This window comes from Spermophilus citellus, assembly GCF_964194105.1.
Source record: "Spermophilus citellus genome assembly, chromosome: 18".
Lineage (NCBI taxonomy): Eukaryota > Metazoa > Chordata > Mammalia > Rodentia > Sciuridae > Spermophilus > Spermophilus citellus.
Window position 1 is genome coordinate 8,982,522 of NC_138200.1, and position 139,623 is coordinate 9,122,144.

Here is a 139,623-nt window from a genome sequence, read left to right on the forward strand (position 1 = left end):
ACTCTAACCGGAACTGTTTTGTGGGTGCAATATTGTTTTTGTGACTGTGATAACTGTTTACTTCTCCCCAAGCTCCCCAGGACCACAGTGGGATGGATGAGGGATAGATAGACAGCAGGAAGAACTTCCAACACTCCCACCTTTGAGGGCAGGAGGTGGAAGGGTTATGGGGGAGAGGTCTGCTGCAAGAGAGAAAGTTGCACCCGTACAGCCCTTGCCTGGCACGGAGAAGGGTCCCCTGGCTGGCAGAGGGGAGACTGGGACACAGGCGAGCTGGGAGGGGCACCTCCCTCCTTCTCCTGGTGACTGGAGGTGGCTCCCACTTAATCCTCTCCAATTAATCCAATCGGATGTGCCATTAAGGAGGCGGGAGATTGGGCGGAGGTTAATTGTAACTAAAAATACCTCCCACTTCCTGCAGGACGCAGTGGGTGGGCATGGCCTAAAGAGTCCCCAGTCCCAGGGGTGCCCCGGGCCCAATCCTGGGTAGGAAGGAGATGGCAGGCCCAAGTCAGAGGTCGCTGCGTCAGCTGGGCAGCGTGCAGCAGCTCGGAGGGGTCACTGGAGCTGCAGCCACAGGAATGTCTGCAGCTGCCCCTCACTGAACGTGGGGTATGGAAGGGAGACGGGGACACTGTCGTGGCTATCTGTCACATGTGCCTGGGCACAGCTTGTGTCTCTCTGAGTTGGCGTCTGTGCCTACAGAGCTCAAGATCACCTGTGTGGGGATGGGATTGTCTCTGGGCCATGGGTGTCTGTGTCCTTGGGGGCCACTTTCCATGTGTCCATCACAGCCTCTGTGTGTGACCCTGTGTGCAGGTGTGTCCGTGATCATGGGCTGGGTGGAGGGCACGAGGTGACAGTGCGGGGCCACCTTGCACGGTCCGGGGCTGGGTCTGAGAGGCCTGCTGGCTGCTGGGGCCCAGAGGGTGGTGTCCACTGGGGGGCGCTGTCTGCAGCCTGGCTGTGGGGTGGCCCTGCTCTGCAGCAGCACCCGCACAGGAGCTGCCCCCACATGGGAGACCTACGCCCAGTGGGGCTGGGCGAATCCAGGTAGCAGGGGCCTCGTGGTGGCCCTTCCCAGCCAAAGGCGAGACGGGACGGTCACCGTCATGGATGGCAGTGGCAAAGCAGCCATTCCTACACTCAGAATAATGGTGTGGGCGGGACTCAGGGTGTTCCTAGGACAGACAGGCAGGCTTGGGTGGTCTGGGTGGCCATGTGCTGCAGAAGGACGGCAGGGTCATCAACAGGGCACACATGTGACAGTGGTCCCATCAGACTGTCACCTAGCGGTGCTGTACCATCTGAGTATGTAAGGGCACTCTAGGCACAATGACTAAATATGCCCTACCAACACATTTCTCAGGCTGTCCCCACCGCCAAGTGACGGGTGGCTCTATAAGCAGAGTTCCAGGTTAAGGGGGCGGAAGTCTTAACTGGGGCCCTAAAGTGGAGCATGGGTCCTTCACCAGTTCCCCAGCTTGAGCCAGTCACAGACTCAGGACCCCTTGAAAGAAGGAGGCCAGGTCCCTGGAGCAAGAGCCCCGGTCACTAGGGGAAGTTTATATTGCCGGTCTTTCTCCCAGCCTTCCCCCAAGGGACATGTGGGCTCCTACCAAGGTGACTATGTACTAGGGACACGGAAAAAATCAGACCTTCTGGGGACTGCTGGACACTGGCTCCCAGCTGACACTGACACCAGAAGACCAGAGACATCACTGTGGCCCTCCATCAGGGCAGGGCCTCATCCAGGACGCACAGGGCCCAACCTCAGGAGTGTCCCTCACTGGGCTCCACAGGTCCAGTCTTCGGTTTCTTACTGCTGTGATTAAAGACCCGTCAAGAAGAGCCTTAGAGGGGGAAGTGTATTTCAAGGCTCCAGTTCCAGGGGCCTTGGGGTTCCAGGACTGTGAGGTTCCAGAGACCATGGGGTTCTAGGGGCTGTGGGATTCCAGGGGACTTCAGGTTCCAGAGGCCTTGGGGTTCCAGGGGCCTTGTGGTTCCAGAGGCCTTGGAGTTCCAGAGGCTGTGAGATTCCAGGGGCCTTTGGGTTCCAGAGGCCTTGGGGTATCAGAGGCCATGGGGTTCCAGGGGCCTATGGTTCCAGAGACCTTCCTTGGGTTTTCAGAGGCCTTGGGGTTCCAGGGGCCTTGGTGTTCCAGAGGGGTGCCTTGGGGTTCTAGAGGCCGTGGGGTTCCAGAGGACTTGAGGTTCCAGGTGCCTTGGCTTTCCAGAGGCTGTGGAATTCCAGAGGCAGTGGGGTTCAGGGGCCTTGGGATTCCAGAGGCCATGTGGTTCCAGGGGCCTTTGGGTTCCAGAGGCCTTTGGGTTCCAGGGGCCGTGGGGTTCCATGGGCCCTTGGGGTTTTAGAAGCCGTGGTTTGAGACAGCAGCATGCCTAGGCTCCCAGAGCATGGCAGAGGGAGGCAGCCCACACCATGAACAGAAGCAGAGAGCCTCCACCCGCCAGATACAACATTTACACCCCAGAGGCTTGTTCCCAGGACACCTCCTCCAGCCACATCCTCCCCCCCTCACCTACCACTCAGCTGGTCCCCTCAGGGGATGAAGTCACCCTATCACCTCTTTCCTGAGCCTTCTTGCATGTCCCACAGGAGCTCTCAGGGGACACCCCACACCACACCTTACAGCCCCAGGCCCATCCGGTGGCTGATTCCCCAGGTTAGGTCCCCTCTGTGGAACAGACATACTGGGTAGTTGCCAGTGTCCCCATCGTGGTGTGTGGCTGTGATGTGAAGAAGGAGGCGATGCCATGGGCCATGTCAATGCTTGACGGCCGAGTTGGAGGCCGGGGATGTGTGGCCTTCGATGCCACCACTGAGGCCACCTTGGTATGGCAGTGTCTCTGTGTGAGTGGCCTTGAATCCTCTTGCGAGTTGGGTGTCCACGGCTCTGGGGCTCCGCTCAGTGCTCAGAATTCCAGGAATGCAGTCCCCCATCACCAGACTGAGCAAAGTCCACCTGGAGGGACAGGCTGGGGGTCAGGGCCAGCTTCCCAGAGCTAAGACCTGAAGGACAGTGAGGCAGGCGGAAGGGGAGACGCAGGTGAGGTAGAGGAAACCAAAGGTGCACAGGTCCTGAGGGGACAGGGACAAGAGCAAGCCAGTGTGGCTGCGGGGTGCGGGGGAGGGGGGGTGCGGGGGGAGGCTGGCAATAGGTCTGGCTCCCTCCAGGGGGCGCCAGGGAGCCATGGACTTGGGGGTAAGTTTCATATGCCATAAAATTCACCTATTTAAACTCTACAATTCAATGGCTTTTTGTGAGTGTGACAGAGATTGAACCCAGGCACTCAACCCATGGGCCACATCCCCAGCCATTTTTATTTTTAATTTTGAGACAGGATCTCCCTAAGTTGCTGAGGCTGGCTTTGAACTTGTGATCCTCTTGCCTCAGGCTCTTGAGCCACTGGGATTACAAGCGTGGCCACTGTGCCCAGCTCCAATGGCTTTTAGTGTATCCACTAAGCTGCGCATCCATCACCACTACCAATTTTAAAATGTTTTACTAACCCCCCAAAACCCTTGTACTCCATAAGAGTACCCCCAGCCCCCACCCTGGCAGCTGCTAATCGACGTTCTGTCCCTATGGACTCACCTCTTCTGACGTGTCACAAACATGGAATCACATGCTCTGTGGTCTGTGCCTGGCTCATTTCACTCAGGGTTCTGCTTTCCAGCATGGCCCACACTATAACTATGTCCGGGCTTCATTTCATTTAATTGCTGATAATATCCTGTTGTCCTGGAAGAATATTAAGCAGAAAAGGGACAAAACCAGATTTGTGCTTTGTCCTCAGGTGGATTAGAAGGAGGTGTTATGGATTGAACTGCGTCCCTGAAAAGGGTCCATCCAAGACCTGGTAGGGAAGGGATGAGGAGAGTGGGAGGTGAGGACATGTCCTCTGCATGTGCCCCAGGGTGTAGGGACAAGGATGTCATTTCCACCAAAGTCTGGAGACACCCAAGGTGTACTGAGTGGTGTTTGGCAGGTGCCACTCCAGTGGTGAGTTGGCAGCCTGTTGAATGCAGCTGGTGAAGGGGAAGAAAAGTCTTGATCTACATCCAGATTTCTAACTTAGGAAATAGCCTTATTTATCTCTGATGTCACAGGAGGAGACTGAAAGCTTGATTGCCTTTCCTATTGAACCAGTGGTAATTGTAGCTCATGTTTACTGAGCATCTAATACAGGTTGAGGATCTAATCTGAAAATCCAAAAACTAAAATGCTCCAAACTTCAAAGTTTTTCGAGCACCAATATGAAGCCACAAAAAGAAAATTGTACACTTGACCTCATGGGACATGCTGCAGTCAACATCCAGGCAGACTGAAAATATTGCATGAAATGACCTTCAGGGCTGATCAGTGGTGGGACAGTGGCCTCTTAAGTAACAAATCCTAAGTTTAGTCTCAGCACATGTGCGCGCACGCACACACACACACACACACAATTAGATTCAGGTTATGTGTATGAGGTGGATGTGAAACATAAGTGAATTTTATTCTTAGACTTGGGTCCATCCCCAAAACATTTTATTATGTATATGCAAATATCCCTAAGTCCAAAAATGTGTTTAATATGAAATTCTTCTGGTTACAAATATTTCCAATAAAGAACACTCAACCTGTGTGTGCAAACAATCTTGTAAGCTTGTTTTAGTCCTGTAAGCTTTAGGGGACTAAAACATTCAACTCTCACAACTTTGGGAGGCGGGGACTATTATATTCATTTCTGAGATGAAGAAAGAGATGAGCAAAATGAGGACGATAATACTCTCCCTGTCTACATCTCTGATTCTGCAGTGATCTGTCTCAGGGTCAGACACTGTGGCCTATTGGGCTTGTACTATGGTTGTGCAAGATCTATGCACCAAAAACTACAAAACATCTGTGGTAGAAACTTAAAACCTAAAAAAAAAATGTAAAAAGTTTTTTATTCATGGATTGAAAGATTTCATATTTTTGAAATGTCAATTCTCCCTAAATAGCTACAGATATAAAATAATCCCAATTTAAATCCCAGCAGGCTTTTGTAGAAATTGACACATTGATTCTAAAATGCATGTGTGTGTGTGTGTGTGTGTGTGTGTGTGTGTGTGTGTGTGTGTTGGGGGGCGGTGCGTTTAACTCAGTCTAGTGCACTCTCCTTGCATGAGGCCCTGGGTTCAGTTCCCAGCGCCATGAATGAATGAATGAAATGTGTTGCAAATGTGTTGGACCTAGAGTAACCAAAATTCTTTAGTTGAAGAATAAAGTCATAAAATTAACCCTTTGTGATTTAAAACTTACTATCATACTATAGTAATCAGGCAATTTGTAACAGGCATAACTTCAATAAGCAGATCAATGTGTTAAAGCCTGGAAATGTACCCCAATGGATAGATTCCATTAATTTTTCACTGAAGTTGTAAAATTAATTCGGTGGGGAATGAACTGTCTTTCCCAACAAATAATGCTGTAAACATCGAACATTTGTATACAGAAAAATGAACCTTGACCCTTGACTCACATCATATACAAAAACTAAGTTGAAATAGATCATTTTTTAAAAAAAGGTATCATCTAAAACTATAAAACTTCTAGAAGGAAATGTAGGAGAAAATTATGAGCTTGAGGGTCGACAAAGACTTCTCAAGTAGCACACAAAATGTATAAATAATATGAGAGAAAAATAATGAGTTGAATTTCTCAAAATTGAAAATTTCTGCACTATAGAAGACACAGTCAAGAAAATCAAAAGGCAAGTGTAGATGTGAAGAAAATATTCATTACGGACCTATCTGAGAAAAGTCATCTCTCCTGATTATGTAAAGAATGCTTTCAAATCAATAAGATGAATAACCTTTTATAAGAGGTAAAATATTGAAGTTAACTATGAAAATAGATAAAATGAGTGGTTAATAAGCCTGTTTCAAGATACTAAACATCAGTTATCATGAAAATGCAATTAGAATCACAATAAATATCACTAAAATGGCTAAAATAAGGGCTTGGGATGTACCTCAGTGGTAGAGTACTTGCCTAGCACACACAAGGCCCTGGGTTTGATCCCCAGCACTGCAAAACAACAATTAAAAATTGGCTAAAATAAAAAATATTGGGCCAATTGGCGATGGGTGGAAAATGATGTCTCCATGAGGTTTACTTCATGCAGGATTGTGAGAATGAACAGGGCACGCCCCGCCTGCAGAGATCACACTGTGAACCACATAACCTTTCTGTCAAGGCCAACCACACATACGTATTCTCACATAGCCTGGTGACGTCACGCCTGGCTTAGTTTGTGTGAGTGCACTTGAATCTCCTAAGGACACCTCTCAGAACTCACCCTCCTCATTGAGCAAGGCGTGCTGCATCTTCCTCGCCCATCTCCCCAGGTAATCAGCAGTCAATAGGAACTTCTGGTACAGGCCTTGATAAACCATACTATTTTTTGGAAATTTGACTAGGCAGGGGGAGGGTGAAGCTTTCCCTTTGTTATGGTTTGGATATGGGGTGTTCCCCAAAGCTCCTGTTAATGCAGGAACATTCAGAGCGGAAATGATTAGATTACAAGAGCTGTCACCTAATTGGTCCTTCCTAGTTTGAATGGTAACCACAGGTGGGTAGGGAATGGCTGGTCATTTGAGTTGGATCCATTTGGGGGCTCTTCTGGATAAAGCTGTTTTGAACATTCACCCATAAGATTTTCTGTGGCCATGTCTTCGTTTCTCCTGGGTAAATACGTGGTAGATTGCCCTCATGAGCTAAGTGTGTGTTTAAAGGAAATGGCTACACAGTCCTTCCAGTTTATTGTCCCACCAGCCACCTCCCAGTCCAGGGATCCCTTGGTGGTTTCTGTTTGTACTTCCCTGCTGGCTAATGAGGCTGAGCGTCTTTTCAGCAGCTGAATGGCGATCTGGATGTTTTCTTTCATGACGTAGCTGAGAGTTTGGTTTATTTCCTTCCGATTATCCTTTTCTTTCTGATGTATAAGCTTTCATTATCGGTTGGGGCCACAAATTCTTGTGGATATGCATAGCCAATTTCCTCTTCCTGGTTGTGATCCGCCTGCTGACTCTTAATGGTGTCTTTGGTGAAGGGAAGTCAGTGTGGTCCCGCTGGTTTTATTTTCCTGTGTGATCAGCACTTTTGCCTCATGATCAAGGTGTTTGACAACTGTTTATCGACCATCTTCTAGATTCCAGGCCAGACTCTTCCAGGCATTGAGAACAGAAAGCCCAAACTCCACAGCTAGGAATCCTTCTTCCCAAGACACTTGCTCATGCCCAGAGCTGGGCGAGGGGCCCTGCCACCTGCCACGCCATGGCTGTTTCTTCGAGGCAGTTAGCAGGGCGGAGTTGGGTTAGGGTGATGCTTTTCAGATCAAGCCTCAGCGCTCCTTGTTGATGCCAGCTCTTTCAGAGACCCTGCGCCTAATCTTGGGTTCCGAAATTGTATGAGCTTCAACCCCCACAAAACCTTGGACCTACCCCTAATTTTTCTAATTCTTTTTCATTTTTATCACTGGGGACAGACCACAGGGCCTTGCACATGCTAAGCTCAATTGGGTAACAGCTGGATAAACCCCTTTCTCTCTCTGCTGAGGAGCTGCACTTGGCTGTTACCTGGGAGGAGGAGCAAGTGGAGGTAGCACAGAACGGTGGGCAAGAGCAGGACTCAGGGGCCCAGCTGACTGCGTCCAGATCTCAGCTGTTACCTACTGGCTCTGTGACCTTCTTTCTAGACCTTCCTCAAGCCTGCTTTTTGCTCCCCTCCATTTCTAACATAGCCTTCATGACAGTGTCACAGGCTAGGTTTGGTGACCTCCATCCCTCTTCCCTTCAGCAGGACGGAAAGCAACTACTGTATTTCCCAGGACCCTCGGTCACCAGATTCTAGATGAAAGGTTAGGTCCCAGTGATAAGACTCCTCCCATCAGTATGGCCGGCAGGAACAGCTGTGAGATCACAGCCACACACACATTGGCAGCAGTGGCCTCAGCAGCAGCAGCAGCAGCACCCTGGCAGTCAGTTCTGTGCTGTCCTGGGCGTCATTCCCCAGGGCCTGGACTGGAGCCCGATTCTGCAGCCTCCCCCAGTTTTGTAAACACCCATTTCCCTGTATTCAGTCTCTTCCTGTTTAAAACACCTGGAGGGGTTCTATTTAGACTCCTGCCTGGGACCATCATGATTTGCATTTTCATTCATGAAAAACATACATTAGGCTTTCCCAAGTTTCCATATCGACACCTCTGGGGGAAATGGACAGTTCAGCTGGGTTCATTCATCAAGGCAAAAAATCCAACAGTGTGGCAAACAACTAGGGGTCTGTCTAAAGTCACAAGGTGCTGAAACGTGGCAAATGCTTTCTCTGTTTTAAATGTGCTAAGCCACATTGATTGATTTGCAGTTGTCAAACCAACCTTGCATTCCTTGAACACCACCACTTGGTAGTAACACACTATCCTTTTTGTACTTTCATGTCTGTGTCCCTAAGGGCATTGACTAGAGTTCTCTTGCATTGTTTGGGTCTGGTTTGGGCAGTAATGCAGGCCTTAGACAATCAGTCAGGAGGGTCCATGTTGGACAGTCCTATCTCCTCCTTCTGTACTTGATAGAGGTCACTGGTGAGCCAATCAGAGTTTCTTGTTTTAAATAGGAATTCGGTGTGATTTATAGAGTTCTTCAGCTTATTTTTTCTTGAGTGAGCTTTTGAGAAAATTATCCATGCCTATTTTTAAATCATCTATTTCAACTGAGTTGATGAATTTATAGACATCAAGTTGTTTGAAAGATTCACTATCCTTTTTGTTTTTCCTTTGTGGCATTAGGGATTGAACCTAGGGACACTTTATCACTGAGATCCAATCCCAGCCATGTTGTACTTTTAACTTGCAACAGGGTGTCACTGTGCTGCTCAGGCTGGCCTTGAACTTGAGATCCTCCTGCCTCAGCTCCCAGACTCACTGGATCACAGTGTGCCACCACATGCAGCTGGGCTTTAGTACCTGTAGGATCTGTTCGTGTCCTGCTCTCACTCCCATGCACCCAAACCCTGACCAACTTTATTCTTTTCAGAGTATCAGCATCGTTTCACTTATCTTCTCCAGCTTTTCCAGTCCTTTTTTTTTTATTCCACTCTCTCCTAAGCATAAATATCTAATTTCAAAAACCAGTAACAGGCACCACCTACAGGCCCAGCTACTCAGGAGGCTGAAACAGGCCTAGGAATCTGAGGCCAGTCTGCACAACACAGATAGACCCATCTCAAAAAAAAAAAAAAAAGAAGTTTCAACAAAAATGACCAATAACAGCTGCAAGTGACAAGCAGACCTAACTTAGGTCCTTGAACCGACACCAAGGTAGGAACCGATGAGGAAACAGGTGCAGAAACACGACCCTTGCTGAAGGACCAACACTGCCTGGCAGTTTGAGTTCCAAGCACACATCCTTTCTCCACGCATCCTCCAGTCTGTACCTTTTTATACCCAGCCACCCACTTATTGGCCTCCCCCTAAAACTGGGTGCCAAGAAACTGACACTTAAATAGATGAAGTCAAATGAGGGGCAGCCATGTGGCTATCAGGGAAGAGAGCACTCCAGGCGGGGGACCAGTATCTGCAGAAGCCTGAGGAAGGCACGGCAGATATGTGAGGGGCAGGAAGGGGCCTGTGAACCTGTAGCCAAGGAATGGATGCCACAGTGTTGGGGACAAGTCCCAATGCAGCCTGAAAGCAAATCCGAGCTGGTTTAAATGGGCTGCCAGGCCATGCCGTGCTCTCCTGTAGCTTCTGCAGGGTGCACTGCGGGAGGCAGGATGGAGGCGGGAGATCAGCTCTTGTCCAGTAAGTGATGGCGGCAGCTCCGGTCAGGACCAGGAGAGGAGGGGGCATGTGGTCAGAGCCTGGACCTATTCTGGGGCCAGAGTCAATAATACCAGCTAAGACAGGACGTGCAGCCTGAGACGAGGGCCAGGAGGACTCCCAGGCTGGGCTGACCTGGCTGGCAAGGTGCCCCTCACTGAGCAGGCAGACTATGATGGGGGTGGGACACAAACCCCAAGAGGGAACCCCAGCACCCTGGCTGGGAAAGGCCCAGAGGGACCCGTGGAAGATACAGGGGGCCTGGATGGAGCCTCAGTAAGCTGAGTGGCTGCGCTGGGGACACCTTGGGGAGAGCAGGCAGGGCAGTAGGCTTCCGCTGGCTGAGACTGGGATGTGCTTCAAGGAGGCAGAGTCAGCTTGAGATTTTATTTCCAGGTTCTCTGGGTTGGGACCAGGCCACAGTTCTGAGCCCAGGCGAGGGCTGCCTGCAGTTCCGGCCCTGGTCCATAGTGGGGGACAGGTAGGCCTGTGGGCAGCGCCCTGCACTGGGTGAGGGGGCGGCCAGGGTCCCCAGTGCAGCTCAGACGTGCTGTCTTCGATGCCGCAGCAGCTCGGTGGGCGTGAACATGAAGTCCTTCTGGCAGGCCTCGCAGTGGTAAGGCCTCTGCAAGGTGGACGCCTTCTGCAAGAGCTTGGGGGTGGCCTCCTCAGTCCCTAAGAGGAGAAGGAAAGCTGTGAGGGGTGCTTCCCCCACTCAGTCGCAGGCACCTGCAGGGCTCTGGTTCTCTCCTGGCCTTTGTGCTCCTCTGGGAAGCCTCCTGTGACCCATGTGCCCAGACAGGCCAGTCTTCACTGTGTCCCCCCAGTGAGAGAGAGAGAGAGAGAGAGAGAGAGACAGGAAGAGAGACACGAGAACGGGAAGAGAGCCAAGAGCACACCCTGGCTTGGCCCTGCCACCATCTCCCCTATGGCATGTGGCGTTCTGCAGAAGACGCTGTGGGCATCCCCGGGTGACAAGAGGGTGGACACAGCTGAGGCAGAGATAGCTGCAGGACAGAGAAAAGAACAGGAGATGCAGAGAGACCAAAGACTGAGAGGAAAAGAAGGTGCTCAGGCCCTCCCTGTTCTGGGTCCCTGTACGTAGGACAAGGCCCATGTATGGCACCAGCCAGGGCCAGAAGACTGGGGTTCTCAGTCCCCAATGCCCAGGAAATGCCCAGACACACAGGGCACAATCCAGATGGATGAACAGCTGGCAAGCACAGGGCCAGGACCCACAGCCCTTCCTTGCCTGGGGCGAGGTCCTGCGGGGCCTCCGGGCAGGTGTTCTCGTGGGCAATGCGCTCCAAGGGCGTGAGGGGCATGTGCAGGCCACAGTGGGGGCAGGTCCAGAAGGTGCGTAGGCAGTCGCTGTACAGGTCCGTGTCGCTCTGCAGCGGGCAGGCTGTCAGATGTGGCCTCGCCTTGCCTTCCCTCTCCCCAGTGTGGGTCCCTTCCCAGAAGCCCTGGGACCTGAGGTCCCACCTGGAAACCATGCCCCTAAACTAAGTGGGATGTGGTTGGTAGGTGGGGGTGGGGGCTTCCTGAAACCCTAGCTCCAGGCGGGAAGGGAAGGGAGGCCAAGGTGGGTCCTGCTCACCGTGAGGCAGTTGTAAGTGAGGAAGTCAGTGACAGTGTAGCCCCCCTTGGTGGGGTGGGGGGACAGGGTGGAGCTGCCAAAGAGGCCAGGGAGACTGGGGGCAGCCGTGATGGTCTGGGGTCCCACATAGAGGTTCTGGGCCTCCAGCCCTGTGAGCCGCCGTAGGCTATAGGGAACCTAAGGAAGGAGAAATAGGAGATGGAGAGACTCCGGGAGACCCCGGCAGAGCATTCAGATCCAGCTGTGCCTGAAGCCTTCCTTAAACTTTTCAATTTCAGGAACCAAATACTTAAACCAATCACAACTTGGTTCAGGGACTCATGACCACAGGCTTGTCTAAAATGTGCCCTGAGCCCCATCTCCCCCGTGACTGCCTTCCTAGCCTCAGTGTTCCTGTCCCAGGTGGGACCACATCCAGCCCCCAGTCTGGCTACCTCACCCCTCCCCAAAGCACGTCAGCCCTGTTCTTCTTTCCCTGCTGACTTCCTGCCCATTCCCCCAGCCCTCTCCTCCTCCAGGAAGTCAGCCTGGCCTACACCCCTCCATCCCGCAGCGAGGCAGAATCGGGAATATCCCTGACCCCCACCAGATGTGGGCCCTTATTCCAGGTCTGCTGAGGCTGCCTTTCTGTCACTGTGTGCAGACGCTCAGCCTCCCCAGCCCCTCAACACCTGCTCCTTTAGCAGGCGCAACGCACATCCCACATGAAGAGTGTGTGTCAAGGCACCTGCTTCGGAGGTGCTCCAGGGCAGCAGCCAGTAGGACAGCCCCTGGAAAGGCTCCTGGGACCTCATCCTGGCTCCACACTTTACCAGCTGTGTGGCCTGGGGAGAGTCACTACCTCTCTGGCTTAAAAGGCCTAAAGGTGCCCACACTGAGTGACTGGGGGCTGGGCTGACACATGCCCTGCCCTGCAGCTGCACCTCTGTCACAGCTGGTACCTTGGATGCCATGAACTGCAGCAGCTCCCGGCTTAGGGCTGCCACCTCCTTGCGACTGACCACTGCAGTCATCTCTTCTTCCTCTTCTGGCTGCCGCCGCCGGGCTTGATAAGACAGCTGCTGGTCCAGGGCACTCTCCCAGTGGGCACGGAGCCGCAGGGATGCTGCCAGGAGCTGGACAGCACTCTCACTGTCCGCGAGCTGTAGCTCCAGCCAGCCATCGGCTACCAGGCGGGAGCAGTCACCATTGGTGTCAAGGGAGCGACTGAACAGCAGGAGGGACTGGAAGGGAGCAGAAGTGAGGGTCAGGAGGCCATCTGCTGCCAGGCTCCTGCCCAGCCTCACCCCCCACCCACCTTCCGGTCCATTCAATATACCCACCCCCACCCACCCCCGGTGTCCAGCATAGCCATCTGTCACCTGCCCGCCCACCCCAGACCCCCACGTGCGCCTGCTACCAGGTGCCCTTCAAGGCTGGAGAGACAATCATGAACAGAGAGGTCTCCGCCCCCCAGAGCTAACACTTGACTTGGAAAAACAAAGGATGAAATGTAGAGTCCATCCTGCGCCACAGCCAAGTCATGGGGGTATGCATGTCGTGGGGGCCGCAGGCAGCAGGAGAGCAGAGGCCTGCATTTTAAAGTGGGGCCCAGAGATGACTCTCACGGCAAGGAGTGTGGAGAGGACAACCCAGACACCCATGCGCCCAAGAGGGTGAGGGCAGGGCCGTGAGTACCCACGATGACCTGCGTACCCGCGATGACCTGCGTAGTGCTGCATGACAGTACCCTGGGGGAATGCCCCAGGGGGCGGGGACGAGAGAGGACAGGACTGGCCACGGGTTGACAATACGGTGCTGGGTGTTGGCAGATGCGGTTCAACATGCTACCCTGCATACTTCTACAATCCCCTTCATAAACAAATCATGGAGGGGAGAAGCAAGCGCCCGTGGCCCCATCTCCCCATCCTGCTGGGCACAATGGCGACCCTCCCCAGCTCGCTCTCCTCCTCCGGGTGCCAGCAGGGCTCCTGCAGCATCTTGTTATTAGTCTGTGCTGACTGTCGACCTCCCCATCACACAGGGCCTCCTGGGAGCTCGGGAGTTGTGTCCACATGAGAGTGAGGGAGTGCAGGCAAGAGGAGACCACACTCATGCGTCACTGGAAGTCACGGGCCTTCCAAGGAGCCTGCAAGTCTCTTCCCTCTGAACTTCTGGGGCTGAAGCCAGGGAGTCCTGGGGATGGGACATCCAACTGATGTGGGGAGGCATCAAGGTGTAGCCAGCGACCCTGGAGCTCTGGCTCAGGCCTCGTTCACTGTGACTCAGGCGAGTGGTTGAAGTCATATGCCTTGTTGTCCCCAGACCTGTCTTCTCCATGAAGTGTGTGTCGGGGCTGCCAAGGGCTCACCGAGGCCAGGCTGCACCACAGGTGGCACATGGCAAGCGCTGGGGACGTGCAGAGACTGCTGGCAGAACCGCCACTTTCTAGCTACAGATACACGAAGCCTCATCTGCCACCTGAGCACGTCCTCGTCCTGCCCCCAGGGTCAGTCACCATCTTCTTCCACCTGGATGGTGGGAGCTGCCTCCCGGCTGGGCTTCCTGTATTTCCCCAGTCACGGCCATCACAGCTCTCCTCAGACTCCCCAGGCTTGCCGCTCAGACCTCACCTCCACACTGTCCCTCCAAGGTTCTCATCCAGATGCTCCCTGAGCACCAAGCACCCGTCTGCCTCAGGCCCTCGGCAGGTGCCATCCCTCTGCCAAAAATGCTCTTGCCCGAGGTCCCTGTGGCTCTGTCCCCTCAGGACTTTGCTCCATTGAACCTTCGCAACAAGGCCCAGCCTGATCACCTCATCACACCACGGTTCTCGTCTGTCCCCCAGCCATGGGAGCCCAGGAGGGCAGGGGCAGGTCCTGCCCTGTGCGCTGCTGTGTTCTCAGTGCCCACACCAGTGCCTGGCACAGCAGGCCCCCGGCAAGTAACTGACAGACAGACCCACGAACGAAGACATCAGTCTGCAGCCAATGCCTGCTGCCAGCTGGGGGACAAGCGCTTCCTCCAGGCCACCCCCTGCCCTCTGCCTGGCAATGTGGTCATCAAACCCAGGAGCTGGGACAGAGGCCTACTTGGAGGGCCGGGATGCGGACGCAGTTCACCAGGTATGGTTTGTTGGTTTCCAGCAGGGAGACAAAGGTGAGCAACTGGTGCTTACTGCTCATCTTGTCCTTGTCATCTGAAAGGTTAGAAAGGACAGCTCAGGCCTATTCCTGCCCACCTAGCTCACCCACCTGAACCCCCACACCTATCTGTCCCTAGTCCCAGGGCCTCCTTGTCCCATCCCTCAATGCGCACATCTGTATAAAGAGTATGTCCACTCTGATGTGACGGACATGAACGGCACCGCCGGCTGACGTTAAGGAGTCACCGCTGCTCTGAGGGGTGATCGGCAGCTCTGCAATAATGCCAGCACCCGGTCCCCAGTACCACCTCTACCAAGTGACACGAGGCCTAGGAGCTGCTCTAAAATGCTCCAGCCAAAGGGAAGGGGGGGACGGAGGAAAAGAGAAGGCTCCCGCAGGAAGGAAAGAGAGCGGAGGCAGAAGAAAGGAGGCAGAAAGAAAGTGTGGCCCTGAGGCTGGCGAGGCACAAGCGGCTCTGTCACTGCCACTTGAATGGTGTGGACACTTTCAAGATTAAAAAGAGGGGACAACAGCATAACAGGAGAAAGGTAGACTCAGTAGGAACTGACGGTGGTTAACGATTAGGGAGCAAGCTCCAGGTTCTCTCCTGGACGTGGGAACAGAAGCCCTCTCCTCAGGCTGGACGGGCCACTAAGGCACGTTGTTTTCTTTGAACATAAGGAGAAAGACGAGCTGCCTTCCTGAGCTCAGAAAAAAAATGGTAGCCATCTGTGAGGCTGTGGGGGTGCCTGCCTGACCCCAGCCCCATGCAGCGCCTGGCCACACAGTGCCCCCAGGGCCTGGGACCTCCCACTGCAGGACCAAGCTGGGGAGCTCGTGGGGCCCACGGGACAAGTCTCTTGAACAGTGCTGCGCTGCCAGGCTGGCTTGGCTCAGCCCACCAAGCCTGGCCCTGGAGCTCTGCTGGACCCGCAGGCCCAGGAGAGCAGCACCAATACTGGGGCTGCCCAGCCGGCCTCCCTCCGCCCCACCCCCTGGGCTACTGCACCTCGGCTCCCTGTGGGGCCCGCAGCCTCCTGCTCCTGTGCGTGCAGCACCTCGGGGTTGCTGGCGAAGACGCAGGTGGGGTGCAGCACGGCGCCCTGCTTGGCCTGAGTGTGGAAGACCTGTAGAGGCCAAGGCAGGTGCTGGGGGTAGAGGCCTGAGACCTGCTGTCCCTGATGCCCAGCACTCTCCCTCCACCCGCTGTCTACGTTCCCTCCCCATTCCCCACTCTGATGCCTCTTCTTCCTTGGACCCCACAGGGCGGGACTAGGTGCCCGGAGGAACCCTCCCTTTTAGGATGCTCGCTCTGGGAGATCTGTTGGGGACCAGGCTGCACTGTGAGACACACAGGCTGCACTGTGAGACACACAGAGGTGTTCTGTCACCACTAAGCCCCAGCAGAGCGCGGGTGCCTGGGGAACATGCAGAACAAGCATGGACGCGGGGTGGGGGGCCTCACCTGGTCTGAGTCCTTGCGGCCACTGTTGAAGGCATCAGGCACGGCCAGCTGCGGGTAAAGGCCCCGGCCCAGCACCAGCTTGAGCATGGCCAGCTGGTCATGGGTCAGGTCCTGGGCTGAGCTGGCAGCTGCCTGCAGCTGCTCCAGGTTGTGCCGAAGCTTGAACTTCACATCCTGGGGGAGCAAGGGGTGGGGGCAGACGGTTCCTGGGGGACCCTCCCCACTCTGTCTAGGGCACTCATGCTGTGATACAGAGGCCCAAGGTGTTTGAGGTGAGTCAGAAGCTGCCCAGATACCAAGGCAGGGACCCCTCAGAGCCCCCAAAAGGGCCATGGCCCTTCCAACCCTCAGGGACAGGGCCATAATTCCTCTGGTGAACTGTCCCCTCAACTCCCACACCAGACAGCCCACCTGGATGTCCACACTGTCCTCGGCCCCTCGGGGGGCTGAGCCAGCATGCTCCTCGTCGCTGGAGAAGTCAGCGGGCTCCTCCTGCAGCCGCAGCACCTTTCGCCTGCGGCCCCCACTCTCCTCATGCTGCCGTTTCAGCTGGTGCAGGGCCTGGCGCTCCCGGCGCTGCTGTAGCCGACTGTAGCTGTCGCCTGGCGTCACTGCCTGGACCCCAGCCAGGAGCCCATGGTCCTCTAGCAGCTCCTGGGGACAAATAAGGTGCAAGTGAGGGACACAGGACAGGCTAAATAGGTTCCGGACCTCCCTAAAGGGCTATGGCAGGGAGGGGACTGAGGGGACTATGTGAGAATAACCCTTGAAAATCAGGCGCAGTGGCACATGCTGGTGGTCTCAGCTACTCAGGAGGCTGAGGCAGGAGGATCACAAGGTCAAGGTCAGCCTCAGCAACTTGGCAAGATCCTGTCTCAAAATAAACTAAAAAGAGCTGGGGATGTGGCTCAGGGGTACAGTGGTGGCTGAGTGCTTGCCTAGCATGAGAGGCCCAGAAACCAGGAGTGAAATGTCCGCGGTCACACCATCAGCACGTGGCAGAGCTATATGGATGTCGGCCCCAACTGCACCCTAAACCGCCTCCCCACTCAGCCTGCACTGCTGGCTCAGCACCCCTTGTCCAGAGGGCAGATTCCTGCAAGGATGCAGCATGCCACCGCCAATCTTGCTGACCTCCTCCAGGAAGTCCTGGATCCCTACCTTTCTTTGCCCTGCCCAGTCTGCCCCCATGCTGTTCATCTGCTGGGGGAGGTGAGTGCAGGTGACTCTGATCACCACCGGGGAGGGAGGAGTGAGTGTCCTGGAGTGTGCACTGCTCCCTGCTGGCCCCCACTCTTACCTTGAACTGGCGCCGCAGGTTGGCCATCTCATACAGACGATGCTCCTCTACACCCCGGCGGCGGCACCACTTGCGTGAATTTCTGCTCCGCTCAGACTTCACCTGGGTGCAGGTGCCAAGGCGTCAGGGCCTGGTGTGACACCGGGTCTCCCACAGCCCAAAGAGCCCTGCTTGGACCCACACACCACCCACTGGGAGGATGCAGGGCAGGTGGCATCCCTTAGGGACCCCAGCTCTCTGCCTCCTTCCAGTCTCAGCCATGGTGCCCCGTTCTTCAGGAGCCCCAGATCCCCACACTGGGCGAAGTGTCCCCTTTGAGCTCTCCAGCCCCTTGGACTCTCCCCTCCAGCCCCATCTGCACTGTCACTGATTAGGGATGAGTCTGCCTGTCCATGCTGGACTACGCACCCCGGGAGGGCAGGGCTGAGGCTGGGGCGGGGGTGCAGGGAACATGGGTTGGGTACACAGACACCACACTGGGGTGGTCCTTCTCCAGAAGGCTCTGGTTTTAATCCACTTTAGAAACCCCAGACTCCCTCTGAACCCTGGACCTGGGCACAGCTGTCCATTGCCCCAAGGGTATAAAGGGGACTCTCCAGGCAGGCTATGGAGAATTCAGGGTCCTCACCTGAGGAGCCACCACCTCACAGCACCCTGAGTACCCACCACCGCTGTGCAGTACCCAGATGGGCCCCGCTGCCCGCCTCACCTGCACCCAGGCATTGAAGACATTAAAAAGTGTGAAGGGGTCACCCTGGTCACTCTCCAGGGGCCTCCGGGCAGCTGCACACTCCAAGCTGTTCTGGGCACTGCGAGTGAAGGGCGACTGGACGCTGAGGGCGGCCGCGATGGTGAGCACAGGCTCGGCCAGGTTGAACATGGAGCCCAGGATCAGCATCTTCCCTGGGTAGGTGGGAACTGAGATAAGCCTCCTGGGCACCAGGAAAGCACCCCACTTGCCACCCTCCCACCCACAGCCAGCCGGCTCCTCCCCCACAGAGGGCCTTGGGAGTCAGATGGGCAGATTCCAACCCACATGCTGGACTTCCTGGTCACATGACCTCAGGCAAGGACCTCAGTTTCTCCATCCATCAGGTGGAAATGGCCACAGTTCCTGCCTCCTTGAGACATGGAGGCCCTATTTGCTGCTGACTGCGACTCAGCTACACTTCTACTCACAACTGAATCCACAGCATCCCCACCTGCTGCCGAGCTGGAGTCTCCTCCTGGCACCCCTTCCCACCACGAACACCGTGCAGCCCTCCCCTCCAGTGTGACCCGCAGTGGCTGTGGCTGCTCTGCCCTGGTGCACAGCAGGTGCTGATTCTGTGCTTATCAAAAAAGCCTGCACACCCCTGTGTAACCCACCGTAGAGGCAGAGGAATGAGAAAGGGTGGGAGGCAAGAGGAGGAGAGAAGGGGCTGAGGAGAAAGACGGAGAGGAGAGAGGCGAGGCAGGGACAGTGGAAGCAATGACAAGGGGCCGTGGGAAGGTGCAGAGGAGAAGAAAGTGGCAGGAATGCCTCCCAATGTGGCCCAAGAGCTGCTGAAATCATTTGCACCTGTAAGTGCGGTCGCTGGGAACCCGATGACCCTGGATCTGGGGACCTGAGCAGACACAGGCCTCCTGGGAGCTTGGGCCCTGCCCACCTGCCTCATCATGGCCTGTGTCCTGGGTTGACCCTTGCACAGTTGCCCCAGCAGATACAGAAGGACAGTAAAGCAAGGCTTAGGTCCAGGCCCTCCAGGCCCCCAGGTCCATGTCTTGTCCCAGCCCTCCCTAGCTGTCTCCAGGGACAGGTCCCTCCACCTTGCTCTGCCTGATTCCCATCTGTAAAATGGGGCAGCAGTTCCTTTCAGGGCTGCCATAGGCCAACTGCTCCACCCAGTGACATATCTGGGAGCCCTCCTGGCCCACAGGACACCCAGCACAGGGTCCTCTGGGCTCTTGGGCCTCGCTTTCCTCATGTGGAGAGTGCATTGCTTACTCCCAGCCCCAGGAGACGGCGGCATGCAGCACCTGGCACCACATCTGGTGAGATCCAGGCTCTCCTGTGCTCGCTGCACATCCCAGGGCACAGGCTGCCTCCCTGGCTGCGCCTGGGTTTCCTTGGCTGTCCAGGGGAGCAACCAGAGGCCCTGCCCTCAGCAGGTGAGGAAGAAAGTCCACTGAGGTTCTTCCTGGTGCAGCAAGTGCCCCACAGTATTCTTCCGCCCCTCAGCCCTGCCTCCCCTCACTCTAGCCCAGTTCCCTTCCAAAACAAGCGAAAGGAACCATCTATCTAGCCCCCAGAGGCCCTTGAAGTCCCCAGTAGTGAAGCCCCAGCAGGTGCACTGATGGGGACTTTAAAGGCCGAAATAAGACAGAAGGTTCCCTTTAGCAACACTTCTAGGACATGGCACTGCGGGTGCCCTGCTGAGATGGGAGACAGAGCTGCATTCTGGTGGAACTGGAACATCTTGAGGTAGAAGAATTGGGCAAGAAGAATTATCTGGCTTGAGAGCTCCTCAGGAGTGGCACATATGACTCAGGAATAAGCAAGAGGAAGAGGAAGCCAACTTGTGACACCCCGATGACCACAATACCACAATGCAGGTGCCCCAGGGCAGAGCGGGAACAAGCTGTACGGAGTGGTGGGGGAAGCCTATACTGTGGAAAACACAGGACTCCTGCACTGGGCAGGTCAAGGGCGCTCCCCCTGCCTGTCCCTCCCAGGGAGGCCCCATAAACACATTGAGTGTTGGGCAATCCCAGGGGAAGGGCTTGTCTTTTATGCCACTCATTTGCAATCAGGACACTTAGCATCATGTGCTCTGGCCCCAACACACCTCAAAGGGCAACGCTTATAAGTCAAGGTAAGTGTCCTAGGATACCAACAGTGTGCCACGGGTCAGCAACAAGGAGGACAGGGCCTGAGCGCTGAAGGCCCCCAAATCCCTCAAATATCCCCTTCTGTGGAGACGAGGAGCAGTATCTCTTCTGAGGCCTCTGAAGACCTGACTTGGCAGCACTGAGCTACTGTGGCTGTCTGCAACAGACTCCCTGCCCCTGGCCTTTCCTGGCCATCTCCCAGTTCCATTTAAACACTCCAATTTCTCATCCAATCAAACCTCATCACCTAAACTGAGCATGAGGGCACACGCCTGTAGTCCCAGCAGCTTGGGAGGCTGAGGCCAGAGGATCTCAAGTTCAAAGCCAGCCTCAGCAAGAGCAAGACACTAGGCAACTCAGTGAGACCCTGTCTCTAAATACAAAATAGGGCTGGGGATGGGGCTCAGTGGTCGAGTGCCCCTGAGTTCAACCCTGGCACCAAAAAATAAAAACCTCATTACCCGACCCAGGGCCAAAGTGGCCTTTCAGCCTCTGCTCAGATGTCACTGTCCCAGTGAGCTCCCCCACTGCCACTCACTAGCACTCCTAGCCCTGCTGCCTGCAGCCCCCCTCAGAAGCTGGTTCGCCACACATGGCACCCATTAGCTTGCTCACTGTCTGCCTCCCACCTGTGGGACACCGAGGGCAGGAGCTCTGTGGTCCCCATTGTGGTGGCTCAGGCATCCGGAACAGGGCCTGGCTCAGAGGAGGTGCTCAGGGCACACTCCGTGACCTATAACTGCTGTATAAGACCTGCCTCTCCTATCCCTACTCCACTCCCTGCTACTCCAACACCCAGACCCGGCACCCCGCGGAATGCCAACCTGCGCTGTCCACACAGAAGACACTGGCCACATGTGACCACTGAACACCTGAAATGTGCCATATCCAAACAGAGATGTTCTGTGAACGCAAAACGCACACAGGATTTTCAAGACTTAGTGTGAAGAAAAATAATACAACACAATAATTTTTATATTGATTACATATTAAAATTAAAACATTTTGGATATACGGTTAAATAAGAAACTGTCAATATCAATTCCAGCTTTTTTGTTTTGTCTTTTAACTTCTTTAACGTAGCCTAGGAAGCTCTAGTTGCACACGATATTCTTGTTCCTACTGGCCAGTATGTTCTGGCTACCTACATGGCTTGTGCCCCTCATATCCATTTCTCTGCACAAATGTTACCTTCCCAGCAAGGTGACAGGGGGATGGCCTGGGGGCTGCATTAGGCAGCACAATACCCCGGCTGCCCCAGCTCCTACCTGCTCCTGCTCTCTTCTCCATGATTCCAGGCCTGTCACCTACGTTTCTGCTCTGCTGCTCCCCCACAGAATGTCAGGTGTGGGCAGAGGGTGGTATCTGTTCCATCAACTATTACATCCCCACCACCCAGAACGGCACCCAGCACAGAGCACTTGTGAATGCATGAACCAGAACCAGGGAGAGCACAGACTGGCCTACAAGTCACTCAAGAGTGACAGAGGAGTGGTACCCTGTACCATTATCTGGAGAGGGGTCCTCACCAATCACGACGTCCACAGGCAGCTGAGCTAGCAGAGACCCGATGGGGGTGAGGGCCTCCGAGCTGTCCAGGGCACCCTGGTCCCGGAGGTAGAGAATGGCAGTTTCCAGACTGGCTGGTGGCGGAGGCTCAATGAAGGGGAAGGTTCGGGGATCCCCCACACCCATGCTCTTCATCTGAAATGAGAATCCGAAGCCTCCAGGGTCAGGGAAGACGCAAGCCACTTGGAGCACAGGGTGGGGGATGTGTGGGAACCACAAACTCCTACTCCCAAAATGTCAACGTCAAGGTCCACCATACAGAGGCAGGAGGAGGCTTATGTCTGCATGTCTGTTTGTTGGCCCCACACATTTTCCACCTGACCTCTCTCTACTGTGGAGGAAGAGCCCAATCCTCAGCCCTGCCACAGCCACTGACTACTGGAATGAGCACGTGACCGAGCTGGGCCAATCAGAAAACTTCCCTGGAACTTGGCACACTAGAGCTGGGAAAGAGAAGTTCTGGCACCTTCTGCGAGTAGCCAGAAAGGAAGCCCCAAACTGCATTGGTCACGTTTTCCACTGACTGAAAACTAGCCCCACCACGGGGAGATCCGATGGGTTGTTCCTAAACTGGATGTGCCTCCCCCAAACAGACACAAAGTAATAAAATTCTCTCATCTGCCTTCAGCAGTCCGAGCTGTGTTTCTCTCACTCTGAACTAAAGAAGCCCATTAATTCAGAGGCCCAGTGGGCAGTGGGTGGTGGGGAGAATGCGGTTCCAGCACATGCCCTTCACTGCATACACAAGCAAGTCCCTTTCTGGTGACTGGATGAAGGCTCGCAGAGGGTCCCACACGACTTCAAGAGAGTAAAAAGAGTGCTCTGAGGGCCAGCCTGGTCTGGTCCCAGGCCACAAGTTCTGGCCACCACATGGCAGCCAGCTGCTCCACCTGCCAGTTAACCGAGTCTTCATACTGCCTCAGAGTGTGCCCAACACTCACTGAAACCAGACCATTAGATTGGAAGGCTGGGTGGAGAATTCCTTTAAGCCCTCCAGGTCATTCCAGTGTGCAGCTGGGGCTGAGAATCTGCTACACCCCTGGACGACAGCTGGTGGACACATGTTCCAAATGTGCTGAAAAGACAGGATGAGAAACTGGCCAGAGGGCTTCAGAGAAAGATCCTCATAACCTTCAGCCCACAAAAAAGGGCAGTCCCTTGTGTCCACCTCATGATGGTAAAGGAGGAGGAAGTGCCAGGCACCTCGAAGCAGACCTGAACACCCAGCTCCTCCGAAGTTGAGGTGGGAGAATTTTAAGTTCAAGGCCAGCCTCAGCAACTTAGCAAGGTCCTGTCTCAAAATGAAAAAGGACCAGGGACATAGCTCAGTGGTTGAGTGGCCCTGGTTCAACCCCAAGTACAAAAAAAAGGGACCAGCGGGGTTAGTGATGCCCGCGGCTGCCAGAGCCTGTCAGCATTCGTGAAGCAAGCTCTGGTGACTGACAGACCCAGGTGCAGTCCTGACTCAGCCACTTGCTGGCCATGACCTGGAGTAAGTTACTTGGCCTCTCTGCGCATCCTTTTCTTCATCCACCCATCAGGATAAGATTACCTACCCCACATGTGTTGTGAGGATGGAAAGGGTCATATACCTAAAACCACAGAGTGGTGCTGAGCCCACGTGACCACCAGATAAGTGGCTTTGTAATCATCATCATCATGAGGACAGCTGCTGACAGACGGGGCTGAAAGGTGGCGAGAGCCCACTCTTCCATGACATCACTGCTGCATCTCAATAACTACGTCTAGAGCCGTGGGCCTTTTTGTCACAGGGAGCACAGATTTTCTGTACTGTTAAGGCCAGGATTTTTAAAGTGGCAGGCTACGAGTCCATAGTGGTTGCTGAGCCCACATGGTGGGCCTCAATCAGAATCCTCTTGGAAAATAAAGGCAAAATAGAAAACAGCGTGTGGACCACATGCAGGAAGTACTGGGGTGCTGCCCCCCACGCTTACCACAGGCTAGCCCACGCAGACACCGTCCTGCCACTCCCACTCTCCACTTCCTCTTTTTCCCAAGCACAGACAGCACTTCCCAGCCCCCCCGCCCTGAGGGTTAGGTGAGCCCCAGGACTGAGTTCTAAGCAGGAAGAAGTGAAGTGTCCGCTTGTGTTCCTGGCCCCAGACCCACCTGTCCTCTTCTCCCAGAATCTTCCCCTCCCCAGGATGAATACAGATATTGAAAAGGTCCTGGAAAAATGACAGGGCCACAAGAGGGACGGAGCTACCGGTGAACAAGGAAAGTGCCTGCCAACCCAGAACCTGATTTTCTGGTGCATTAGCCACCCTGTGATGGGCCTATGTGTCACAGCAGCGAAGCTGTGTGAGCTGAACTGTTATAGAAGTCTTGACACAAAATGTAATACATACTGATTTTAAAAGCCATTTCCAAGGTTCCTTAAGCTGAAAGCATTCTGACTGTGTCAAAGGTTTAACCCACGGAAGGATACATTGCCCTTGATGGCTTAGCCAGCTCCTGGCACTGAAATCCTGGGACTGGTCCCATCTCAACCCCTCCTGGGTTCTTCCTTGGCACCAGTGGTCAGGATACAGTCCCCTCCCAGCCATGGCTCACCTGTAGCACCAGGGCATCCAGAGCCACTCTCCGGATTTCTGGAACAGGGTAGGGGGCAAAGGCATCGTAGTCAGACTCGGCATAAAGGCGGAAGCAGACTCCAGGGCCTGTGCGGCCAGCCCGGCCTTTCCGTTGCTCTGCGCTGGCCTGGCTGATCCAGAATTCCTGCAGCCGCTGCAATTTGGCCTGTGGGTCATAGCTCATCTCCTTCACCTTCCCTGCATGGGGAGGGGAGGGTGCACAGGGAGTCTGTGGAGAGCAGCTGGCCGTGGCGTGGCCTCCTCACACCTGGCACTCTACCTGTTCCGTTGCCCACTGACACCCTCGTCCACTCCTTCACAGCACTAACACTAACCAGGAATTTATTCTGGGCCCAACCCTGACATTCAGTTCATTTTTTTTTCATTTCCTTGTTCACACATTGCTAGAGCCTGGACGTGGAGTGGCCCCCCAAGGCCTGCATGTTACAGGCTCGCTCCTATCTTGGCGCTCCCGAGAAGGCGGAGACTCTAAGGAGTCTGCAGTCCTGGGTGTGTGCCCTGGAGGGAGACAGTGGCCCTCACCTACTCTCCTTTTACTTCTCAGCCACAAGGCAATCAGCTGTGCTCTGACGTGGGCTCCCACCATGACGTGCATGGCACAGGCCCAAGTCAACGGGGCCGGCCAACCATGCTCTGAAACTGCAAAAATTGTGAGTCAACGTGAACCTTTTATCTTTAGAAGCTGATTGTCTTGGGTATTTGTTATAGTGATAGAAAGCTGGCACAGATGTCTTTTATTTCTCAAGTCTTTGCTCTTTCAGAGGCTGCCATCTGACACATCTTGATTAAGGATTAATGCAAGGCATTATAAGAGGCATTAGGGACACAGCCACGGACAAAGCAAAGGCCCTGGCCTCCAGGACTGAAGGGAAGGCCAGATCTCATCCATTTGAAGACCAAGCTTTTGGGGAGCAATAAAGTTGATAATCATGTAATCTAAAAAAAAATTTGTTTTAAAGACCAGTCTTTTTCACATTTTATTGTATCCGAAAATGGACATGCCTTAAAATCAACAGCATGTCATGTTTAATTGACAGCATTTTAAAAATGTTTTAATGGGATGAGACGCTGGAATGCTTTGCTACCAAGGCCATCCCAGTGCCAATACAATAATGTGACTGCTGACATTTCTGAGCCTTAATTCTGGGTCAGAAACTGTCACAGGCACCCAAGCGCATTCACTCGTTTAACCCTAATAACCTGAAGGAGGTGCTGTAATATTACTGCCACCTTACAAATGAACCAGCTGAGGCATGGGCATGGAGCACAGGGACATGACCCTGCACACACAGCCAGCGAGGAACCCTGACAGTCTGGCCCCAGTGTCTCCTAACAATGAGGCTGACTTCCCAGGGAACGTTCTCTTTGTGAAGACAGAAAATCAAACAGAGCAACATGGGAAACAGAAATGGAAGCAGGGGGAGGTCATTTAGAGGGGACAGGGTGAGCTTCTCTGAAGGGGAGGTCCTCGTACAAGCCCTGAAATGAGAGGGAGTGGGCCACGTGGATATTCAAGCAAGACGACTCTCAGCAGAGAGAACAGGTTGGGTCCTGGGGCAGAGATAAGCTTGGAAGGTCATTAAAATTAAGATGCTGCCCCTCTGCTCTACAGACCCAATTGCCACCTACTTTCTGCTTTGGTCCAGAGCCCCCTGGCTACATCTGCATACCTCTGTCCCCATCCCCCTTTTTTTGTGGGGGTACCAGGGATTGAACCCAGGGGCACTTAACCATTGAGCCTTTTATTATTATACTTGGAGAGGACAGGATCTAAGTTGCTTAGGGCCTTGCTAAGCAGCTGAGGCTGGCTCTGAACTCAAATCCTCCTGCCTCAGCTCCCAAGCCATGGGGATTACAGGCATGTACACACCTGGCTTGGGCCCATATTTGTTATGAGGTCCCTGGGGTGGTGGTGGGAACTGGAGGCAGCTCTTACCAGAATCTACTACAAAGCGGATCCCATCGATGGTGACCGAGGTCTCAGCAATGTTGGTGGAGAGGATACATTTCCGGACTCCAGACGGTGCCACGTCAAATACCTGAGGGAAAGAGAGAAGGCATCATCCCATGGCCTTCTGAATGTCCCATGGGCACCTCATACCCACAGTCTAATGGCCTTGGCATCCTCCACTGGACCTTCTCTTGAGAAGCCCTGACCTCAAAGGTGGTTCACATTGGCCCATTGCCTGGGCTGTCCCGGACCCTCCCTCTCCCTCAGCTCCACCTGAACATCTTAAACATTTCTTGAATTCCCTCCCTTTTCCCCAAACCCCAACCCCTTCTCTGGTCTAGGCTCATCTTTCCCACTCCAGCCCTGTGCCAGCCTGCCTCTGGTTCCTGGCCTCTAGTCACACCATCCAATCCATTCCTCAGACTTCAGCCAGAAGGATCTGCTAAAGTACCAACTGGCACTGCCCTGCACCCTGCTCAGAACCTCCTGGAGCTCCCCAGTGCCCTCAGGACAAAATCCAGGCACCACAATGGGTATTCAGGCCCCTGTTACCTTCTCCCACCTCTCCAATCCTACCTCTCCTGACTTCCTTTTCATAATCTGGACCCCAGCCACACTGCATGTTCTTTCCCTTTGTCCCCTTCTCTCACTACAGGCCCTTTGCACAACCCTTCTCTTGGCTCTAAGAAGCAGTTAAGCACAGTGGTTAAGAACAGGGTAACCAACTATGGCTTGCAGGCCAAATCACCTGTCTCCATAAATTTTAAATAAAGCTTTATTAAAATACAGCCTCACCCATTCAGTATATGGCTGCTTTTATGCTGTGACGGCAGAGCTGAGTGTGACAAAAAGCCTTTGGCCTGCATAGATCAAAATATTTCCTCTCTGGTTCTTTACAGAACGCTTGCCAACCTCTGGTTATGAGCTCGAGGGCCAGATTCCCTGGGTCGCAGCTTCTCTGAGTTGGTGCCCATGCAACTCCACAAGTGCAGCCCACAGACCTGGATTTGTGAAATCCTCTCAGTGCTGCATGTAGCTGCCTTTGACACATCCTCCTTCCCTGGCCTACAGAGACACCCATCTGCCCCTCCCTGCCTGGCTTCATGTAATACCTTGTCCTGGTCGGCCACAGAGAGGGCACTGTGAAGCGGCAGTACCACCCAGCGCTGGGTGTGGTTGGCATAGGTCTGGGCAGCCTCCAGCACAATACTGATCTCCGCCATGCCGCTGAGGAAGACCAAGAGGTCCCCTCGCTCCTCAGGTGGGTACTTATTATCAATGGCCTCCAGCACCCTCAGGAAAGGCCGTGGGTCCAGTTTCTCTGACTTGGATGTCGTTGGCTCTGCCTCCTGTGGCTGGTATACAACCTGTGACAAAGAGAGTGCCCGGCTGGAGCACACCCCACCACTTCAGGGCAGAGCACCAGGGTGAGGCGTGCAGGCTACAGGGAGGACGAGCAGCCAGGTAAGACGGCACACTCAGAGGGTAACTTTCAAGGGTGTGATAAAGAAGCAAAGTAGAAGAGAAACTGGAAAGCCTCTCGCAGGCTGATAATGTTTGATTTTTCAAAAATCTGAATATCAGCTACAAACATGTATTTAATGGATGAAAAGCAATTGAACTACAGACTTCTTATCTGTGCATTTTTTTTCCTTTTTTGCAGGGTGGGGATTAAACCAGGAATGCTCTACCACTAAGCTGAACAGCAGTCCCTTTATTTTTTGAGACAGGGTCTTGCTAAGTGGCCCAGGCTGGCCTCAAACTTGTGATCCTTCTGCTTCAGAGTCGAAGTACTTGGGATCATAAGCCTGTACCACACACCCAGCTCTATGCGCATTCTTTTGTGTTTAATATATGATAGTTTCAACAAGAAAAAAACAATCTAAATGGTGGAATCAGGACTAAAGTGCTAGAAAACTATTTCTCTGGAAGTAATTTCTTTCTTTCTTTTTTCTTTTTGGTACCGGGTATTGAACCCGGCACACTCTACCATTGAGTTATATCCTCAGCCCTTTTATTTTACTTCCTATTTTGAAACAAGGGTCTCACTAAGTTGCTGAGGCTGGCTTTGAACTGCAGTTCTCTAGTTTAGCTACCTCTCTTTTGTGATGGCTACTTATAATGCAGATTCACAAGTGACAAAGAAGCCCTTACAACAAGCTTCAACTATAGAGACAAAACAACCTCCTAGGATAGGTGCTGTGGTGGGGAGGGTCACCCCCAAGGGATGTGCATCAGTTTCTGCAGACATCTTGGGTAATCACAACTCAGGGAAGAGAATGTTACTGGCATCTAGTTGGTAGGGGCCAGGAATGCCACTAAATATCCTATAACAACAGCCCCCATCACCACAAAGTATCCAGCCCAAAACTTTTGAGTCTGCTGACTCTGAGAAACCCTGCCCCATGAGATGGAAGAGCAGTAAGAAGGGAGGAGCCCGAGTCACTAAACAACCAACAGAACAGAGAAGCCAAGAATAGCAGACTTTCATCAAAGAAATATAAACTTTTATCTTATTTTAGCCTTTGCATTTTGGAGTCTCTTTGTTATAGAAGTTTAGTTTTCATTCTAACAAGCACTTAGCACTATACCTGGCACACTGTAAATGTCCAAAAATGAAAGTCCTTAATGGAAGAAATAGGAAACAGAGCAGCAGAGAGAAGAGGCTTTCCCAGGTGCCCAGAGACCAGATGGGAGGTCTGGAGGGAGCACTAACCGTGATGGGGAACAGCCTCCCAGGCACCTGCACCACAGGGGCATTGCCAAAATAGCTGGAGAAGAGAGAGATGTTGATGGTGGCCGACATGAGGATGACCTTGAGGTCAGGCCGCTTGGGCAGTAGGCGCCGCAGGACACCCAGGAGGAAGTCATTGTGAAGATGCCGCTCATGGACCTCGTCCACGATCAGGACCTCATACTGGGGCAGGCTGGGCTCCCGCTGGATTTGCCTCAGAAGTAGCCCCACTGTCAGGAACACAATTTTGGTGGCCGCTGAACGTGTGCTTTCAAAGCGGATCTGGTAGCCAACCTAAGGTGAGAGGGAGGGAGGTGTCAGAGTCAGGAGAGGACCCTGGGACTGGCCATCAGACCCCTACCCTGCCTGAATTAAAAGTCTGAGCCAGTGCATTGCCTACACATCAGACCCTGGAACCCAGTGGGCTTGGGTCTAGATCTCATCCCCACCACTTGGTGCCACCGTCCTTGGGCTACCAGTGCTATCCTTAGAGACGTGTTTTTTTCCTACTACATGCTGTAGGAATTACATGAGATAAAGCACAGTAGTATCTGGCATACTGCCTGGTGTATGACATTCATTATTATAACAGTAGTAATCACTGAGTCTCTACTACCTGCCAGGAACTACACTAAGTGCTTTGTGGGTATAGTTCATTTCATCCTCAAACCACCATTTATTTGATAACTATTATCCTGATTTCATAAATGAGGAAATTGAGATCACTCATCAAGTAACAACTAAAAAGAGGCTATGAGAGGAAACATACCTTAACCCCTACCTCACATCATACACTGCCCAAATCAATTCCAGATGAAGATGAACTGTAATTATGATTGTAAAAACTCTTAGAAAAAAAATAGGAGAACTTCTTCGTGACAGTTAAGTATAGGCAAAATTTCTAAAACAGGACCCAAAGAGCACTAACCATAAAAAGAAAATGACGAGTTGGAGTATATCTAAGAAAATTAAAGGCAACTCACAGAGGAGGAGACAAGAATTGCAATATATAAATTCTACAAAGGATTTAATCCAGTATCTAGAAAGACCTACAAATCAAAAACATGCAAAAGACAAATGTGAAAAAGACTTAATAGACAGACATTTCACAAAAAGGATCTCCAATAGATAAAATATATTTTTAAAAAAGTCTTTAGTTATCAGGAACTACAGATGAAAACCCAAAATGCAAATATGTGATATCACTACACATCCATCAGAAAAGCTGGAATGAAAAAAAGCAGCACCACCAAGTGCTGGTGACAATGTGGACATCATGCTGGTAGGAGTGGAAGTCAACATGCCCACTCTGCACAATGGCTTGGCAGGATCTGCTGAAGATCAACACACAGGCAGATGTGATGCCCCAGCAATTCCATTCCTAACATCTACCCAACAGGCATGTTCTAGAATGTTCTTAGCACTACTCACAAGACCTAAAAGTGGAAATTCCTCAAATCCCTATCAACAGAAAGGGTACCTAGACAGTACCTTCATAATGGCATATTGTACAACAGTGAGAATAAACAATGGGCACCCCCACAGCCTACTCTACAGGACTCTCACAGACCTAATGGTGAGTGACGGAGTCAAGACACAAAAAAGAATGTCTGACTGCATTTATAAAAAGAAGAAAAAAGGCAAAATAAGTATGTGAACATTCTATCGCTAAGGTGTGATCAGCAAAATTAAGATCTATCACTAAGAATGGTGGGCTGGGATTGTGGTTCAGCGGTAGAGCACTCACCTAGCACATGCGAGGCCCTTGGTTGGATCCTCAGCACCATATAAAAATAAATAAGTAAAATAAAGGTATTGTGTCCAACAACTAAAAAAAAATAAAAAAGAATGGTTATAATCCTTCTCTCAAGATAGAAGCAAGAAATTTATGGGTGTAGTAGTTTTGGTTTTCTTAATGTGGGTAACAGTTACAAAGATATTCAATTTGTGAAAATTAACTGACTTATATACTTATGATATGAGCACTCTTTTGTGGTTAGAGTACTGTAATTTTTTTTTTTTTTTTGTGGTGCTGGGGCTTGAACCCAGCACCTTGTGCACGCAAGGCAAGCACTCTACCAACAGAGCTGTATCCCCAGCCCTAGAGTACTATAATTTTTTTTTAAAGGCATTCTTCTGGGATCTTTTTTTTTTTTTTTTTAATTTTTTAGTCCTCGGCAGACATAACATCTTTGTTGGTATGTGGTGCTGAGGATCGAACCCGGGCCGCACGCATGCCAGGCGAGCGCGCTACCGCTTGAGCCACATCCCCAGCCCCATCTTCTGGGATCTTTAAAAATTTTTTTTTCATTGTCAATGGACCTTTATTTTATTTATTTATATGCGGTGCTGAGAATTGAACTCAGTACCTCACACATGCTAGGCAAGCGCTCTATCACTGAGCCACAACCCAGCCCTTAACTTTCTTTTTGTGTAGTTGTAGATGGACATAATACCTTTATTTTATTTAGTTATCCTTATGTGGTGCTGGAGATTGAACCCAGGGCCCCACATGTGCCAGGCAGGCCCACAAGTGCTGTAATTTTAACAATAAAAATTTTTAAGTGGTAGAGATGGGATTAGAACCCTAGAGATCATTATAAAGAAAGAACCAGGGGCTGGGGTTGTAGATTAGTGGTAGAGTGCTCGCCTCACATGTGGAAGGCACAGGGTTCGATCCTCAGCACCACATAAAAAATAAAATAAAGGTATTGTGTCCATCTATGACTAAGGAAATATTTTTTTAAAAAAAAGAATGAATCAAGCTGGAGACATCAGTCAGGGGTGGAGCACTTGCTTGATGTGTAAAGCCCTTGGGTTCAAACCCCAGCAGGACCAAAAAAAAGAAAAGTGTCCTTAATAACTTATTACTCTTTTATGGCTTGTTTGGAAAAAAAAGATTGATGTGCATTTTGGACAATTCCTGCTTTTGTTGTTGTTGTTGTTAAAATGCTACTAACTAGCACCTTTGTCATGTAGACCACATACAAACTGATCTATAGATAAAATGCTAGAAGAATCACATCTGGGTAAATGGTTAAGTGCTTAATTTTTCTTGATATTGCCTTGTGGACAATCAACTTATTCCCCAATGTCACACTGGAAAAACTGGGAACCTGATACCCCACTCACCTGTGAGCCATACTGACTGAGGCTCTCAAAGCCAACACGCTTGGCCAGTGAGATGCAGGCAATTCGCCGTGGCTGGGTACACGCCACATGACTGAAGCCAGCAGCCAGCAAGTACTGGGGCACCTGAGTAGACTTGCCACAGCCTGTGTCTCCAGCCACCACCACCACCTGTTGCTCCTTCAATGTCTGCAGGATGCGGTTCCCATACTGGGCAATGGGAAGTGCTGCCCGCTCACGCTGCAGTTTGGCTAGTCGCCCAAAGGCCTGCTTCTGGCCAAAGTCCAGGTAGTGCAACAAGGCTCGGCGGAACTCAGATATTCTCTCTGGGGGCAGGCGACTGCTTGGTCCCCGAGAGCCCCGAGTGTCAGGGCCAAGGATGGACAGGTTGATGCGGTAGCGTGGGTCATAAGTGCGAGGTAGGTCAGCCAGAGCTGGGATGCAGTGTTTGGGATGCCCAGGGTCTTTCTCCTCCTTCTTGGAGGTCTTGAGAGTCTGGAATCTCTGCAGGCGTTCAAAGAAGGTCCAGAACTTCTGGCATTCCTCAGAACCCTGACGGATATAATTCTCATCCTGGAAGAAGGCATCCTCCAAGAGGCGACGAGTCTCTGGACAATTCCAGTCCCATTTTTCTGGGGCCTCTTCCTCACTAGGAGTCCAGTGGTGGTCTCGGTGATCCCTCCCCTCCCTTCCCCTGGGAGGAGGCATACTGCTAATCACAAAGCAGTCCCAAAATTGACCTCAGTTCTGATCATGTGGACCATATATTCTCATCCATTTCTTGCCTCCAAAAGAGGCCAGTGTCTGCAATAAGGAACCACTTTCTCTTCAAAGAGCTAATTTTCCTTCAGGATCACCACATAAAACGGAAGCAGTAGCCAGCGGCCAGGCTGAGCTAGTGTCACACCCGCCATTTCATGACTCCTGCAGAGATCTCTAAGAGAAACACAAGTTCTTTCCAGGTTTTCAGGCCCTGGATGCTTGGGAGAGAGAATAAAAGCCATTTGTTCATTTCTAGAAATAATTACCAAAAGCCTGCTATTTCTCAAGCACTAGGCTGAAAGAAAGGAAGTAATAAATAAGACCACCTGAATCCTCACAGATTGCAGTAGTCACACAAGGGAGAGACACTTCACCAGACTGTGACAATACAATGATTGGGACTGTGATAAGGAAGCCCAGGGACCTGCAGGAGCCCAGAGGTATCTGTCAATGCTTGGGAGAAATGGAATGAACTCCAGAGGAGGGAATATTTGAACTGAGACCTAAAGGAGAACTGGCCTAAAGGTCAGTGGCCAATCAAAAGCAAAATCTCACCACAAGAGGCAAAACACAGGGGTAATCTAATGAAAGACTAAGGCAAGGGCTCTTCATCTGAGGTCCTGAAGACATTGGAAGCCCCTTAAAATTCTATGGCAATGTTTCCAAGTGCTGTGTGTGTATTGTTTTCGCCTGCCTGGCACATTCCTTTCCTCTTTTTCTGATAAAATTATGTGCCTTCCTTTGGAGAACAACCCTTTAATTCCACAAGATTTCTGTTGGCCTTTAAGTCTAGGAACCCATATTAGCTGGACAAGTGAAAACAAGACCTGGCTATCCCAGGAACTCTATTCCCCCTTTAATCAGTGACTGTCTGAGGAGTGGACACATAACTCAATAGGGCCCTTCTCTGCAACTCACCCTTAGTTACTAGGAAAGAAAAGCTCTTTTTTCATCTGTTGGGACTAGACAAGTTTGATTAAAAACCCAGAGCTGGTTGGAGCTCTGGAGCAAAAGAGTCTGGAAATCTATGCCAGAGAAATACTTGCATCAACACAATGAGGCACACACAGAATGGTCACTGTGCAGTTACAGGGAGAGGGAAAGGGGGAAGAAGCTTGGCAGCACCATGTAGTGCTATAGGCTTTGTTCTGCTCGACTCTCCAATTCTTGGCTACTTAAGAAAAGGCCCAGGCTGGGGCCATAGCTCACTGGTAGAGTGCCTGCCACGCACATGGGAAGCACTGGGTTCAGTGCTTAGCACCACATAAATAAACAAAATAAAGGTACTGCATCTATCTATAAATTTAAAAGAAATTTTTTTTTAAAGGTCCTGTACTTGGGCTGGGGATGTGGCTCAAGCGGTAGAGCGCTCGCCTGGCATGCGTGCGGCCTGGGTTCGATCCTCAGCACCACATACAAAGATGTTGTGTCCGCCAATAATTAAAAAATAAATATTAAAAAAAAAAAAGGTCCTGTACTTTAAGTTGGGTTCTGAAGTCAGGTGAAAATGTCCTAATAGAGTACAGGCCCATATGTGCTATTTTCTGGTGAGAAGTTAATCACTCAGATGGGGCTTATGACCTTAAAAGGATTCAGGGCCTTCTTTAATATGATTTGGAGACAGGCAGATCTGGGTTTGATTCTCATCACTAGGTGGGTTGTGATCATCAGCAAATTGACTTCTTGGGTTTTCTTCATGTATAAAATGAAGGCAATATCCATCTGAAAACACTGAAATGCTCATCACCTAGCCAGGCACAAAGAAGCCAAATAGTAACTAGTATTTAAGTCCAGTGCTTTTCCCCACAGGAAGACACCAACATGGGAAAAGAGCAGAAGGAACAAAAGGCACACAGCCTGGAAAAAAATTGACACAAAAGGCCACAAATCACCTTTATAGTGGTATTAGCAATGCTTTTTGCCTACTTTGCCTTTAATGTCTCAAGGGCCATCATGGAACAGAGTTCAGAGACTGTCTTGGCATCCCAGAGGTAAAAACTCAGGCCAATTTTGGGAATTACTAGAGCTGGAAATGAGTTTCGAATGAGCAAGACCTCATGAAAGGTGTTTCCCAGAGACAGCAATCAATGTGCAATGTGCATCACTTCTTGGTAAACATGGGAGCTTGGGGGACACCAGGGATGCTTCAGGAGGAATTCCTATTCTAGGAAAAGAGGATGAGGCCTGGAGAACAATGTGATACAGAAGTAGAGATTCCCTGAGAACAGGGACAACGAAAAAGAGCGGGTTCTCTTAGGCAACAAACCACCTAAACACACTGGGCCCAAAGAGAGCATCCACATCTCTCAAGGAGTCTATTCTCCTAGGTTTTTAGGCCACTTAGATCTTCCAGGTTCTCTACAACTAAATCTCCGACCATCTCTTGGCATTACTCCTCCCAGGCTAACATCCCTCACTGGGTCTGTGTCCCTCTCTCCATCTTGAGGCCTCAGTCTCTTTTACAGACCATCTTACTCATCATACTGCCTCTCTTCCCTTTCCTAATCTGGAACAAACCCTATTCACTTCTGAGTCTGTTTTTCAGTCTGATTATCTGATTATGTCTGGCTTGCAATTTTCAGGTCATCACTCAGATGGGGTTTATGACCTTAAAAGGATTCAGGGCCTTCTTAAATATAGGGTTTGGGGACAGGCAGGTCTGGGTTTGATTTTCATCACTAGGTGGCTTGTGATCATAATCAACTACCTCTCTCCTCCCTGCTTCAGATCTCTATTGGAGTTTCTCCAGCTGTTTTCTCTTTGAACCTTCTTTCCTGTTCCTCTATTTTTCTCTCCCAGCTCTCTGTAACCCCCCTCTCCATCTGCCATTTCGTCCCCAGGGGTGTGAATCCTTCATAACCAGCCCTCTTCCTCGGGATCGCCCTTGAGTTTTCAGGGTGCCAGGGACACACACTGCCCACAACCCCGGGAAAGTCCTATTTTACTGAGCCAGAGGCAGGGCGAGCAGACGGGACGAGGAGGAATTCCAGTCCAGGGCTTCTGGCTGCACCTCCTCTCTCCGTTTTTCAGCAGATGCTCCCTCGTCTCCAGTTTTTCTCTCTCCCCTTCACTGTCGTCCCCCTTCCTATCTGTCGGACCCACGACCCAGTCCCTCGTTCCTCTCCAGGTCGCTGTGCTCGGGTCTGCCTGGTTCCCAGCGTCCACGACCTTCTCCTGCCACCTCCACTTTACCGGGCAACGCCCCCTCTCCCCGAGCCCCTCTCGGAGCCTCCGTTCCCGAAGCTTCTTTTCGTGCCTCCCTCTCCCCCGCGTTGTCGCGGGTCACTCAGGCTTCTTCCGCGTCTGTTTCTGCCGGTGCCCCCACACTTCTCACTGAGAATGTCCCTCACTCCGCGGCTCGCCCCTAAGCTACGGAGACGCAGCCCGACTCCACACACCGCCATCGTCTCCCCGCGCGCGCCCCGCCCTCACCTCACCGACAGCCGCGGACACCACTACTTCCGGTCCCAAGCGCCCCCTCACGCGCACGAAGCCAGGTCTGCGCCTGCGCAGCCCGCCCTCACGGCCCTGCCCCGCCCCTCCGTTGATACAGGAACCAGTGGAGAGCGGCAGGAGGACCAAGCTCATCCTGCGCCTGCGCACAGCACCGCCTAGCTTGAGGCGGAGCCTCGGGTGACTGTGCGCCCTCTAGGGACCAGTGAGGTCGTCCTGTACCCCGCGGTGGACTACACCTGCACCACAGGAGCCCGAGATGCAGGGTTTTTAATCTAGTTAGGGAGCTAGGCTGGGCCCAGGAACTATTAAAGCAGTCCTGTAATCACGCTATGAATGTATCCTTCACTAATAAATAATCAAACGCAAACCACAGCTCCCTGAAGGCAGGGGCCATTTGTGTCTCGAATGTCCTGAGCACCCACAGTGCCTGAAGCGGAGTAGATGATCAGCCAGTGTGTGTTGAATGAGTGACTAGATGAGAAGAGTGAGCCCTGTATAGTCGTAGATGTGCCAGTCATTGGGGGACTGACCTCCAGGTTCCTCATTCATAAACAGGGGCTAACACCTATGTCGCGAGGAGGCAAAATTGCAAAGTATGCAGGGAGACATAAAGAATGTCCACGCGTTTCTGCCCCTTTCAATGCTTTATTCATTCAAATTACTTAATACAGTTTCACTCTATAGGTTCTCAATCAAGAAAAAGACAATCCTTAATGCTAGGCACTGCAATAGACATAAGCAATTCACAGCAAACAATTCTAGATTAATTCTAATCACTGCAAACACACTTAATCATGACAGGCTAATGACAGACATTCCCTCTGCGTGCTAAGTTCTAAAGTCTTAAGGCTTAGGCTCTAAGTCCAGAAGATGCACACTCACTCAGACCTCAGTGATCAGGCCTGGAACCAAGGCAGGTTTTCCTGGCAAGGAGTGGACAATGGGTTGAGGAAGGAGTTGCGGCTCTCACTAAGGTCCAGACCAGGCAGTAGAGTTTGAGAGCCGTGAGGATCACGCAGAGGATCAGGAAAGATGACAAGTGATGGGATGTCAGGTCCTCATCAGGCTCTCCAGCTCGAGTGCATCCTTATTTCTCCTGGCTAAATCCCTGTTCATTTGTTCTATCATTTATACTAAATTTTGGGGCTTTTGACCCCCCTTTCAATCCTTATCAGCTACAGTGACATCACTTACCTTGGAGTCAGAGACATCTGGTCTGGTGGTCTCCACCCTGATCTTCTCGCCTTTCCCTCTTATCAGGCAAGGACAGCCTGTCAGGGGCTTCACTCTGTTTATTAGGGTGAGGGGAAGTAACTTGTTTGAGGCCATACTGGAGGGATCTGTGGGTGTGCCTGGTGAGATTGCAAGGTAAACTGGAGTTTTTAAACTGGAGTTGCTTAGGCTCAGGCCTAAGACCATCCTAACAACTTACTTTTCCCAGTGTTGAGTTTTTTGTTTTGTTTTTAGTAGTGGTGCTGGGGGTGGAACCCAGGGCCTCACTTACGCTAGGCAAGCACTCTATCACTTACCTACATTCCCCAGACCTAATACCCAGTACCTTGAACAGTTCAAGATTGTTCAAGTGGAAAAGTGTACATCAACTGTTTCCCACAACATTATATACAGGAACTCAATAAATGTAAAATATTTTTATTAGTATATCCTTCCCATCATTCCCTTTTCCCTAAGATAACATTACCCAGCCAGTCACAGTGGCTCACACCTCTAATCCCAGCAGCATGGAAGGCTGAGGCAGGAGGATGGCAAGTTCAAAGCCAGCCACAGCAATTTAACAAGGCCCTAAGCAACTTGGTAGAGTCTCTGTTTCTAAATAAAACATAAGAAAGGGCTGGGGATGTGGCTCAGTGGTTGAGCACCCTTGGGTTCAATTCCTGGTACAAAAAAAGAAAAAAAGAGAAAAGAAAGAAAGCATTACCCTTAAGAGGGTACAAGCTTCAGATCAGGAGTAAGTTCTAAGAACTGAGAGGACAGCCATGAACGAAAAAGACAAAAGTCCCCGTTCCCAGGGAGATCATGTTAGTGGGAGATACAGAGGCAGACGCAAAAATAAAAGTCAACAGGATGTTAAGCAATTGCCTTCTCTAAGGAAAAATACAAAGCAGAGGGAGCATATGGCGTGAAGCTGTTTTTAGTAGCATGGTCACCTTCCATAAAATAGCATTTGAACAGAAGGCTGCAAAAAGTTGAGATGCAGGCAGACACCTGGAGGGGGAGCATCCCAGGAAGAGGCAACGGAAAACGCAAATGTGGAGATGGGAACAAACGTGATGAGTTCCAGAAGCTTCAAGGAGGCTTGTGTGGCTGGAGGGGGAGGAGGGAGGAAGAGTGGGAGTGAGGTGGGGGAGGAGGGGGACAGAAAGTAGACACCATGGCAAAGACTTTGGCTTGTCCTCTGAGTGAGGCAGGAGCCACGGGAGGAACACAGGATCTGCCCTTAGCTTTAATGGGACACTATGGCTCCTGTGTGGAGAACAGAGAGTCGGGAACCAAGATGAGCAAAGGGTAATGAGGAAGGTGGTCGCTAAGAACGTCAGAAATGGCAGCAGCCGGGCCAAGGTCATGGCAGAGGGAATGATCCTAAATTTTGCACGTAGTGGTTGGATTCTGAAGATATTTTGGAGAAAGACCCAGAGAGGCTGGCTGGTGCCTTGGCTATAGCATCCAATGCAAACAGAGACGATGGGAATGAGCCTAATTTTTTTTCCATCCTAAGCACCTGGAAGTATGGAGCTACTGTCCACTGAGATCAAGAAGAGTGTGAGGAGGGCCAAGAAAGAAAATCAGTGGTCAGTCTTGAGCACACGGGTTGAGTGTCCCTTATCCAAAGTATTTAGGACCAGAAGTGTTTTGGGATTCATATTTTTTTCAGATTTAAGAATATTTGCATACATATATAAATAATGAGCTATCTTGGGCATAGAACCCAAGTCTAAACACAAAATTCATTTATGATTTATATAGACTTATACACATAGCCTTATACACATAGTTAGTTTTACATGATCTCTTAGCATGTCTAACATTTCTTAAAATGTTTTTTAGTTGTAGATGGACACAATATCTTTATTTTTATTTATGTATTTTTATGTGGTGCTGAGGATTTATATGTGCTAGGAAAGCTCTCTACCACTGAGCCACGACCCCAGCCCAAATGTCTAATGTTTTAACTGCAACGCATCACATGAGGTGAGCTGTGGAATTTTCCACTCATGCCATCACTTCAGCACTCAAAAATTTGGGATTTTGGAGAATTTTGGATTTCAGATTTTCACATCAGAGATGCTCAATCCGTGTGAAGTTTGGGTTAGTCATTGACCATCAGGTGTGGATGTCGGATGGGCTGTTGGATATAATCATCAAACATTTGGGAAATACCTCATATAGAGAGAAGGCAATCCATATATTATTATCAAAAGAAGAAGCAGCAGAAACAAATTAAGAATTTTACTTAAAATTTCCAAACAAGATTTACAATTGTTAAGGAAAAAAAAAAAAAGAAAGATCAGAATAAGGTCACAATCTGCCAAGCTTGGTGGTGCATGCCTGTAATCCCAGCAGCTTGGGAGGCTGAGGCAGGAGGATCACAAGTTCAAGGCCAGCCTCAGCAATTTAGTGAGGCCTTGTTTCTAAACAAAACATAAAAAGAGTTGGGATGTGGCTTAGTGTTTAAGTGCCCCTGGGTTCAATCCCCAGGACCAAAACAAAAAAAGTCACAACCTACCAACAGTAGGATTGAGTAGCACACTTGAGACTAATTATTGGAAAAATCATCAAGACATGGTTCTTTGAAAACTTAAGAAAATCACTATTTTATTATCAAAAATAAACAAATATCAACAAGAACAAAAACAAGGAAAATTTATAGTAAGTAAAAAAACTGGTTATTTTTAATGATCAAGAAAATTTTATGTAAAATTGCACAGAAATACATTTGGAAGCTCCCATGAAATTTACTCTTATTATTTTTTTAAAAGGCTAATAAAATAAGGTATGAAAGAATTTAAGCCCTATCAAGGTTATTTTTAAAAGTTATCCTCGAACACCCAAGTGGCACCTGGCCCTGGCGGATTCATGGAAAGATTTTTCCCAACCTTTCAAGCAGTACTATAAATTGTCCCAGGAAAAAAACAATTCATTGTACAAAACAGACTTTGTCTTGATAATTCATGCATAACAATTCTGAATAAAATACTGAAAATAAAACGTGAATTGTTGAGAACCTAAATTTTGTTCCTATATCCAGTGAAGTAAAAGGAAATAGCCAGAAAGAGAACTCCACCATCAGGGAGCCCACAGTCTAGTTGGGGGGAAAGGATCTAGACAAATATAGGACAATCTGGCTGTTTCTAAGGTATAGGAGAGGAGCGGAGAGACAGCAATTAAACAGGTCCAGTTGTCACTCTTGAGGAATTTGTGGTTCATCTGAGAACTTGTGCTCCTGAGACTCACAGTACCGAAAAGCACCATTGCTTAAGAAGGTCATGAATCGGGGAAGGCTCCCTGGAGGACATGTCATTTGAGTAAGGCCCTGAAGGAAAACTTTGGTGATGAAGAGTATGAACATTGGAGTCAAGTAAAAATGAGATCAAGTTCCAGCTCTCCAGTGTCCTTGCTGTGTGATTTGGGGCAAATGACTTCCTCTTCCTGGTCCTCAGCTTGTAAAATGAAGCCTCTCACCTTGTCTGTGAGTTAATGTGAGAACTACCTGGCTGTGGTCTGGATGTGATTGGATTCAGTCCCCGATTCCCTAAGGTTCCTATGATTGGAGACTTGTCTTTGGAATGACGCTATTCTGAGATGCTGTGGCGCCTTTAAGAGGTGGGGCCTAGTGATCCTTAAGTCAATGGGAGGGCTTCTGCAGTTCCTTGAGCCCTCATTGGCTGGCTGAGCAAGCCTGGACCCGCCCAGCTCTCAGCTACCGGCTGGAAGGCAGTGGGCTTACTCCTCACCCTCCCACCATTGCTACCTGCCACGAGGTGGTGCAGACCAGGGAGGCCTCGCTGAGCCTGAGCTATGCAACTTGGGCTTTTAGCTTCCTACACTCTAAACCAAACAAATCTCTCTTTTTCATAAGTAACTTGTGTCGAGAATGTGGTGAAAGTAACAAAAAGATGACTAATGTATACTCTAAAGGAGAAACGTGCAAAGTGCCACCCACATACAGGTGCCACTCGCAGGGTTTAAAAGACCCAAGCAGCAAGGTGTGTAGCACACACCTGTGATCCCAGCAACGTGGGTGTGAGGCAGGAGGATCGCAAGTGGTCAGCCTCAGCAATGTAGTGAGACGCTAAGCAACTTAGTGAGATCCTGTTTAAATTTTTTAAAAAGGGCTAGGGATGTAGCTCAGTGGCAAAGCACCCCTGGTTCAATCTCCAGTTCAGGAAAAGAAAAAAAGAAAAAAAAAAGAAAGAAAGAAAAGAAATCCCCAAGCTGATGAAATTCTAAAGGAGATTCTAGAGAGGCCTGGTCTTCTAGAATTTTCTGCAGTGATGGAAATGTTCTATACCTATGCAGTCCAATATGACAGCCACCAACCACATTTGGCTATTGGGCCCTTGAACCATGGCCAGTAAACCTGAGGATTAAATTTTAAACTGCAATTAATTTTAGTTTGGATAGTCATAGGTGAGTTGAGATCACCAAATCAGGCAGCATAGATGAGACAGGCATTCCAGGCAGCAGTGCCAGCTGGAGAAAAGGCCCAGAAGCACGAAAATAAGATAGCCCAGACAGTTTGTATGAGCTCCCTGTGGCCGCTGTAACAAACGTAGCCACTGAAAACAATATGACCTGTTCTCTTAAGATGTTGGCAGTCAAAAGTGTGAAGTCAAGGTGTTGGCAGGTCTGCTTTCCTTCTGGAAGTTTGGAAGAGAATCTGACCCTGACTTTTTTCAGCTTCTGGAGGCCACCTGTATTCCTTGGCTTGTGGCCCCTTCCCCTTGTCACTGGAGGCTCTGCTTTGGTTATCACATCTTCTGCTACTGACTCAGATCTCCTACTTTACTCTTTAAAGGACCCTTGTGATGACTTTGGGCCCACCTGGACAGGCCAGAATAATGTCCCCACCCCTAATTTCATCACATCTGCAAGTCCCTTTTGCAATGTAGGGTTTCACAGCGCCAGGGAATTAGGATGTGCAAAACATTGGCAGCCATTATTCTGCCTCCTATGGGGTCTGAGAAGCTAGAGTGGAAGTGGTGGAGAGAAGCCTCGAATGCCAAGCCAAGAAGCTTGGACATGGCCTTTTGTCAAAATAGCCTCCCAGTACCTCTGCTCTACCACCCTGACCACCTCTTGCATGGATTATTGCAGTAACCTCCTCACTTGGCTCCTTACTTCCTGCTTCCTTCCCTAGACATCTCTACCAGCAACCAGAGAGGGGTTTTACTAAAATCTAAGTCAATCAAGACACTCAGAGTAGGGAACTTGGAAAAAAAATACTGAGTGCTCTGTGTTTGAATTGTAGATAAACAACAAATAACTTTTAGTGTAAGTAGGGCCAAAATATTTCCTGGGGCTTACTAGGCAAGTGCTCTGCCATGAGCTCTGCCTCCAGCCACCCCAGGGCCTTTACACATGATATTCTGCTGGTTCCTCTACTTGGAACAATTTTCTCCCAGTTATAAGCACAACTCCTGCTCCCCTTGTGTAGGTTTGGGCTCAAATATCACCTTACTCCAGAGACTTTTTTGACTGACATCTCCTGCCCCATCCAGTCCCGTTTGTCTCTTTTAGGTTTCTTAGACTTGTCACCCTTCCCATATTCCGTGCTCATTTATTTGCTTATTGTCTGTCTTCCTCCCTCACAGCGTCAGCTCTCTGAGTGCAGAATTTGTGTCTGTCCTGGTCACTACTGTACCCTGATGCCTATATCAGGGCCTGGCATACAGCAAGGGCCTATGAAGGTTCTTTGAATGAAGGGAGAAAATGAAACTCCTGGATCCAGCTTTGCCTGAAGCTATTTGTGAAATGGAATAGGAGATTAAAAAGCCAGTGTCCCTCTTGCCTACACTTCCATCTCTGACACCAGGTCATGACTGGTGAATACCTTGCTTACTACATTTTCCTCCTCATCCTGAGACTCCCTCAGGGCCCAGTGACAAGCAGCTGGCAGTGACCGTCGCAGTTGAGCCCGCCCAAAATATAGGAAGAACATAGGATTGAGGCAGCTGTGAGTCAGGGCCAGGCCCACGACCAGGGGTTCAGCGCGGAGGGCCCGGGCCAGGAGCGCAGAGTTTGGGGCAGCCACGGTGAGCACCAGCCCCAGGATGTGGTAGGGGGCCCAGCAGACGAAAAACCCCACCATGACCGCCACGCCCAGAGGCCAGTGGCGTCGGGTCACTCGGCACAGGAGGGCACCGTGGCAGCCGGCCACGAACACCAGGGGCCCCAGGAAGCCGAAGATGAAGCGCAGGGCGGTCACGGCGCCCTCGGCCGCGGCGGAGCCCCCGTAGTCCACCACGCACAGGAGCCGGGCCGGGAAGTGCTCCTGGTGCAGGCGGCGGTGCAGCGCCGAGGGCGCGGTCAGCAGCAAGGCCAGCGCCCAGGCCGCGCCCTGCGCCACCCGCACGGCACGAGTCCGCTGAGCCGCTGCCCACCAGGTGGGCCCAAGGGCCAGCAGGCAGAGGTCAGCGCTGAGGGCGGCCAGCAGCAGGACGCCGGCGTACATGGACAGCAGGATGGCCGAGGGCAGCAGCCGGCACCCCGCGGCCCCGTAGGGCCAGTGGCCTTCCCGGGCGATCGGCACCGCCAGGATGGGCAGGGACAAACAGCACAAGAGGTCGGCCACGGCCAGGTGCAGGAACCAGGTGGCCCCAACCCTCCGGCTGGCCTCCTTCCCCGCCACCCAGGCCACCATGCCGTTGCCCGGCACGCCCAGCAGGAAGACAGCAGCGTACAGCAGCAGAGGGGCCACGCGGACCGTGTCGGTGGAGAGGCAGGCGCCGTCCGGGCAGTCCACGGGGACATCCAGAAGGTCACTGTAGTCCCCGTACTCGTAGGGGTAGCTGAGCGAATCGTTCTCCATTGGGGTCCAGACACCTGGGCGGGAGAGACACCCAGGGACATTTCAGAGAAGAAAACTCCCAAGGCCTTGGGAATTCTAGGGTAGTAGAAGCTCCTCCCTCAGCATCCTGGAGACAAGCATGCCCGTGCTTTATTTATTTATTTTTTAACTTTTTTTTAGTAAGAGAGAGTGAGAGAGGGAATTTTTTTAATATTTATTTTTTAGTTTTCGGCGGACACAGCATCTTTGTTGGTATGTGGTGCTGAGGATCGAACCCCGGTCGCACGCATGCCAGGCCAGCGCGCTACGCTTTTGCCACATCTCCAGCCCCATGCCCTGCTTTAGATCACTGGCTTCTAACCACGGTTTAGAACTCAGGCCTCGGAATTCTGGAATATTGCACCCCTGGGATTCAGCCCACCAGAAGATTCCAATCCTTTTTTTCTTTGTTTCTTTTTTTTTTTTTTTTGTACTGAAACTTGAACCTAGGGGCACTCTACCACCAACCTACATCCCCAGCTCTTTTTATTTTTTATTTTGGGAAAAAAAAAAAAAAAAGTCTCACCAAGTTGCTGAGGCTGGCTTCTAACTTGCTATCCTCCTGCCTCAGCCTCCTGATTCGCAGAGATTACAGGCACTTGTCACTGTGCCCAGTACAGAAGCCTGGAACTCCTGAATGCTAAAACGTTAGAACACTGGCTGGTGCGCATCCTGGAGTTCTAGGGTATCACATCTTTAGAACTCCAACAGCTTAGAACATTGGGATTCTAGAATGGGAATGCACTGGAGCAGGAGCTCCTCAATATGGTGGAATCCTAGAACATCATGCTAGAACTCTGTCAACGAGGCCACCACACCCGGCTTTATTGACAGATGCCAGTGCCTCTGGAGGCCAAGCAGGAGGATCATAAAGTCAAAGCCAGACAGAGGTGCTGAGCAACCCAGTGAGACCCTGCTCTAAATAAATACAAAATAGGGATGGGGATGGGGCTCAGTGGTCGAGGGCCCCTGGGTTCAATCCCTGGTACCGAAGGAGAAGAGGAGAAGGAGAAGGAGAAGGAGAAGAATACTATCACAATAAAAATCTTGGAATTACAAAATATTAATTTATTAGAACCTTAGCCAATTATTACTTGAGTCAGGAGCATCACTTGAGCCCCAGGAATTTGGAACCAGTGTTGGCAACATAGCAAGATCCCATCTCAAAAAAAAAAAAGAAAGAAAAAAGAAAAAAATTTCCTCTTATAATTATAAAAATTAAAAATAAAAGTGAGAAGCAATTGAAATGAAATAGTGTACTCTGTTCATCAAGAGGGGGAAACGGCTGTCTGTATTCACAACGGAAGTATTTATCTTAGTTCTTCTTCATCTGCATTTTCTAATCTTGATACAGTGAAAATGTACACATAAGCAATCTTCTCATCCTTTTTTTAACATAAATGAGATCAGAGTAAAACATGTAGGGGCTGGGGATACAGCTCAGTTGGTAGAGTGCTTGCCTTGCATGCACAAGTCCCTGGGTTCAATCCTCAGCACCACACACACACACAAAAAAAAAAAAAACCCTTGGACCTGAGTGCTCATGTCACAAGGGTACAGCTTTCTGGGTTTCGTAGCCTGAATATACCCATGTAACTGGCTCACAGATGGAGAACAATTGAATCCTACTACTTGTAATTCTTAAAAGCAATGATAAGCTGGACATGGTGGTGATTACACCTGTAATCCCAGCAGCTCAGGAGTCTGAGGCAGGAGGATTCCATGAGTTCAAAGCCAGCCTCAGCAAAAGCAAGGCACTAAGCAACTCAGTGAGATCCTGCTCTAAATAAAATACAAAATAGGGCTGGGGATGGGCTCAGTGGTTGAGTGCCCCTGAGTTTAATCCTCGGTATCCCAAAAATGAATAAATAAAAAAGCAATGATAATATTGGGAAGGTGGGACACATAAAATATGAATTCTCAACAATTAATTCATTCACATGACACAGTTCCTGAGCCCTTGTTCTGTTCCAGGTGCTGTTCCGGGCACTGAGGCACCTGAGCAGGCCAAGACAGACAAAAGGCTTTCCCCTAGGAGTTGACCCCGCAGGGGGTTGGATTCAGCTGGTTAAGACAGAAATAAGCAAAATACACAGGGGTTCCTAAGGTGATGAAGGCTCTGGGGGTGGGCATCACGATACAAGGAAGCTGCCACATGGGAATTTCACATGAGGGGGCAGGGAACACTTCTCTGAGTTGGTGACATTTGAGGGGAAACTAAAGGAATTGAGGGAGGATGCCGTGAAGATCCAGGGAAGGGTGAACAGAGGGAACAGCCAGTGTGGAGGCCTTGAGGCAGGAGAAGAGCAGGGAGGCTGGAAGGAAGTAGGGGGGGGGGGGCTGAGTACGTGGGGCCACTGGGTTCCTAAGGACTCTGTCTTGTATTGCTTATGAGGTGGGAGATGGGAGGGTGCTGAGCAGAGAGGCAACAGGATCTACCAGCGATGATCAGGACTCCCTATTAGACGTCACCCTCTATTGGGCACCTCTGGTTGGGTCCCAGGCATTGGTCCAAGCGGCTTTGAACATTGTGTCGTCCTCCTCTCCCGGACCAACCCTCTGACCTTGACACAGATGAGGAAACCGCGCAGGTGACTTACCAAAGATCTCTCAGGTAAGGAGAGGACAGAACCGAGTTTCCACTCCTGTCCGCCCCTCTCTGGAGCCTGAGCCTCGGGGCGTCCGTCATCCCTAACCTGAGACTCCAGGGCTGGGGAGCGACACAGCTCCAGGCCCCAGCAGATCTGGCTCCGTGGCCTGCGTTGGGGATTGCAGCGGCCCCCTCACTTCCTGCCCTGGGAAGGGAGTCACCCAGGAGGATCCCTCGCCCGTCCTATGGGACCCTGAGGAGTCCCTGCGTGCCACGTACCTGGCCTAGAGTGGGACTCAACCGGATGGAGCTTTGGGGACAAGAGGACCCAGGAGGAGTCCCCGCCCTGCCCCATGTCAGAGTGGCCCTGTGGCTCTCTGCTGACTATTATGGGTTGGCTGGCACTTCCCAGAGCTTCAGCTGGTGCTGATATAACCGGAAGGACAGGGAGGAAGTCAAGTCGCTCCCCATCCTGCCTGGTAGCCCTACGAGGTCAAGCCACATTTTGTGTTAGGCACTCTGCTGTTATTGTCCCCAGAGTGAAATGTGCACAGCCTCTGTAAACCCAAGCCCTCCCCAGTCCTCGGCCTCAGTCCCCCCATCTGCAGAGGGGGTGATGATATGCCTGCCTCCCAGGGCATTGAACGGGCACATCACAGAGGGGAGCTGCACACAGCGCTGGGCCACAGTGAGCATCATTCACCCAGCTGCCCTGGTGGCCATCCACCACCACCACCCCCACCACCCCACCCCTCAGCTCCTGCTGATTAAAACCATCAAACTTCCTGCGCATAAGCAACTAGACCACTTTATAGCATTTCCTCCTGAACATTCTAAGCAGAAACCAAGACACTGGACACCCACGTCCCATCTCCTCATCTTTTCCACTTAGTTTGCCTCGGATCGGCTTCCCGCTGGCTACACCCACCCACCTCCTTCTTCAAAATCAGTCTGTGGCTGCATGGTCATGCTTGGTCACCAGCCTCAGACCTGGTGAGAGCGGCCTCTGGTAATAATGATAATGATCGTTACGAGAAGCATTATTTTATCACTTTTACGATAAGTTACATTTGTGTGTTTGTATAGACTGTGTCTACATGCTTCAATCTACAGATAAAACATGACGGCCATTATTCTTTTTGATAATTAAAATAACAGGCGATAGGGCTGGGGTTGTGGCTCAGTGGTAAAGCGCTTGCCTAGCACATGTGAGGCACTGGATTCCATTCCAGCATCACATAAAAATAAATGAATAAATAAATAAATAAATAAATAAAAGGTATCATGTCCATCTACAACTAAAAAAAATTTTAAGTAAACAAAATAACAGGTGATATTCACTGAACACCTATTATGTGCCTCATAACAATCCTAGGAAGTGAGCATGACATTATCCCCATTTCCCAGAAAATCAATATTATTATTATCCCCATTTCCCAGAACATCAGCCCCGCCCTGCTCTGGGCTCCACATTGTTCCCAGCATCCGGAACAGTACTCAGCACACAGTAAGTAAGTACCTGGCAAGGGAAAGAAGGAAGACACAGATGGCCACACAGAAACTAAGTGATTCTTTCAGCCTCTCAAGGGCTGGGGATGGAACTCACAGCAGAGCCCTTGCCTAGGGTGCCTGAGGCCGAGTTCAATCCCCAGCACTTCTAAAACAAACTACCCAGTTTCTTTCAGTTTTTCAAGATGACAAGTACCCTTAGTAGTGCGTCTCTGCGCATGCGTGCTTGGCCATCCGCCAGTCTGGGTGGAACTTCTGCCCTGGGACCTCTCCCCTGACCCGCAATCCTGCCCCTTCCTGGAAAAGTACGCACACGCTGGTCAAAAGCCCAGCTGGGGACACACCTGTATAGTCACACCGAGGCATGGTCTACAGCTGGGGGAGGGAACAGGGACGGAGTCCATGACATCGCATTGAGGACTGAATGATTCCATTCACGTCAAGTTCAAGCACAGGCAAAGGAGCAGGCTGTGGTGGCCCACGCCCGCAATCCCAGCTACCTGGGAGGCCGAGGCAGGAAGATGGAGAGTTCAAAGCCAGCCTCAGCCATTTAGTGAAACCCCAGCAAATCAGCAAGACCCTGTCTCAAAATCAAAAAAAATAAATAAATAAAAAGGACAGGGGATGCGGCTCAGTGGTTAAGTATCCCTGGGTTCAATCCCTGGTGCCAAAAAAAAAAAAAAAAGATAGAGGGACTCTGGGGTAGTTAGAAGTCATGATCAACTATCCTTGTGGAGCCCCGCCCCCCCGGACACCAGGGATGGGGTTCATGCTAAGGCTGGATACATGGATGTGTTCCATTTATGAAGAGTCACAGGGCTGGGGTATGACTCAGTGACACAGCCGCTGCCTGGCACATGTGAGGTTCTGGATTCCATCCCTGGCACCAAAAAAAAAAAAAAAAAAAGCAAACCAACAACACCCTCTCAGAGCTGCAGTGTTCCGTGTGTGTAAGTCACACACCAGCGTGGACCGTCAGCCGCTGAGTCAGTCGCCAAAGCTAAAGGCTCGCTCAGCAGGCTCGATGGCTCAGTGCTGTGCTCAACAGCTTCACTAGCAACTGCAAGAATTCCTGCGGGTCACAGAGGGACAAAGTACAACCAAATGTGACAAAACACGTTCCCACCTTCACAGGGGTTTTCTGGGTGGGCCGCCCAGGGCTGTGACATGAATTTCGATGTGGCCACAGTAAGACTTCCCCTTCTCGTCCCAGATTCTGAAAGTAACGATCTAGGAGGCCAAGGTGGTGAAGCCCCTCCCCTCCTTCTTCCCTCCCTCCTCACCTTGTCTTCCAAGAAGTCCTCGGTGTGTTCAAACACCACTTGGGATCACAAATTGGCCCTGTTTGCCGGGTTCCTATTGGATTCTCCAGGCACTGGCCCCGGCAAGGCTTTTTAACCAGGGAAAACAGGAGTGGCCTGGTCCCGGCCCCAGGGTGTGTTTGTCCTGTCTTCTTCCCATGACGCACACATACCATAATTACAGGGCAGCCGGGAAAGGTCCAGAGGGCTCGGGGAGGTGGAAGGTGGGTGGAAAACTGACCCCATCCCAAACCCTAATCTTGAGGTCACCAGCTTCCTGGTGTAGTGTGACCTCCAGGGTTTGGTGGTCTTGGCTTGGCTTAGGACACCCACAGCACCCTTCAAGGTTCTTCCAGCAAGAACCAACAGCCCCCTGCCCCCCCCCCCCCCGCTTCCAGCTACATGTCCAGCCCTCCCCCCTGGTATCTGCAGACAGATAAATATTCAGCCTTCCTGGAATGTTCCAAGGAAAACATCCTGCCCCAAAAGGTCAAGACAGCTGAGCACTATCATCCCTTCTCTGGGCCTCAATTTTCCACCTGTAAATGGGAAGACATTGGCCATAGTGGTTCTTATTATGTTTTTCTTTATGTCTTGTTACCAGGGATTGAATCCAGGGGTACTTAACCACTGAGCCACATCCCCAGCCCTTTTTATGTTGAGACAAGTTCTGGCTAAGTTGCTTAGAGCCTCGATAAGTTACTGAGTATGGCCTCCAACTTGTGATCCTCCTGCCTCAGCCTCCCTAGTCGCTGAGATTACAAGGTGCATCACTGCACCCAGCATCATAGTGGTTCTTAACCGCCTCTCCGGTTCACCATGGCTGAAAACCTGAACTCGGGAGCCAGGATGATAGGATTCATCTTCTAGGTCCACTGTTGGTGAGTTTTAGGTCTTGGTCTCTCTGAGCCTTCACTGCCTTATCTGTGAAGCTAGAGGATGCAGTGAACACTAAATGGGTGACTGGACTTAAAACCCACAGACCGGCACCTGGCACCTGGTGCAGGTGGCACATCCCTTATCCAAAAGCTTAAGACCAGAGTGTTTCTGATTTTGGAATATTTCCTTATGCCTAATGCCAAATCTTGGGGATGTGACAAGAAGTCCAAACACGAAAATCACTTGATGTTTCATATATAATTAGAGCCTGAAGATAATTTTTCGGGGTGGGGGGACAGTCCTGGAGCTAAAACCCACTAGCCACATCCCCAGTCCTTTTCATTTTAAGACAGGGTCTACATTTCCCAGGCTGGCCTCCTGCCTCAGCCTCTCGAGGAACTGGGATTGCAGGTGTGCACGCCACACCTCGTCCAGCTGAGACTAAAGATAATTTTATGCAGTATTTTCAGTGCATCTGTATTTTGACTGTGACTCCTCCCGCGAGGTCAGGGGTGGAATCCCGAGAGTATGCAAAGAGTCTCAGATTTTTGGAATATTTCAGATTTTTAGATTTCCCGATTAGGGAGTTTCAGCCTGTATACAGCTAGGTACGTGTTTGTTAGATTAACAACACGAGGCCCTGGGTTCTATCTCCAGCACAGAGAGAGAGAGAGAGAGAGAGAGAGAGAGAGAGAGAGAGACAAGAACAGACTAAATATTCTTAGGACACATGCACCCTGTAAGCTTCTCGAGAGGAAGTAGCCGCAGCCCAATTCAGGAACCTCTTCATTCAGCAGATTTTTCTGCCCTCCCCTCTCCCCTCTCCCTCTGCTTGCTTCAGGAGTTGAGGGGGATATATTTATACTTTCGTTGCTGTTTGATGCTGTTTGAGAATAGAATCATGTTGTTAGAGGAAGTCATTTCTGAGTCAAGAAGCTGGAACTGGCTCTGTGACGCAGGCATCTCTGGTTACCTTCTGGGTGACCCTGTCTTGGCTGAGCCTGACCCCTCCCCCATAGAGACAAACATCTCCTGGGTCCCCTCAGCAGGTCACGGAGTCGTTGGCATAAGGTTCTCTGATTCTGGGTGGCAAAGTTTTTGTGGTGTCCCTGGAGCTAGACAGCGGTAACAACTGCACAACTGTCCACAACACGTTGAGCCTACTAAACGCCACTGATAGGAAATTTTATGGCATGTGCACTTTACCACGAGTTTTCAAAAACAACAAGTAGCCAGGTGCAGTGGCGCAGGCCTGTGATCCCAGCCACCTGGGAGGCTGGGGCAGGAGGATTGCTAGTTCAAGGCCAGCCTCAGCAACTTAGTGAGATCCCACTCCAAAATAAAAAAGTAACAGGAGCTCAGAGTATAGCTCAGTGGTAGAGCACCCCAGGTTCAACCACCAAAAAAGTAAAAAAAAAGGTAAATAAACTGTTACCTTCCCACACCCCAAAGTGAATTGGATCATTTTATTGGGTTCAACCTAATGGAATGACAGGAGGTAGGGTGAGCGGCTAAGATGGGGAAACATAACCTCATTTCCCTTTCGAACAATATGCTGTCAAACGATACATATTAGGTAATACCGATGCATGAAAAAGGATGCCTTAACCCATGCTTAAGTTACTAAACACAATCATAAACTCGACACATGAAACCACATCCTAGAGTCTTTGAATATCTAGATCAAGGGTGAGTGTCCATGTTTTGGTTGTTTTTTGGTTACTGTACCTGGCTACTACAGACTGCATAATTTGTCAAGAATAAAGGTTGATTCATCTTCCAGTTCTGGAGGCTGAGAGATCCAAGAGAGAGGAGCTGCCTCTTGGGAAGGCCCTCTTGCTGGTGGCAGCATAAGGACATCACATGGTGACTCAGGGTAAGCTCAGGTCTCTCTCCTCTTTTATAAAACCAGTTTCATTACATTAGGGCTCCATTCTTTTGGCCTGACTTAACCTTGATTACCTCCCAAACGTCTCACCTCCAAACATCAGAGACAGATTAGTCCCATCCCTCCTTATGCCTCAGGATGGAGAGTAAATTTCCTGAGTTTTGGGGGGGTCAGTCAAACCACAGCAGTTTTTTTTCTGCACAAAGAAAGTATATATTTTTGTTTTTGTGGGTCAAGAAGACAACCAGGGCCTGATGATAGGCCACAGACAGAACGGGCTTGACTGTGTCCAATCAAACTTTATTCACAACAACAAGTCGTGGGCCGGATTTGCTGACCCCTGGATCTAAATCAAAGACCCTGAGGTGGAGTGTTAGACCCAGAGACTCCTAGAATGTCGGAATCCCAGAATGCTGGCCCAAGGGGTCCTGCAATGCGAGTTACAGACTATTTAAATCACAGGATTCTAGAATGTCACAGCAGCCTCAGAGGGCAAGAGGCCCAGAGTTCCAGGTGTTAGATGTTAGAAATTCGTGGATGCTGCCAGGTGCACAGTGGTGCACACCTGTAATCCCAGAGGCTCAGGAGGCTGAGGCAGGAGGATCACAGATTCGAAGCCAGCCTCAGCAACTTAGCAAGGCCCAAGCAACTCAGCGAGACCCTGTCTCAAGACAAAAATTAAAACAACAGGCTGAGGGTGTGGCTCAGCTGGGTTCAATCCCTGGTAAAGAAGGAAAGAAAAAGGGGGGGAGGCAGAAAGGAGGGAGGGAGGGAAGGAGGGGAGGGGAGGGAAAAGGAAAAGAAGAAAGAGAGGGAGGGAGGGAGGGAGGGAGAGATGTGTAGATGTCCTGAAGGTTAGCCAAGATAGTCTCTCCCTGAGGGTCTCACACTGTAGCCACTGGCCACAGGAGACTGCTGAGCATTTCAATAAGGCAGATCCGTGGTAGGAGGTACTTTGAGTATAAAATTCACATCAGATTTCAGAGACTTAGTACATTAAAAAGAGAGAGAGAGAGAGAGAGACCATTGAGTTGTCTGTGTGCCGCGCTAGACCCCAGGGCAGACCCCAGGGCGTGGCGCGGGCTAGGGACGCCACACGCAGCCCCAGGATGTGTTTATGTCCACTTGTTTATCTCACGTGTGGAAATGACACTATCTTAAATGTATCGAGTTCAATAAAATGTACTCCCCAAGTTAACTTTACCGGATCATTTTGGTTCTTTGGACGTGCCCCTTGCCTGACTGCAGGAAGTGAGGGTCTCCTCCTGACTCACATTACCTTGCTGCTGGGTGGTTCTGGTCCAGAGGGACAAGCTCCCAGCCCCTAGTCATGCGAGGTGCAGAGGTCAGTCACATGGCACTGATGGGGCTGGCTCTGGCCCCTGGCCTGGGGGACCCAGGTTCAAAGAGCAGCCCAGTGACTGAGAACCAAGGGTCCCGGAGGCTGGGGCTCGGGGAGTGTGGCAGGGAGGACAAGCCCATCATCCACTTCCTTCCCCCACCACTTCCCCTTTCCAAACCTGTTGACCCAGCAGATTCCCCAGGCCGCACGTTGGGCAATCCTCTGGCCTTCCAGCCCACTTCCCTCTCGGGCTGGGCTGGTCAACCCCAGGCAGATCCCACTCCCAGCCTCCGACTGTTTGCAGAAGACCAGGACAGGCCTGGACTGGGGGACGGATCTGCTTCCTGAATTGGGGAGGGAGCCTCGCTGGGTCCCACTTATTCCTCAGGTCAGGAGACCTAGAAGGTGGCCAGGGTGGAGAAGGAATGAAGAGGAGTATGAACAGGTAGACAGGAAGTGAAGGAGCAAGGGGGCAGGGTGGCACTCCGAAGGAAGGCAGAGAGGGGGCAGGATGGCCTCAGAGAGACAGGCTGGGCATCCAGGAGAAAGGGGCAGGGGCCAAGCAGGGACCAGATGGCAGAGGATGGAGGTCTCGGACCAGACAGGCAGGACGTGGGAAGAAGAGGAGGGTCAGGATGGGTCCCAGGCTCAGGCCCAGGTGGCCAAGTGGACAATAGGGTTGTCTCCAAGATGAGGAAGCAAGAGAAGAAGAGGTTTGGAGGATGCTGAGGTCAGTTTTGGTGTGGGGAGTGGGAGGGGAGGTCAGATGTAGAAAGAGAGATGTCAATGGTAGGAGGTGAAGTCACAGCACTAGTGAGAGGAGAAGTCATGAAGAGTGAGCTCAGCTGGGTGTGGTGGTACACACCTGTGACCCCAGCTACTTGGGAGGCTGAGGCAGGAAGAGTGCAAGTTCGAGGCCAGCCTCCACAACCTAGTAAGACCCTGTCTCAAAATAAAACATATAAAGGGCTGGGGGCAGGGGTGGGTGCTCAGTGGTAGAATGCTTTGCCTCGCATGGGTGAGACCCTGAGTTCCATCCTCAATGCAACATACACAAAATACAAATAAATAAAAACAAAAAGAGTGAGGTCCAGAGAGCTGGTGTTGAAGAGCAGATGTGCAAGTCAGCTTTTGTCATATAACCATGCCAAACACTCCCTCACTGTGACAGAATACCCAAGAAAATCAAATTACAAGGAGGAAAGGCAGAGGTTTTGATCCATGCTTACTTGGCCTCATTGCTTTGGGCCTGTATTGAAGCAGCATGTCACACCCAGGAACATGAGGTAGAGCAGAACCTCCTGCCTATGGTGGTGAGTAAGCAAGGAGACAAGGGGGCTTAGGGTTCCCACAGCCTGTTCAAAGTCACACTCCCATGACCCAATTTTTTTTCCCCCAGGCCTCACTTCCTGAGGGTTCTACCACCTCCCAAGAGCATCATGCTCGGCTGGCTCACAGTTTTGGGGGTTCTGATTGGTTGGCCCCAGTCCTCTGCGGTGAGGCAGCCCATCATGGCGGAGCACACCGTGAAGCAAAGCCGCAAAGCCGCTCACCTCAGGCCAGGAGGCAAGAGAGTGCAGAGGGGGCTAGGTCCCATGATTCCCTCCAAGGCCACGCCCCCAATGACCTAAAGGCCTCCAACTAGGCCCCACCTCCTAAAGCTCTCAGCACTGCCACCCTGGCCAAAGCCTTTAAGGGCCTCTGGGGAGCATTAGCAACCAAACGACAGGAGCAGAGAGAGAGACAGGGGAAATGAAGCTGGGAGGTAGAGGACACCAGCCAGATCAGCAGCCATCCAGTGAGGAGGAGGTAGAAGGGCCATTCAGGATTAGGAGGGACTTGGGGAGAAGGATCTGCACCTGCTCCCTAAAAACTAGGAGTGCCTGGAGCTCAGGTATCCTCCAGAGGCCTGGTCCCAAGAAGTGGGCATAAGTGAACTCAAGTCTCAGAGCACATCTTGTCCCAGGTACACCGACATTCACTATCAAGCAGGCACAAACATCACACGCAGTACTTGGAAAGCTGAGGTAGGAGGATCACAAGTTTGAGGCCAGCCTCAGAAATTTAGTGAAGCCCTAAGCAACTTAGTGAGACCCTGTCTCAAAATTTAAAAATCCAAAAGTCTGGGGATGTGGCTCAGTGGTTAAGTACCCTTGGGTTCAATCCCCAGTAACAACAATAACTAATAATAATAATAATAATAATAACTGCACAAAGCCTCTGCCGGAAGCTGGACACAGGTGCTCCCTCTTGCACCCAGATGCTCAGACAGTGTCTTTAAGAGTCGTCCCCAAGGCAGCCGTGAGGATGCTATTGCAAGAGCATGCTACCCTGTCTGTCAGGATCAGGCCCCGCTCAGCCAGCTCTGGCAGAGAGGGAGGGGACTCCGCACATGTGCCCATTGCTGGAGCAGCCACCAGCCCTGCAAGGCGACTGAGCACTTGAAAAGGGTGAGGCCCATTCAGACAGGCTCTGGGTGCCACGTACACAGACGGGTTCAAAGACTGAGTACCAAAGGAAAGAAAGGCAAAGAGAAAGGAAGAACGGAAGGAAGGGGAAGGAGGGAGGAACAGGTTCCTTCAATAATATTTTTACATTGATTACAATGACGTTGAAATACTAATACTTTGGATGAGTTGGATTAAGTAAGATATATGAGCGCACTACTGCTTGAGCCACATCCCCAGCCCTATGTATCTATACTTTATTGGTATCTATCTATCTATCTATCTATCTATCTATATACATACACACACACTATTCACAAAGTACAAATATATCACCAATATCATTGTTTATATGACATACAATTATAGTAGATTATTAAATATGTATTAGTCATTACCATAATGAAATACCTGAAACAGGCTACCTATGGAGAAAAGGAAGTTTATTTATTTTACTTTGTGTGTGTGTGTATGTGTGTGTGTGTGTGTGAGAGAGAGAGAGAGAGAGAGAGAGAGAGAGAGAGGAGAGGGAGGAGGCGGGAGACACTGGGGGTTGAACCCAGGGGTGCTGTACCACTGAGCCACATTCCCAGCCCTTTGTGCTTTTTATTTTGAGACAAGAGTCCCACTAAGTTGCCGAGGCTGACCTCAAACTTGCGATCCTCCTGCCTCAGCCTCCTGAGTTGCTTGGATTACAGACGTGCAACACCATGCCCAGGCTGAAAAGGAGATTTATTTAGGCCACCATTTAGGAGGTTCAGGGCATGACCTGTATCGGTTCTGGTGAGGGCTGGATTTTAATAATGGTGATGGAGACTGGCCATGGCAGGAACCTGAGTCAGAGCAAGTGTTTATATCTCCCATAGGAAACAGGACTGCGTGAGGCCAACCCTCCCATGAGAACCACCCAGGAGTCTCCAAGAGCATCCTTCAGAAGATCAGCCCCCCCCCATCCCCCGGCCCCCAAACCTAAGGGCCTCCCGCTGAGCCCCACCTCCCAAGGATTCCCCAGGCTCCCAAGAGCACCACCCTGCAGATCAAGCCTTCAATCACAACAGACCCTTGGGGACACTCCAACCACCCAAACCATGGCACATCTATGACAATGACCATTGCATCACTTTTTAATGTGCCCCTGCTTTACACAATCACACTTCTCACATTGCCTGTACTTCTTTTCTAGCTAATCCACGCCCACACACTATTGCCATATCCATTCTTTATTTGATCACACAAGTCATGCAGGCTGCTTTCAAAAAGCTTGCAGGGTTAGAGTAGGATTCTATTGAAAAGGGTTCTTGAAATGACAAGATCGCAGGCATGGAGGGTGGACTGGCTGTTGTCTGGAGTTAGGACAAGGCTGGGGATGGGGAGGTGGGTGGGCACGACCACTGAAGGGTTCCCAGTGGTGATGGGGATGTCCCTGGACCCTTGGCTGTGTCAAGCTCAACATTCCGATGTGAAGAACCACAGGCTCCCTCCCTCCTATTTCTTATGACATTGAATCTGCAATAAAAAGTCCACAGAAGGGGCTGGGGTTGTCGGTCAGGGGTAGAGTACTTGCCTAGCATGTGTGAGGCACTGGGTTCGAATCTCAGCACCACATATAAATATATGAGTAAAATAAAGGTCCATCGACACCTAAAAAACAGAAGTCAACAGAAAAAGAAAGTGTAGAGCTGGAGGTGTGGCTCAGTGGAGAACACCTGCCTAGTATACACAAGACCTTGGGTTCCATGCCCAACACCCCCCCACACACACACACACCAAAAAAAAAAAAAAAAAAACCAGCAGGTTTTAAAGCAAAAAAGTCACATTCTTCTATTACCCCACTTCCGGGAGATAACCACTGGAGGTGTGTCTGCCCATCTCAGTCTTCCTCCTCCATTTCGCCATAACCACATGACATCTTTTCACTTACTACTTTTTTAAAGTGCTCCAATTATATAGCAGGTTAACTTAAAGCTTTTATTTAAGTGAACTCGCAAATTTCCAGCAGCTCAGGAGGCTGAGGCACCAGGATCTCAAGTTCCAGGCCAACCTCAGCAACTCAGGGAGGCCCTAAGCCACTTAGCGAGATCCTGTGTCAAAATAAAAAAAAATAAAAAGGACTGGAGGTGGGGCTCAGTGGTAGAGTGTCCCTGGGTACCAAAAAAAAAAAAAAAAAGCAGAAAAGTAATGGCTGTCAAGGAAGGGGGACCCTGGGGTGCGTAGTGGCTGAGGAAGCCCCCCCCCCCTTACACCGCTTGGGTCTTCTGGGACAGGGTGTCCACGGTGGAGCGCGTGAAAGACTTGCTCTCCCGGCACTGGGATTCCTCGGTCAAGGCGTTGCGGAGAATGCTGGGGAGGGACCTGCGCAGGCGGCCCTGGAAGCCCCTGCCCGCCACCACATAAATGATGGGGTTGATACAGCAGTTAAGGTAGGCGACAGAGACGCACAGGGAGTCCAGCTTGCGTACCCGCTGGAAGAGGGGCGAGGAACTGGGGTACAAAGCCATTATCATCCCTGTCACCTGGTAGGGCAGCCAGAAGATGAAGAAGCTGGTCACCACGGCCACCACCACCTTGAGCGTCTTGGTGGAGCGCGTGGCCTTGCGTCTCCACGTGCGGATCAGGAGGAAGGTGTAGCAGATATTGAGGGTGAAGAGCGGCCACAGAAAGCCCACCACCAGGCGCACGATGGCCACGGCCCTCTCCTTGCGCCGGCCGTCGCTCCCGTAGTCCACGCCACATATGGTCTTGTTCGGGAAATGCTCCTCGTGCAGCTTGCGGTACAGAAAGGAGGGAATGGTCAGGAGCAGGGCCAAGCCCCAGGCCACGCTGCAGGCGATCCAGGCCAAGCCCGCCCCGCGGAAGTTCTGGCACCAGATGGGATTGAACACCAGCAAGAAGCGATCTGCGCTGATGGTGGCCAGGAGCAGGATGCTGGCGTACATGTTGAGCAGGATGAGGGACGGCAGGATCCGGCAGGCCGCCTCCCCGAAGAGCCAGTTGCTATGCTGTATGACAGATGCAAACAAGAGGGGCAGTGCCAGGCAGGAGAGGAGATCAGCCACTGCCAAGTTCAGAAACCAGATGGCGTTGATGGTTCGCTTGGCCTCAAATGCTGTCACCCAGACCACCAGGGCATTGCCCGGCACACCCACTAGGAAGACCGCCAAAAAGATGACCAAAGCTATTTTATCTGTAGCTGGCAGGTTATAGGAAGTGTTGTCCACAGGTGTGTCGGGGTTCAGGGTGCCATACGGGTAGTCATAGGGGTAATCAAAGGTGCTGTTATCCATGAAGGCCTGTGTGGAATCGGGGAGGCAGAGAGGGTCTGAGTTGGCAGACCTGGGTTGCGAGGGGGTTGGCACAGTCCTGAGTTTCTGCCGACCTCCCACCTCTCCCAGCCTCTCTCCTCTTGGGCAGTGGGAATCTGAAGCCTGAGGGGGAGCTGGGACCTGTGCCACTTATTCTTCCATCCTGATGGTCAGCCTGCTCCCCTGCCACCTCCCCCTGAAGCCTGTGGACCGGGATTTCCTCATGACCCAGAAACCAGTTAAACCCTAGCCTGACTGCTAAGCTAGAGCCACTGGCCATCCTGCTCAGTCAATGCTCCTGACAAGCGGCTTGTTAGAGAGTTTTAATATCCCTAAATACTCAGATGTTGTTATCGGATAGCTTTCCCCATGCATGTCACCACCATAAGCCCTTTTCCTGGCTTCTGTCCACGGAGGTCCATGGCTGGTTCAGTGGTTCAATGCCCTGGAGGGGCTGCCAGGAGAAGGCAGTGGTTTGGCAGTGCCTCACTTACCATGGGCACAAAATTTAGGGGGTACCCAAAAGATCCAGTCATCAAGAGAAATGATATTTTACTTATTATTATTATCATTATTATTAATTTTGTGGTTCTGAGGATCAAACCCAGGACCTCGAGTATGCCAGGCAAATACTTTACCACTGAGCCACATCTCCAGCCCAAGATAAATCATCTTTTAATGCAATATTTTATTAATTTATTTACTGGTACTGGAGATTTAACCCAGAAGTGCTTTACCACTGAACCACATCCCCTGCCCCACCTCCTTTTTTAAAATTTTTATTTATTTATTTATTTATTTTGAGACAGGGTCTCACCAAGTTGCTTAGGATCTCGCTTAGTTGCTGAGGCTGGTTTTGAACTTGCGATCTTCCTGCCTCAGCCTCCAAAGCCAGTGGGATTACAGTTGTACCCACTGCTCCCGGCCAAACATTGAATTTCTGACATTAGTTACTGCCATGCTCATGGAGGTGAATGTCCGCCGTCATGAGAAATGACACTGAAATTTTGCAGCATAAAAGGGCAGGATGCCTGCACCTTACTCGAAAAAATAAAAATAAGAAAGACACCAGATGAGAGAAAGAGAGAAGGAATGTCTGGATGGTTGGATGATGAACAGATAGAAAGACGGATGGAAAGATTGGATGGAAGATAGATGATGGAATGGGTGACGGATGCAGAGATAGATAACGGGTAGGTAAGTTTGGAAAATCCAGGTAAAAATTACGAGACTTCTTGCACTGTTCTTGTAATTTTTCTATAACTTTGAAAATATTTCTAAAGAGAAAGTTAAAATGTTTAAAATATTTCCTTTGGTAAATATCCCCTGCTCTAGGCACACACGGCGCCCTGCTTCCAATTCGCTACTGTGAGACACGCCCCCTCCTGGGGGGCGTGCCCAGGTTTCCACAGGGTTTCGGAGGGCTCAGCAGCAGCCCACCCCCACGCTCTCTCCCAGGAGGTTCTGCACAGTAGCAGGTTGTCAGACATTTTGCATGTCCCCTTTGGATGTGACACATGAAGCTAACCCTGCTTCTGCTGACTTCACAAGCTCTCAGCAAATCTTGGCTGTGGAATGAGTCAGACCCCGAAAGTAAGGCTTCCCGATCCTGGCTCCCCAGTTGCGCCATCATCCCCTCCTTTCCTGCATGATGTCACTCTGTCCTTTCTTTTTGCTGACCTCATGAGGACAGAACACTCTGATTTCCAGAATCTTCTCCATGCCAACAGCTCACAAAGTTTTGGTCATGGCAGTATCCCTCACAAAGTTTGGAAATAACTGAAGTGCTCAGCAAGGGGGGATTGGCTGAGTTAATTGGGCAGCAAGAGGGGACTGGTTAAATAAATGGTGGCATATCTGGGCAAAAGAACTCACAAAAAGAATGAGGAAGTTGTTGAGGTAAAGATGTGAAAGTATTTCCAAGATAAAGCTCAGTGGGCAAAACATTGCCTACAAAACCGGAAACGCGCTAGTGTATGTGTGTGTGTGTACTTATGTGTACGCAGGCTAGCTCTGGAAACTTGCCACAGTGTTTACCCCTGGGGAGGGAGGGGGCTGGGGGAACAGAAATTAGAAGGCACTTATTCACTATATATACTTTTGTTCTTGGATATAAAACTATGCAGTGTGCATTGCTGATTCCAAAACCTGAATATCATACAAGATACATTTGACCTTTCACATGCACAGGCATGGTTCTGCACCCGTGGATCCAACCAAACACAAATCGAAAATATTTGAAAAAAATAATCATGTCGGTACTGAAAACTACAGACGTTTTTCTTGTCATTATTCCCTAAACAACTATGTACACGGCATTTAGATGGTATAGGTATCATAAGTCATCTAGAAGTGATTTAAAGTATAAGGAGCCTGGTAGGCAGTGCACACCTGTAATCCCAGCAGATTTGGAGTCCAAGGCAGGAAGATCAAAAGTTCAAAGCCAGCCTCAGCAACTTAGTGAGGCCCTGTCTCAAAATAACAAAAAGGGTTGGGGTGTTGTTTAGTGGCTAGGCATCCCTTGGTTCAATCTCTAATATAAATAAATAGCATATAGGGAAGAATGTGCACAGGTTAAATGTACAAAAATGGAGCCATTGAATACAAAAGACTTGTGCATCCTTGGACTTGGGTACCTCTGGAGTCCCGGAACCAATTTTCTGTGGATGCTGAAGGAGTGGATATCCCAGAACCCATGATTCTACAATTCAAGGAGTCTAAGATAAAGATCCTGGGCGCATTCCTTCTTTAGGTAAATATTCACTGGCCGGAGGACATACCAGACATACTGTATTCACTGGCCAGGGTACATAGCAGGCATACCTGGCCTCTGCCCTTCAAGAGGTTCCGGTCTACAGGGAGGGAGCGTCAAGTGCTGCGATTAGAATCGTGGCTGTCCCCAAGCCCAGGCTAGTGTAAGGCTTGGAAAAAGACTGCTGCTGTCCAGTAGAACTCTCCCTGGTGACAGAGGTCGGCCTGCCATCTGGGAGGCTCAAGATGGCAGTGCCCGAGCACACGTGGCCACTGAGCACTTGAAATGAGGCCACTTCTCTGGGGAATTAAACTTTTAATTGTATGTCATTTTAATTAACTTTAGATGGCCCCATGGGGCTAGTGGCTACCACAGGGGACAGTGCCAGGCACTGTGGAGGTGCTTCCCAGGCATTGGCCCGTTAATTACCTAATCACAGTGTCTAAGGGCCGGGATGGAGCTCAGTGGTAGAGCAGCAGCCCTGGGCTCCTCCCCAGCAGTAAAACAGTATCTATAGCCGGGCACCATGGTGCATGTCTATAATCCCAGCAACTCGGGAGGCTGAGGCAGGAGGATAGCAAAGCCAGCCTCAGCAATTTAGCAAGGCCCTAGGCAACTCAGTGAGACCTTTCTCTAAATAAAATACAGAAAAGGGCTGGGGATGTGGCTCAGTTGTTAGCACCCCCAGGTTAATCCCCAGTACCAAAAAAAAAAAAAAAAAAAAAACCCAAACCAGTATCTATGTTGCAGCAACACAGAGGGCAGGGTACTATTATTGCTTCTGAGCTCATGCGCTCATTTTGACAAGAGCTCTTCTCTGTTGCATGGAGAAAGAGATTGAGAGCAGACACTGAGAAGAATAGGAGAGTGGAACGGCCCAGGTGAGGCAGGGGACCGTGGTGGCTTAGACCACAGGGTTAGCAGTAAGGAGCCGTGAGTTCTCAGAGGAGAACAGGGTGAAGGAGAAGACACTGTACTTACAAGAACAGCAGTAATATTGCAACCTCTGTCCTAAGCCCTTTTCACGTATCATCTCATTTAATCCACGTGACAATTCTTGTTGTTCGCTGTTGTAAAACCCACTTTACAGATGAGAAAAGTGAGCTTCAGAGAGGTTAGGGGAAAGCTTTCTAACTGCTCAGTCAGCAAGACTAGAGATGGGAGGCGACTCCCTGGAGTCAAACTCTAGAACCCTCTCTTTGAGTGGACACCAAAGAAAGAACTGCATTCTAGGTAGAGGGACCCAAGGCAAGAAGGAGGGCATGTGCTACCCACCAGGAAATGAAAGAAGGTAAAAGACGAGGTTGGAAAGGCCCAGATGTCATGTTAATGAACTTGGATTTTATCCTGGGGTAATGGGGAGCCATTCGAGGTCTCGGAGCTGGGGCACTACATTAGAGTTTAGGGTTAGAACAATCCCTCCAGCCCCTCTGAGGAGGTTAGGCCAGAGGCAGGAGGATCAGAGAGGAGCAGGGGCAGGGATTCAGGCCAGTGAGGCTAGGGGCCTGCAGGAGGCTGATGGCGGAGGCAAGGACAAAACCAAAACGTGGGATCACAGAGAAGAGATTTGTCCACAGCTGAGCAACTGACTCTCGGGACCAGCGGCTGGTCCTCTCCTCCCCTTCCCCTTCCTCACTGCACTTGGGTTTCCCTGTCTTTCCAACAGGGAAAGTCCTACCGCCTGTCCCCCTGTGAAAGCAGGTCAGCAGACCCAGGGATTTGAACCCAGATGTAGATAGATAGATAGATAGATAGATAGATAGATAGATATAGATATAGATAAAGATATATGGCAGGGGATGTGGTTCAGCAGTTAAGCACCTCTGGGTTCAAATCCCTGATATCAAAAAAGAAAAAAATACCAGAAACGACCTAAATCTTCATTAATAGGGAATGAAATTTCCTGCTGGAATATTATTTGACTGATAAAAAGGGGGTCTCAGCTGGGAATCTGGTACCTTCTTTATAGGTTAAAATGAAATGTGGAATGTAAAGTGCTTAGCATGATCCCTGGCATGCAGTTAGCGCTCAATTAAAGCTGGTTAATAATATGTGTTAGCTGGATGTGATGGCACGTGCTTGTAATACCAGCGACTCAGGAGGCTGAGGCAGGAGGATCACAAATACAGCCATCCGTGAGACTCTCAGCAGTTTAGCAAAGCCCTGTCTCAAAATAAAAAATAAAATAAAATAAAAAGAACAAGGGATATACCTCAGCGATAAAGCACCACTAGGTTCAATCCCCAGTGCCATAAATAAATAAATAAATATCAGATACTATTCATGAAAAAAGACAAGATATGAAATAATGTCTAAAACATATGGCTATTTGCAAGGGGAGGAAGGGGAGGCATATTGTATGGGGCCAGGGGAGCGGCAGCCGCTGGTTGTCGGGTTCTGAGGTCCTGTCTGCTCAAGTGGCCCCGAAGGGTGGGATGAGGTGAGGCAACGTGGAGCCCCTTCCTGTCCCAGCAGCAGCCTTCCTTCCGTTTCCTCCCGCGGGTGAGGTAAGACCTGGGCCTCGGCAGCTGCAGGGCTGCTGGCGCAGTGCCCGGATGCAGGTAGAGCAGGGGGACCCCAGGTCAGCTGGAGGACAGGCTCCTCCTGAGACTCACAGCGTCGTCCGTCGTCGAGCAGCCTGGGTCAGCCGCCAGCCACGGAAGGACCAGGAATGCTGGTCCTGCCTGGGCGCCCGCTCTCCCATTTCTATGATTCACAGCATGTGCGACACCTGCGACACCTGCCTGAATCTTGACCACTCTTCCAAACCGGCTCTTTCCAGCCTGCCAACCTTGACCTTGCCGTGATCCCGGCCTAGCGGACCTTTTCTGGGTTTCTCCACCTGTGGAACCTTTTCCCCCTTTGCCGGGGATGGAACCCAGGCCTCCCTCATGCCCTGCAGGTGCTCCACCGCTGAGCCACATCCCAGCCCTTTTTATTGGTTCATGGAGAGACAGGGCCTCCCTAAATTGTCGAGGCTGGCTTTGAACTCACCATCCTCCTGCCTCAGCCTCCCAGGCAGCTGGGATCCCATGCGCTGTGCCACCACACCTGGCTGCTCTGTGGAATTCTTAATCATCTTATGAGACCCAACTTGAGGTTTTCCTGCCCTGGGCAAACTTTTATCTGTGAAGTGGCCGCTACCCACGTCATACCATGACCATCTTATTCCTTAGCCACATCCCATTCCTGGAGCTTGAGAGCCTGGGAGGGGGAGAAGAGGGGACTTTGAGGACAGGGGGAGGTTGTGGCAAGAGGAGAGCAAGGGACCCACTCACCATGTCCTGTGCTCCAGGGCGCTGTGGTGGCTGAGGTCCCTCCTGCCCGTCTGGGCTGCGGTTTTTAAAGCCCCAAGGGACCAAGCAGCTAGCAAGGAGGAAATGACCATCCTTCCTCCCGGGGGCTCCTATTGGCCTGTGCACTGGGCACCCTGCCTAGGGCTCCCTCCGTGGGCACACACCCACGCACCCTCACACCTTCTCCCCAGTAGGGGAGAGAGCCCGGGGCTTGGAAAACTGAGGGAGTTCCTGGCCCCAAGAAGAGAGAAAGCCAGCTGAAATGACTGCTCCTGTCGCGGCTCAGGCCTCGGCGTCCCCATTTGAAGACCTCGAGAGCACCTGCCCGAATGTGCTTGCGCCCACCCATGCCCCCCTCACCCCGAGTTTCTGGGGAAAAGCTCTGGGGTCCGGTTGGCTTAACAAGGCCCCTGGAAGTCAGGGATTGTGACTCCCCCGCCCCCTCGCACAGGTTGCTTTGAGGTCCAGAAAGGGCATACAGGTATGTAGAGGTGGCCCAGCACTTGGGTACATTGTGCTAGAGAATCTTCCAAGCAGGGTTTCGAAGTTGGGTGAAGTAGCCCACAAGCTGCAGCCGCAGTAGCTCCACATCTCGTCACTCCTCCCCTCCCTCCTCCTCTCCCTCCCTCCCTCTTTCTTTCTTTCTTTCTCCCTTTTTCTCTTTTATTCTGGGTTCCCCGAGAGATGCTAGAGCCCAGGAAGGACCCTCTTTTATCGATCCCTGACTTCAGAGGCTCCACTTAGGATTTTTCAACTTTAAGCTAATGGGGAAGTGACGCTCATTTGAATTTTGGACTCCGAGCTCTTCCCAAACTAGAGACATATGGTTCTACACTCTCGGGATGGCAGGCACCTGCAGCTCTCACAGGCCCCACGATCACAGGCGCCACAACCAACTCTCTCCATTGTCCCTGGTGTCCCGTGTTGTTCAGCTCTGATGTTCGGCAGGTTGAGTGGATTCAATGCATTTGGGACTCAGGAGATTTTCAGTTAACGATGGACTTGTGTCAGGGGGCATCCATGTTACATTTCTGTGGCTACTATAACAAACTGCCACGAAACAGGTAGCTTAAAGCAACAGAAATCTATCCTCCCACAATTCGCAGAGCCAGATGTCACTAGGGCCAGGTGTAGTGGTGCATACCTGTAATCCCAGGGACTCAGGAGGCTGAGGCAGGCGGATCTCAAGTTTGAGGCCAATCTGAGCAACTTAGCAAAACTGTCTCAAAATAAAATAAAAAGGTCTGGGATGTGGCTCTGTGGCACAGTGCTCCTGGGTTCACTCCCCTGACCCCCAAACTGCCATCAGGACCATGTTCACTCCAGTCTCCGGGGAGAAGTGCTCCTGGCCTCTTCTAACTCCTGACAGGTGCCTGGCCTATGGCCGCCTCTCTCCTATCCTGCCTCTGTGTCCTCTTCACCTCCTCCTCTACAGGGTGCCTGACATATCCCTCAGAGGAGGACTCCTGGGACCACACAAAGCCCACCTAGATAAAGCAGGACAGTGTCCCCATCTCAAGATCCTCAACTTAACCCTGACGGCAAAGCGCCTTTTACCACATCAAAGCCACTGTTCCCGGATGCTGGGGTTAGGATGTGGGCCTGGCTGGGAGCCTTTTTCAAACTCCCAAGTGAGTGTGGTTTTGCTGATACAGAAACAGGCTCATTCCCCCGGGCTGTTCCGCAACTTTATAGTATATCACCCACATCTTTCCCCACAGTATTTTTCCTACAGAAACCTTCAATCTTTAAAAATCAAGTTTTCTAAGCTGGGCACAGTGTCACCTGATTGTAATCCCAGCTGCTCAGGAGGCTGAGGCAGGAGGATCACTTGATCCCAAAATTTTGAGGCCAACCTGTGCAATATAGCAAGACCCTGTCTCCAAAAAAAAAAAAAAAAAAAAGAAAGAAAGAAAGAAAGAAAGAAAAGAAAGACAGAAATCAAGATTTCTTTCCATTGCAAAGGTAATGTCTTTGCATTTGCTCTTTGCACATTCTCAAACAATCTTTTTTTTTAATATTTATTTTTTAGTTCTCGGCAGACACAACATCTTTGTTGGTATGTGGTGCTGAGGATCGAACCCGGGCCGCACGCATGCCAGGCAAGCGCGCTACCGCTTGAGCCACATCCCCAGCCCCATCCCTGCTGCATTTCTGAATTCACAGTTTGGAGGGAAGGCACCTACACATTCTCAAGTGTGGCTTTTGTGCTTGATGTTCAGCTACATTACCTGGCAAGGATTTTGAAGAGGGATTTGTGGGGATTCTGGGTTTTGTAGTAATGCAGTGTTATTCTGACCCAGACCTGGAGGGGGAGACAGAGAGGAGAGACTTAGGAAGCCAGGACATATCCACTTACCTACATTTTCTGGGCCCTGGACCTTTGATAAGGCTTTTGTTTTGCTATCGGAGATTGAACCCAGGGTTGCTTAACCACTGAGCCTCATCACCAGCCCATTTTATTTTTTTTAACTTAGAGACAGGGTCTCACTGAGTTGCTTAGGGCCTCACTAAGTTGCTGAGGCTGGCTTTGAACTTGGGATCCTCCTGCCACAGCCTGCCGAGCCACTGGAATTACAGGCTTGTGCCACTGTGCCCAGCTGGCATCATGGTTTTTATAAATACATTTTTAGAACACCATGTTTGTCTTGCCAGCCTCAGTCCTTTGTTAGTGAAAACTTTTTTCAATCACTTCCCTGTTGGTAGAATTTTAGGTGGTTTCCATGTTTTGTATATACCAGGCCCTCCAGTATCAGCATTCATACTTATTGCGGATGATTCTCTAGAACTGAAATTGCAGTGTGTGTGCACCGTTCTCTGTGTGTCCGCTTCATAAGAATCCCCTGGATTCTTCAAAATCCAGACCTGCACTGCCCAATACAGCAGGCTTCAGCCCCGTGGCCCCTGAGCCCTTAGCCCTTGAAAACAACAGTCTGAATTGTGATGGCTGTGACTGTAACACACATGGGGTTTCAAGAGACAGGATTGTAAAAGATTCAATAATTTTTATACTGTTTACATGTTAATATTTTGGATAAACTGAATTAAGCAAAATCTATTATTAATTCATATATGATGGTATAATATAAATAATATCATTACAGTGCCTATAATATATTGTTTCACTACTATCATTGCTATAAATATAACATTAGCCAGGCTCAGTAGCTTGGGAGGCTGAGGCAGGAGGTTCGAAGTTCAAAGCCAGCCTCAGCAATTTAGGGAGGTCCTTAGCAACGCAGTGAGACCCAATCTCTAAATAAAATATCAAAAGGGCTGGGGATGTGGCTCAGTGGTGAAGCACCCCTGGCTTCTATTTATATAAATGTCACTGTTGTCACTTCATCTGTTCCTTTGTATACTTTTTAACATGGCCACTAAAATTTTTTAAATAACACAGGAAGGGGCTGGGGTTGTGGCTCAGAGGTAGAACGCCTGCCTACCGTGCGTGAGGCACTAGGTTCCATCCTTAGCACCACATGAAAATAAAATAAAGACATTGTGTCCACCTATAAGTAAAAAATAAATATTAAAAAAAATAACACAGGAAGCTAGCATTTAGGACTTTAACTTTTTTTTTCTTTTTTGGTACTGGGGATTGAACTCGGGGCACTCCACCACTGAGTTACAGCCCAAGACCATTTTTGTATTTTATTTAGAGACAGGTTCTCACTGAGTTGCTTAGTGCCTCCCTTTCTGGGTTTCTGTTCTCGTGACTAAAAGGCTCAGGGGTCACTCCAGTTGAACTGGGCTGACTGGGCTGCATGAAATAACCACACAAAAGACACAAAGACCTTTATCTTTGGGGTCACTGTGATCCTCCTCTGACCTTAAGAGTCCACAGGAAGAGAGAGAGAGGGAGTACGCGCTGACCCCTTTTATTGAGGAGAAGCTATTCAAATGAGGCCAGGGGTCAGGTTTCAGGGGGCTGAGTCTATCTTCATGATGTCCACTGTCAGCAGGTGGACTGACACCTGGGTAGGACACACCCAAGGGCACAGTAAGAGGAGGGGACACACACAAGGCACTTCCATGGAAGATTCTATCCTAAATAGGGCAAGGGGTTATATTACAAAGGAACAGGTGAGCATAGCTCCACCCATGGGGCTGTAGCAAGACTCACCCTCGAGCCTAAGAAGGGTGGGGAAAGCTCTGCCGCATTTCTGTGACTGAGCACCTCAGCACCCAGCCGGGGAGTGTGACTCAGTCACGTGCAAGGTTGGTCTCCCACACTCCCTAAGTTGCTGAGGCTGGCTTTGAACTTGCGATCCTCCTGCCTCAGCTTCCTTACAGGCATGCAGCCCGTGCCCGGCACTTACACCATATTTTATAGGGCAGCCCTGCTGGAGATCCAGCATCAGCCCCCCAGGAGCCTCTGCATGGAATAGGAAGAGGTGGCCTTTCCAGTCACTCAGACACATACCAGGACTCACACGTGATTTCATGGACAGCCACTCCCTTAAGTAGGGCCTGTGAGAGCTGTGGGTGCTGCCACCCCTCCCTTAAGTTCAGTTCTCCCTCACAGACCATCCCATGTACAATCTGTGGCTGTCCTTTGGGGTCAAAGATAACTGGGTTCTCCCCAATTCCCAACAAGAAAGGAAAGGATTGTGGGGAGCAGAGGCCAATCCATTCAAGGGTGAGCCTCAGAGTGGCACACATGACTTTCTGCTCGCAGCCCACTGGCTGGGACATAGTCACTTGGCCACACCTAGCTGCAAGGGAGGCTGGAAACCTAATCTGGGCAGCCACTGGGTGTGGTGTGCACACCTGTAATCCCAGCTATTCGGGAGGCTGAGACATGAGGATCACACGTGCAAAGCCAGCTTCAGCAGTGGCAAGGTACTGAACACTCAGTGAGACCCGGTCTCTAAATAAAATACAAAATAGGGCTGGGGATATGGCTCAGTGTTGAGTGCCCCTGAGTTCAAGCCCTAGTACCCACCCACCCCCCAAAAAAAGACTAAAAACACAAAACAAAAGCTCAGTTTCAGGCAGGATGGAGATGTAGCTCAGGGTTAGAGCACTTGTCTAATGTGCATGAGGAACTGGGTTCCATCCAGCTCTGCCAAAGAAGAAATAACTATTCCAGTGGACAAATGAGAGCGTATATACTGAGAACAATTAAAATCCTGTTGCAAACGGCAACAGAAAGGTCACTGCTCATTTAAATAACACAATTGTGTTTATTAAGACTTAAGAAATCTAGCAAAGGAAAACACATGACAGCAAGATGTGGGTGCATGCTCATGATCCTAGCAACTCAAGAGGCCGAAGTAGGAGGATGGCAAGTTTGAGGCCGGGACTGTGGCTGTAACTCAGTAGTAGAGCATTTGCTTCCTATGTGAGAAGCTCCAAGTTCAACCCCCAGTACTGCAAAAACAAACAAGATTGAGGCCAGTCTCAGCAAGTTAGGTGTCTCAATTTTAAAAACTGAGAGTGACTATGCCTGTAATCCCAGATGCTCCGGAGGCTGAGGCAGGAGGATCTGGAGTTCAAAGCCAGCCTCAGCAAAAAAATGAGGCACTAAGCAACTTCCGGGTATGGAAACATTTTTCCCTCTCTCTGAGTGTTGGTTACACGGGATGCTGGGGGTGAAAATTGACCAAGTGTGTCCTTCTGGTCCCTGAGCCCTTCGGTCTGGGTTTAGAGCATGTGTGATTTTTAAAGCTGAAGAGTTCAAAATGGACAGAACGGAAGAGGATGAGGAGCCCGCATCGCGATCCCTGACCCCTGACCCCGGGCACCCGCGCCCCCTTGGAAGGGAAGAAGCTGGACGCAGATGGACAGCATGCTAGCTATTTATTTATTTATTTATTTATTTATTTATTTATTTATATGCGGTGCTGAGAATCAAACCCATGCCTCACCCATGCCAGGCAAGCACTGCACCCCTGAGCCCCAGCCCCAGCCCCAACTCTTTTGATTTTTGCTGGTGAGTGGATCTAGGCGTTTCAACAAACGAGCAGTCAGTCGCACAACCACCACTGCAAATAAGACACAGAACAGACGTCACCCAGGAAATTCTCTCCGGCCACTCCTTTTAGTTAACCTCTCTCCCACCCCCTCAACCGCCCCCCACAGCTCTGGCAACCAGTTCTTCTCTGCATCGCTGCAGCTTTGCCTTTTCCAGAGCATCATTTGAGTGGAGTTATATAATATGTAGTGTTTTTTTTTTTTCCCGGTACTGAGGCTTAAATAGAGGGGTGATCTACCACTGAGGTACATCCCCAGCCCCTTTTTAAATTTTTATTTTGGGACAGGTCTCCCTAGGTGGCCGAGGCTGGCCTTGAACCTGGGATCCTTGTGCCTCGGCCTCCTGAGCTGCTGGGATGGCACTACTCACCACCACACCCAGCTGGAGCCTTCTGACTTAGCCTCTTTCACTCAGCATGACACCCTTAAAATCCCCCCTGTTGCCAGGAGAGTGGTGCCTACCTGTGGTCCCAGCTTCCTAGAGTTTGGACCTGGAGTGAACCCCAAGGTCATGTGTTAAAGTCTTGGTCTGCAACCTCAGTGCTCTCAGAAAGGGGTGGAGAGTTTAAGGGTAGGGCCTCCTTGGAGAAGTTAGGTCACTGGGAAGAAGCCCTCCAAGGGGATATGGAGACCCTAACTCCTTCCTCCGTCTCTTGCTTCCCAGCCACTGTGAGGTGAAAGGCATCCCGCACCATGCACCCCCACCACGAGGCCACAGGCCCAAGAAGCAGGGCCAAGCGACCTTGGACGGAAACCAAAAGCCGAAACAAACCTTCCCTTCTTATGAGTTGGTTATCTTGGGTATTTGTCACAGTAACAGAAAACTGACTGACACACAGCTACTGGGGGTCTGAGGCAGGAGGATCACGTAAGCACAGAGGCCCAAGATCAGCCAGGGCAACACAGCAATGCCCCATCGCAAAAATCCTATCTAAAGTACTGTTCCCTTGTACAGAGGTATCATAGTTTATTTATTCATTCACCATTGAAGGACATTTGAATTGTTTCCACATTTGGGGCAGTTATGAAAAAACCCTCCGTAAACATTCTTAAAGCTGGGCTCAGTGGTGCATGCCAGTAATTCCAGCAACTTGGGAGCCTGAGGCAGGAGGATCTCATGTTTGAGGCCAGCCTCAGCAACTTAGCAAGACCCTGACTCAAAAGAAAAACCCAAAAAAGTTAGGGATGTAGTTCAGAGATAGAGCACTGAGTCCAATTCCCAGTACTGCAGAAAGAAAGAAATGAGGGCAGGGAGAGAGGGAGGGGGGGGGGGAGAGAGAGAGAGAGAGAGAGAGAGAGAGAGAGAGAGAGAGAGAGAGAGGGAGGGAGGGAGGGAGGGGGAGAGGGAGAGGGAGAGAAAGGAAAGAGAGAAATATTCTTGTATGGGGTTTTCTATGACACTGTATTTATTCTTATTGGCCAAACAATCTATAAAAAGCATGTTTAACTCTAAAGAATGGGTTGCAGCTGGATGTGGTGGCACATATCTGTAATCCCCACTACTCAGGAACCTGAGGCAGGAGGATCACAGGCTCAGGGCTGGGGCAACAGGGCAAAACCCCTATCTCAATAAATAAATAAATAAATAAACAAACAAACAGAGTACATTAGTTTCCTCTGGCAGCTGGAACAAATGACCACAAACTGGGTGACTTGTGACAACTCAAAATTATGCTCTCCCAGTTCTGCAGGACAGGAGTCTAAACCAGGTGTCCGTAGAGCTGAGCTGCCTCCAGATGCTGCAGGGCAGGGCCTTCCTTTGCCCCCCCTGGGGGCCTGTGGCTGGAGAGAGAGAGGCTGGAGAGTCTCTCCAGTCACTGCCTCCATCTCCACACAGACCATGTGTCGCTCTGTCTCTTACACAAACACTTGTCACTGGGTTTAGGGTCCACCACCAGGATAATTTAGGATGTCATCTTAAAATACATACCTTAATTATATCCACCAAGTCCCATCCCCTGCTTCTTCGCTCTCTGGTCTAGGGATTAAACCCAGAGGTGTTTTACCACTGAGGCATGTCCCTAGTCCTTTTTATTTTTATTACTATTATTTTTTTTTAGATAGGGCCTCACTAAGTTGTTTAGGGCCTCACTCAATTGCTGGGACTGACCTCCAACTTGCAATCCTCCTGCCTCAGCCTCCCAAATTGCTGGGATGACAGGGTGCGTCACTGTGTCCAATCCCGATTTTTTTTTTTTTTTTAAAGAGAGAGGGAGAGAGAGAGAGAGAGAATTTTTAATATTTATTTTTTAGTTATCGGCGGACACAACATCTTTGTTTGTATGTGGTGCTGAGGATCGAACCTGGGCCGCACGCATGCCAGGCGAGCGCGCCACCGCTGAGCCACATCCCCAGCCCCAGTCCCGATTTTTCAAAGAAGTTATTTTTACAGATTCCAGGTGGACATGTATGTGGGGGCCACCATTCCACCTAGTACACTGACAAACTAGTCTACAAAGTGGTTGTACTGTTTCATGGTGTGCCACTGCATTCGACCCGAAGAGCCTCTGTTTTGAAGATCCTAATCAGAGCTGGCGGGGTGGGGGGGGACCAAGGGAAACAGGCTCCGGTGGGCACTGTGACATCTTCTTAAACCTATGTTCAAGTTTAAGGACATAACCCCTTAGTACCCAAAGTGTGGTTCCCAGGTCTAAGCATCTGCATCTCCTGAGCATGACAGAAACTCAGCAGCTCAGGCCCCATGTAGCCTGCTGAATAAGACCCTGAATCTGCCAGGCATGGTGGTGCATGCCTGTAATCCCAGTGGCTCAGGAGGCTGAGGCAGGAGGATCACAAGTTCAAGGCCAGCCTTAGCTACTTGGTGGTGCCCTAAGCAACTTAGTGAGACCCTGTCTCTAAATAAGGGCTGGGGGTGTGACTCAGTGGTTAAGCACCCCCTGGGTTCAATACCTAATACAAAAAAAAAAAAAAGAATGTGAATCTTAGCAAGGATGATCTGGTGATCCTGGTCACCTTAAAAGCAAAGTAAGCTGAACCTTCTCAGGGAGACGTCTCCTCACCTGTTCTCACCAAGCAGATGGCGCCCCCCTGTGGAGCCAAAATAGACAGAGAGTTTTCCTTAGAACTAACCCATTTATCTGATTCTCTCACCTTTAAACTGCTTAACATTCCCCCAAAAGAAAATGAAATGAGGGCTTGGGGGGGGGGGGGGCAAGCAAACAAATGTGAAAAATCAAAATAGAACAAGATCTATAAAGACCAGCAGCTTCACTTGGCTCTGCCCAAAAGCAGATTATCAGACAATGAGCTGGGAGTGGCAATTTATTTGGGAGGTGATCCCAGGAAGCAAGAGTGAAGTAGGGAACAGAGAGAAAGAAGAAAAACCAGTAAAGGGCATGGCAATCGGTGAGTGACAGCTGGGGCAATTGAGGCTCCATCCTGAAGGATGGGTGACCGAGAAGAATGCGCCTCAGAATCTTCCCATTGAAGGATGGGGAGGCCAGGGTGTTGATGCAATGACTTCCACCTTCCTCTGGACAATGGTTGCCCCTAGGGGATGTGTATTCGTCTGTTTCTATTGCTATAACAAAATACCTGAGGCTTGGCACTTTATAAAGTAAATAGGTTTAATCTGGGTGTGGTAGTGCATGCCTGTAATCCTAGCTGCTCAGGAGGCATGAAGCAGGAAGATCACAAGTTCAAGGTCAACCTGTGCAACTTAGCGAGCCTCTGTCTCAAAATAAAAGGGCTGGGGGTGTAGCTCAGTGGTAGAGCACCCTGGGTTTAATCTCCAGTACTGCAAACTAAATAAAGAAAAAAAAATAAATACATACATGAGTAGTCCACGATGGGTTGGCCCCATGGGTTCAGCTTCTGGTGAGGGCTCCTGTGGTCGCATCTCAAAATGGCAGCAATGTCACGGTGGGAACACACTTGAGAAAAAGATGTCACCTGGCAAGACAGGAAGCCAGAGCAATTCAAGGGCCAAGTTTGCCTGAATAATAGGAACTAATCTTGGTCCCTTAAAAACTATATTAATTCCTTCCAAACACAGCACACCCAATAACCCAACCACCTTCCACCCCAGTTCCCTCCTCTTTTTTTTTTTTTTTTGGTGGGGGAGGGGGGATACCAGGGATTGAAGACAAGGGCACTTAACCACTGAGCCACATCCGCAGTCCTTTTTATTTTCTACTTTGAGACAGGGGCTCCATAAGTTGTTTAAAGCCTCTGCTAAATTGCTGAGCCTGGCCTTGAACTTTCGATCCTCCTGCCTCAGCCTCCGGAGTCCTGCTTAGGCCCCGCCTCACGACTCCCCTCCATCACCAACCTGAGGACCAAGTTCCCAGCACAAGGACTTCTAGGAGCCACAGTCACACCGTTGCTCAACCACAGCAGGATGTCCAACCCACCCACGCTTCTGAGGTGGGAGCCAAGGAAGGTCAGCGGTGCCAGAGAAAAGCATGAGGGGGGCCGTGGGTGCTGAGCTGAGGAAACCGCAAACCATGGGGCAGGTGAACACAAGTAGGCCAAAGGGCAGTGGGGGGTGGGGGGCACCAACAGTGTCCACTGCAAGGGACGGTTCTGGACAATGTTTTTAGGGGGGAGTACTAGGGAATGTCAGGGCACTCGACCACTGAGCCCCGTCCCCAGCCCTATTTTGTATTTTAATTAGAGACAGGGTCTCCCTGAGTTGCCTCACACCTCACTGTGGCTGAGGCTGGCTTTGGACTCTCGGTCCTCCTGCCTCAGCCTCCCGAGCCGCTAGGATGACAAGCGGTGCCATCAGGCCCAGCCTGGACAATTTTTTTAATCAGAAAATTATCTCTTCTTGGGGCTGGGGCTGGGGCACAGCAGTAGCGCACTTGCCTGGCATGTGTGAGGCACTGGGTTTGATTCTCAGCACCGCCTATCGATAAAGAAGATAAAGGTCGTTCAGCAACTAAAATATGTACGTGTAAAGAATGAAAGGAAACGGTTTCTCCTCTTGTCAGAAGCAGCGATCCTCTTTCCGCTCACAGGTGGAAACCAGCATCTCCACTTCACCCCTGAGTCAATGCTCAAAAGAATCATAGAAAACGGTCTGGCTCAAGGAGCCCTGAAATGGTTACTTTTTCTGAAGCACAGAATGATCGGCAGACTCAGGAGGCTCAAATGGGCTGGGGAGAAACTACCGAGAGCTAACAGGACGTGTAAAACAAGAATAATGAATATCTGCAGAGAACTGAGGGGGACATGGGCTACTTGAAGCAAGAAGAGGAAGTTAAGAAGTCGGACCTAATTGGGGATGAGGAATGTGAAGAACGAAATCATTGAACTAAAGGACTCCATCGGCCTGCCTTATAGACACAGGTAAAGCAGGGATGAGTACGGAGAAGATCCTAGCCCAGTAGGCATCTGCGAGGGTCAAGAGAGGACTGGAGATTGCCTGCCAACGATGCACAAGGTCAGGGCTCAGTCTCCAGCCCTGGGGAAACAGGTGGGGGAAGGGGAAAGACAGAGATGGAGACTGTCCAGGAAAAACTGTGATACAGTCATCCCTTGGGATCCACAGGGGACTGGATCCAGGACCACCCTGGATACCAAAACTTGAGGAGGCTCAGGTCCCTGGTATAAAGTGGTAATATTTGTATACAACCTCCACACATCCTCCCATTTATTGATGAATTGATTTTTGGTACTGAGGATTTAACCTAGGGGCACTTAACCTCTGAGCCACATCCCCAGCCCTTGTTGTCTTATTTTTGAGACACAGTCTCACTAAGTAACTTAGGGCCACACAAAGTTGCTGAGGCTGACCTAGAACTTGAGATCCTCCTGCCTCAGCCTCCCAAGTTGCTGGGATTACAGGTGTGCACCACCCCACCCAGCTTCCTTCTGCATTCTCTAAATCTTCTCTAGTTATGTACAATGCAAAGCAGGTGCCATGTCAATAGTTAAACTGGTTCATGACAAAGAAAAAAGGTCTGTACATGTTCAGTATGTGAACAGACAGGATTTTCAAAATATGTTCAATCCTCATGTGGTTGAAACTACAGATGCAGAAATTGCAGATGTACAAGAAGACCATCCATGCGAAACAGAGTGAATGTACGTGAGCACCAAAGACACGCACAGAAGGCCCGCGGGGCAGTCTGTCCTTCCCAGACTGTTTTTGCAATAACCAAGAACTGGAAGTTGAAGCTGGGCTTGTGGCTCAGTGGCTGAGAGCTTGCCTAGTATGTGTGAGGCACTGGCTCAATCCTCAGCACCACATAAAAATAAGTAAAGGTATTGTATCCATCTAAAAAATAAAAATAAATAACTGGAAGTTGTCTGAATATCCATTAACAATAGAACGAATGAATGAATGCATCGCACAACAGAATGTCACCCTACCGAGTGAATGCTCTGCCCTGTGGGCAAGGCCTGGCTAAACCTCACAAATATGTCAAGAAACAGAAACCAGCTACCCGGACGGTGCCTTCCTGTGCAACTCTGGGAAGGAACAAAACAGGCCAAAATAATCAATGGTGTTGGAAGCCAGGACGGTGGTCCTCTTTGGTGGGGGAGGCCCAGGAAGAGGGCGAGGAAATTTCAGGGGGGCCTGGTCAAACTCTGTTTCTTTGGGGGGGTTGGTCCTGGGAATGGAGCCCAGGGGCACTGAACCACTGAGACTCAGTCCCAGCCCTTTTCTTATTTTGGCAGGGGGCGGGGCGGGGGGGGCAGTTCCAGGGATTGAACTCAGGGGCACTTGACCACTGAACCACATCCCCAGCCCTATTTTGTATTTTATTAGAAACAGAGTCTCACTAAGTTGCTTAGGACCTTGCTAAATTGCTGAGGCTGGCTTTGAACTTGTGATCCTCCTGTGTCAACCTCCCGAGCCGCTGGGATGACAGGCCACCATGCCTGGCTGTGTATGCCATCTTATGAAGTTCGCACAACACCTCTCTGAGGCACGTACTGTATTATGAACTCTATTTCACGGGTGACGTAAGTAAAACCCAGAGACGTTAAGTAACTTACCCACGCCTGGCCACACCGTTTCTTACTCTGAGCTTGGATTACTCGCTTGTGTTCAGCAGGGGAAAGTGCACCAAGTCGTACGTGGGATGTCCACAGCCTTCCATATGCAGTTCGGTTAATATTTACACCCCAACCACTTAGCAATGGACTTTCCTCACCCTCAGAGGCTCTAAATGGCTTATGATGAAAGTTATTCGGGTTGTGGAACCAGACAGCTCACTTGGCAGGGAGTGAGGGTTCCATCACGCATGTGAGCTCATTTAGCATAACTGGTGCAGTTCTGTGCAGCCCAGTGTGGCAGCCATGAGCCACATGCAGCTACTGAGCTCTCAAGATGTGGCTCTCCCCAGCCCCCTGAGCTGTGACACACTGGATTTCAAACACTTAGTCCAAAAATTTTTCAAGATACCTCCTTCATGTCTTTGTACTGATGACGTATTTAAACAACACTTTAGCCAGGCCCAGAGACACACACAGGTAGTCCTAGTGACTCTGGAGACTAAGGCAGGAGGGTCGAAAGTTCAAGGCCAGCCTCAGCAACTTAGCAAGACCCTGCCTCAAAATAAAAACTAAAGGGGCTGGGGATGTGGCTCAAGCGGTAGCGCGCTTGCCAGGCATGCGTCCGGCCCAGGTTCGATCCTCAGCACCACATACCAACAAAGATGTTGTGTCCACCGAAAACTAAAAAATAAATATTAAAAATTCTCTCTCTCTCCTCTCTCTCTCTCTCTCTCTTAAAAAAAAACAGTACAACAATATAGAAAAGTTTATTAAAAAAATAAATAAATAAATAAAAATAAAAACTAAAAAGGGCTGGGGATGTGGCTCAGGGGCAGAGCGCCCCTGGGTTCAATTCCCAGTGTCACAAAAGAAAAAAAGATATTTTTCAATATAGTGGATAAATTAAAATTAAATTATTGTTAAAATTAGTTTTAACCTCTTATTGGTTTAATGCAGCCATGAGAATCTTTAATTATATAGGTAGACTGCATTTTACTTCTGTTGGTGCTATTCCAGAATGTTCCTCCATGATTAAGAACCACTATTAAGTGGTTGCCAATTTTTTCTGTTTCTGAATTATAAAGCTGCACTCAATTTATGTGTATTTTAGTGGAATGAAGCTTCATTTTGTTTCTCGGTGGTGAAGTTTATATGACTCCAACTATAATCATTCAGTCCTCTCTGGGGAGAGGCAGTTATAATCAAAGATGTCAGTCATGCCAGACACTAAAATAACAAAGAAGTGTCTCATTAGGAGACATATGAGCATGTGGACATATGTGTGGGCCATTTTCTCTCCAAAGAGAAATGCTTTGTTCTAAAAAAGGAAGTCTTAAAGTACCTACATTGAGTCATCTTATATTTTTTTAAATGTCAAACTTGATCAAATGTTAGATAACAAAAAAGACTGGATTTATCACACTGAGTGCCAATTTTTTTTTTCTTCAGAAACTGAAAAATAGAAGTAAAACGATTTTTTTAAAAAATGTAAAAGTAGAGTTTCTGGGGCAAGAATGCCTGCCTCAGCTCCACCTGGGAGCTGTGCAGTGTCGACCAAATGATCTCACCCACCTCAGACTCGGTGTCGAGCCCTTAAAATGAAGAGGCTGGTGCCGACCCCATGGCTGGTCATCAGATTCGATGAGGTCTTTAGGTTTAGGTCTGAGGTATCCCCCAAAAGCTGATGTGTGAGAGAACGCAGGGTTGTGCAGAGGTGAAGTGACTGGCTGGTGAGAGCTGTGACCGCCTGCGTGGATTAATCCACTGATATGGATCCACTGGTGATAACTGTGGGCAGACAGAGTGTAAACAGAGGAAAAGGTCACTGGGGCATGACTTTGGGGACCAGTGGAAACAGGTCCCTGGGGCATGACTTTGGGGTCTAGAGGAAACAGGTCTCTGGGGCGTGACTTTGGGACTGGAGGAAACAGGTCGCTGGGGCATGACCTCTCTTCCTGGCTGCTGGGTCCTGAGCTCTTTCCGGGGCCCTTCCCACCCCCCCCACCCCACCCCCCCACCCCCCCCCGTGATGCTCTGCTTTACCTGGGGCCCAGCACCATGGAGTCAGTCAGCCATGAATGGAAACTCAGAAACCATGAGCCAGAGTCCACTTTTCCTCCTCCAAAATTGTTCCTCTCGGGTCTTTTGATCATAGCAACACAAAGTCGATCAGAGATCATACAGATGAAATGACCAGAACAGATGGTAGAGTGTGACACATTGTTTTGTTCAATTATTGGAAGATGGGGCGTGGGAGGAGCTCACAACCCTCTGTTCTCAGGGAATCAGTGGCAATGAAAAGACGAGACTTGCCAGTCATCCCCCAGGAGGCTGAGGAAGGAGGATCACAAGTTCAAGGGCAGCCTGAGCACTTTAGCAAGACCTTGTCTCAAGATAAAAAATAAAGAGCAGGGGATGTAGCTCAGTGTTAGAGTACTCCTGGTTTCAATCCCCAGGGCCACAAAAATTAAATAAAGTAAAATAAAAGATACATAGTCTGGGGCTGGGGCTGGGGCTGGGGCTCATCAGTAAAGTGCTCCACTAGCATGTTTCATGGCCCTGGGTTCAATCCTCAGCACCACATAAAAATAAATAAATAAAATAAAGGCATTGTGTCCAACTACAACTAAAAAAAGTAAAATAAAATAAAAAGTAAAAAAAAAAAAAAGATACATAGTCTGTTGTATTTTCTCCTCTATCATTGTTGCTGATTTTCTGAGAATGGGGCAAAGAGATCTTCAGATAATTTACTTAAGAAAACCAGGATTATGGGCTGGGGCTGGAGCTCAGCAGTAATGCACTTGCCCGCCGGCATGTGTGAGGCACTGGGTTCGATTCTCAGCACCACATACAAATAAATAAATAAATAAATAAATAAAGGCCTACCAACAACTAAAAAAATATTAAAAAAGAAAACCAGGATTCTAATACCATCATACTTTAGGCATATAATAAATTTTGTGTGTTCTTTTTCCTATTAAAAAAAAAAAGAAAAGAAAACTGGCCCTAGTTTATAAACTCAATCCCACTCCTCCAGAAGGAAAAACTCAATACGTGATGTATCACCTAGCAGGCCACCTGACTGTCGAACCTTTGTCTGTCCCTCCCTCTGGATCGGGTCAACCTCCTAGGTGATAAAATCAGGAGAGGTAAAGCCAGCCCTACCTGATGTTCTCAGGGTATCAAGACAGCAAGTATCCAATCATCAGGCAGAGACCACACCAGGTGTGCTAACAGGAAGAATTTAATACGGGATTTGTTAACTTGGTACTGAACTAAGGCATTGATTCTCCAAGTGTGGTCCCCAGACCAGAAGCATCATTATGACCTGGAAATTTGTTAGAAATACAAATTATTGGCCCCACCCCCTGACACACTGGATCAGAAACTCCAGAGATGTATGCCAGCAACCTCTATTTTTTTTTAAATATATAATATAAACCCTCTGGATGATTCACACTCAAATTTGAGAACCATTGAACATTAGCATTTTGCAGAGAAATCAAAGAAGGAAAACCAGAATTATTAAAAGTTATAATCTTGGGCTGGGCTGTGGCTCAGTGGTCGAGCGCTCGCCTGGCACGTGTGAGGCACTGAGTTGGATCTTCAGCACCTCACAAAAAGAAATAAATAAAATAAAGGTCTTGTGTCCAGCTACAACTAAAAAAAAATAAAAAATAGTTACAATCTTGAGGGCTGGGACTTAGATAACCCCGAACACTTTCTCTCTTACAAATAAAAAGACAAGACACCAGTTCAATGGGAATTTCAGATGAACAGGAAGAGGAAGTCAGAACAGGAGGGGATGTGGTTCAGTGGCAGGGCACTGGCCAAGAGTGCTCAAGGCCCTGGGTTTGATCCACAAAAGAAGGAAACAAACCGGACCAGGAAGAGGAAGATGGATGGGTGGCCCAGCCCAGATCACTTTTGAATTCATTTGCAAGCATTTTTTTTTTTTCTTATTCCACCACTTGTATTAGGTGCGGGGAGGGTGTCCTGATGCCCAGTGCAGCCTCAACAGGAACACCAGGTGTCAATCATGACTTTAGGACCAGGGCAACACATGACCGTGACAGACGACAATCAGGATAACAGGCTTCCCTTGGAAGGCTATGTTCACGGGGCATGGCGACAACCCTACCCTTCAGAGTCCCACCAGACCCTCCGTTCATGTAGCACTTCAAAGGCAGATCTCTTTTTGAAAGGAACAGAACAAGCTGGTAGCAGGTATTAATATTCATGCAGCCCCCATATTGCACAGGAAACAAGGTTGATACTACGAATTTTTTAAATTTTATATCCGATTTATTTTAACTAGTGTCTGATGCAGAATAATATCCCAGTGTATGCAGGGAGTAGGCCACCTTTGTCTCTGCAAGAGGTTCATTTTTTAATTATTTACTTTTTAAAATTGTGGTACAATATATGTGACATAAAGTTGACCACTATAACCATCTTCAAGGGTACAGTTTAATGGCATTAAGCATGTTTGTGATGTGGGACAATCATCACTGCCCTCCATCCACAGAACTATTTTGGGGGGTGGGTGGGTACTGCGAATTGAACCCAGGGGCACTTAACTACTGAGTCACATCCTCAGCACTTTTTTTTTTTTTTTTTATTTTGAGACAAGGTCTTGCTAAGTTGCTTAGGGCCTCACTAAATTGCTGAGTCTGGCCTCAAACTTGCAATCCTCCTGCCTCAGCCTCCCAAGTCATGGGATTACGAGTGTGGGCCACCATGCCTGGCTCCTAGAACTCAGGTCCTCTTTGAGACCCTGCTTTTAATTATTTGGAATATTCCTATTGTTTGAACGTGTTCCCCAAAATTAGTGTGCGGGAACTGGGTGCAGTAGCGCATGCCTGTAATCCCAGTGACACCAGAGGCTGAGGCAGGAGGACAGAAAGTTTGAGGCCAGCCTCAGCAACTTATTGAGACCCTCAACAACTCAGTGAATAATCAATTAAAATTAAAAATTTTAAAATTCACGTGTGAGAAATTAATTCCCAATGCAACAGTATGGGGAGGTGGGGCCTCACAGGCAGCTGTGAGGTCACCCCACCTTCATGAATGGATACTACTGAGTGGACAGAGAAAGGCCTGGCAGCCTGTCTGGGTATTGCCCAAGAAGGGCAGAACCTCAGTTCCAGAGCCGAGGCAGGTTCCGAAGGCACTGTCCAAGTCCCTGTGGGCTGCTGTCACCAACATACCTAAACTGGGTGGCTTATAAACACCAGAAACATTTCTGCCCGTTTGGGAGGCTGGGAGGTCCAAAACCAAGGCACAGGCAGATTCTGTGTCTGAGAGGCCCACTTGCCTGCGGAGGGCTGGGTGGAGGGGCCAGCTAGCTAGCGGTGGCCTCCTTGTAAGGCAGTAGTCCCAAAGGGCCCTACGACCTAATGCCATCACCGTCAGGGTCAGGACCAAGCCCTGTGGGAGGGCAGGGTGCTGCTGTAACGGAACAGACAGACGGGGGTTTATTAGCAGAAATGTATGAGCTCCAGATCTGGAGACTGAGAAGTCCAAGGTCAAGGGCAGGCAGGCTGATGGCTCTGATTCCAAGAAGGAGCCTTGAACGCTGTGTTCTGGAGGGAATGGAGGAAGGACTGCTTTGTCACGTGGCGTAAAACAGCACCTGTTCTTTTTCTAAGGGTGTTAATCCCACCAGGAGGACAGAGCTCTTATGACCTATCTATCACCTCCCGAAGGCTCACCTCCTAACGCACCAAGATAGCAACCGCGATTCTACATGACTTTTGGGAGGGAAAAAAAGAAAAATTCAAGCCAGAGCAACCCCCAGGGGAGAGCTTGGCGGCTGGTCTCCGGTTCTCTCACAGGAAGTCTCTCGAAGCTTTAAATAGCGTCCTCTCGGCCAGAGTTTGATTTTCCTGGTATCATCTTGGCATCTGTTTATTGGAATGAAGAAGAAATGGAACATCTAGCAATTAACATGGCACTTTTCCTTGCATAAATTATTCAAGTGGCTCATAAATACTTATTTTTTTTTAATTTTTCAGTTGTCAATGGACCTTTATTTGATTTATTTTTATGTGGTGCTGAGAATCTGAACCCAGTGCCTCATGCATGCTAGGCAAACGCTCTACCACTGAGCCACAGCCCCAACCTCATAAATACTTCCTCCATACAATTTCAACAATGCAGACATCAAGAGGGTGAGAAAAACTAAATGGGTGCCCTGAGCTTCCTGTGTAGGCACCTTTGTGTGGCTCTAGGATAGGACAGAAACCTAGACGTGAACCTGCTGCCCTTAAGTCTATAGGAGATAGACCAGTTCTTCACCCCTCCCTGTCTCCAAAAACCTTAAAATGTAATTTTATGTTTCCTTCACGCTGTGGATGACAATCCCTCTCGGTTTTTTTGTTTGTTTGTTTGTTTTTGTTTTTTTGTATCAGGAATTGAACCCAGAGGCACTTAACCACAGAGTCACATCCCCAGGCCTTTTTAAATTTTAAGACAAGTCCTCACCAAGTTGCTTAGGGCCTTGCTAAGTTGCTGAGGCTGGCTTTGAACTTGAGATCTGCCCCCCCCTCCTCAGCCTTCCGAGCTACCTGGATTACAGGCATGCATCAGAGTGCCAGCCTCCCGAGTTTTTTTTTTTTTTTTTTTTTTTTTAAGAGAGAGAGAGAGAGAGAGAGAATTTTTAATATTTATTTTTTAGTTCTCGGCGGACACAACATCTTTGTTGGTATGTGGTGCTGAGGATCGAACCCGGGCCGCACGCATGCCAGGCGAGCGCGCTACCGCTTGAGCCACATCCCCAGCCCCCTCCCGAGTTTTTGATGCGACTTGTAGCTCACTTTGGCCAATTGAATGAGACAGAAATAATGGTGTGCCAACTGAGAGCTTGGACCTTGAGAGGCTCTGCTAACTTGCATTGCTTTCTTAAACCTCTTCCATCTTCATAAGCAAGATATGCCCAGGCTAGACCACTGGTCCCAGAGGACAGCAAAGGAGCCAAGTATGAAGGCACCTGTAATTCCAGTGACTTGGGAGGCTGAGGCAGGAGTATCTCAAGTTCAAGGCCAGCCTCAGCGAGGCCCTAGGCAACTTAATGAGACCCTATCTCTAAATAAACTATAAAAAAGAGGCTGGGAATTTGGGTCAGTGGTCAAGTGCCCCTGGGTTCAAACCCCAGTATGAAGAGGAGGAGGAGGAGGAGGAGGAGACAGCAAAGGATATAAGGAGCAAAATGACATTCCTTGAATCCCACTAATTCAGACAAACCTGGCTGACTCCACAGACTCATGAAAGACACTTTATGATTTTAATCTACTGAGCTTGGGGCTCATTTTTTTACATAGCAACAGTCAACTGATACTACAGTTTATACTTCTTTCTCTAAATCATCAGTCCCCTCATCCCCACGTGCGGGGCAATTTTTTTCAATTATGTATCAGGTGTGGACATTTGGGTTTTCACAGCATGTTATCTTGGCCTCTCTCCTGTTTACTTGATTCTCTTTGAGCCCCCTTCGTCCAACAGGCAAAGCCTTCTGGGTTTGACACACATTACTCTGGATGGTTAATGTTAGCTGCTCTAACAAACAAGTCCCCATGTCTAAAGACTTGAGATAAAAATAAGGATTCATTTATCACCTACATAGTCAGATGGTTCCTGCAGCCTCCAGCTTTTACCTGCTTCACCCCACAGGTGACGGTCACTTCCCCTGGGCAGTCCTCATCACATGGCCCCCATCTGGTTCTGAAGAACCAAGGGGGCGTGTGAATTTTTCGGCTGCATCACACACCCCATGAACGCTGCAGGGGACTTTCACTTTGTTTGGACTCAGGTCCATCTCAGGTGACTCTGTCCTGCAGCCTCTCTGGAAGACTCTGCCCCTCACCAGCCACTGGCGCTGTCCCCAGTCTGGCAATGAGGAGCCCCTCTGTTACCCATGACTAAGCATGAAGTCTGGGGCTGGTTGGAAGGACATGCACTTGTGACCTGCCACCTTTTTTGTCTATATCAGCCGGTTTCCCCATAAGGTTATCAGAGTGATCCATTCCCCTCCAGCTGTAGCACAAATCCTAGTAAAATCTCTTTGGGGTGGTTACATTTTGCCTGTTCATGATTTCTCTCCTGGGTGGAGGAGCCTGAGGCAGGAGGATCGAAAGTTCAAGCCTCAGCAACTTAATGGAGAAGGCTGAAGGCTGCTGCTGAGGGCAGAGGCCAGAGAACAGCAGGAAGCATCTTGACGGAGAGCTGCAGCTGCAGGCGAGCACGGGGAAGCTGCTGGCGCTCAAAGCTCCGAGCTGCTGACACTAGGGGAGCTGCACTTGGCCTAGTCATGGTTTCTATGCAAATTGAGCAGAAGACCCCTCAGCCAGTAGGCGACAAGTGGGGAGGTTCCGGTAGAGACAGCTCTTCACTGCTCCACCTGGTGCCGGTTAGGGCAGCTGAGAGGCTGGGGACCCCAGCATGCACCACTCCCACGCCTGCAGGTGATGTGCCTGGCAGCGAGAGCCCCCCTGAGGTTGCTGGCTGGGACCCTGCTTTAGGTAGGGTCTTCCAGGTGTGCAGAGAGAGGGGCACAGATGTAGAGATACATGCAGAGAGATTTGTCATGGGGAACTGGCCCATGCGATCACGGGATCTGAGAAGTCCCACTATCTTCTGTCATAAGCTTGAGACCCAGGGGAGCCAGGGACAGACTCCAGTTCAGGGCTGCAGGCCTGAGGACCGGGGGCATCAATGGCATAAGTTTCAGTGCAAAGACAGGAGACGATGAGATGAATGTCCCAGTGAGGAAAAGGAGGAGGAGAGGAAGGGGTTTGAGTAGTGCTGGGGAAGCAGATTCCTCCTTCTGAGATCCTCAAAGGACGGGCTGATATCCACCCACATGGAAAGGACAATCTACACTGCTGAGTGCACCAACTCAAATGTCAATCTCTTCTGGAAACACCCACAAAGACACACCCAGAAATTTTGCGAACTGGCACCCACAGTCCATTCAAGTTGACACATAAAGCCAGGCACAGTAGCACACACCTGTAAACCCAGCAGATCAGGAGCCTGAGGCAGGAGGATCCCAAGTTCAAGCCTCAGCAACTTAATGAGGCCCTAAGCAACACAGAAAGATATTTCAAATAAATAAATAAAAGACTGGGGATGTGGCTCGGTGGTAAAATACCCCTGGGTTCAATCCCCAGTACCAAAAAAAAAAAAAAAAAGTGAATCACTGAATCTGGCCCATCTTCAAGGGGAAGAGAATCAGACAATCAGACTCCATGTCTTGATGGGACAGAAGGAATCTCAAGGAGTTCGTTTTAGGGGCTGGGGATGTGGCTCAAGCGGTAGCACGCTCGCCTGGCATGCATGCGGCCCGGGTTCGATCCTCAGCACCACATACCAACAAAGATGTTGTGTCCGCCGAGAACTAAAAAAAAAAAAAAAAAAAAAAAAAAAAAAAATTAAAAAAAAAAAAGGAGTTCGTTTTAAATGATCATATTGTACCTATTTTAAAGTTCACCTTCAGCCCTGAAATAGAAACTCAAGTTGCCTCCAAAACTATGTAGTCAACTTGCAGAGATGCTGCCATCAACATCCCACCTATCCTGGATATGCTGGCGCATGCCTGTAACCCCAGCTATTGGGGGGGGGGGTGCTGAGACAGGAGGATCTCAAGTTGGAGGCCAGCCTCAGCAACTTAGCAAAACCCAGTCTCAAAATAAAAAGGGTTGGGATTATAGCTCAGTGGTAATGTGCCCCTGAGTTCAATCCCCAGTATCCTAACACAAAACAAGCATACCCAAAATCCTACCTATGTCTCTGTGGATGTGGAATCCCCCAAAACTCATACTCTACTGACTGAGAGCTTTAATGAAGGATGCATTTTGAGGAGGTAACATAGGGGAAGGACCCCAATCCAAACACCTCCACCTGAGAGACCTCTGCTCTCTGGGCTGGTAAAAAACCAGCCCTCCTCCTTTCTCACTCACCATCCACCACCCACTGAATCTCTGCCTGCACTTTTTATAGACTAGAATCTGTTGAAGGACTTTTTATTTTCAACTGGGAAATATCCAACCATGATAGCACTTTTAATGACCATGGAGGACTCTCAAAGCAATTGAGGATGCAAAATCAAAGCAAGAGGTTGAATCATTCTCTTGGGAAATTCATTAAGAGCATAGGAAAGCTGCCCTGGACTGTTTTTTACAATGGACGAGGCAAAACTGATGAACTGTAACAGCTCCCACTTCAAAGGAAATACCTCCGTGAAGCAAACCGCCACCACAGTCAGTTTAGCAAACTGGGGCTGGGCTGGGGCTCAGCGGTAGAGCGCTCGCCTAGCATGTGCGAGGCCCTGGGTTCGATCCTCAGCACCACATAAAAAGAAATAAGATAAAGGTATTGTGTCCAATTACAACTAAAAAAAAAAAAATCAGCAAACTTGCCAGACTAGACAGGAGACTCAAAATCCTCACCACCAACCATACTGGTGCCCATGACCTCACCTCATGGGGGTCTCATGAGCGTCAGAGGAGCACATCCAAATGAGCAGTTCCCAAAGCAGAACCTGCAGACCTCCGAGGGGGTCCCTGGGACCCTGTCATGGGGTCTGTGAAGCCCAAACATTTTCCATAATAATATGAAGACTTTGTTTGCCTTTTTCATTTTTCTCAAATGTCAGTGGATTTTTCCAGAGTTTGGATGACTTGTGGCACTGGAACAGACCAAACCCCCCAAATAGTTACAAGAATCCAGCTGTTGGTCTGGGCCTGGTGGCGCACACCTGTAATCCCAACAATTTGGGAGGCTGATGCAGGAGGATCTCAAGTTCAAGGCCAGCCTTCAGCAACTTAGCAAGACTCTGTCTCAAAATTAAAAAATAAAAGGGCTGGGGAGGTCGCTCAGTGGTTAAGCGCCCCTGAGTTCAATCTCTAGTACCAAAAAAAAAAAAAAAAAAAAAAAGGCAAATGTCATTACAACTAACAAATCATGAAAAACCCAGTGGGTTTAGTATAGCTCCTTTTTTTTTTTTTAACTACTATGCTTTATTTTTATTTTTTACTTTTTTTGGTACCGGGGATTGAACTCAGGGGCACTTGACCACTGAGCCACCTCCCCAGCCCTAGTTTATATTCTATTTAGAAACAGGGTCTCATTGAGTTGCTTAGCGCCTCACTTTTGTTGAGGCTGGCTTTGAACTCGCAATCCTCCTGTCTCAGCCTCCCAAGCCACTGGGATTACAGGCATGTGTCACCATGCCCAGCTTATAGCTCCTCTTTAATGAAATAATAAGTATTATGAAATGTCTCCATCTTAATACCTAAATATTGACAGTCACAACCCACAGAAACAAAACACAGTTGAGTAATTTTTAAAACCATGAAAGAATCTTGAGACCAGTCGTTCAGTCCGAGAAGCGCTGGTCTACGTACAGCTGGGGTGATCTGAAGGCAGCGGTTACCAGCCCTCTCCCTGCACGCCCCTCCACGACCCTCCCACAGCCATCCTCCCCTCGTCTCTGCGAGGATCCAAACTCCCCGCTATTACGTAGCAAAAATGGAGATTCCTTTCTTTCTGGCGAAGTGGGCAGGCGCCCCCTAGTGGAATGAAGGGGATGGCCTGAAAGCACACAATTTTCCTGAATTTCTAAAGCAGAAGCTCAAATGGTTGTCTGAAATTAGGACATTGTTTCATCTTATAAATTTCAAGCACCCCCCAAATTTATTTTTTTCTAATTGTTTTAGACATTGATGGACCTTTATTTTATTCATTTATTTGTATGTGGTGCTGAGAATCGAACCCAGTGCCTCACACATGCTAGGCAAGTGCTCTACCACTGAGCCACAACCCCAACCCCAACCCCCAAATTTAAACACTGCGCCCCGCCTCCTCTAGTGAACACTCACACTCACGCACACACGTACACGCTTCGCACCATAAACACGATCAAATACATACACGCACGCACACAAACTCAAACCCACATAACATGCACACACACAGCAATACTGCCATACACAAGCACCCTCTCCAACACGGACACACTCATACACAAACACACCACACACACACACACACACACACACACACACCACTAAAAATGGCATATCATTAATAGAAGGAACTTGGTGAAATGACGTTTCATTTTCTATTTTTAAAAAAAATTGTGTAATGGAAAATTAGTTTCTCTCCAAAGCCATTAAATAAATGTTGAAACAATAATTAAAGTAAATCTAGGTTTGGCAGAGTGCCAAATCACAGGTCCTTGCTCCCTTAGCTGAGGTCTTCGGGGACAGATGGATTTCAGAACTCAGAATTGCTCCAATTTTAGAAAGGCAATTCTGAGCCAATGCCACACATTATGTAACTCTCCGAGGGGCCTGAGGCGGCCGGCCCACATCCTGCCTCCAGCAGATGTTAATATATTTGCAGCAAAATGTGTGAATAGTCACACTAAAATGGGATAAATAAACAGTATACTTAGTTCATATCATATTTGTTGATTTGCCACCATATGAGACCGAGACAAAATTATCCCCCAAAAAAACATTTAACCTTATCAGAGCTTTCAAGAATTCGGAACTGCAATAACAGATTCGGGATTCTGTTACTAGGACCTTTGGCGGCTCTGAGTTAGTAAGTCACCGGGTTTACCAGGTGCCAGGATCCAGGAAAGCCAGGACCCTTGCGCGCCCCCTCCTGGCAGCCCCGGCCCTTGCAGTTCGGCTTCCGATAGGCCAGATACAGAACTGGATCCTGATTGGTCTAAAACTTCATAATTATCCCGCCTTCACTTGTGAATGGTTCAGAAACTCAAACCTTAACCAACCAGCCCTTGATAGACACTGAGTCCAAGGTTGTCATGTGACTCGGGTTCATCCAATCAGATGGAAGGAAAGACCCTGGTTCACCAATAGGGTCCAGGCCCTCCCCTCTGGGCACCTGGCTTTCAGTCTTGAGGAGAAGCAGCCTGTGGATGTGGCCAACCCTGTGCATGAAAATAACTGGAAACAGCTGTGGTCAGGCGGTCTGGCTCCAGAACAAGTCATAAAATATGACTAAGGAGCCTCTTCCAGGAGATGCTTCAGACGCCCAGACTGAATCACAGCTCCTTCAAGACTCCTTCAGCACCCTGAGCCCCCATCAGGTCTTTCCTCCATGGGCGGTGAGACCCATGCGGGCAGGGCCAGGGCTGTCGTGGTCACCCCTTGTCCCCAGCACTGCCCCCTCTGCACAGGGGATCACCACCATCTTCAGGGGTCTGTCTCCAGCTCTGTCCTAATGCTTGGCACAGGCCTTGTTAACTGTTATGATCTCCGAGAGACTGAGTCAGGGGGGCAAACTTACAGGAGGGTTTCTGGAATCCTTTGGGGATCCTAAAGCCTATGAAGGGCAGAAGTTGACCCCTTTGCGGTTCCCCTGGACAGCGAAAGGTGGGAAGTCAGTGGCAGGTTGCAGAGGGCACGTCACTTTTTAATCAATATAATTTAGGGTTGTTGGAGGAGGGAGAGAAAAGAGAGAGGAGAGGCATGGGGAAGAGGACTGAGGGTCTGGAGGGGAGATGAGAGGAGGTCAGCACTGTACACCCTAACCCCGATAGTCCCCCAGTCTCCAGCCCCAGACTGGGCTCCCTACTTCACCCCCAGGCGCTTGGGCCCAGCCTTGACCTTCTCTTGACATCCTATAACCAGTTCAAATTGGTTGTATCTTCAAAATATATACAGACTTTGATGGTTCCTCCATGATAATTAAACAGCTTATCACAGGACACAGCAATTCCACTCCTGAGTACATCCATGAGAGTTAAAAATGTGTTTGAACAAAAACTCCTACATGAGCGCTCAGAGCAGTGCGATTCACAATGGACAGACGGAGCTGGGTGCGGTGATGGACGCCTGTAATCCCAGTGGCTCAGGAGGCTGAGGCAGGACGATGGTGAGTTCAAAGCCAGCCTCAGCAACAGCGAGGAACTAAGCAATTCAGTGAGACCCTGTCTCTAAATAAAATACAAAATAGTGCCGGGATGTGGCTCAGTGGTGGAGTGTCCCTGAGTTTAATTCCCCATAAAAAAAAAAATGGACAGAAAGAAGAAGCCCCAAAAGTCCAGCTGATGGATGGATGCACAATACCTGGTCTGTGTGTACAGTGGCATGTCGCTCAGCCATGGAGACCAGTGGTGTGTGGATACACAGGGTCACAGGTTGGATCTCAAAGCCACAGTGCTGCGGGAAGGAAGCAGGACACCAGAGATGGCCCGGTGTAGGATTCCAAGGATGTGGAATGTGTGCAAGGATGTGGAATGAGTGACAGGCAGTAGATTGGCGTGGCCAGGGAGGCAGGGACCAGGGGTTGCAGCGTGGGAAGACAGCAGTGTGCAAGACCATGGGAATGTATTCAATGCCCTTGAACTTGGACTTTAAAGTGGTAATTTATGTATATTTTACCCCCATCCAGAGGTTTGAACCAGCCTCTTCTCTCCCTCTCCCGTCAGCACCCCCTCACTGGGCTCCCAGCTTCGGCTGTGGCGCCGACGGTCCCCAATGCATGGCAGCCAGAGGCGGTGGCCAGTATCCAAGTCAGCACCATCCCTCAGCTCAGAAGCTTCCCACGGCCCCTGCCTCATTCCAAGTAAAAACCAGAGTCCCTACTGTGGCCCACAAGGCCATGAGCATTCTGCCCTCCATCACCTCCTTCCTCTCTCCCCTCACTCCCTCTTGGCCACACTTGCCTGTTGCTGGTCAATAACCAGCCAAGCCCCTCCAGCCTCAGGGCCTTTGCACTTGCCTTGGCCTGGAGCAATCTTTCCCCAGAGATCTGCCTGCCCAGGTCCGGTAACCAGCTCCCCTATCTCCCCTGCCACCTTTGTTGTTTCATTTTTTCCTCTGTGCTGTGGCTACCTGACATAACACATGTGAGTTACTGATGATATGCATTGTGGGCTTCTGAGAGCAGCAGGTTTGGCCTGCTCTGTTCCGTGCTGTGCTCCAGTGTTTGTAAGTCCTTCCACACTGTACCTGCTAAAAAAAAAACCCTGTTGTTGTTTTGTAAAATGAAAGATTAAGGGAGGGACTGAAAGAGAAGTTGAGAAGAGGGAAAAGGGAAGAGAAGCAAAGGAAGGGAAGGAGCCAGAGGTGTGGAGGCTGAGACCAAGGGAGAAATGAGCAGGGGGCGGGAAAGGAGGGGGAAGAGCGGTGACAGAGACAACATGGAGAGACACCAGAGAGACAGACGGTGCAGACAGACAGCACGGGGGCGAGGAGACGGTACAGATGCAGACAGAGCAGGAGACTGGTGACAACTGGAGCCAAGAAAGTTAGAAACTAGAAAGAGGGGACCAGCTGGAGCAGAGCCTCCCCTGAACTCACTACTTGCTGGGTCCAGGGCCTTGGACTAACTTGATATCCCGTGGGACCCTAGCTGTGGTTTTTAAAGCCCTGAGGGACAGAGGTGGTGGAGAGAGAGAACATGTGGCTTTGCTCTGAGGGCTTTAGGTCACTAGCTTATGGAGTCCTCACAGGAGCTCTGTAAGTGCTGTCCTCTTCATTTTACAGGACCAGAGAGGTTGAGTAACCTGCCTGAAGTCACATAGGCAACAAGAGGAAGACCTGGGATTTGAATCTGGGCAACTCAGCCCCAAGTCTGTGCCCCTGGACACCGTCTAGCCTGGCTAGTATAGAGCGCTGACTTCCTGCATTCCACTTCTGACCAAGTCGCCCTCTGGGGAATGCTGGGGCCCGCTGAGTAACTGACACTCCTCTCCTCCACATCCCCGGACCAAACCGTCCACGTGGGAGAGAAGCTCAGCCTCACCCTCCTGGGAGAGTCTCCAGTTTGAGGGGGAAGCCGGACAGGAAAACTACTTCCTGCATGCAGGATCCCAGGCCCTGCCCAGGGCCAGGTCTCAACTACCCTGACTCCTTCCCCAGAAGCTCGTCCTGAGTTTCTCAGCCATAGCTCAGCAGCAGCAACCGCGACCGGAGGCTGTACTCACGGTCGGTGGCAGGTTTCCAGAGAAGCAGAAAGTCCCCACAGCCACCCCTGTCCACCCTCCACACCTGGAAGAAGGCAAGCACCCTTTCTTCCTAGCTGCCTTCTGCGACAGGGTGATTTAGTCTCTGTTCCTAACATGTGATTAAAATACAGCAATTCTCAGAACCCAGTTTGTCTCCCACGCTGTTGGGGAAGACCCTCTTTGTTTACTTATTTTTAATTTCTTTCTTCAGAAAGGCACTTTTCTCTGTCCCAAGCACATTAAAAACTGGAAAACCCTTCATGCTGTCTGACCTTCAGTGGCCCTGGTAATGATAAGCCTCTTCTCCCCACCCTAACCCAAAATTTACACAAAGGCAGTGAAAAAAGAAAGAGTCCCCTGGAGAAGGGAGAAAGCCCACAAAACCCACCCATGGCAAGAGACAAATGCCAAACCCCAGAAAGACTTCTCAGGTTTGGAATAGGAGGCATCTCCGCTAACACCAAAGACACAGCACGAGGCAGCTAGGGCTAGAGTTTATTGGAGCCGGGCACGAGGATCCGGGGAGAAGCGGGGTGGGCTGTGGGCTCTGTGCTCAGAATCCTACGGGGGAGGCCAGGAGGGGAGGTCGGAGGGGGCCTGCCGGATGGAGGAGGACCAGCCTGGCGGCAGGAGAGCTGCACAGGGCGAGGCCCGAGCCCGCACCCGCTGCCCCCCATTCTTCAGGATGACGGCTCCGAAGGCGCTAGACGATGTCACCGAGAGCCCGGGACCCTCGGGGGACGGCATCCATCCTCGGCGAGCTGCACGGGGCTCTCGAAGGCTGACGACGATCGAGTCGGGGTGGAAGGGGCGGCTACCCGGGCCCTCGCCCCCCCAAGGCCTCGGGCGTCTCTCCCAGCGTCCGGCGGCGGCGGTGGTCGCTGTGGCGGCGGCGGCGGCTCCGCGGCAGTTCGTGCTGGGGTCGCGGCCCGCCCGGGGCACCCGGGAGGCAGGACACTGAGGCGGCGGCAGGCACCGGGACAGGCGGCGCGCCCGAGCGGGCAGCACACGGCGGGGACGGCGCGCTGGGCGGCGGGCCGGCGGGGGCCGCGGGGGGCCGCGTGGGGACCCAGATGAGCCCGTAGTACACGGCGAGCAGCACCGCGGCCAGCGAGACGCAGAGAAAATAGGCGCAGACGGGGGCCAGGCGCAGCCAACGGCCTCGCGGGCCCTCACTCAGCCCCGCGCCGCCGGGGCTCTCGCCGCCGCCGCCCACGCAGCTCGTGCCCCGCATCGCCGCGGCCCGCCCGCCCCACGCCACTACCCGCGAGACCCCGCCCCCTCCAGGCCCCGCCCCCGCGCACCGCCCCGCGTCAGCGACCGCCCGCCCCCGCGCGGCGGGCCTCCACCGCCTTCGCCCTCACGCTAGCCGGTCCCAAGTCCTCCGCTGCTCCCGAGTCCTAACCCGGTCACCTGTCCTCGCAGGCTCCGGACTCCCGCGCGCCTTCCACCCGACTGTCAGGCTCAAGCCTCGCCTCGTGCTCTCGTCCGAGCCCACCCTCGCCTCTGCCCTCCTTCAGACTGTCCCGGCTACGACTCGGGGTCCCCTGCCTACGAGTCGGGGGGCCTTCCAACCCGGGCTCTCCGCCCGACTCCAGAACTGCACCCCGACCACGCCCCCGCGCTCCGCCTCCACCCAGACCACGCCCCCGAGCTCCGCCCCCACATGCTCACCCCGCACACACCCCAACTCCTCCAGACGCGGGGCCCTGCCTGGCACCCCCACCTGCCTCTAGACAGCGGCCACCTACTGCCCTTTCAGGTGTTCTGAGACTAACCTCACCCCCAAGTTTCCGACCTCGCCCTCACCCGGTCGCTCCCTCCCCCAGCAACTCCGCCACCACCCTCAGTTCCCTTCTCGCCCTACAGCCGTGGGGTCCCAGGGGCTCCAAGAGAACCCAGCCCGGAGATCCAGATAGAACCCCTCCTGCCGCCCCCTCCCCATCAAGGCGGGGAAGCTTCAGTCCCCTCCCAGCAGCGTCTTCAGGAATTCAGGGAGGCCTGCGGGAGGGGAGGGAAGACGAATCAGGGGGGGAGAAGGAAGACCCCTTTATCCCGCCTCTTCCGCCAGAGAAAAGCCCGCCAAGCAGAGCAACCCAGCCTGTCCCGACCACAAATGCAGTTCAAAGGTCAGCGGAAGCACTGCGTTTAATAGAGACGGGCCGGTGCCCTAGAGATTGAAGTCCCGCGGAGGAGTCACCGGCGACTTGCCAAGCCCCAGATGTAGGCTCCTGGAGACGGGAAATTCGACCAGGAGGCTGGCACCTAGCCCGCACGGCCTCCTGGGGGCGCTAACTCGGAGGCGTCTCGGCCTTCCCACGGTGTCCCCCATGGGTAGGGCCTGGACAGAATCCTCACCAAATTTATACTGCCCGGCCCCGCCCTCTACAGTGACCCTGGCTCCTCCCCCCTTGCATTTAACCCTCTCCTGGCGGGAGTGTGGCAGAAGCAGAGGAGCGAGGCGGTGGGAGGTTAGTGCAGAGGACCGATGCCAGGTACAGCGGATGCGGTCAGCGGGCGGCCCCTGGGGGTGGAGCGGCCGCTACCACCTTGCAGAAACGCACCCTCTGGAAGTCCGTGATCTCCGCCGTCTCCTGGCCCTCGGGGCCCACCTCTGGGGAGAGAAGGGGCTGTCAATAGAGGGAAAGAGGCTCCCTGCCTTCCCCTAGTTCCGGGGCCACCCTCCCCCATCTGGCCCTGCCCCTCATCCCAATCCAGCCTGGCTGCACTAAGCGGTTTAGGGGCCAAGGAAGTCTTAATCTTCAGTGGACCCATGAGGCAGCATATACCCTGTCTACAAGAGGGAAATGCTGGCATGAGATCAGGGTGATTCAGACAACACGTGACCAAAGATAGCTCAGCTCAGCCCCATCCCCATCCCCAAGCAACCTCCATCAAGCAAGCCCCAGGGGACCAGCCCTCCATTCCCTTACATCCCCACCATCCAGCATTCTAACCGGTCCCTCCTTGGCTCTGGCCCAAATCCTAATCCAACTCCACTGGGGAGAGGGACAGTATCACTGGTTCAAAATGGTTCCCACTAAATGATGGAGAGAAGGGGTTCAGCCTCTTGCTCCCACTCTGCAGGGGCCAAAATCGAATTGGGCCCTATTCTAATTTCCACCACAGGGTTGCACCCCCAAACCCTATAATCCCACTCACAGATAAATCCTATACTCTGTCCCACTGTCGTTTTTACTTCCTGCAAGTAAAATAAGCCCAGAACCACTGAGCTACACCCCCCACCCCCAACTCTTATTTCAACATTTAGGGCCAAGTTTAAATTCTGAATCCTGCCCTTTAGGTCCTCCCCTAGAGAGTAAATCCACCTCATTACTTTTCCACTGCTTTCCTTAAGTCTGGAGTTGACCTCTAACTCCTAAATTCTTGTGAATCCTAATCCCCTGCTGCTGTCTCCCCTCCTCAACCCCAGCCTTGTTCAGGCTCACCCCAGAGGTGGCATTCTAACCTCACACCCAGGCCCCACTGCTGCCACACAGCTCCAACCGCAAGCCCTTCCCTGGCCACCTCCCCCACTGCATGCACACCCCCACCTGGTGTTGCCTCAGACCCCTCCTCTTCAGCTTTCTGGGCTCCGGGGAGACTGTGCCCACTCTCCAGGGAGGCAGAGGCCGGCTGGTCACCTCCTGGAGAAGGGGAGGCCCAGTCAAGCCCCCTCTCCCTCCAAACATCTCCCCACCCGGAGAGAAGAGGCCCAAGGGAAGTTAGAGGGGCCTTAAGGACACACTTAGGGGAATGTCATTTGAGGATGTGAGTTCTTTATTGAGGAGGGGCTCTGGAGGACCTGGGGAAGTCTGGGAGTGGGTACTCTAGAGACAGGGGCATGACAGCACAGAGGGGACACGGACTGCCCTCCCCAGCAGCCAGCACCGTGGGCATGGGGTCCCCAGGCCCATCACACCCCTGTGCACACACACAGGCAGCGGGCTTCATGCATTCCCAAAAGGCCAGGCCTCACCCGGAGAGAAGGCACCAGCCGGGTGGGTGGTCCGGGGAGAATTCTGCTCCATCTCCTCACCCCAATCTGACACAGGCTGGTGGCCACCAGGTGGTGAGAATGGGGTGGAAGGCGTGGCAGGCGCCTGGGGAAGTGGATCCTCAGCCCTGGAAGGTGCTGCCTCCTCCGCCTGCTCGGCCTCCTCGCTGGGGGCCCCACCAGAGGGCTCGGCCTCTTGGGGTTGGTGCTCATGGGCTGGCTCTTCCTCCTGCTCCTCAGTGCCCTCGTCCTCAATTTCCTCCTCCTCCTCCTCCTCCTCGTCCTCAGTCACATCCTCACTCACATCCTCCCATTCTTCATCTTCCTCGTCCTCCCCCTCATCCTCAGGAGGCCGGTAGGCAGGAGCAGGTGGCTCCGGAGGCTGCAGGGAACACAGAAGGTCAGGGAAAGGACATGGCCCCGAGCCCCACACCCCCTGCCCTGCCTTACCTGCATGGGTGTCTCCTCCTGGGATGGGGGCTGTGGGGCCTCAGGGGCTGGGGACACTGCCTCCTCTTTTGTCTCCCAGCGGTCATCATGGTCACTAGAAGGAAAGGGGTGAGGCCTCAAGTGGACAAGAGGAAGGGACTTCCAACTGCCCACTCCTCCCCAGAGCAGAGCTGTCCAGAGAGCACTGAGAAGGGAATGGTGGATGTGTGTCCCCAACCATCAGGGAACAGGAGAAATGAAGAGGAACCAGGTGGCAGCAGAGATGAATGCAAAGGAGAAGACAGATGAATGGTGAAGCCAAGATCCAGACCCCAGACGCCAAACCAAGCACCTTAGATAGATGAGGCCAAGACACACAGCCCCACCCAAGTCCAAGGAAAAAAGGACCCCCCAGAGATGTGTACATGCTGCGGGAAGAGGTGTCCCCACCTGTAGGCTCGGGGCACTGCCTTGGCCTGGGGTCGGCTGCTCTTTCTCCTTCTGCGGCTGCTGACCTCAGCTTTACGCTGTGACAGGAACTCCCCAAAAGTGGGGGGTTTGGGAGGCCGGGCCCAGGTCTGTTCATCTGCAACAGAAACAGAACCTGAAGAAGGCAGGGGAGGCGGGACAGCGCAAACTACTTCCCACCCAACCCACAGTCCAGCCACTGTCTTGGGCCGGTCCAAGAACACCACTCACCATAGCGGTGGGACAGTTCATGGGCAGGGGTTGGGCCATCCTTGAACCTGGGAAAGAGAGCAGGGATGAGCAGAGGGCTCAGGAATGAGGAAGCAGGGGGAGTGCTGGAGGCCAGGGTCAGAAACCAGATGAGAGGACAGAGGGGCAACCAGAAAGGGTCACTAGGAAGAGGACAGGATCAGATGATGCATGAGGCAACCTGACATCCTACTGATAACCACAGAAAGAAAAAAAAATGAGAATTTGGCCCCCCAGATAAAAATACCAATGGGTCTCAACAGACCCCCACAAAATAATGATCGCCAGCTACCTGTCTGAACCTCACTTCCTGTCACACTCTCTCTTTTTCACCTGGCCAACGAAGCAGGTTCTCCAAGCACTCCTGGCTCCTGCCTCAGGCCTTTACACCTGTTGCTCACTCTCTAGACCTCCTTCAGGCCTTAGCTCTAGAGACAGAGATTTTCCTGAACCCCACCTACAGGAACGTATTATTACATGTTATCTAAAAATAAAATAAAAACTCCCGTTCATGTTCTCCTTCCTCTGCTTCATTATTCTTTATGACCCGAAATCAGATTTACCCCCCTCCCATCTTGCCCACAGGACTCCAAGTCTAGTGGCAGAAACATTTTATTCACTGCTAGATCCCTGTCACCTAGAACCTTCCATGTCACACAGGGGGGCCTTGATAAGCATCTGATAAAATCACTGCAAGTGTGTTCATTACACCTGTTGTAGACTGCTTTGGGGACACACACAAAAATAATTATTTTTCCTTTCTTAAACCTGAGAATGTCTCCCTAAAAGCCCAGTTACCTACCCCTTAGAAGGATAAACTAAAATACCTAAATAATGCTCACACTTGCAAAAGCTTGACTCATGATCCAATAAAATTAATAATAATAATGTTCCTAACCACTAAGCAAACAGACAAAGTCCTCTTTTTCTTTAACCAAAGCCAACAAAACAACATTATAGGTGAATGAAAACTTCCAATGCAGCAAAGGACAGAGCATCAGACTGCCATTCGTGGGCTTTTCCAGAACGTTCTGCCTGGCTATGGAAGTTGGTCCTCATGACAATGACAATGACGCTTTAAGGTGGATGTTTTCTGAGCCCAGAGGAGGACAGAGTCAGGCCTGATGCAAGGTTGTGTGCTGCTTGGGGACAGGTCAGTGGGACAGAGGGAAGCTGCAAGATGAGAGGACAGAGGGGCGACCAGAAAGGTCTTTCATGCCCAGGTGACCTTAGAATTTACATCCCTAGGGTCAGGAGGTAGCTCAGTTTAAGGTGCTTGCCTAACATGCTCCAGGCCACAGCACCTCAAAAATAAAATTTACATCCACACCCTAAGCCACAAAGCCACAACACCCACTGGAGGGGCAGAGCTTGCTTCCCTGCCTGCTAATAATGAGGAAGGGTCTCGAATGTCACCTGTCTGCCAACACTAGGACATCTGTCTCCCCAGGCAGCTGCTGCCCTCTGCCCACACCCCAGAATGAACACATACGGAGTGTGTTCAAACTTAAAGCCAGAGCATCACTATGTCACTGTCATGTGGACCAACTTCCAGAGCCAAGCAGAAAGTTCTTGAAGAGGTGAGGAATGGTATTCTTTAAAGATCAGCAACCTCCGGTTTTATCCCATGCTCTGTGCTTTGCTCTACTGGACTACACCAGAAGTTTCCATAGATCTATATCTTCTTTTTTTTTTTTTGGTTGGGGGGGGGTGGTTCTGAGGATGGAACCCACGGCTCGTGTGTCCTAGACAAGCACTCTACCACTAACCTACGTTCCCAGCCCTTTTTATTTTTTGAGACAGGGTCTCATTAGGTGGCCCAGGCTGGCCTCCAACTCAGGCTCCTCCTGCCTGAGCTTCCCGAATAATGGAAATTACAGGTTTGTACAAACCACACCTTTAATGCTGGCTCTCACTTAAAGAAAAAAGGATTTTGTCTCGGCACACCTGAGCTACACCTGATCTGGAGCTGAGCCCCAGGGCACCCACAGGCTCACATCCAGCCTGGACCAGTTGAGCAGGGTGGCCCGTGAAGGCTCTCGTGTGCCAAGGAGACCTGACAAACTACAGCATTCATCACTAACAGCCCAGGTGAGGAAACAGAGAAGCATCGGAGGCAGAGGTCAGGGCAAGGAGGGGCAACAGCCCAGGGCAGGCAAACAGGGCGCAGACTCACATGCCATCGGTCTTCTCAGCATCCCACTCCCGCCGCCACTGGCCTGTGGGCTTGCGGTGTCGCTGTAGTCGCTCCTGGTCAATCTTCTCCCTCTCCTGTTTCCAGCGCAGGTACTCTGACCGCTCCCGGCCCGTCATGGACAGCGTCATGTCGCCAGCACAGCCTGGGCCAGCCCGGCGGCCCTGCCCCAGCCACAGGCAGTCAGGGTCTATTCCTCTCCCTTTCCCTCCCCACTGAACTCAGAGGTGGGGTCACTGGTTCAAGGTGACAAAGCAGCAGTACAACAGCTCAGGTAGACTCAAAGAGGCTCTCCCATCTCTTCTTTAAACAGCATCCCCCATCATCACCTTGCTGGGCTCCTCTGGTGGCAACATTTGTTGCCGCCTGGCCTCTAACCAAATTTCCATCGGGCTGGTTCCCATCGCTGTCAAGTTATCAGGGCCTATGTTTGCATTAAAACTCATCTCAGCATCTAAAGTGGTGCCTGGGGCTAGGAGAGAGGCTCAATCATACAGCACCTGCCTAGCTGGTGTGAGGCCCCAGATTCATCCCCAGCACCTTGAAGACAAATGAAATAGAGCAGTGCTTCTACCCCGTGGGTGCCCAGTAAACAACACTAATGTCGGAATCAGAGAAAACCCCAAAACACACATGAACCCTATAACCTAACTCTATAAGCTGAGCCATGTGGGACTGGCAAAGCCACCAATACTGTCAAGGTGTAAATACGAGGAATTGATTCTCCCCTCTCTGGTCACATCCCCACCCTTCACCCTTCACCTAGCATGATGTGTCGATAGAGCCTTATAAATGCCACATCATCAAGAATAAGGGGATCCAGCCGCTCAGAAGGCTGAGGCAGGAGGATGGTGAGTTCAAAGCCAGCTTCAGCAAAAGTGAGGCGCTAAGCAACTCAGTGAGACCCTGTCTCTAAATAAAATACAAATAGGGCTGGAGATGGGGCTCACTGCTCGAGTGCCCCTCAGTTCAATCCTTGGTAACCACCACCACCCCCCGCCAAAAAAAAAAAAAAAAAAAAAAAAGAATAAGGGGAAACTGGCCCTAACAAGAAAAACATGCTGGGTGCAGTGGTGCAGGCCTGTAATCCCAACAGCTGGGGAGGCTGAGGCAGCAGAGGCACAAGTTCAAGACCAGCCTCAACAAATTAGCAAGGCCCTCAGCAACTTAGTAAGCTCCTGTTTCAAAATAAGAAATAAAAGGGCTGGGGCTGGGGCTCAGTGGGAGAGCGCTTGCCTAGCATGTATGAGGCACTGGGTTCAATTCTCAGCACCACATATAAATAAATAAGTAAATAAAATAAAGATTCATCAACAACTAATAAAAATATTTTTAAAAAGTAATAATAAACAAATAAAAAAAGAGAGCTGGGGGTAGGTGGGGATATAGCTCAGTTGGTAGAGTGCTTGCCTTGAGAACCGGCACAGTGGTGCACGCCTATAATCCCAGCCCCTCAGGAGGCTGAGGCAGGAGGATCTAAAGTTCCAGGACAGCCTCAGCAATTTAGCGATGCTCTAAGCAACTCAGCAAGACCCTGTCTCTAAATAAAATATAGAAAAGGGCTGGGGATGTGGCTCAGTGGTTGAGTGTCCCTGGGTTCAATGCCCAGTACCAAAAAAAAAAAAAAAAAAAAAAAAAGAAAAAAAAAGAAAGCATGACACAAATCCTTAAAAACGTAAACAATGATCCCAGCCCAAAAAGAGAGTCTTGACCTATCCTGGTCCCCAACATGCCTGGTGCACATCTGTACTCAGCCCAGAGAGCAGTGCAAGGACCCAGCTACCAGCACTCACCTGCCGCTCGTGCTCCAAGCCACAGCGCACCCTCTCAAAGTCAGGGCCCCCCCAGTTGCGCCCATGTCGACGGCTACCCTCCCGGCGGTCCCGCTCTGGCTCCTCCATGGGCCCGCTGCGTCGCCGGGGGTCATCCAGGAAGTTCCGCACTGGGTTGGGCTCCAGCACCCCTTCCTACAGGCAGAGGCAGGGTTGGCTGGCTCCCAGGAATCAGGCAGCAGTGCTCGCTTGGGAGCCTGTGGTACTGACCCGCTGGTTGCGCTCGTACTCGGCAATCTTCTCCATCTCCTCGTTCATCTTCTCAATGTTCTGTCTCCGCCGCTCCTCCCACTCCTGGGGATACGGGGTCAAGACACCCAGCATCAGGAAGAACTGCTATAGCTGTACAGAAAAGTGTGGCACAGCACCTGGCCCGCTCTCCTGACACAGGCAGGTGGCATAGCACCTGGCTGGCATCTGGGAATCATTCTAGATGTGTTCCCAGTCAACTGTAACCAGTGAGGGTGGCTCCATGGGTCTGGACTCTGCCAACAGTATGGGAGATGCTGCAGCCCCTGCCCCATCTCCTGTGAGTCTGGGATTCTGGAAGATACAGTGTGCAAGGAGCCCCAGCCTCCAAGAGACCAGGGCACTGAGTGTCTCCTGAGCATCCTTGGTAGACAGACGTCGTCACAATTCAACGCACCCTAACTCCATAGGGAACATGGCTGCCTCCAGACCTCACCCATGCACCTCCTCCCCTGGCTTTTGCTTTGTGTCAAAACAGCAATAGCCAGGTGCAGAGGTGCACGCCTGTACCCCAGTGGCTCTGAAGACAGAAGCAGGAGGATCGCGAGTTCAAAGACAGAGTCTTACCTGCGTGCCACTCAGCCTCAGCAAAAAGCAAGGCACTCGGTGAGTGGCAAGCAGGTAAGACTCTGTCTCTAAATAAAATACAAAATAGGGCTGGAGATGTGCTCAGTGGTGTAGTTGAGTGCCCCTGAGTTCAATCCCCAGTACTCCCCCCCCCCCAAAAAAAAAAACAGCAATAAATCTGAGCCTGAGTCCAATTATACTCTGAGCTTTGTGAGTCTTTCCAGCAAATCACTGAAACTGGCAGTTTGGTGTCAAGATTGCTGGGGATCCCCACACCCTAACTGCCACAGTAATAATGATGGTCATGATAATAGTAACTAGTAACCTCCCAGCCCATTCTGTTCTTCCACAGTACCAAAATTTTAGGTAAGAACAAAACAGATGGAGATGACCTTTTCATTTCCCAGTCTTTGTAGCGACATGTGGCTAAGTGTGTAAGTACTAACAGGATATGAAAAAAAGTGCTTAGGACAGCTCGATAGGTTGCTTAGGCTGACTCTGAACACGTGATCCTCTGACCTCAGCCTCCAAGCCACTGGGATTACAGGTATGTACCAGTGCACCCAGCAACTTATAGTAACCTTTAAATCTAAACATGATTCCTACGTGAGAGAGAATCAAGTTCACAGAAGGAAGTGAGCAGCCAAGGACAAGTAACTAACAGAACCAGGTTGTACCACATCCAGGCAAGCTGTGAGCCGTTAAGCTAGACACGTCCCACCAGCCCACCTGCGTGCCAGGAAGATCACACCCCACGCTCGCATCCCACCACTAGAACAGACACAGAAAACCCGGAACAGCCTGGGCACATCAGCCACCAGACAAGAGCAGCCCCCAGACAGCGCCAGAAAGAGGAAAAAGAGATGGGGAGAAACAAGCAGCATGAGGGCGAGGGGAGGCAGGGAGAGGCGGACGACCGCCCTGCAGAGCGCACAGGTGCAGGGGCTGAGGGTGGAGCATGGAGAACGGGAAACAGCCCTGAGAAGGAATGGAAAGAAACAAGACGACAAAGAAAACAGATTGAGGATGGCAAAAGCGTCCCACCTGCCTGGTTCCTACCTTGGATTTGCGGTCCGAGCTGGAGGTGTCTCCGGCTCCTGGGAGATGAGGAGACCCCCGGCCCCGGCCCCTTCGGCCCCGGCCCCCAGCTCCTCCTCGAGGTGGCTCCCCAGAACTGTCCTCCCAGTTGCGGGATGCCCGGCCCAAGCCTGCCCGGCCTCCCTGCTGGGGAGGGGGCCGCCCGCCCCTGCTGACCCCTGGGGGCCGAGGGGTCCCAGGAGACCTCCGTGAGGGACCCATGCTCTTCTCCTGGAAGAGGGAGGAGGGGAAAGTACAGTCACTGGACAGGGAGACTGGGACACACCAGGCCCAGAGGGGACAATAGGTACAAGCCACCCGTGGGTCTGGAGCAGCTGGGGAGTTTCTCATCCCAGGCCCCAACCCTCTCCCAGCCATCCTCAGGAGTCCTCCACACTGGTGACAAGCTCACCACCTCAACCGCCACATTCTCCTTCTCCACTGAGCGGCCCTTCCGAGGGGCTGTCACTGCTACACCCTCGAGTTCAGCTTTTTTACGGTCCTCCTCAATCTCCTGGGCACAAACATGCAGGGCGAAAGAAATGTCAGGGGCCCTGTCCACCTGCTGGACTCCCATAGCCTCTTGAATTCCTCTGCATCTTAGTCCCAGCCCTCCCTCCAAAGCTCTAAACAAGAAAGCTGGTCCCTTTCAACATCATCTCTCAGACCCCGTCGTGTTCCCCTCTAGGACCCCTCACGATGCCCACCTCTGAGCAAGGAACAGAGGCTTCCTCAGTCTGTGGGCCCCAGTATCCCCTCCCGTGCTTGGCCTTGTCTCTCTCCATCCCCTTTTGCCCTACCATTCTGTTTCTAGAACATATGAGGTCAAGATCTGCCTCACAGCCTTTGCACCAGCTGGCCTCCCTGCCAGCTTTCCCAGAGTCCCTCACTCCCCCAACTCCTCAGTCTCTACTCAAATGCCTCCTCTCAGAAAGGCAGCCCCGGAAACCCTGCAGAAATCAGTTCCCCACCATTCTTCCTCTTCTCATCCCCTGTTCACCAGGGAACAGGATGCATATCCCAAGTCTAGAACACGGCCTGACACATGCCAAAACTTAGTATTTTTTAACAAATGGACACATGAAGAATGAATAAATGAGGCCCACTGCTCCTCCCAGGTCCCACATCCAGGAAAACCTCACTGCCTACTCTTGGGCCTTGTTCTGGATCCTCCCTTTCTCCCCCAGCCTTCTACTGTCCTCAGTCACAATGTCCCTCAACCACAGTTCTGGGCCAGGCACCTCCTCTCCCACTAGAGCTCCTGCCCCACCTTCCTTCTCAATCTCTGGCTTCTCTCACCTCTGCCCCTCCACTAACTCACAGCAGCCAGAGAAGCTTCTCTAAAAAGCCAGAGTCCCACTCCTGCTCAAAGCTCTCTATGGTCCCCCAGTGCCCTCAGGAGAAAAGTTCAAACTCTCAGCTTGGTGGCATTTAGGGCCTTACATGACCTGGCTCCTGTTGACCTCTCTAGATCAATACTCCCTAACTGACCATGCAGCTTTAAGCTCCAAGCTCTCTCAAGTCCAAATATTTGCCCAAACCGTTCCCTCTGCCTGAAACACAAGCCCTTCTCCTTTTCAACTGGCTAATGTCTAATAACCCTTCAGGCCTCTGCAGCGCCCTCTTCCAGGAAACCCTCCCTAATGTCCCCCAGGCTGAATCAGGAGCCCTCCCTAGAGTCCTACAAACCTCTGAATTCCCTCATCACCTTGCCCGGCCTGTATCATCACCAACTGGGGACAGGGCTTTCTCCCTGACTGAACTGTGAGCCCTGAAAGGACAGACCTGAAGCTGTCTTGGTGTCAGCCCCAGCACCACTCAACAAAAGGGTTGGAGCTGTAAAGACCTGGGTGAGTATTTGCAAATGAATGAATGAATGACAGAAATGAAGGAAGGAATGCCTAACTAAGGCCTTTGGCTTTCATCCTGAGAGTGATGGGAAGCCATGAAAAGATTTCAAAGAAGGGAGAGGTGAGAAAAACTCACTGCGGGGAGGAGAGGGGATGGGGTCTCCCAGGGCAGGGCTAGGGCACCTGGTAGCGCCGGATGAGGGCCTCATTCTTCCTCCGAAGAGCCTCAATCCTCTTGTCCAGCTCAGCATCCTTCTCCTCCTTTGATTTCAGATCCAGGGTGGCTGCCTGAAACAGGAAGGCAGTTGAGGGTGGAAAGAAAACCCTCTAGGTACCCCAGGGCCTGAAAATTCAGTCTGGGGTCTGCAGGTCTGACCCCTGGATCCCATTCTCCCAAGCCCCTTCCCCAAAGCTCAGATTCCGGAGTACCCACTTCTGGTCTCACCATTTCACCAGCTGTGGCTAGGATCCCAGCAACCACCACAGAATCTGGAAGCAGCACTAGAGGTTCCTGAGCACAGAGGAAACAGCATGACTAAGATGAAAGGCACTCCCAATCTACTTTGTTCTCTCCCATATAGGGGGCTCCTCACACAGACATGCACACAAAATAATACCCATACCCCAAGAGAATTAAGGACTTCATTTCCATTTTGGGCAAGTCTTAGCTGCACCCCTTACTTGGAAAAAATAAAGACCACACCCCTTCGGTTTTAGACCTACCGATTTTTCATGAAAACTTTTTAATCAGACCCTCCTTGGGAAGTTCTGGCTTAGCCCTCTAGCTTCCTTCCAAACTGAAGATTCTAGCCCAGCCTCCACAACCTGTAGTGGGAGTTTTAGCCCAGACAAAACTCAAAAGTTTGAGTTTTAGCTACATCCCTTCTCCAACCTGCACAAGAAAGTTCTAGGGCCACTTCCCTGTGTTCATTCTGGTGCCACTCACATCCCAGTGTACATTCTAGCTTCGCAGGTAAGTTTCAAAAACATGCCCTAAGCCTAATCGCAAGCGGTTCCAACTCTTCAGAGAACATAATCCCATACCTCCCAAGGAAAGCCCTAGGCCCGCTCCCAGCATCCTGAAAAAACGTAAGATGGTCGACTCATTATCTAACCAGAAACTATTCTGATAACGGGTTCCGGTGCCCACTGGGCAGGCTTCCGGATTGGGCTTCACCTCTCCGGTGCATGCTCGCTCCAGCCAGGACAGAGCTTCCCACGCCCACCCGCGGCTGCCCAGGGAAAAGTTCCGGCCTCCACCAGGCTGCGAACGCCACGGCCCCGCCCCTGACAGCCCTCTGGCCCAGCCCCGGGACAGGGCAAAACTTTCCGGCCCCGCCTTTCCCGCTAGACTTCTGGCCCAGCCCACATTCTCGCGCCCTAAATCTGGCCCGGCTTCCGACTTCCCAGCCGACTCCTCGGCCCCGCCCCCTACCTCCTCTGGCAACAGCCTGAACCCGCCCCCGCCTCTCGCGTTATTTTCCCGGCTCGGCCCCCAGTTTCCCCAGCCAACGCTATGGCCCTGCCTCCGTCCTGCCCGGTCAACCTTCTGGCCCCGCCCCTGACTCCCGCCCCCGCCGCGCGCGTCAGGCTTGGCCACGCCCCCGGCTTCCCCAACCAAGGTTCGAGCTCCGCTCAGGGCTTCCCCCCGCCAGTGCTCTGGCCGCGCCCCTGGCTCAGGCAAAACTTTCTGGTTCCTACCCCAAGCATTCTCCGCCCGCCCTCAGGCCCCGCCCCCCGGGCACCCTCCACCTTAGAACCCCGCCCTGGACCTGGCGTCAGCCTCCGGGTCCGCCCCTGACTTCCCGGTCAACGTTCCGGACCCAATCCAAATGAGGGAAAACTTCCTGGCCCCGCCCACAGGACTTTCGACCCGCATCCCGGTCCCGCCCCTCAGCTCTCCGGGCAACACTTGGCTCCGCCCCCAGCCCGGCACAACTCTTCGGGTTCGCAACCAGCTGCCCACCCTAGCTGCAGGTCCGCCCGCAGCCCGGCCCGCCCACACACTAACGTCCCGCCCCGCCAGCGCCCCTCGGACTCCCCATGTGGGCGTCCTGTCCCCGCCCCCCGCAGACTACTCTGACCCCGCCCCCGCCGAGTACTCGCTACCCCGCCCGCGCGTGCTCCGACTCCCCTCACGTGGGGCTCCAGGCCCCGCCCTCTCCGGGCGCGCTCCCGGCCCCCTCCCCCGGTCACCTGTCCCGGAGACCCCGCGGCGTCCGCGACTCCGGCTCGGTCGGCCTCCGCGTCCGCAGCTCCCGGGCCGCGCTCGTCACTTCCCGCTCCCACCACGTGAAGAGGGGAAATAAAGAGGGTCACTTCCGGGACTATCAGCCCGTTTCCGGGAGCCTTAAAGAGGCCGCGCCCCCGCGGGTGGAGGTGGGAGCCAGTGGCTGTGGTCCCAGGGGTGTTTGGGAAGCTAGTTCCTTCTGCCTGGATTAGCTCGTTAGAGAGAAGGAGATGCCAGCCTCGATCTCCGGCCTCTCCTGCTCACGATGTTTCCTCCCGCGCCCTCTGGTTCCGGATTGCAATAAGCAGGTGCCTGACACTAGGCTAGGACTCCTGGAAGGCTAACCGGCTTTGGCCCACCCCACCCCCGCGGAAGAAACCCTGGAGTTAGTGTAACCGGTGTCCCCGCGTGGTGGCCCGTGTCTGTCATCCCAGCGAAGCGGGAGACTGAGGCATTACAAGTTCAAGGCCAGCTTCAGCAGTTTATGGAGACCCTGTCTCAAAATAAAGAGGTCTGGGGATAAAGCGCCCCTGGGTTCAATGCCTAGTGTATATACACACACACACACCACACAAACACACACAAAAGTGTATCCATTATAATCGCTCATTCATTCTCTAAATCAGCAATGAGTGCTAGACTCTGCTGGGGGAAATGTGGACGGGAAGTCCAGATGAGGAACAAGGCCCTCATGGGTAAATATGAATTCACAGCAAGGATCGGTGTCTTAGAAGAAGTCAGGAGGACAGGTCTGAGGGAGAAAGAGGCTGGCTGCCCAGGCAGAGGACATAGCATGTGCGCTCTCTGTGTTGGGTGAGGTTGGTGCATTCCAAAGACAGGAAGACAGTCAAAGAAGCCCCATCTGGAATTGACTAGACTTAAGGGATTACTTGCATAAACGAAAATTTAGACATAATAAGCAGCTTAAGACGAATGGTGGTAAGTGCTGTGGTATGCCTTCGCAGGAGTTGATGACAGTTACAGGTATGCAGACCAGATTCCCTGAGGTGCCAGTCATTTTATTTTGTGATTTGAATCACGGAAAGTGGATATATGGTAATCTCTTGCCCTTTATATGGCTACTGTTAACAAGCTTCGGAAACCTTCTGTACACATGCACTTTAATCCTCTTATAATTGTCCAATTACCTGCCAGGCTCACTACATCACTTGCTTCAGCTCTTTAGTCAAATGTCAACTTCTCATATTTCTTCTGTGAAACCACTCGTTTGAAAAATCTGGAAACTAGCTGGGGGTGTGGTTCAGCAGCAAAACACTTCCCTGGCACCTGAGAGGTCCTGGGTTCCATCCCAGCATCACAAAAAAATTAGAAAGAAAATGATGAATGAATGAGTGTATCTTTATCATTAGTTCCTTCCCTTTTTATGAAATAAAAAGTAAATAAAGTAAATACAAGAGCCAAGTGTCGTGGCACACGCCTGTAATCCCAGCAGCTCAGAGGCTGAGAAAGTAGGATCTCCAGTTCAAAGCCAGCCTCAGCAAAAGGGGGGGGAAAAAAGAAGAAAAACGCAAAGCACTAAGCAACTCAGTGAGACCCTGTCTCTAGTGTCCCTGAATTCAATCCCCAGTATCCCCCCCAAAAAAAGTGTAAATACAATCAGCTCTTTGTATCTGCAGGTTCCACATCTGTGGATACAACCAACCACAGATAGGAAACATTTTTCTAAAATTATGTTTGTACTGAACATGCAGACTTCTTCATTACTTCCTAGGCAATACAGATTAGCAACTACTTCCTTAGCATTTGCATTGCATTATAAGTTATCTGGAGAAGACCAAAAGTATATAAAGGACAAAGAATGGTGGTACACACCTGTAATCCAGTGACTCAGGAGGCTGAGGCAGGAGAATGACAAGTTCGAGGTCAGCCACAGTAATTTAGCAAGGCCCTAAGCAACTTAGCAAGACCTGTCTCAAAATTAAAAACAGGTCAGGTATGGTGGCACACGCCTGTAATCCCAGCAGCTTGGGAGGCTGAGACAGGAGGATACTGAGTTCAAAGCCAGCCTCAGCAACTAGAAGGTGCTAAGCAACTCAGTGAGACCCTGTCTCTAAAGAAAATAGAAAACAGGGTTGGGAATGTGGTGCAGTGGCCTAGTACCCTACTCAATCCGCCCCCCCCAAAAAAAAAAAGATTAGAAACAGGTCTGGAGATGTAGCTCAATGGTGAAGTGCCTCTCAGTTAAATCTCCAGAATGACCCCCCAAAAAATGAGTAAAATAAAAAACAGAAAATAGACTGGGTCGATGCCACATGGCTGTAATTCCATTTTACAGATAGAAAATCAAGCTCACTGAGGTTCCCTTCTTGTGTCATTGAGGCAACTGAGGGGTTCTACTAACTTCTACTACTACCTTCTGTAACAAATGACCACAGCCTGGTGATTTAAACTTAATTCTCTCCAGTTTGGGAGGCTAGATGTCTGAAATTCAGATGTCCCCAGGGTGGTCCCTTCTGGAGGCACTGAAGGAGAGTCTTGCATGCCTCTCTCTGGCTTTTGGCAATTCTTGGTATTCCTTGGCTTGGGGATGTAGCCCCTTACCTCTGCCTGCCTTCGCTGGTCATCTTCTCTATGTTTCTGTTTTTATGAAAGCACCAGACATTGATTCCGGGCAGTCCTAATCCAGCATGATCTCATCTTGAGATCCGTGCCTCCATTATATCTGCCAAGACCCTGCCTCCAAATGAGGTCACATTCCGAGGTTCCTATATTGATGTCCAACCCCAAAGCCTCAAAATGTGACTTTATTTGGAGACAGAGTCTTTACAGAGGTGATTAAGTTAGAATGAGGCTATGAGGATGGACCCCAATCCTTATAAATAAGACTCCTTGAACCAGGCATGGTGGTGCACACCTGTAATCCCAGCAACTCCGAAGGCTGAGATGACTGGATATCACAAGTTCGAGGCCAACCTCAGAAGTTTAGACCCTCACCAACTTAGCAAGACCCTGTCTCAAAATAAAAACAAACGGGTCTTCCGATATAGCTCAGTGGTAAAGGGCACCTGGGGTCAGTCCCCAGTACCAATAAATAAGGCTGGGCATATAGATCAGTTAAAGAGCACTAACCCAGAGTCCCATCCCCAGGAGACACAAGGGCCTGGGTCCAACTCCCAGTACTGCAAATAATAATCATCATAATAAAATGCTTTGTGTTTACACACGGAGCGGAGTTAAACTCCAGCTTTAGTTTCCAGTTGTAAACAGGCACAGGAAGGTCTTGCAAGCGGGCGGAGACGTTTTTCCCACTGGCCACCAGAGGGCGGTGCGCGCACTCCCCTGTTGGTCTGCCCGCCTGTGATGGAAACACGTCCCTGTGGCCGTCGAACTCACTTCTCCAGGAGACAGACAAGGTAATATCTAAACAAACATGTAATAGGAACGCTGAGGGACAAGATAAGGCAGGGCGAGGGGACAGAGGGTCCAAGAAGGCCTCTCTGAGGAGGTGACATTTGGGCACAGAGCTAGCGAAAGCCAGGTGAATATCGGGACATCTCAGTTGGAGGAAATTTGTGATGCCAGCCTGGCCTTGGGACAAGAAAGGAAGGAGAGAGCACACAGAACACTTTAGGGCTCACCTGAAGAGAGACGGGGGGGCCTGCAGGGCGGGATCACTGCTGTATCTTAATCCCTTAAAGAAAATCTTTGCTATCATTTATTTTTTTTATTTATTTTTTTTTTAGAAATAAACTCTTTTTTTTTTTTAATTTTTAATATTTATTTTTTAGTTCTCGGCGGACACAACATCTTTGTTGGTATGTGGTGCTGAGGATCGAACCCGGGCCGCACGCATGCCAGGCGAGCGCGCTACCACTTGAGCCACATCCCCAGCCCCTCTTTGCTATCATTTAGTGAGTAGCTTCCACACCCTGGGCTCACTCTTCTTTCAGGCATTATCTCATCAAGTCATCCTAAAATCCCCATTTTTTTTTAAACTGTATTTAACTTATTTTGATGTGCTAGCGATGGAATCCAGGTACTCGCACTTGCTCCTGTGTGCCCTATCACTGAGCCTGTCCCCCAGTCCCTCTAATCCCCATTTAACAGAGCAGGAGCCTGGCTGGGCTCGGTGGCACACACCTACCTTTAATCCAAGCTGCTCGGGAGGCTGACGCAGGAGGATCACAAGTTCGAAGTCAGCCTCACGGATTTAGCCAGGCCCTAAATAACTTAGTGAGACCCTGTCTCAAAATAAATAATTAATTAATTAATTTAAAAAATAAAAAATAAAAATGGCTGGGGTTGTGCCTCAGTGGTTGAGCCCCCCTGAGTTTCATCTACAGTACAAAAAATAATAACAATAAAAGGACAGGAAATCACCAGTGAGAGATGCTAAGTGAACTAGCTGCCCAAGGCCACCAGCCATGTGGGAATTGAACCCAAATGGATCTTTCCGACTTCCAGAGCCCACTGCGCTGCTTCTGTAATAAAATATTATAGTTGTTAGTAGCACAGTGACTGGACAAGGTACTTACCCCTTCTGTGTCTCAGTTTCCCCATGTTCAAAACAGCACTAATAAAAGCGTGATATGAGGATTAAATGAGATAACGTGCTGAGAACAGCGCCAACCACACACTAAATGTATCTGCAAGTATTGCTATTATCTATCCTCCATCTAATCCACAAATAGCTGCTGAGCGAATCATGTAGACTCTACTTTTAAAATAAATCTATGTCAGGCATGGTGATGTATGCCTGTAATCTCAACTCAAGAGGCTGAGGCAGAACATAAATTCAAGACCTTTCTCAAAAGAAAAGTATAAAGGCTGGGGATGTAGCTCAGTGGTAGAGCACTCGCCCAGCATGCACAAGGCCTTGGGTTCAAACCCTGGGGCTGCAAATATTTCTAAATAAATCCAGACTCCTACTGCGCGTGTTCCACCTTTCCCTCCTGATTTACATACATGATTTCATTAAGTCCTTACGACCAATTTGGACTTAATGAAATCATGTATGTAAGTCATTTAATTGGCCAAGACCCTGGCACACAGTAGGTATGTGACCATCATGAGTCTCTCAAACATCTTGCTAGATGCTGGGACGGAAAGGTAGAGTTCTGGAAACTCCTCTTTTTCCCTCCGCCTCCGAAATAAGTCCCAAATCTAATCCCACGCGTCGGCTCCCAGTCCCCACTTCCAGCGTGAGTTTTGACAGCCTTCCTCCCGGGCTCCTGTTCCCCATCCTCAGGCTGTTCCCCACGTGGCCGCCAGAGGGCGCCTGTTGGAATGCAGTCAGCTCGAGTCCCTGGGCTCAGAAGTCTCCCCTAGGTTCCTGCACTCAGAGGCCAGCTCTGACCGGACTTCCCACCCCATCCCCGCACGCGTCCTCCCCGCCCCCGCCTCAATGCAGCTCTTCACTCCTGAACACCACTCTGGCCCCAGGGCCTTTGCGCCTGTTATTCACACTGCACAGGGCATTCTGTTCTCACCTCCTTTAGGACTTTATTCAAATATCCCCAACCCAGGCCCCAACACTCCCCGTGCCCTTCCCTGCTCCCCTTTCTACTTGAAGACTCTCTTCGTTTTGATACTTATGTTCATCTCATTGTGTCTTCCCCAGAGTGTCAGTCCCAGGACGACAGGTGGCACAGGGAGGTTGTAAAAACTGAAGGAATAAGAACAAATGCCCTGCGGGGCGCCATGGCGCACACCTTGTCTCAAAATAAAACAAAAAGGGCTGGGGGTGTAACCAGTGGTAAAGTGCCCTGGGTTCAACCCCCAGGATCAAAAGAAAAAAGAAAAGAAAGAAGCAAATGACCGCAGACTCTTGGAGAGCACAAGCACCCTTTCTTCCCCACTTCAGCCCGGGAGGCTTGGTCGGCCAGCTGGGTGACCTTAGGAGGCCGGCTTCGCTGACCCCAAATTCCCAATTTCAAATGGGATTTAAAACAGTCTATTTCTGCACTGGGGGCGGAGTTCAGTGGCAGATCACAGTGCTGAGCACTCTCGAGCCCGGGTTCGCTCCCCAACATCACACACACGCAAAGGCCGCCCCTTCGGGAAGATTACACGGTCCCCACGTGCGGATTCCGTAACTTGGCCGAATCCTCCGGAGCCCAGGAGCGCTTTTTGAGAGGCGCCTGCGCTTCCATCTTTCGCCGCTCGGGGGCAGCAGGCGCCCAGCGGATTTCGCCCGCGCGGCCGGAGCCGGGAGAGGAGCGGGGGCAGCTCCAGCAGAGGAAGCTGATGAAATCCTAGCCAACTAGCAGTGAGCTCATCCCGCCCGGGCGCCTCCGGAAGCCACGGGGCCGCCCTGCCTCCGCCTGGGCCCAGAGATAAAGCTCCAGTGCTGAACCAGGGCGGGAAGTCCCTTCAGAAGTCTGCCCTGCAGGAGACTTGCTGCCAGAAGCGTGGCCCTGCCGGGAGGGACGAAGAAACAAATGACCCCCTGGCTGTCTCCATAGAATGAAAAGTGAATTCTGGGCATAGGGGATGTCCAGTGAGAGAGAGGATGGAAAGAGGGAGAGAGGGAGAGAAAGACATGAGGGAGAGAGCGAGGAAGGGGCACTAGGAGGAGGAGGCTGAGGCAGAGACCCTCGAGAAGAGCCAGCCCAGGAAAGTCAGGTGGAGAGGAAGAGTTGGAGACAGGGACAGGAGGAGCCCGAGGTGGAGGGGACAGAGACAGACGATGGGGGGTGGGAGACAGAGACAAAGAGACCCGCACAGAGAGACGTGGAGAAAACAGACGAGACCGAGCAAGTGGCGGAGCTGCGGGAAGCAGGGAGAGACTCGGAGGTGCGGGAAGATGGAGTCCTAGTAGGGGACAGAGGTACAGAGGATGAGGCGGGGAGGCCGCGGAGGGGAGGGGCCTGCCGGGGCTCGGGACCGGGGTCGCCGGCGGGGACCCGCCCTGCGGGCCTGGGGCGGGCGGGGCAGGGCGGAGTCCCGCCCAGCCCCCAGCCCGCGGCGCGGGCCAGTTACCAAGTTACCAAGTTACCGCAGCGCTCGGGAGCTCCTCACTGGCGAGGCCGCAGCCAATCAGAGAGCAGCGCCGCTGTTCTCGGGCAGGAGGCCTGGAGACACGCGCACCTTCCCCCGACACCCAGCGAAGCACGCTGACACACAATCACAGTGGCGCGCACACACACGGTCCCCGGGACACGCAGGGTCGTCCGTCCGCACACACTCAATCACAGTGATACACACTGTGACACACACAGACAGCCCCAGCAACATGCATCACACCACACACACAGCGTCACACCAACACAACATCCCAGTGACACAGACACAGTCCCAGCACACACAGCCCTACCCAGACCCACAATCACAGTGACACAGCCTTGCCTAGGCACATGCAATCTCAATGACGTAATTCACTGTCCTTCCAATACACAATATCACTCTGACACACAATATCACTGATACACAAGCACAGTGACACCCTGATGATCTCACACCCAACCAGTTCTGATAAACACACTACTATAGTGACACACAATCACAACAAGGACACAATTATAGTGAGATGCAACGTTACACACACACAACATGTACACGTTCATACAATGACATTGAGACATAGCTGTGTAGAGATGCACATATATTCGGTGACACAATCCCACAGACACACATTTCAGATACAACCAGAATGTCACACACACAGTCCCATCTCACACAACACAGCACAATTCCATTGGCACACACACAATCCTATGTACACCTAGCTTTGGAAGCACACACACTGTCACGAGGACATATACACACACAATCCCACTGATATATAGCATTGCAGACACAACCATAGTGACACCAACACAAGCACACCAACACACAGAAGACACAGACACAACCACATTAACACGACAGTACGGTGACAACACCTTCACAAATCTTCACACCACCACACAACGTTGCTGTGACACATATATAACCCCATACAAACATAATCATAGTGACATATACCAGCACACTGCACAGAACAACACACTTGTTACACCATTAGGCTCATATGACAACCAGAACATCACACAACAGCACACTGACACACAGTTGCATCATCACAGCAGTTTAATACACATATAGCACTGTAACAAATGTCACACATCATCATACACAACCAAGTGACAGACAACAGTACACTGACACAGCCACCACTCTAATATACCAACTTCCTGACACTCAGCATACTGACCACAGACCTACAGAAAACTCTCCAGCCACAAACAGGGTCACAGTCACACAAACACCCCCCCATCTCTGCCCTTGCCAGGGGAAGCTGGGTACAGCGTGGGGTGCTAAGGGAGGGATGCTGAATTGGGTGTGTGTATGTGTGTGTTTGTGTATATTGTATGTGTGTGCAATACCTCCCCCTTCCAGCCCTTCCTGGGGGCGGGGCTGAGCGACAGCCGCTGTTACCGGGTAAACTTCCCCGCCCCCCCCCAACGCGGCCATTAGTCAACCCCCCCCAGGATGATGTCATTGCCTCATTCTGGAGGCTGAGTAATCCTCGGCTCCGCCCCCACCAGGTACCAGGGTAGGGGCAGGCCGCACCTGGGCTCACCACAGTCCGGAGCTGAGGTCTGAAGCAGCAGCGGCTCTGCTGCCTTGGGTCTCCCAGGGGTGAGGACTGAGAAATGTGGGCCTCCCTGAAGTGACTTAGGGATGCACATCGGAGTCCCTGGAGGCTGGGGCCTCCCAGCGCCAGATCCTTAGTGGCCAACTAATGGTGCTGGAAGGTTGGATCTTCCAGGCACGGGGACAGCCCCCCCACACTACCACTGTCCCGGACTGGGTCACGTTGCCAGGTGTCTGGGGGAATAGAGATTCAGGGCTTGGGCTCCAAGGGCCTTGACACTGAGACCTGGGACCCTAGCATAGTTGAAGCAAGTAGAGAAAGTGGCTATGAGGTCAGATGTCCTGGACCTGAAAGATCAACAAGCTGGACCCTGGAGTAAAAATCTCAGAAGGGAGGGAAGGAGCTAGGTGGACACCTTAGGGCAGCATAGATGGTCATCTGGATGCACTGGACCCCCGAGGGTCCTGTGACCTTTGAGGACAGTGTTATTTCCCAGCATTGATATCGCGAGGACCAGGATGCCCAGGATCTCTGTAGCATCTTGGGACCTGGAGTCCAGAGGCTGGGGTCCCTATCTCCTGTGGGAATAGGAGGCTCAGTTCTGGGGTCAGATATGCCTGGGTTTCATTTTGGAGGGAGCCCTCAGTCTTATCTCCTGGGACTAGGACACCAACATCCCCTGGGAGAAGGGCGCTTATATCCTTCTTTCAATGAGTACAAAGGTGCTGGGGTCTTCATTGTGAGGACAGGGCACCCTGTTTTTATGGGGCCAGGACCCTTGCGTTCTCTTCTGAGATGAATCCTCAGATCCTGTTTTCAAAAGCTACGGTGCCTGAATCCTCTCGGGGGTGGGGTCACAACCAGTCTGTCTTCACGGGGTCAGATGCGCCGGTCTCCTTCTGGGCAGGGGACACTTGGTGGCTGTTTTCATAAGATCAAGCCCTTGGTGCCCTCCCGCGGGGGAGGGGAGGAGATGCGCAACCCTGTCTCCAGCCCATCCCAAATGCCCATCCTCGCCTGAAGGTGTGGGGCAGGGGGATAGGGAGGTGGACGGGGGCCAGCTGGGGTCTCACCCCGCCGGCCCGCAGGCTTGCAGGCCGAGCGCCCAGCAGCTCCCCGGGGCCCGGCTCCCCGCCCCCAGCGCCGAGGGCTCCCCCAGATCCGGGCGGGCGCGGCGGCGGCCAATGAGCTCGCTCGCCGTCTCCGGGAGCCGGACCGGCTCTGCCCGCCTGGCATTGGGCACGCGGTGGGCAGCGGCGGGCGGGGCCTGGGGGTCCTCGCGCCTGGTTGGGCCAGGTTTGTTGCTGGGTAACGGGGCGGCGAGTTTCCCCTGGCAACGGCGGCGGGTACCGCTCACTGGCTGGCCGGGAAGGAGGGGGGTTGCGGGCGCAGGCAGGCCCCGCAGACCCCAGCAACAGCGCGCGGCCCCCGCCCCGGCGGGAAGCGGTAACCTTCACACGCGCGCCGGCCGCTCGGACCCTGCGGACGCCCGCGCCCCCGCCCAGCCCCCACCCGGCCTGGGTCCAGCCTCCAGCCCTGCGGGGCAGCCGCATGGAGAGGACCCAGGGGCCCCCTCCCCGCTGCGGACAGCCAGGATTCGGGCCCTGCAGTGAAAAGTTAAGTCCTTCCCAACTCCCTCTCTCCGTGCTCCAAAATCCACTTCCCCGATGGCACAGGAGATCCTGGGGAAGGTTGTGGGTCCGCAGTAACTAGCTGGGACATCTGCTTTCTGTTACCAGCACCTCACACGGGGCCTGCTACTGCTGGGCACTCTTTCTTAAATACCTTACAAATACCAACACGCTCGATCCTCACAATAGCTTTGGCCCTGCGGTGATCCCCTTTATACAGATGGGGAAACTGAGGCACGGAGAGGGAAGCTACTTGCTCAAGGTCATCCTTTGTACCCAGGGAGGATGAATGAGGAGCCTGCTACTGAGAGTCCCTTGGAGAGGCTTTCAAGTTCAAATGAGAAACTGCAAGTCAACAAAACACAGTGGCTGGCAAGGCAGGCCACCTCTTTGAGATCCCTGCCCTAGCCTGAGGGTCGTAGCTTGAGGACCTTGTTGTCATGCACTGGTTTCACGTATTATGCACCCACACACCCCTGGACTTTGTTGACTTTCTCACTGTGCTCTTAAGAGATAGGGACCATTGTCCTCCCAACTCACAGATGAGGAAACTGAGCCAGAGATCTGAGCACCTGCTCAAGGACACATAACCAGTAGGTGGTAGAGCTGGGGATTTGACTCAGGCCATCTAGACTGAGCAGTGCCCTGCCCAACACAGGGTACTGGGGGCTTCCCAGGGGGTTGGTTCATCAGGCTCCGTGAGAGCTCTACCTTTTAGCTACATCCTTGGCCTTTTTTGGATTTCTGCTTTGGGACAGTTGCCCAGGCCTCTTGCCTCAAGATCCCAAGTAGCTAGGATTATAGGCATGTGCCACCACTCTGGGGTGACCCAGGCTCTTTAGTAAGGTCTGCATGCAGGCCTTAGTAGGAGGAGCCCCAGCTAAGGGGTCCCTGTTTGATTTCCTTTTTCTTTTTTAATTTAGATGTTGATGGGCCTTTATTTTTATTCATTTATCTGTATGTGGTGCTGAGAATCGAACCCAGTGCCTCTCACCTGCTAGGCAAGCGCTCTACCACTGAGCTACAGCACCAGCCCCCTGTCTGACTGGCTTCGACTGGGAGTGATCTTGCTTCCCCCAGGGAATATTTGCTTCATGTTATTTAGTTTTTCAATTCACTAATGTAGATAGGCTCAGTTCTTTTTTATTTTCTTCTTTTTTTGTGGTACTCGGAATCAAACCCAGGGTGTGAGGCTAGAGCTCTACTCCTGAGCTAAGCCCGGGCCCTCCTCCAGGGACTCTTCTTTGGCATTGTTTCCAGAAGTTTTTTGTTGTCACAAAGAGAAGGGGTGTTCCAGGCACCTCAGTGGGTAGAGGTCAGGGATGCTACTCACCAACCTACAAAGCCCAAGACAGCCCCCACGACAAAGAATCTTTCAACCCAAAATGTCAATGGAGCTGAGGTTGAGAAACCCAGGTCTCAGCAAAGCCAGACCCTCCCCCCTCAGCCACCCCACCCCCACCTGTCTTGGTCTTGTTCTCTCACCATTTGGTCTCTCTTGGGCTCTTCCCAAGGCCTCCGCTCCCCTGGTCTGAATCTTCCTGTCTCCTTCTGTTTACCTGTGTCTCTCACCTTCTCTCACAGGCCTCCCTGACCCTTTATTTTATTTATTTTTTTAAACTTAGTTTTAGTTGTAGATGGACATAATACCTTTACTTTATTTACTTTTATGAGTTGCTGAGGATGGAATCCAGGGCCTCACACAGGCTAGGCGAGCGCTCTACCGGTGAGCCACAACCCCAGCCCCCCCCCCCCCTTTAAAGCCTCAGAACCCCTCATCCCCTCTCCAGGGGGCCTGAGAGGCCAAATTGGAGGGAGGCCTAGAATGCCCCTCCAGGAACTTAGGAAGCAAGTGCCTCAGCCCCCAGCACTGCTGCCACTGAAAGGTGGAGGTGGGGCCTAGTCCGTCCCTCCCCGTGGCTCTGGGGCTTCTCACAAAGACTGCCCTTTGACTTCCTAAGGGACATTGTCTTTTTTTTTTTTTTTTTTGTCCACATATCTTTAAATTTTGAATTTGTTTGTCTCCAAAAGAGCACACTCTTTCCAATTAGCCAAAGTGCCCATTGTTCCTCATTGTCTCACATTGGACTCTTTTCTCTCATTTATTTATGATGGCTCTGGACTTTGAATTGCCTGCTCTGGAGGGTAGGATGCCAGACTTTGGAACAGGATCTGGACTAGATGGTGTGGGGATCTTGACTGGTGACAGTGTGGATGGCCTGGTGGACTGCCCAGCCTCTATCCTTCTCTCCCAACCCAGCCACTAAGCAAAATTCCCACTGCCCTTCTCATTCATTTTCTTCTCAGAAGAACACTCCAGAACAGCTGGGCTGGTCTCTGGCCCTGCATTGGGCAGCCTTAGGGCACTGATTGGTGGGGGAGAGGTACAGGTGGACCAGAACCAGCAGAGGGCAAGAGTCCCTCCTGCTCCTGGCTTCATCAGTGCCAGGCACAGAACAAACCCTGACACTAGTTAGTTATGCTAATGATAATAGCAAACATTTATTAGGCACTTACTGTGTGTGAGACACTGCACTGACTGACTTCCACCTATGATCTCATTTAATAAGCCCAAACCAGGGGCTGGGGTGGTGGCTCAGTGGTAGAGTGCTCACCTAGCATGCATGAGGCACTGGGTTCGATCCTTGGCACCACATTAAAAAAAAAACAACCTAAAGATACATAAATAAATATTTTTTTTAAAGAGAGAGTGAGAGAGGGGAGAGAGAGAGAGAGAGAGAGAGAGAATTTTTAATATTTATTTTTTAGTTCTCGGCGGACACAACATCTTTGTTGGCATGTGGTGCTGAGGATCGAACCCGGGCCACACGCATGCCAGGCGAGCGCGCTACCGCTTGAGCCACATCCCCAGCCCCATAAATAAATATTGATAAAAATAAACCCAAAGCAATATTTCTTAAAAGCCTTGGAACCTGATCCACAGCCAAAAATATACTTTCTTTGCAACCCCACTATTGATTCATAGGTTGATAAGTTTTTCATCAAATTATACTTTAACTTCATGATTTAATTATGTATGTGTGTGTTGCTGGAGATTGAACCCAGGGCCACATACACAGTAGATAAGTCATCTAACACTGAGATACAATATCCCATATATATTATATTATAAAATATATGTTATAGGGCTGGGGATGTGGCTCAAGCGGTAGCATGCTCGCCTGGCATGCGTGCGGCCCGGGTTCGATCCTCAGCACCACATACAAACAAAGATGTTGTGTCCGCTGAAAACTAAAAAATAAATATTAAAGTTCTCTCTCTCTCTTAAAAAAATATATGTGTATATATTATAAAAATGTTTTTTTTTTTTTTTTCTGGGGAAGCTGGGTAAGGTGGTAAATGTCTATAATCCCAGCTACTCGGGAGGCTGAGTCAGGAGTATCCTAAATTTGAGATTAGCCTGTCTCAAAATTAAAAATATAAAGGGCTGGAGATATAGCTCAGTTGTTAAGTGGCCCTGGGTTCAATCCTCAGTGCCATAATAAATAAATATGTATGTTCGTATTCTGCCAGATGCAGTGTTACACACTGTAAGCCCAGCTATTAGGGAGATTGAAGCAGGAGGATTGCAAGTTCTAGGCCAGCCTTGGCAATTTAGGCAGACTTCTGTCTCAAAATAAAAATAAAAAGGGCTGGAGATGTAGCTCAGTGGTACAGCACTTGCCTAGCATGTGTGAGACCCTGGGTTCAATCCCCAACACCAAAAAAGAGGAAAAAATATATTTATGTATATTTATTTATTTTTGAGAGAGAGAGAAAATTTTTAATATTTATTTTTAGTTTTCGGCAGACACAACATCTTTGTTTGTATGTGGTGCTGAGGATCGAACCCAGGATGCACGCATGCATGCCAGGCGAGCGCGATACCACTTGAGCCACATCCCCAGCCCTGTATTTATGTATATTTATACACACACACACACACACACACTCTTTTGTATTTGGCTCTGGTCAAGAGCCATTGAAATTTCAGGTAGGAGGGACTGACTGCAAAGAGTCACAAGGAAAGGATTTGGAGGGTGGGGTGGGGTGCTGAGGTTGTGGCTCAGTGGCCTAGCAAGTGTGAGGCGCTGGGTTCAATCCTCAGCAGGACATATAAATAAATGAATAAGCAAAATAAAGGTTTATATCCATCTACAACTAAAAAAAAGAATATTTTAAAAAAGGAAAAGTATTTGGGGTGATGGGAATACTGTGTCTTGATTGTGGTAGTAAATAATTGTGTACTTTTGTCAACACATCCAACTGCATACCCCCAAAATGTTAGTTTTATTGCGTGCAAATATATCTCAATAAAGTTGAATTAAAGCAATAAGATTGGGCATGGGAAGTAGCTCATAGTAGAGGGCTTGCCTAGCTTGCCTGAGCCCTGGTTTCATCCTTAGCACCCAGAACAAAACAACACTGGGAGAATGGAGGTGGATGGATGAATGGAGGGGAGGGGCAAGGAGGAGGAAGGCTGAGTTAGTCCCTGGTGTTTAAAACACGGTGATTGCAGGTGGCTGTGGAATTCCTGACTCTCCAGGGAAATCTAAGGATCCAGCCCAAAAGAAGGCCACGTCTGAGCCCCTGGACAATCTTGGTTTGCTCAGGTTGGTCTGACATCCTTTCTCAGGCGGCCCAGTGCTGGGTACTCAGAGGTGACTCACTTACCAGCAAGGTGATTTGGTTTAAGTGAAACCAGAGGGAATGGAAAGTGCAGACGGGACAGAAGTCCAGAAGCCTGGGGAGGGAAGGTCACCCAGTCAGAGCAGGGGAGGGAAGTTAAGCTGAGAAACTGAAAAGGAAAAGGGAACTGAGAGCCACCAGAGGCGGCAGGAGGGAATGGGGTGCAGGGTCTGCCCGGGCATGTCCAGGTGCCCAGGGCTTCCTCCTCCCCACAGATCCACTGCCAGATTCACGGGGAGTGTGCCCAGGTGTGCATGCTCTGGAGAGTGTCCTGTCAGTGGGTCAGGTAGCAGGAACCTGTCACAGGTGTGTGACTTTGTGACTGCCTGTTGGGCGTGGGGTTTCTTCTGTGCCTGATTTATGACTCTGAGGATCAATTTCTGATACCTTCAGTGTCTGGCCTGTGTGCTGGCGTGGATGTGCTTGTGTGTGTCCTTGTGGGGTCAAGAGCCATTGTGGGGGTGTAGTTGGTTCAGGCTATGTGTCCAGGTGTCTGTGTGACAGGTGTGTTTTGGGGGGAGAAGTGTGTCCAGCTGTGCCTGTCAGGAAGTTACTTCCTGACACTCCTTCAGCTTGGCTCCTGTCTGTTGGAACTACCATGTGGCTGTGTGGCTGCAGGTGTGCTCAGCGGGATGTTTGTGAACACAGGAGTTAGTGGCTCTGCGCCTGCATGCCAGTGTGAGTGCCTAGACAGGACAGCTACGTGTGCCCTGTCATTCTGCCAGGCTGTGTGTCCAGGTGACCCTGTTGGGGAGTCAGTCTGTGTGTGTGCCCTCTGTGTCTGCGCACCCATGCCCTGTCCAGCGAGTGCATTTGAGACTATAGCTGTGTGTCCCAGTGTCTGTCCCCGTGGCCTATCAGCACGTGACTTTGTGTACCCTGGAGTCCAGGCGGTCAGTTTGCATGTGCGTCCCGGGGAGTGCTTCTGCGGGTCCCAGTCAGTGTGTTAGTGTGTCAGTGTGTGTCCAGCTGTCCCGTGTCTGGGCGTCCCCCACCGGCGCGCCTCCTGGCCCCAGGGCCGGGCCGTGCCCCGCCCCTGGCTGCAGGGAAACCCCCCGCGCGCGGAGGTAGGGGGCGCGGCGCGCGCCTGCAAGTCCCGACTTGTCCGCGGCGGCGGGCGGGCCCGTGGCGTCACGCGGGGGCGGGGCGTGGGACCCGCCGGGCGGGGGCGGGGGCGGGGCGGGGCGGGGCGGGGCGGCCGCGGATCCGCCGGGCGGCCAGAGACTCCGCGCGAACCACATGCGAACGGGTGCCTAGCGGCGGCGGCGGCGGCAACGCGATCGAGATCAGCAGCGGCGGCCACAACGCGGACGCGCCTGCGGCCCGAGCAGCAGCAGCAACAGCAGCCGCCACTGCAGTTAGAGCGGCGGCAGCAGGAATAACAGCAGCAGCCGCCGCAGCGAGCGGCGCTCGGCGGGCGCGCCCTCCTCAAGGAAGCCGCCCGTCCCACATCACCGCCCCCTCCGGCGTGTTCATGCCCCCGGGGTGAGTGTGCGCACCCCGAGTCCCGCCGGGGGCCATCGGCAGGCCGGGTGGGCTCCCTGGAGGAGGTGACGGGAGTGCACTGAGGGAGCAGTGCGGGCGCCCAGCATCCGCGCACCGTGCCTGCCCGACCCTCACCGGGCACCTGGGCGGGGGTGGCGGGGCGGGAAGCCCTTCCGCAGACGGGCGCGGGGTCTGGGCGCACAGGTGCCTCAGCGGTCTGGCGGGTTTGTTTACAAACAATGGGGTGCGGGCTCGGCAGCGCCCCCTGGTGCCCACGCGGCCCGGGGACGAGAGGCGACCCCAGGTTGCCCCAGCCCCCGGGGCCCGGGGGGGCGGGGGGCGGCACCGAGGGGCGGCCACACCCAGGGCGCGCGCCCGCTGGGGGCGGCGACAGGGGGCGGCTCGCGGGCCGCGGAGTCTGCGGCTCCTGCGGGCGGGGGCTGCGCCCCAGCAACAGCCGGTTATTGGCCCCGCGCTCGCCTGGCGGGCGGGGCGGCGCACGTGGCGGCGGTGGGGGGCCGTGACAGCGAGGGGCGTCTGGGACTGCCGCGGCTCGCGCGTGCGGGGCTGTGGATCTGCAGGTGTCTCGCCTGGTGTGTGCGCGTGTCTGGCTCCGAGTTGGAGCAGGGGGCCGCAGGGAGTGGTTGTGTCAATCCAGAGGAATGTTGGCGTTTGCGACCCGTCGAGGTGTCTGTGTGAGTCCCCGCGCACCGTTGTGTGGGCTCCCGCGTGTGGGTGGGGTGTGCCTGTGTGTTGTGGAGAGTTGTCTGCCTGTGCCCTTTGAGTGGCTCTGCTGCCCGAGCTGCTAGGTGTGTAGTTGTGCTTGTTCGTGTGCTGCTTGAATGGGCTGTTTGTGTTTAGATGTGTGTCCTGCCCGAGTGTGGGCTGTGTGTTTGGTCTGTGGCTGTCTCTGTGTCTCCAGGGCATGTGTGATGGTCTGCCTGCCGAGTGCCACTGTCTGTTTTCTGTCCAGGTGTCTGAGTTCTGCACATCGTGTGCAGGGGGGGGGGTTGTCCGCGTCTGGGCTTGTGTGTCTGGCGTCAGTGTCTGGGAATTGAAGACCAAGTCTCTGTGGGGTCTGTGCGGTGCAGGCGGTGGGTGTTGCTGGCAGCCTGTCTCAGCCCTGTGTGTGTGTGTGTGTGTGTGTGTGTGTATGTATGCGCACGCCTGTTGGGTCTGAGGGGCTTGTCACTGATCGGCTGGCTCATGTGTGTCATGTGGCTGCGTGTGTGTAGTGTTTATGTCAGTCACGTGAGACCAGTGTTTTCGGTGGGTGCTGGAGGTGTGTGCGCTGGGGCTGTGCGGCTGGAGTTGTGTGCTCGCAGTTGGTGCTGGTGCTCCAGGGCTGGGGAGGAGGGCAGCTGATGTCTGCTGCCCTGCTGGTGGCCTGCCTGCGTGTTGTTGCCGGGATGTGTGGTGATGCTGCTGATGACATGTGTGTTTGATTTACATGTGTCCTGGGGACCCAGAGATGGTGACATTCTGATGTGTTTTGGTGGCAAGGCTGTGTGAGTCCTAAGGTGTGCAGGTCCTGGGGGTGTGTCTCTGTGTGGAGAGGGACATGCTGGAGACTTTGAAGTAGCATGCTGTTTTGTGTGTTTGTGCCTGTGCTTGTGATGCAGCATTGTGTGTGTCCCTGGGCATGTCTACAGTGGGTCAGTGTGTGATGTTGTTGTGTGTCCATAGGGATGCAGTGTGTGCATAGTGCTTGTGATGGGCTGCTTGCGTGTGCATGCCTGTGTTTGGGTCAGTGTGTGTGTGTGTGTGTGTGTGTGTCCTGAGTGGGATGGTTTCTGATATGGTGGGGGGGAGGCTGACCAGTTCTGTGTTAGCCCTGTGTGTATCAGTGTTGTGTGCCCTTCACACACACACCCCTATCCACCCTCCCAACACTCCTCTCCATTTGGGACCTGTGTGACCCTTGTGTTTGTCTCCGGACCCTTGCTGCCCTGCTTGTGTGCCAGTCACTGTGTTGGGAAAGTTGTCCCCATCAGCCAGTGCCCTGTGTGAAGCCCAGCTAGAGTGACTTTGGGTTGTGGGGCCATAGCAGCCCTCGAAGCACACACAGGCCCACACTCCTTCCACCTGGTCCATGCCTCCCTGTCCCTCCTGTGTGCCCATCCTCGTGTTCCTGGGGGGCTGTCCTGCACGGGTCATCCCCTAGTTGGGTGTGTCTTGTGGGGCCATCACTCCCTCCTGTCACACACACCTCCCTTCCTTCACTGCCTGGTGTGACCCCCGGGTGGGGTGTAGGAGTCCTGGGGCCCTAACCCCTGCATTCCCGCTGACCTCCCGGTGTCCTGCAGGCCCCAGGGAGCGCCATGGCCCGTGCACGCCAGGAGGGCAGCTCTCCGGAGCCCGTAGAGGGCCTGGCCCGCGACGGCCCGCGCCCCTTCCCGCTTGGTCGCCTGGTGCCCTCGGCTGTGTCCTGTGGCCTCTGCGAGCCGGGTCTGCCTGCCGCCCCCGCCGCCCCTGCCCTGCTGCCCGCTGCCTACCTCTGCGCCCCCACCGCCCCGCCCGCCGTCACCGCCGCCCTGGGGGTCCCCCGCTGGCCTGGGGGTCCCCGCAGCCGGCCCCGAGGCCCGCGCCCAGACGGTGAGTTCCCACCCACATCCGGGATGATGGGAGCCAGGGAAAGAGGGTCGTAGAGACTCCGAGGAACTGGAGTGGGAGCGAGGGGGGTGGTGGTGAGAGGAGCAGGGCCACTGGGAGGGTGTGGCCAGTGTGATCTTTTGTGTTGTAAGAAGCAGGAAGACGGAGTGGGAGGCCGAGGATGGAGGGGGAGGTCGAGTGGGAAGTCCCTCCTGGAATCTGACTGCAGTCCCTGTCTCGCAGCCCACGGTCTCTTCTCTTTTCCGGGCCTCGGGCAACAGCTGTTTCGTAGCTCCCCTCCTCCAGCCTGGGTCCCCGGGATCCCGAGGTTTACAGTAGGAAGAAGTGTGGGCTGAGCAGGAGGGCTGACACCTCTGGACTTTGGGGAGGGGGCGCAGGGCCTTTTGCCTGTATTTGCATCTCTTTGGCCCGAGCTGGCCCTCTCCTGGTCTCCCAGGGGGAAGGGCCATTGTGCTGGGAAAGTCCCGGTGGGGAGAGGGTGAGTCTTGGGGAGGGAAGGGTTAAAGGTCCCCTGCCTGATGGGCTGTTAACCCTGTGACGCCCGGCAGGGGAAAAGACTGTCCTGGCTCCCGTCCCTCCCCCATCCCGTCCCCGGAGCCCCGGGAGCGAGGAGAGAAAACTTCCCAAGCTCAGTTCCTGGCGGCGGGACGGAGACCCCCGATTTCAAGAAGAGTCACAGACGTGAACCTGAGGCCCTGGTTTTAGGCTTTAGGAAACCCTCAGGCCAGGACCCGGTGTGGTGTGACCGGAGGGACTCCGAGGAGCTCAGAAGGGGGTGGGGCAGGAAGGCATCTCCCGTGTCCCAACCCCCCCAGGCCGTGCTCTCAGGCAGCCACAGTCTGGCCTTCTGGTCTCCAGGCCTCTGCCACATCCGGGGGTGTGGCCTCACTGTGGTTGGACACGAGAGGGCAGGAGACCTGAGGCTTGTGACTCTGGGTGGGGTCAATCGCTGTATCCCTGTGTGACCTTGGGCTGCTTCGAAGGGTGGGCCTCAGTTTCCCTGTCAAATACTGCAGGCAAGATTTGGCCCTGTTTTGGAAAAGGCCCCGTTTTGGTACTTAGGTCGGATGAGAGGAAGGACTTCCAGGCTGCCATGGGCATTGGGCCAGGCAGGTGACCCCAGGAGAGCCGCCTCCTTAGGTCTTCTTCTGGCTTTCTAGTGCCTGGGAAGGAGCAGGGGAGAAATCTGGCTCGCAGGGAGGAAAAAGAAATCTCTAGAAATCAGGCGGGGAGCAGAGAGGCGACCAGGGAGAGGGAGCAGGCCCTGGCGACCCGGGTTCCTCTGGACCTCTGGGCCCCGAGGGGTGGTAGGTGATGACCACGCCCCTCTGCCTCTCCCAGGTCCTCAGCCATCCCTTTCACCCGCCGAGCAGCACCTAGAGTCGCCGGTTCCCAGCGCCCCGGAGGCCCTGGCGGGCGGTCCCACCCAGGCGGCCCCCGGGGTCCGGGGGGAGGAGGAGCAGTGGGCCCGCGAGATCGGGGCCCAGCTGCGGCGGATGGCGGACGACCTCAACGCGCAGTACGAGCGGCGGGTGAGTGCGGGGGAGGGGCGGATGGCAGGTGGGACTTCCCGCCGCGGGCGCCCCCGCCAGATGTGCGGCAGCTGCTGCCCCGCACTGCGGGGTCGCGCCGGGGACAGGCAGGTGGGGGGCGGGGCGCTGTACCCGCGGAGCCGCCGCGGGCCGAGGCCTCCGCGAGAGCCGCGACGCGCCCGTGGCCCGCGGCCGCGGGGACTGAGGGCGGCGCTGGGCGCAGCGGCTCCTATATCCCGGGCTATTTATAGCTGGTGAGTCAGCAGCGGCGCGGCGGCCGCGCCCGCCCCTCCCTCCGCCCCTCCGCGCTCCCGCGGCCGCGCACCCTCCCCGCCCCTTTCCGCCCGCCCCGCCCCGCCCCGCCGGCCCGCAGCGCGGCCTCTGGGAGGAAATGCGGGCGGCCCGCGGCCCGCAGCCTTGCAGCCGGCCAGCTGGGTTCGGTGTGAACATCACACCTGCGGTGTTGGCTGGCCCAAAACACGAGCAAAACAAAAACTGCCCGAGATGTTTTGCCCCCCCCCATCCCTTCCCTGCCGGCCTGGCAGAGGCGACCTCAAGGCTGTGGCTCAGGAATAGAGCCCTTGCCTAGCATGGGAGGCCCTGGGTTCCTTCCCAGCGCAGGACTAAACCCCAGCAGCAGCAACAACCATCAAAAACAAAGGAGACCTCAGGTTGGTGTGTCTCCCCTGCAGGTGCGGATTCTTTTCCCACATACAAGGCCAGAATCAGTTACTTAGGATAGTGGGACCTTTCACCCTAACAGGCGTGATCTAGTCTGGGTTCCTCTCCAAGCTGCTGCGCCCGCCCCCCACCCCACGTTATCCCTGAGAGTCATCCTCATTGGCAAAGGTGCTAATATCCCATAGAATCAACAGTGTCCTGATTCATTTTCTCATGGTGGATATTTAGGATACATGATTAAATATATTTCAAATTTTACTTATTTTCTGTCCCCAAAGATGCACACCTCCAGGTGCACCTATGTGCAGGTACCTGGGCGCCCTGTGCTCCTCCCCATAGCAGTGTGTCAGTGGCAGGCTTTACAACCTGCCCCCTTTGCACCTTCTCTTGGCTGCAGCAGTTGGAAGGGAGGGGTGTAACTCAGGCAGGAGGTGCTCCCAGAATCTGCTGCAAGGTGCCTTGGGGATCATTAGGATCACCTAACTAACTGTCCTTGAAATGAGTGTGTCCTTTCCTCTGCTTCAGAGGGGATGAGGTCAGGCGGGCCCTGCTTAGCCATGAACTTGGCAGAGGGGCCAGAGGACACTAGAGCTATTCAGACATTGTTTGGTACTGCCTTTCATTTTTACCAGGAGCAAGAGGAGAGTCCAGTATTTGGGAGTCAGAGGGTCTTAGGGGCCATCCCACATCTTCATTCTGCCGTGAGGGAAAAGACAAGGGTTTCTCTGAGTTCACAGTGAACCTGGCTTTGCCTAAAAGTACTTCGCACTGCCCCAGTGTGTCCCCTGTTTCCCTGCTTCCATTTGTTGTAGAATGGCTGAAGCTATGGTTCCCTGTTCTCTTCACTCGCCAACCTTTATTTTCCTCCTGTCGTACTGGGGATTGAACCCAGGGCCTCCCACATATATGCTAGGCAAGTACTCTGCCACTGAGCCACACCCCAGCCCATTTTTTAATTTTGAGACAGGGTCTGCCTAAGTCATTCAGGCTGGCCTTGACCTTGCAATTCCTCTGCCTCAACTTCCCCAAGTCACTGGGATCACAGGTGTGGCCACCATGCCTGCTTGTCCTGCCAAGGGGAAGGCAGGATGAGTTGCAACCTAGCTCAGTCCCTCAGCCCCTGGGTGACATTCCCACCTAAAAAACAGGGAGGGGACGGTCACAACTAACATGCTGAGCACTTGTTTAGTGCCAGGCTGGTTCTGTGCTGTGGGAATTCTGTCCTCGTCTCTCCCTCCTGGTCTCATGTCCTACCAGAGGATGTAACATCCTGTCCCGGGAAGGGATGACGTTCGTGGGCGGAGGAGCTGGAAAGGGCTGGTGGGGGGTAGCCTCCATCCTGCTTGCCCTTCGCCTGGATCACCCCCTCCCTGTCACCACACAGTCCACGCTAACTTTCCTTCTCTCTCTTTCCCTAGAGACAAGAGGAACAGCAGCGACACCGCCCCTCACCCTGGAGGGTCTTGTACAATCTCATCATGGGACTCCTGCCCTTACCCAGGGGCCATGGAGCCCCAGAAATGGAGCCCAATTAGGTGCCTGCACCCGCCCGGTGGACGTCAGGGACTTGGGGGGCAGGACCCTCCCACCTCCTGATGCCCTGGCCAGCGCAGGGGACTTTTTCTGCACCATGTAGCATACTGGACTACCAGCCCTGCCTGTCCCAGGGGCGGGCCGGGCAGCCACTCCAGCCCCAGCCTAGCCTGGGCGCAGTGACGGAGAAGTGGACTCCTGGGCCCCTGGACAGCCGCCAGGGGAAGGAGGGCTGAAGGACTCAGCATCTGAAGGTGGCGGTGACTGAGGGGGTGGGGACTGAGCCACCTGCCTCTGCCGCCCATCACCATCTCAGGAAAGGCTGCTGGTGCTGGCTGCCCGTTCCAGCTGCAGGGGGGACGCTGGGGGCCTCCCCAGTGCTCCTTCACTTTGGGCCTGGCCTCAGGCCCCTGGTGCTTCCCCCCCTCCTCTTGGGGAGGGGGCCCATGAAGAGCAAATGAGCCAAACGTGACCACTAGCCTCCTGGAGCCAGAGAATGGGGTGTGTCTGATGGCCTCCCCAGCCTAGCGCCCAGCCATCTTCCCTGAGCCGGCCGGTGAGTGGCGGGCTCGCCTGCCTCACCTTCATCTGGGGGTGGCCAGGAGGGGCCCAGACTGTGAATCCTGTGCTCTGCCCATGACCACCCCCGTCCCCATCAATCCCATTGCATAGGTTTAGAGAGAGCACGTGTGACCACTGGCGTTCATTTGGGGGGTGGGAGACTTTGGCAGAAGCCGCCCCAGCCTTAGTCCCCAGGGCCAAGCACTGGGGGGAAGACGGGGAGTCAGGGAGGGGGGGAGTCTCAGAAGAGGGAGGAGTCTGGGAGCGGGGAGGGGTGGCCCAGCCTGTAAAATACTGTATATGCGCTGCTGTAGATACCGGAATGAATTTTCTGTACATGTTTGGTTAATTTTTTTTGTACATGATTTTTGTATGTTTCCTTTTCAATAAAATCAGATTGGAACAGTGGATACTCTTTCCGCTCGCCTTCCCCACAGCCTAGCCTTAGACCTCTGCCACCAGCTCTGAGAGGTGGGAGAGAAGCAGTGTCCCTGGCACTCACCCAGGTCAGGGCAGCTGTAACCCTAGCAGACGATGAAGAATGTGGCCCAGTGCAGCCTGCCCAGCCTCCACAGTCCTGACCAACTCCCTCCAAGGCAGAGCCCCTGGGGCTGGAGCTTCACGTTTCTTCTCATTTATTCCCAGGATAGAGGGTCTGTAGGGGCTCCAAATTTATTGAATGGATGAATGACCCATAATTTATTCAGAAGCACCACTGTCCTAAGTGCTGGGACACACTGGTCATGAGACAGACCTTCTGGCCCCCAAGGAGGTAGAAGGTGACATCCAGTCAGGCACTGTGATCAGCCTTAGATTGCCTCTCTGGCTGGAGGTGCAGGACCAGCTAAGATCAGCAGAAGCCAGTGTAGCATTGAAGATAGAAAGGACAGCTCTTAGCCCAGACTTGGTGACAAATGACTGTAACCCAGTGGCTTGGTGACAAATGACTGTAACCCAGTAACTTGGAAGGCTAAGGCAGGAAGATCGCAAGTTCAAAGCTAGCCTCAGCAACTTAGTGAGAACTTGTCTCTAAATATGAAAAAAAGGACTGGGGAATAGCTCAGTGGTTATGCACCCGAGTTCAATCCCTGGTCCCAAATAAATTAAAAATAAAAAATTAAAAGGGTTGGGGATGAGGCCAAGTGGTAAGGCATCCCTGGGTTCAATTCCCACTACCAAATTTTTTTTTTTTTTAATAAAATAAACTGCAGGCAGTCAGGCACAGTAGTGCACACCTATAATCCCAGCAGATGGGGAGGTTGCGGCAGAAGGATCATGAGTTTAAAGTCAACCTCAGCAATTTAGCAACCCTGTCTCAAAAATAAAAAGGGATAGGCTGGGGTTGTGGCTCAGCGGTAGAACATTCGATCCTCAGCACCACATAAAAATAAATAAATAAAACAAGGTATTGTGTCTAACTACAACTAAAAGCTAAATATTAAAAAAAAAGGGGGGGGGCTGGGGATGTGGCTCAAGCAGTAATGTGCTCGCCTGGCATGCGTGGAGCACTGGGTTTGATCCTCAGCACCACATAAAATAAAAATAAAGATGTTGTGTCCACCGAAAACTGAAAAATAAATATTAAAAAATTCTCTCTCTCTCTCTCTCTTAAAAAAAAGGGGGAAAGGGTGGGGGACATAGGGATGTGGCTCAGTGGTTTAGTGCCCCTGTGTTCAATCCCCAGTACAAAAAACTAAGAGATATAATTAAAAACCAAATGCTAGGGGCTGGGGATGTGGCTCAAGCAGTAGCGCGCTCGCCTCCCATGCGTGCGGCCCGGGTTCGATCCTCAGCACCACATACCAACAAAGATGTTGTGTCCGCCGAGAACTAAAAAATAAATATTAAAAATTCTCTCTCTCTCTCTCTCTCTCTCCCCACTCTCTCACTCTCTCTTAAAAAAAAAAAAACTAAATGCTGAATTTTATTTGTTTATTTTGATACTGGGGATACAAACATAATTGAAATTCTAGAACTTATTCAAGTAATCCCAGAAGGCAGGGTAGGGTAGGGTAAACAGGAACAAAAATGGGAAAGTTGAATGAATTTGGGGTTTGCCAAGTTCAACCATGCCAGTGCTTCACGAAACAGCGCTAAGAAGGGCAGGCAGCTGGGGGAGAGGCATCCTTTGCCAGGACAGGAGCCTGTGCCATGGCCAGGGCTGACCAGGGCTCTGGTGCTAGACAGACTGGGTGTGAGCACTCACTGTGCGGTCTGGGCCCTGGCTTTAAGTATGAAGCAAGAAGACAGATCTCAGGAATGATAAATACCCAGAGCCTGCTGTCATATCTACTTGCCTTTCTTTCTCACTATTACGTGTTGCTTTTTCCTGTTCACTGCAATTCCCACTGCACAGTAGCCAGCGCTTACCATGGGGACATGCTCCAAGACCCCCATCGGATGCCTAAAACCACGGGCAGCAGCCTTTACATACACACCTAAGATAAAGTGTAAATTGTGAATTAGACACAATAATAGATACAGAAAATACCTAATAAAATAGAACAATCATAACAATAAACTGTAATAAAGTTGCCAGCATCACTACTCTTATACTTCGAGGTTATTATTAAGTAAAATCAGACTTACTTGAACATAAGTAAAAGATTCTAAGACAGTGGATCTGATAACTGAGATGGCTACTGAGGGACAATTGGCGGCACATTTAATGTGAATACGCAGTGACTTTTTTTTTTTTTTAAGAGAGAGAGAGGGAGAGAGAGAGAGAACTTTTAATATTTATTTTTTAGTTTTCAGCGGACACAACATCTTTGTTGGTATGTGGTGCTGAGGATCGAACCCGGGCCGCAAGCATGCCAGGCAAGCGCGCTACCGCTTGAGCCACATCCCCAGCCCCATATGCAGTGACTTTTGCTTTAAATGGTCATATAAAAACCAGGAAAGGTGCTGGGTGTGGTGGCACATGGCTGAAATCCCAGCAGCTCCGGAGGCTGAGACAGGAGGATTCCAAATTCAAAGCCAGCCTCAGCAATTTAGCAAGGCACTAAGCAACTCAGTGAGACCCTGTCTCTAAATAAAATACCAAAATCGAAATCGGGGCTGGGGTTGTGGCTCAGTGGTAGAGCGCTTGCCTAGCATGCATGAGGCACTGGGTTTGATACCCGGAACCATATAAAATTAAACAAATAAAATAAAGGTATTGTGTCCATCTACAACTAAAAAAAAAAAAAAAAAAAAAAGGGCTGGGAATGTGGCTCAGTGGTTGAGTGTCCCTGAGTTCAATCCCAAGTACCAAACTAACAAACAAAAAAACAAAACAAAAACAACCAGGAATGGTAGTGCTCATCTGTAATCCCAGCAACTCAGGAAACTGAGGCAGAAGGATCATCACACATTTGAGGCCAGCCTCAATCTCTCTCTCTCTCTTTTTTTTTTTGTTTGCTTGAAACAGTACAAATTTATTACCTTATAGTTGTAGACTTACAATTTTAACAGGGGTCTCACTGAGCTAAAATCAAGACTTTTGTTTTTTAAATTAATTTTACAGTAGAATGCATTTTGACATATAGTATAGTCTCAGTATCTTAACAAGACCCTGTCTAAAAAAATTAAAAAGGGCTGGGGACATTGCTCAGTGGCTGAGCACCTCTGGGTTCAACTCCTAGTATTAAAAAAAAAAAAAAAAAAAAAGTATATTTCTGGGGCTGGGGCTCAGTGGTAGAGCACTTGCCTAGTATTCGTGAGGCACTGGGTTCGATCCCTGGCACCACATACAATAAACTACAATAAACAAATAAAATAAAGATATATATATTTTTTTTTCAAGAAATTAAGAGAAAAAAAGGATTTTAAAAAAATTCTAGAGGGTTGTCTTAAATCTATAATATTTTATCTGAAACAAACAAAACCTTTCTCCATTTATTTACCATTTCCAGTGATCTTTTACCCATCTTGAAGTTTCTAGTTTTTCCAGATATTATTTCCCTTCAGTCTGAAAAACTTCCATGTAGTATTTTTTGTAGTGTCTTTCTGCTGGCAACCAATTTTCTTAAGTTTTTCTTTTCTTTTTTTTTTTAATCTCAAATTATCTATTTCAACACCTTGCTGGATATTTTACTGATTATGAAATTTCTGGTTGTGGCGCACCCCGTAATCCCAGCTACTCTGGGGGCTGAGAGAAGAGGATCACAAACTTAAGGCTAGCCTCAGCAACTTAATTGGGCTTGTTTGTTTGTTACTTGGGATTGAACTCAGGGGCATTCGACCACTGAGCCACATTCCCAGATGCTGATGCTCTGTCTCAAAATAAAAAGGACTGGGGATGTATGTAGTTAAGTGGTAGAGTGCCCCTGGGTTCAATTCCCATTATTAGAAGGGGAAAGAAAAAGGAAAAAGACTTGGGTGGAATTTGTGCATCAAAGATTGGTACCCTCCCTTGGAGATCTCCTTTCCAGAATTTCCTCTTTGCTTTCCAACAACTAAGATCACTCCAGCCTCCACCTTTGGTTCTGTAGACCAGTAAGGCAACTGGGTTTCCACTTGAGTTTTACTGGGGGGCTGGACTGCATGGGTCCTCAGGTTAAAGTTGCTGAAAAACCAACCAGAAACCAAAATACTAACAACAACAAACCCACCAAGAGCCAGGGAGTGAGGGGCTGGGGGTGTGGCTCAAGTGGTATCGCCCTCGCCTGGCATGTGTGCGGCCCGGGTTCGATCCTCAGCACCACATACAAAGATGTTGTGTCCCCCGAAAAACTGAAAAATAAATGTTAAAAAAAAAAAAAAAAGAGCCAGGGGGTGGTGCACATGTGTAATCCCAGAGGCTTGGGAGGCTGAGTAAGGAGGATCGCTAGTTCCAGCTTCAGCAATGGCGAGGCCCTAAGGAACTCAGTGAGATCTTGTCTCTAAATAATTTACAAAATAATGGGCTGGAATTGTGGTTCAGCGGCAGAGTGCTTGGCTTGCATGTTATGAGGCACTGGGTTCAATCCTCAGCACCACATAAAAATTAATAAATAAAGGTGTCATCTACAACTAAAAAACTAAAAAAATATTAATAAGAAAATACAAAACAGGGCTGGGAATGTGGCTCAGTGGTTGAGTGCCTCCAATCCCCAGTATCAAAAAACAAAACAAACAAACAAACAAAAAAACCCACAAAAAAAACCCCACAAGATACTCACGCAGTGTTGATCTCTTCTTGCAAGTAGCTGGGTTTTTGGTTTTGGTGTTAGTTTTGTCTAGAATGTCTAGTTATCTGCAGGAAGGTTCTGTTAGGAGTTCACTCCACTGTAGCAGACACATAACTACTCCTTCCTCTTCCTCTTTTTTTTTTTTTTTTTTTTGGTGGCACTGAGGATGGAACCCAGAGCCCAGCACATGCCAAGAACAAGCTCTATTGCTGAACCACACCCTCAGCCCTGCCTCTTCGTTTTCATAGAACCAAACCTATCATTTCCTAGGACTAAAAGTGAAAAATTCCCAGCACCACCACCACCAAAAAGAGGCAGACTCAGTTAGGGAAGGCCATGTTTTTGTCTGCCAAGTCCAAAGGGCTCCTTGAAAACAAAAATGAGGGATTTCAAACAAAAGAGGGAATATCTAAAGTCATCTATGTCTTCTCCTTTGGAACCAGGATGAGGCTCAAGGATCTCAGCCAAGCCACCACTACATGCAAACTCAACCTCTGGCAAGCTAATACCAAATTTGTTCTGCCTCCAAATGTTCCCATCCTGCAGTGGTTGCTTCTGGAAAAGGAAGACTTTCTCTTTATCCTTTATGTACTTTTCCTTCCTTAAAAAATATGACTTTTGGGGCTGGGGTTGTGGCTCAACTGTAGAGCGCTCGACTAGCACATGTGAGGCCCTAGGTTTGATCCTCAGCACCACATAAAAATAAGTAAATGTACTGTGTCCACCTACAACTAAAAGAACCCCAGGGCCTTGCTCACGTGTATGAATTTGTATGCTGTTTTTTGACTGTTTTTTCAGGACTGGGGATTGAACCCAGGGCCTCACTCATGTTAGCCAAGTGCTCTACCACTGAGCTGTCCCCAGCCCCGTTTTTCTTTTGAGACAGGGTATTGCTAAATTGCTGAGGTTGATCTGGAACTTGGCATCTTCTTTCCTCAGCCTCTCATCACTGAGAGTGCCAGTGTGCATGGCTACATTGAGCAATTTCTTTTTCTTTTTAGCATTTTTACTTAAAGAATTAACTCAATTCCTACATATCTGAAGAATACATGATGTGTTTTCCTCTGGTGCTGGTGATTGGATCCAGGGCCTGGAGAAAGCTTAGCATGTACTCTACCACTGAGCTACACCCCAGACCCAGAATATTATACTGACTTCACAGTGGGAGAAACTGAGGCACCAAAAAACACTTACCCAAGGTCACCCCGATCAGATAGGTGGTGACTCCAGGATTGAACCTGGCCATCTGGAAGGATTCCTGCTCTACAGTTATCAGAGTGACCTTCTTGGGAGATGTGAAAGTGGATAAAGCTAACATGTTC

At 51.3% G+C, this 139,623-nt stretch overlaps 6 protein-coding genes across 21 annotated transcripts; 1 reads left to right on the plus strand and 5 right to left on the minus strand.

Moving 5' to 3' along the window:
* Positions 1–6,551: 6,551 nt before the first annotated feature.
* Positions 6,552–36,488, minus strand: DHX34 (DExH-box helicase 34). Of its 4 annotated transcripts, XM_081274761.1 has the most exons (17): positions 36,418–36,488; positions 32,227–33,203; positions 29,077–29,388; positions 27,473–27,727; positions 26,346–26,448; positions 24,369–24,586; positions 21,755–21,929; positions 18,064–18,257; positions 17,355–17,456; positions 16,466–16,708; positions 16,055–16,228; positions 15,599–15,716; positions 14,536–14,642; positions 12,406–12,687; positions 11,465–11,641; positions 11,117–11,255; positions 10,238–10,539 (listed from the first exon to the last, which is right to left on the minus strand). In XM_081274761.1, exons 2-17 carry the CDS (start codon positions 32,929–32,931, stop codon positions 10,406–10,408), a joined length of 3,438 nt encoding a protein of 1,145 aa, XP_081130887.1. In that variant the 5' UTR covers positions 32,932–33,203; positions 36,418–36,488; the 3' UTR covers positions 10,238–10,405. The 4 variants fall into 4 exon arrangements, with proteins under 4 accessions (XP_081130888.1, XP_081130885.1, XP_081130886.1 ...); XM_081274759.1 differs by lacking the exon at positions 11,117–11,255 and having other exon boundaries at positions 6,556–10,539; XM_081274760.1 differs by lacking the exon at positions 11,117–11,255 and having other exon boundaries at positions 6,556–10,539; positions 36,423–36,454.
* A 3,879-nt stretch (positions 36,489–40,367) lies between these two features.
* C5AR2 (complement C5a receptor 2) lies at positions 40,368–54,146 on the minus strand. Of its 4 annotated transcripts, none has more exons than XM_081274909.1 (2): positions 53,953–54,143; positions 40,368–44,502 (listed from the first exon to the last, which is right to left on the minus strand). In XM_081274909.1, exon 2 carries the CDS (start codon positions 44,486–44,488, stop codon positions 43,469–43,471), a length of 1,020 nt encoding a protein of 339 aa, XP_081131035.1. In that variant the 5' UTR covers positions 44,489–44,502; positions 53,953–54,143; the 3' UTR covers positions 40,368–43,468. The 4 variants fall into 4 exon arrangements, 3 of the variants coding, with proteins under 3 accessions (XP_081131035.1, XP_081131034.1, XP_081131033.1); XM_081274908.1 differs by lacking the exon at positions 53,953–54,143 and adding an exon at positions 49,889–50,024; XM_081274907.1 differs by lacking the exon at positions 53,953–54,143 and adding an exon at positions 47,376–47,651.
* Positions 54,147–57,652: 3,506 nt separating this feature from the next.
* C5AR1 (complement C5a receptor 1) lies at positions 57,653–65,834 on the minus strand. Of its 2 annotated transcripts, none has more exons than XM_081274910.1 (2): positions 65,795–65,834; positions 57,653–59,752 (listed from the first exon to the last, which is right to left on the minus strand). In XM_081274910.1, exons 1-2 carry the CDS (start codon positions 65,795–65,797, stop codon positions 58,700–58,702), a joined length of 1,056 nt encoding a protein of 351 aa, XP_081131036.1. In that variant the 5' UTR covers positions 65,798–65,834; the 3' UTR covers positions 57,653–58,699. The 2 variants fall into 2 exon arrangements, with proteins under 2 accessions (XP_081131036.1, XP_081131037.1); XM_081274911.1 differs by lacking the exon at positions 65,795–65,834 and adding an exon at positions 65,511–65,528.
* Positions 65,835–95,225: 29,391 nt separating this feature from the next.
* INAFM1 (InaF motif containing 1) lies at positions 95,226–96,696 on the minus strand. The gene is given in 2 exon segments (XM_081274159.1): positions 95,226–95,576; positions 95,578–96,696. Coding segments are annotated over 2 exon segments (672 nt in total). The 5' UTR covers positions 95,977–96,696; the 3' UTR covers positions 95,226–95,303.
* Positions 96,697–97,237: 541 nt separating this feature from the next.
* On the minus strand, positions 97,238–109,971 carry CCDC9 (coiled-coil domain containing 9). Of its 5 annotated transcripts, none has more exons than XM_081274156.1 (14): positions 109,851–109,971; positions 108,100–108,165; positions 107,838–107,942; positions 106,217–106,318; positions 105,787–106,035; positions 104,122–104,205; positions 103,873–104,046; positions 102,062–102,243; positions 99,868–99,914; positions 99,619–99,754; positions 99,190–99,283; positions 98,782–99,121; positions 98,297–98,389; positions 97,238–97,356 (listed from the first exon to the last, which is right to left on the minus strand). In XM_081274156.1, the coding sequence occupies exons 2-14, from the start codon at positions 108,100–108,102 to the stop codon at positions 97,253–97,255; spliced, it is 1,713 nt and encodes a 570-aa protein (XP_081130282.1). In that variant the 5' UTR covers positions 108,103–108,165; positions 109,851–109,971; the 3' UTR covers positions 97,238–97,252. The 5 variants fall into 5 exon arrangements, with proteins under 5 accessions (XP_081130282.1, XP_081130280.1, XP_081130281.1 ...); XM_081274154.1 differs by having other exon boundaries at positions 98,722–99,121; XM_081274155.1 differs by lacking the exon at positions 109,851–109,971 and adding an exon at positions 109,427–109,500 and having other exon boundaries at positions 98,722–99,121.
* Positions 109,972–125,917: 15,946 nt separating this feature from the next.
* Positions 125,918–132,721, plus strand: BBC3 (BCL2 binding component 3). Of its 5 annotated transcripts, none has more exons than XM_081274913.1 (4): positions 125,918–126,228; positions 128,535–128,823; positions 130,183–130,373; positions 132,473–132,721. In XM_081274913.1, the coding sequence occupies exons 2-4, from the start codon at positions 128,550–128,552 to the stop codon at positions 132,587–132,589; spliced, it is 582 nt and encodes a 193-aa protein (XP_081131039.1). In that variant the 5' UTR covers positions 125,918–126,228; positions 128,535–128,549; the 3' UTR covers positions 132,590–132,721. The 5 variants fall into 5 exon arrangements, with proteins under 5 accessions (XP_081131039.1, XP_081131041.1, XP_081131040.1 ...); XM_081274915.1 differs by lacking the exon at positions 125,918–126,228 and adding an exon at positions 126,672–126,809; XM_081274914.1 differs by lacking the exon at positions 125,918–126,228 and adding an exon at positions 126,685–126,821.
* Positions 132,722–139,623: the final 6,902 nt, after the last annotated feature.

Coding starts and splice junctions, on each gene's coding strand:
- DHX34 (XM_081274759.1), bottom strand. CDS start 32,931: ATGCCTCCTCCCAGGGGAAGGGAGGGGAGGGATCACCGAGACCACCAC. Junction 24,587..26,345: donor CCGCTTTGTAGTAGATTCTG/GTAAGAGCTGCC, acceptor CTCCCCATGCAG/GGAAGGTGAAGGAGATGAGC. Junction 10,540..11,464: donor TCACTTACAACTGCCTCACG/GTGAGCAGGACC, acceptor TTCTCCTCTTAG/GGACTGAGGAGGCCACCCCC.
- C5AR2 (XM_081274907.1), bottom strand. CDS start 47,451: ATGGGGCAGGGCGGGGACTCCTCCTGGGTCCTCTTGTCCCCAAAGCTC. Junction 44,503..47,375: donor TGAGTCCCACTCTAGGCCAG/GTACGTGGCACG, acceptor TCTCCCGCCCAG/GTGTCTGGACCCCAATGGAG.
- CCDC9 (XM_081274154.1), bottom strand. Junction 99,915..102,061: donor GCTGAGAAGACCGATGGCAT/GTGAGTCTGCGC, acceptor TCTCTTTCCCAG/GTTCAAGGATGGCCCAACCC. Junction 99,755..99,867: donor TGAACTGTCCCACCGCTATG/GTGAGTGGTGTT, acceptor TTTCTGTTGCAG/ATGAACAGACCTGGGCCCGG.
- BBC3 (XM_081274912.1), top strand. CDS start 126,891: ATGTTGGCGTTTGCGACCCGTCGAGGTGTCTGT. Junction 126,924..128,534: donor CGACCCGTCGAGGTGTCTGT/GTGAGTCCCCGC, acceptor GGTGTCCTGCAG/GCCCCAGGGAGCGCCATGGC. Junction 128,824..130,182: donor CCGAGGCCCGCGCCCAGACG/GTGAGTTCCCAC, acceptor TGCCTCTCCCAG/GTCCTCAGCCATCCCTTTCA.